Genomic DNA, 121,671 nt, shown 5'->3' with positions numbered 1-121,671 from the left:
GAGGGGCTGGGTCTCAAAACCAGGTCAGGGTCCCCCAACCTCAGACCCTGAGATCAGAAGAAATAGCTTGTCATGGTATTCTCACTGTCTATAGCTGCTCTTGTATTGTACCCTTGTATTGTAGCCCCAGTTTTGGATTAAAAGGACTACTAGTTGCTAGTTTTAGGGGACTAGGTTGAGGGAAAAAACAAAGTTATCTCAACTATTTTACTTTCCTCTTCCGTTTGGCTAACCAAAGTGAGGCCACCTCTTAAGAGTATGATGTCTAGGGCAAAAGCTTTCTCTTTCAGGTTTTAACCAAGCTCAGGCATTTTTCTGGGTCACTGATTTGTTATGAAACCCATGCTGAGAACCTGTTACTGACTGTCCCCCTGAAACGCACTGCAGTTTTGAATGCTGCTCTTTTTAAAAAATAAGTGGCTAAGAAAAAGAAAATCAAAAGCCAATGCGTGATAAATGAGAAAGATTTTTCAAACATTTCATCCTATCTGAAAGGTTCAGCTTTCTAAAAAGAATAGGTAAATAGAATCACTATAGGTGGATAGTACTCCATCACATTTACTTAACTTAAAATTAAAGAGAGAAGCAGGAGTGATGTGATGGGAGAACAGAAGAAAGGAAATTCCAAAAATATATAACTTCAAGTGCAAAGGGAGAGTTGATAGGTACAATGATTTTTAACATAATTTCAGATACTTCATAAGCCTACAAATTAACAATCACACAATCTAGGAAAAGAGCCAGTAATAAAAATCAATGGTCTCAAATGTCATATACAAATTCAGAAAGTACAAGGAAAAGTTATTTGATTTCAATAAGGGTCACTAAGGTTTGGTAAGATACAGCCTGCGACTGGAATGTGAAGCTGAAAGGGCATACCTTATTTGGAAGGAAAAATATACGTAAAAAGATGTTGGATAGAATAACATTATACATTTAAAAGATTTGCCCACATGAGGAAATCAAAGAACCAGAGAAGTAATCTGGGAGCATCTGAATGAGTGTCAATACTATTACATCAAATAATATCACTATCAAATAATATTATTATCAGATATCAAATATCAAATAATATTATCAGACTAGAGCCCTCCTGGACAGAAAGAGGAAATAGATGAGGAGTTGGGAAAACATCACAATCACAGAGACATGATATAGAAATGATATACGTAGGACTGGTGATTTTGTCATCATGACAGAATCCAATATCCAAATACCAATGTACAAATCACCTTTGTCTTAGTGGTTAAATTCGAGGGAGCTGCCAATGGCACATAATGGTTAAGTGATTTGCCCAAGATCACACATTTAATGTCACAGGTGGGATTTGGCTTTAGGTTTTCCTGACTTCATTCCCAGGACTCTATCCCCTATAACATACTGCAGTTGAGGCTGGGTAACAAGACTGTCATGAATCTTGTCAGGACGGCTGCATGATTTTCTCCACTGTTCAGTAGCACGTATAAGAACAAAGGCAGCAGATGATGAGAATGATCTAAGGCTGAAGCTCAGGCACAAGCAGCAGCAATACAATAAGAGAGCAAAGGACTCAAGGACAGTATAGAGTTGAACTGATTCACTAAGGGGTCAAGATAGAGAAAGGAGGAGATGGTGGCTTATGCAGGGGGGATGGCCTGGGAAAGAACTGAGGGATGGAGGGACTAGAAGAGCAGGGTGTGGTGATAGAAGGCAGAGGGAAAAGACGGAATGACTACACATTGTGATCAGATAAGGGAATTTCAGAATTGATGGCATGATCAAAGGTATGACCATCTTTGTTTGTGGCTAAGATGAGGTGGAGGGGTAAGTCTTGGGAAATGAGTAAGCTGATGAACTGGAGGGTAAGGGTGTTTGAGGGAGTATCAATGTGTATGTTGAAGACCTCTAGTATGAAGGCAGGAGTTGGAGAGGAGAGAAAGAGTGTGAACCAGGAACTGAATTCATTGAGAAAGGAAGGGGGAGTGTCCTGGATATCTCTAGTTGTGGATCACATAAACTTCAAAGAAGGAAAGGTTACCAAATGATAATGGTAGGGAAGGAAGCTGGAAGTAGCAATGGAAAGTAAAGAGTATTCCACTTTCCTCACCTCAACCAGTGACTGAAGGGAAAAGAGTGAAAATGCAGGTACCTGCTGGAAAAGGTTGGCCAGGGAGGCCAAGTCGTCAGGAGAGAGTCAGGTCTCAGTGAGAGCCACAAAATGGGAGGGAGTGAGAAAGGAAAAGACTGAAGATGAATGCTAATTTGTTGCCTATGGGGCAGGCATTCCAGAAGACACAGTGAAAAGGACTTTGGAGGGGGGAGGAGGATGGGGGGAATGGGAATGAGCTCAGAAGGGGAGAATTCGTGCGGAATGAGGTTTGAGTGATGACCTATGGAGTTTCAGAATCACAGAGATGGGGAGGGTACGACCGGGGGAGAAATTTGTTAATCACTAAGTGAAAATTTTATAGAGATTTTCAAAGCCAACTGTATTATGATCTCTGGGATAAGTCCTTACAGAGTCTTGGACAGTTCAGGCAAAGGAGTGAGAACTTGAAACAGAAAGAATAGTAATACTCTCCCCCAAAGCAAGAGACCAAGGTGGAGATTTGATGGAATGGCACCCTCTCCTTTCGTCTCAATGGCGGGAGACTGGTATGATGGAATTACATTTCTCTTCCCCACAGAGGCTGGAGGTCAGGCAAGAGATTCATGGGGTGTGATGGTAATATGCCCTCCTTTCCCACCTCCCACTCTTACCTGAGGATGGAAACCAAGAGACTCCTGGAGATCAGGCAGAAGATGCATAGGGCATGAGGGTGATGTACCTTCTTCTCTTACAGTGGCTGGAGGTCAGGCAGGTGATACACTGGGCACATTGGTAATGAGCCCTCCTCCCATTTCCATTGGAGGCTGGTAATCAAGCAGGAGATTCATGGAGATCTGTCTAAATACATCACAAATACATACATACACACACACATATATTCACACACACATACATACAAAAAGCAGAGGTAGTAACAAGGGGAACATCTTCCTGAATCTGATTCTCACCAGCAAAGAGGAACTGATTGTGGGGGTGGAAATGACAGGCACTTCAGGGAAAAGTGACTACTCCATTTTAGCATTTGCAATAAAGAAGAAGAAAGCCACCATAGTCTAATATGGATCCTAGACTTGGGGCTAAAGTACATTTCAAAGGGTTCAGAGAAGGGACAGATTCCCATGGCCTAAGAGGGAAATCAGCTGAGGAGAAATCAGTTGTCAAGAAAGAAATTCTTGGCACAAAGAGAAAAAATTTAAATCAGGAGAAAAACCATATTGTAGGGAGCTCGCTGATAAAATAGAGAATGTCTAAACGAGGACAATCAGGCCAGCAAAGGGCCTTGAGATCTTACCATATGAAGACTGATTAAAGAAAACAGAGCTGTTTCATATAGATAATTAGGGGGAATGTGGTAATTTTCCTTGAAAGTAAGAAGAGCCACTATGTAGGAAATGGATTAACTCCAAATGGCAAAACACAGAGCAGTGGGATGGGGAGAAGCCACAGAGAAAGAGACTTGATGAAAGTAAATGCTTCCTAACAAAATCAGCTATGCAAAAGAATGAGATACCTTGAGAAATATCAGAATCACAGATGTAGAAGGGCCTCACAGGTCATCTGGTTCAATCTCTTCATTTTGCAAAGAAACCGAGACCCAGAGAGGTGAGGTCACTTGCCCAATGTCACACAGCTAACGAGAAGAACTTGGGCTTAAATCCCAACTCTCTACATCTCCATATACGCCCTCTCTCTCTCTCTCTCTCTCTCTCTCTCTCTCTCTCTCTCACGTGGCACAACTTAAAAAGAATCCTCTCTCTGGATTTGACTAAATGGCCTGTAAGGTCCCTTCTTACTCCAATTTAGTGATTCTGTGAAAGGAAAATCACAACTGGGATCCTTTAAAAGAAGTGCAACTCAACAAGACCTAACATGAGATTTGGAATGCAAAGAACATCTTGTTTAGAGTTTTTATCTTGATTTCTGTTTAAAGCATGTTAATGTTCCTATAAGGTAGCTTTTATTTCATAAATTGTTACTCTAAACATCCTTCCTTTAATCAATTAACAAGCCATTTATTAAGATGGCTACTATGCACTATACATTATGTTAAGTATTGAGGATATGTAGCAAAAATGAAACAGTCCCCACTCTCATGTGTTTTACACTCTATTGGCATTAAAAAACAAAACAAAATTCACATACATATAATATTCTACACACACACACACACACATATATACACATACACACATATCTATAGACATATACGTACATACACACACACACCTACACATACATACACACAAAGCAACTGGGAGTGGCACTAACAGTTTAGGGTAGGGATAAAGAAAGGCTTCATGTAGGACAGGCATCAGTGAACTATGGCAAGCCAGATGTGGTCCTTGGGCCATAATCTGCCAACCCTTGACATAGATGGTATAGCACATAAGCTGAACCTTGACAGAACAGCAGAATTCTACAAGGCAGAGGGGAGAAGAAAGTGCATTCCAGGAAGAGGAAACAAAGATGGAATACCGTGTACAGGAATGTACAGTTTGACTAGAACACAGAGTGCATGTATAATGATCTTGGAATGGTTAGCTGGAGCCAAAGGATGAAGGTCTTTAAATGGCAGAGACATTTGCATTTTCTCCTGCAGGGAGCAGCAGGGAGCCACCACCAGAGGTCTCTGCGCACAAAACTACACGCTTGGATCTTGGCTTCAGAATATGGCTTTGACAGTTATGTGGAAGATGAACTAGAAAGAAGAGACTGGGGAGAGACCAATCAGGAGGTTATTTAAGTAGCCCAGGTGAGAGGTGAAGGGGACTTAAAATAGGGTGATGGGAATGAGAAGGGACTTGGAAACCAATTAAGATATGAATGCTGGAGAGTAAAGAATCAAGGATGATGCTGAGGTTGAAACCCTGAGTGAGAAGAAGGACGATGGTACCGTCAACAGAACAGAAAAATCAGGAAGAGGGTTGGGTTTGAAATGCCTACATGATATCCATTTAGATGTATCCAACAGACAGTTGGTGATGTGGGACTAGAACTCAGAAGAAAGTGTAGGGTTGGATAGAGAGACCTGAGAGTCCTCTACATAGAAATGATTACTGATGCCACAGAAGCTGATGAAATCACTGAGATGGTTCAGAAAAGGAGACCCAGACTTGAGGCTCCCCCACACGTAGAAGGGAGGAAACTGAGGAGTGGCCAGACAGGTACAAGGCCAACTAAGAGGGAGAGGTGACACAAGAACCCAGAGGAAGACAGAGTTGGAAGAGCATCACTGCTGTAGAGAGCTCAAGAATTACCAAGAATATCATATGATCATGTTAAAAGTTTTGTCCCTCAAATATTTTTAATTTAAAGCATGACAAGATGCAATAATTTTACCCTTACTTGAAATAAAAAGAGATATCCTTGGAGAAATACCATCAAACCACAAACAAAATATCACAATCTTTTCAAGAATCTTTATTCAATATTGTCTACATATAATACTACATAAGCTAATCAATGAATAGATCATCACACAATCATGGAAAAAGGACCTGCCATGTCAAATTGAGCTGATTGTCTAATCCATTTTTCTTACTTGTCTACTCATAATAAGCTCTGAGAAAGATCCGTCATTGCAGTTAAAATTTGAGATCATCACTTCCCAAAGACTTAAAGCAGTCATTCAGAAATTCATCAGTTATTTCTTCTAATTTGGCTGGCTTCCACTTAGGGTTCTGGTCTTTGTCAACCAAAACTGCCAAGAAAAAAGGAAGATATAAGTAAATCTTTACATATCCATGCCAGACTTTAATTACCAAAGATGCACAAACTACTCATCTTTTTACAGTACCTCTTTTCCTAAAAAGTATATATTGATTGTGTTCACTTATAATTCGTTTTCTAGGTTGAACTCTGAAATGCCTTGTCATTCTCAATTTCTGAGTGCCAGTGATAGATTGGAGCATGTTTTTAATCCTCTTTAGCCAAAGGTTTAAACCCATCTAAAGCCATAAGGAAATTGTGCACCTCCCAATAACTACTCGAGTCAATGGTACTGACATCAAAATTTAGCCTTCTTGAAGGGTAAAAAGGAACATATCAGAATTAATGAAGTCTTTGTTTTGGAGAATAGTTATTACACTTTAAATTAGTTCAATAAAGGCAAGAATCATTAGTTACAATTTATTTTGGAAACAATATAGAATGTTATCAGTGTCACTGAAGAGACAGAAGGAAACATAACCAGTTATGTTGAATATGACAAGTATTAATACACTTTATTATCTACTAAATACAGAGATTTATATGTGTTCTAAGCATCTCTGGTTATCTTCATACCACGTTGTCTACACTTTGGCCATTATACCCTTATTCTCCTAATCAGCACCTTAGCCTCATGTCCCTGAGATTCTGGCAGGGATCTTTCACCTTATCTCACCCAGAACCAGGTTTCCACATCACTTACTGGGCCACTTCGCATGATTTGCACTCTGCCCTTCCACTAACTTTCTAGCTCCCTTTATGTGTTGATTATAAGGTCCTTGAGGAAAGAGGCTGTCTTGCTTGTTTGTATCTGCAGCCCCAGCAATAGGACCCCCCGATAATGGGTTCACTTTGCTGAACTCTCTGAAATCTGCTATCCTAAAGTCTAGGGTGCTTGGTATTTCCCTCTTTAGATATCACAAGCTCTAACATACCATGATAACTTTTGTTTCCAAAGTTCTAGCTACTCCTACTTTACCAACAAGGTCCTCTCCTCATTCACCAGAATAAGGTCTAGGATGCACATCAGTTCCTCTAATTTAAAAGAAACCTGACTGTAAGGCAGGTCATCACTGCAGTATCTTAAGACATTCCAGAAAATCTAATATTTTTTGATGCCATCTATGCAATCAGCTATTCATCTCTATATCCTCCTTGGTCCTCCAAAGTTTTCAACTCCACCTGGAAGAAATGACAAAGGCACATGTGCCCCTCATTGGCTCCACTTCCTCCCCAGGATTTCATAGTCACCAGAGGCACTAAGTGACAAGAGTAGTTCTCTGTACCCTTTACCAACCACCACTCCCATCTTTCTCCCAAGGCCAGCAATAGCTTTCTTCACACGCCCTGGTACTTGCCAATCCTTCTTAATTCTATGCAGCAGTAGCTGCTCTCCCTTCCCAAGTCGGTCCAAATGCACCCGCTGTGTGAAGAGCCGCGTATTTGTCACACACTGTCAGTGGTATGCAGCTACTTTTCTTTCCTCTTTGCTGTCATGTTTTAATACTCACCAACCTCTTGCCCTCCATTTCAATTTTCCTGTACCCCTTGGAATTTTTTTCTTCTTGGCTTACTTCTTCTATCCTAAGAACTCACAGATTTATAGAATATTTTAGATGAAAGACCTTGCTCTGTCATGAGATAACTGTGCCCCTTGGCAAGTAATTTAATTTTTCTCAGTTTTCTCACCTATAAAATGAGGAGTTGGACTATATGTTCTCTAAGACCCTAATGTCTAGGAATCTAGGGGGGAACAATTTTAGAGCAAGAGACATTTGAGGGTGGACATAGCAGCTTTGGAGGCTGAAGGACAGCAACAGGGTACTGGGTACTTGGGGAGCAATCCTAAGAAGAGAATAGGTAGATAGAGAGAGAATGTATGTGTATTTGTTCATAAACACACACAGAAGCACCAGGAAACCAACCTTTTCACTGGTTGACCCTCATGCCTAGAATGCTCTTTCCCCTTCTCATCTCCACCTCCTTCCTGGCTTCCCTGATTTTCTTCAAGATTCAGCTCAAATTAACCTTCTGTAAGATGCCCTTCCTTTTCTGGTCATCCTCCTCTTCCTACCCTCCCACCCCCATCCCGTTGCTGGTTAATGCCTTTCCTCTGCAGTTACCTCCAATTTACCCTGCAAGTATTTTGTATGTACGTAGTTTGCTTGTTGTCTATCCCATGAGAAGATGAGCTCCCTGAGGACACAGGCTATGTGTTTTTGCCTTTCTTTGTATCACTAGCATTTAGGCAGTATCTCAATAAATGCTAACAGATTTACTTTGCAATTGTGCTTAAAGCATTAATGGCCACCTGACAATTTCTGCCACTGAGAATCATCTCACCTTTTATTTTAATGACTATTGAACCCAAAAGCCTCAGTTTGTTGGTGACCAGAGCTATTCTATACCATGTATAAAATGAGCAAAGAAAGTACTAGTTCTGAAATGCTAATAAAGGAAAATAATTAACTGTCTTAAAGTGAAAAAAAAATGAATTTATTGTGGGAGAAAAGAAGCTACTAGGTCAGAATTTGTTTACAGAGAATTGCTATGTAATTTTTTATGTATATGATGAAGTTTGTTATTTTTTTAAAAATAGCTAATTAATTGTGTTAGAATATGCAAGGGACTGATAAAAATCTGGCATCTGTGATAAATAATGAACTGACACAAATATATGACTAAGATCAATAGATTAAGTACTCAAAAGTTATCAGGAAAAGAAAAACTAAAACTATAAATAACCTTATGAAAAAATGTTCCAAATAATTAATAAGTGAAAATATAAATTAAAACGAGAGGTTTCACCTTGCATTCTTCCTAATTCCCAAGCTGAAGAGAACTCTATAAGAAATCACACAACTGTTCTGACTGGATACATTATACATTTATCTTAATTCAACTTCAACTGGCTGTCATTGCATCAAGGAAGATCTTTTATTCCTTATAAACTGATTCTCTATCTCACTCTCCCCACAGAAGCTATTTAAAACCTTTTTTTCCCCTCCCAAACAAACTCTATCCATCTTCTCTCACTTAAGGATTTTGACTCTGAGACAACTTAGGCTCCTTATCCCATTCTCTTCTTCTCAAAACCACTAGATCTCTTCCCCTACTCTCTACCTTTCCCCCAGTGTCTGGCAATGAGGTGGCCTTTTCTTCTTGCCAAGGCCAACTGCTCTTGCCATGACCCCATCTCCTCCTGTCTTCTTCTGTAGATTAGAACTTCAAACATCCCATCTCTCTCCAATCTTCAACCTCTCCCTATCTACTGGCTCTTTCCCTATTGCCTTCAACTGTGCCCAAGTCTTCCTTCATTTTTACAAAACCTTCACTTGACCCTTCCATTCCCTCAAGCTGTTATTTCTCTCCTTCCTTCTTCTGCTATACTAAAAAAAAAAAGCTTTTTTCACTCCCTGCCTCTACTTTCTTTCCTTTCACCCTCTTCTATATCCTCGGCAATGGGGGTTCCAACCTTACCATTCATCTTAAACAGCTCTCTCCAAAGTTACCAAGTGATATCACAATTACCCAATCTGATAGTCCTTTCTCAGTCCTCATCACTCTTGATTTATATGCTGTATCTGACACTTGCCCAAACTCTCCTCCTGGATATTCTCTCTTTTCTGTGTTTTCATGGCACTATACTCTTATTCTCTCCTCGTTTTCTTTCTACTCAACCACTCTCTTCACCTCCTTTCTTGGCTCATCATTGTTATCACACAACCCCCTAATTTGGGGTGTTCTCCAAGGCTCTTTCCTAGGCCCTCTTCTCTCTCTCTCTCTCTCTCTCTCTCTCTCTCTCTCTCTCTCTCTCTCTCACACACACACACACACACCTATCACCTCATCAGCTCCCATGGCTTTAATTAGCATCTTTATGTGGATGACTCATATCTATCTACACTCAGTCTCTCCTCTGAGCTTCAGTCCCACATCACTGGTTGCTTACTAGACATTTCAAATTAGATAGCCTGGAAATATCTCAAACTCAACATGTCCAAAACTGAACTCAGTCTCTTTCTCCCAAATCTTTTCCTTTTCCAAACTATCCTATATCTATCCAATTTACCACCATCCTTCCAGTCGCCCAGGTTCATAACCTTAGCAAATTCCCCATTCTCCCTCATCCCACATAGCCAATCAGTTGCTTTTTCTACCTTGACAACTTATATCATATCATCAGGACCTCTTCTCTCTACTCACACCACTACCACCTTCATTCAGGACCTTGCCACCTCTCATCAAGATTATCATAATACACTCCCAATTGATCTCCCTGCCTCAAGCCTCTCCTCTACTTCAGATCACCTCCCACACTGCTGCCAAAAAAAAAAAGTTTCTTTAAGTTCAGATCTGACTACTGATCTATCTCTGTACTATTTGACTTCACATCCACTACTCAATAAACTTCCTACTGTCTCTAGGATAAAATATAGGCTTTTTTGTTTAGCTTTTGAAACCCATTCACAGCCTGACCCCAACCTATCTTTCCAACACCACTGAACATGACATCCTTCTCTGTTTTTCACGCGTGAAGCTCTGTCTCCTATCTCCATGCCTTTGCACTGGCTAGCCCCTACATCCAGAATGCATTTGCTCCTGATTGCCACCTCACAGGATCCCTCTCTTCATTCATGGCCCAGTTTAAGAATCATCTTTTAAATGAAGTCTCTCCTGAGGCCTCTCCTCAAGAGCTAGCAAAAAAAAAAAAAATTGAGGCCATTCATCATGAGCTCTTTCTCCTCCCCTCTTCTCTATCTCCTATCTGTCACTTAGAGGCTTTCTGCAATCATCTCCTCCTTCACCTCTCTCTCACATGATGAGGTAGCCTCACTCCTTCCCAAGGTTTATCCTTCTACCAGCTCTAGTGATCCCATGCCATCCTATCCTCTCCAACAGATTGGCCCTTCTCTCTCTCTTACTTTCAATCTCTCCTTGTCAATAGCTCATTCCCTACTGCCTACAAGCATGCTCATGTTTCTCCTGAAAAAAAAAACTCATTTGATCCTTCCAATCCTCTAACTACAGCTTTATAACCCTTCTACCCTTTGTGGCTAAATTCCATGAAAAGGCCTGTCTGCAATAGGTGCCACCACTTTCTTTCCTCTTATTCTTTTCTTAACCCCTTACAATTTGGCTCTCTACTTTTATCATTCCACCACAACTGCTCTCTCCAAAGTTACCAGTGATCTTAGCTGCCAAACCCAATGGTCTTTTCTCAGACCTCCCTCTTCTTGATTCACCTGCAGCCTTTGACACTGTCGGTCACCCTTCCCTCCTTGATGCTCTCCTCTCTAGGTTTTCAGGACACCACTTTCTTTTGGTTCTCCTCCTCCTACCTCTCTGACCCATCCTTCTTCGTCTCTTTCATTGGATCCTTATCCAGATCCCACCCTCTAACTGCAGGGGTCCCTCGGGGTTTGGTCCTGGGTCCTCTTCTCCTTCTATGCTACTTTACTTGGTGATCTCATCAGCTTCCATGGATTTAATTACCACCTGTATGCTGACAATTCTCAAACCTACCTATTTTGTCCCAATCTCTCTGCTGACCTCCAGCTGCATCTCCAACTGACTTTCAAACATCTCAAACTTGATGTCCAATTGTTGCTGTTGTTAAGTCATTTCAGTCATGTCCAACTCTTCATGACCCCATTTGGGATTCTTGTGGAAAAGATACTGGAGTGTTTTGCCATTCCCTTCTGCAGCTCATTTTATAGATGAGAAAACTGAGGCAAACAAGGTGACATCAGACTTGCCTAGGGTCACACAGCTAGTAAGTGAGGCCAAATTTGAACTCGGGTCTTCTTGACTCCAGGCCTGGCACTCTATCCACTGCATCACCTACCTGCCTTGGATGTCCAATAGGCATCTTAAAACTCAATATGTCCAAAACAGAACTCATTATCTTTCCCTCGAAACCTTTTCCCCCTCCTACCTTCCCAACTTCTGTGGAGGGTAACAACATCTCTGCCTCTCAGGCTCACAACCTCAACTCCTCACTCTTACCCCCCCCCATATCCAATTTGTTGCCAAGAGCTGTCAGTTTCATTTTTGCAACATCTCTTGAATATGTCCCCTTCTCTCCTCTGATACTGCCATAACTATGGCGCTGGCCCTCATCACCTCACACCTGGACTACTGCAATAGCCTGCTGATGGCCCTGCCTCTCTCAAGTCTCTCCTCAATCTATTCTATCCATCTTCCATTCAGCCACCAAAGTGATTTTCCTAAAATGCACATTTGACCATGTCACCCTCTACTCAATAAACTCTTCCTGTCACCTACAAAATCGAATACAAGACGCTCTATTCATAACCTAGACCCCCCCCTTCCTTTCTTCTTACATGTTACTCCCTACCACATACACTGTGATCCAGTGACACTGGCCTCCTTGCTGTTCCTTGAACAAGACGAGACACTCCACCTCTCGGCTCCAGGCATTTTCTCCAGCTATCTCTCCTTCCTTGAATGCTCCTCTCTTCATCTCCACCTACTGGCTGCCATGGCTTCCTTTAAGTCCCAACTAAAATCCCATCTATTACAGGAAACCTTTCTCAACCTTTCTTAATCCTAGTGCCTTCCCTATGTTATTCCTATCCTGTATATAGCTTGTGTGTATTTATTTGTTTGGGATTGTCTTTTGCCTCCTTTTGTATTCCCAGTAGCTCAGTAAAATGCCTGGCACATAGTAGGCATTTAATAAATTTTCACTAATTGCTTAATTTATGTCCATCTTCCCCAACTGCCTTTAATTCAACTACTCTGTATTTTTTCTCTGTATTTATTCTGAATATACCAATCTACGTTTCTAGGATATAAGCTCAATAGTAGAGATTATTTCTTTCTTTCTTTTTATTTTTTTTTGTATTTTTATCTGTGCTGGTGGCAGTGGATAGAGCGACATGCCTAAAGTCAGGAAGACCTATCTTCCTGAGTTCAAATCCGGTCTCAGACACTTACTAGCTGTGTGATCTTGGGCAAGTCACTTAACCCCATTTGCCTCAATTCCTCATCTGTCAAATGAAGTGAAGAAGGAAATGGCAAACCACCTCAGTATCTTTACCAAGAAAAAAACCCAAACAGGGTCATGAAGAGTCAGACACGAGTGAAACAACTGAACAGCAACAAAAATATGCAGCTTCTGGCACAGAGCAGGCACTCCCCACAAACTCAGACCCAATGACACAGGTCTCCTTGCTATTCCTTGTAGGAGAGACTCCATCTCCAGCCTCCAGGCATTTTCACTGTCTGTCCCCGAGGCCTGGAATGCTATTCCTCTTTATCTCTTCCTACTGGCTTCCCTAGCTTCCTTCAAGTCCCAGCTAAAATCTTATCTTCTACAAGAAGCCTTTCCTCACTCCCCTTTAATACTAGCGCCTTTCCTCCGTTAATTTTCTCCAATTTATCCAGTATATATCTTGTCTACATGCAACTGTTTTCATGTTATCTCCCCCATTAGACTATGAATTCCTTTAGAGCAGGAATTGTTTTTTCGACTTTCTTTGAAACTCCAGCATTTAGCATAGTGTTTGATACATCACAGATGCTTAACAAATGCTTATTAACAAACTGGCTTGTTGACTGGTTGATTGATTGAAATAGAGAAATAATGGGGGGGGCATGGAAATATAGACACACTAATGTATTATTGGTAGAACTGTGAATTGGGCCAACCCTCCTGAAAAACAGTTTGGAATTATCTGATAAAAGTTATTAAACTGTTCATACCCAGCGACAGAGCAATCTCACTAATGAGAATCTATTCCAAGGAAGAAATGACAGAAAGGTAGAAGTGTATGTGCATTTGTATGGGTGTGTCTAAGTCTGTCACTCCACAATCCCCTAAATAGACATAGTACTTTCTATGACAGAATAAAATTGGAAACAAAGTTGGAGGAGGCCATCAAATGACAAATAGCTGAACAAATTGTATGCTATGAATGTAAGACAATAAAATATCACTGTACTCTAAGAAATGACAAATATGAGGAACTCAAAAAATGTGGCAAGATTTGTATAAACTAATGCAAAGTGAAGAAAGCAGAACCTGGAAAACAATATACACAACGACAACGATGTACACAGAAAGAGGAAAAACAAATTGGATGCTGGGTAATTTAGGGGCACAGCGAAGGGAGAGCTGGCCATGGAGTCAGGAAGACCTGAATTCAAATTTGGCCTCAGACATTTACTAGAGTGTGACCCTGGAAAGTCACTTAACTTCTGTCTGCCTCATGTTCCTCTATTGTCTGCTGGGGATAATAATAATAATACTTACCTCCCAGGGTTGCTGTGATATTATTTGTAAAGCACTTAGCACAATGTCTCACAAATAGTAGGCACTTAATAAGTGCCTGTTCCCTTCCCTTTCTTTCCCTCCCTAATTACAATAACCAAGTTTGGCCCCCAAAAGATGAGAAAATGTACCTCCCTCCATCCTCTGCAGAGCAGGTGTGGAACATAGCATAGGTCAGACACTTGATGGGTCATTTAATTCTGCTGAACTCCTTTTTTCCCCCTCTCCCTTCTACATTCTTTGTTACAAGAGAAGGCTATCTTGCGAACAGGGCAGAGGAGACATTTGGAAATGAAAGTGATATGAAGAAAGCAGAAACAGAAGAATAATGTACATGATGACAATGATGTAAATAAAAACAGCACGAAGAGGCCAGCAACCTCAGATTAAATGCAATGACCAACAGAGATTGCAGAAGACAGATAAAATATACCTCTTTCCTCTAAGTAATGGGGTGGGGAGAATTTACTATCAGAGTAGATTGTTGTTTATGCTGTCACAGTCACAATCTGTTTTGCTCAATCATTTTTTCTTTGTTACAAGGGAAGGTTCTATTACAGGGGAGGAACTTTTTTTTTTAATGGCTTACTGTGGATATGAATATGAATAGGAAACAATGAACTTCCCAAGTAATTAAGGCTTTTACAAGATTTTAAAAAAATAATACATAGCAAGAAATTTCCTGTGATGAAATATAACAAAAATGTTGATTTAAAAAAAAATTTAAAATATTTTACCTAAGCCCATTTTGAATTTGGAATGCAAAGGAATAGGCTCAAGTTTAAGTTGAGTGCTTGTTATCTTTAAAATAAACAAGGGCAATAATTGCCACATTGAAAAGAAAGAAGTTTACAGAATAAGGGCTTCTTTTAGATTAGCTCCTTGTTGGATGCTGAAAGCTGCTGTGCCTGTATCAGGCTATACTGAAACCTGAGCTTTCACCAGTTCATAAAAACATGAAGGGAGAGGAATGTTCAAATATAATACACTGAGCTTCCTACTCTGCACTTTCAGAAAAGCAACTGCCATCCTAAGAGTCATCAGGAAATCGTATACTGGCTGCCTTGTGCATGATCAAATGGGATGAATTCCTTCCCTAAAAAGTGGGCCCTGCAACTCATTCTCAATTCTCTCTCTGTCTCTACCATTTCTCCTATTTCACTGCCGTCATCTCTCAGCATAGCTACACACTATCCCCTCCAGGGATTATAGACTGAGGCAGCCCCTTTGTTATCTCTGAAAGGAGAAGTAGGAGGATCAGAGGCAGCTATGTGCCCAGCATTAATGCTGTGAGGAAATTTTAACAATACTGAAAGGCAAATGTCATAGTTCAGAACTGTTCCCCTAGGAGTGACATGCTGCAGTTGGACAGTTTGAGATTCTTCTTTATGATAAGAAAAACACATATAAGATGTGTATATGTATGTATATATACTACATACGTGTATGTATATATACATATGTGTGCACATGCACACACATATCCCTCTCCCCAAACGTAAGGAAGCCCACAAAGGCCGCTACCTCCTAGGGAATGAAAGGAAGGAAAGAAAGAAAGGAGGAATAAAGGTAAAACAGGACAATCCTGAAAATCTCCTTTTCTACTTCAACATTTCTTCCCCTGTAAGAGTGCTGGATAATCCCATTATTTTCCTAAGATTATTCTGAATTTCAAAATATTATAATAAAGTAACTAGTACAAATTTATTTTCATGTTTTCCAAAGTATAAAACCAAAAGGGCAGAATCCACCAGATTTTGGCTATCCCCTTTCTTTAGCTTAAATAGCTGCATCTCTATTCCCTGTGATTAATTCCCCACCTATTGACTTAGCTTTTGGACAGCATCCCATAAGATGCCTATCGGGTCATATTCCATTATGAAACATGTGCTAGCTCACCAGTTCTTCTGACATGACCTGCTTTTATTTTTTTCTGCAAACAGGGATAAGAGGGCTATTCTGGACAGCATTGCCAGAATAGTGCCTTTATTTTATAAAATTGTATTAATGAAGGAGCTTCTGTGGAATACAAATGGGTCAGAATGCTCCACATAGTACAACTGAGGTAGTAAATGGACTCTCATAATCATGACAAACTTCTATAAAAGAAGTAAAGGAGTAAACACAGCCATAACCAGCAATTTCAGCACTTGGGGCAACTGGCACCAAACTGATGGAGTAGAATGATAGGTGTCCTCAAACTGACTCGGTAACTCAGAAGGTGAAAACGATACAAGAAGTGACTGAGATGGAATAATTACTATAGTAACTTAGGGAGTAGAATCACAGAGCTATGAGACCTCAGAAAGTCTAATTTAGCTATAGGACATGGGGTCCTATGGTCTTTCTACTCCAACAAAGAGACAAATAGAGATTCAGTGAGGCCTCTTCCCTTGTGAGAGTGAAATAATGATAAGATGATTATACTCACTTGGGGGAAGTGCTGCTGCTCCGCTTCTGGAGGAAGCACAGGAGAGAGGAAAAAGAGGGAGGAGAAACCCTAGCAAAGCAACATGGTAGACTGGAGATTTATGGGACAGAAGAAGAAGAGAGAAGGTAAAAAGGCTCCAGTCTGCTGCCTTATGATACTAAAACTCACCAGGGCTCAGCCAGCATTGGAGTTTGAGGCCTCTACACATTCAAGTCTACTCTACTGAAGAAGAACATATGCTAAATTTCTGTACCCTCTAAATTTCCCACCCTGGAACAAAGCCCCAGTAGCCCAGGACTCGTTCTAGCTCTGCCTTAAAGGTCTCACTGTAATACCCAATCATAGCCTGGAGGCGTAGCCCTGGGTTTTCAAAGATTATGACCTGGAAGCATGAGTGCCATGGGTCGCACATACAAAAATGTGCTTGTCACCTGAGGCCTGTCCTAGCTCACTGAAGGCAATCTGCTTGTGGTCTCCATTTAGCAGAATTTTTGGCCATAACAATTTATGAGGGACACTTTACTAATACGTAGAGAAGCTGGGGTTGAGTCAAAAGAGACAATCCCCACACCAATAAAAAATCATGGCTCTTTCAAAGTATCAAAGTAGAGGAATAAAGAAAGATGGTTTTATTTGGTTTCAATATATGTTGTAGATGTTCAAGATAAGAAAAGCTATAAGACTACTTTTCTGTTTTAACCAATTTGCTATATGAGTAGATATATTTTCTCCCTTTTTCTTTTAAAAGAAATGAGCATTTTTCGCTTATGCTCTGAAGTGAATTATAAATGAAGCTAGACTTTTGAGAGGGGGAGGTTCACAAGGACAGCTGCTATAGTACATCTGTTCATCTAGCCTTACAATTTAACTTAGTGCCGTTGTCTTTCTGCTCTACACCAGAAATCTGAGAGAACTCTGAAGCAGCAGTGAATCACTGTTTACCATTTACATGCCAAAGCCTGGTGTTCTAGGAACTTAGATGCTTTAAATTCTTTTCAGGTCAACACAAATATTTCCAGGCCTGGACTGGAATCTAAGGAGTTATAAAGTTCTTGATTAATGAGTTTATTTATGAAATAATTGGAATTCGAAAACATATGTTATTACATATCCCTGTTTTCTAAAATGGTTATCATTTTCTAAAATATTGGCAAATGACATAATTTGTTAGGATAAAAAAAGGTGGCTGAGTTAGTACACAGAAAGGCACTATCAAAGCCATTTGTTTCATTTATTCAGGTTTAAAAGGTATCTAAAGTTTCTGTTGTATCTAAATTTCCTCTTTTCGATGGAAGCTAGAAATAAAAATAATATAGAGTACAGGTATTGCCCTGCACTTTAATAATGTATTTTAATATGCATTATTTAATATTTAATATGCAATAATGAATTTTAATAATCTAGGGAAGATTCAACATAATTTCAACGCCTATAAAGGTGGTCTCAAAATATACCCAATCTCACCACACAGACCCCACTCCCACTCCCATCTCTTTCCTTTTCTGGAAAGAATGAATAGCACTCTTCTCTTCCTTCCCTTCCTGCTTCTCCCTTCATCTGTTCATGTTCTAGCTCCTGCTTTCTTCCTCCTACTCATCCCTTCACTATTCCATGTTTTCTCTACTTCTAATCCTTTTCCTCTTTTCATTTCCATTTTGTCTTTTTTGCCCCCTCTGACTTTTAATACAATAATTTTCCCGTCTTTATGATTCTTTCCTCTTTTATTCACTCAGTTAATGTAAGCATTTATTAACCACCAATTACGTACCAGGCCCTAGAGATATAAAGACAAAAATAAAATACTCCTTTCTTCACGGTGCTTATCTTCTCTTAGGGGCAAATATGTACACAGAAAATCAAACAGAAAATATATAATGTAATTTCTAGTGGCGAGAGCAGTAGCAACTTGGGGGCATCAAGACATGTTTCCTACGGGAGATGGTACTTAAGCTGAGTTTTGAAGGAAGTAGAGGATTCTAAGAGGTAAAGGTGGGGAGGGAGTGCAATCAGCACATACAAACACATAAAGATGAGAACATAAGGTCATGTACGACAACAACAGGTAAGCCAGTTTGGCTGGAACACAGTGCATATGAAATAAGACTAAAACAGCAGGCCACAGTCAGACTGTGTGGGCTGTTAAAGGCCAAACAAAGTAGTCTGTATCTTATCCTAGAGCAGGATCCCTGGTGTCCTTGGAGACCCAAGAACTTGGATAAGCAAAAAAATTAAAAAATCACATTTTTACTTTCATTGTTGTTGTTCATCGTTCAGTCTTATCAGTCATGTCTGACTTTTCATGGCCCTACTTGGGGTTTTCTTGGCAAAGATACTAGAATGGTTTGTCATTTCCTTCTCCAGCTCATTTTATAGGTGAAGAACTAAGGCAAATAGAGTTCAGTGTCTTACCCAGGGTCCTATTGCTAATAAGTGTCTGAAGACAGAGTTGAACTCAGAACGATGAATCTTCCTGACTACAGGCCTAGCACTCTATCCACTGTGCCACTTAGCTGTCCATTGCTTTCATTATCTTCTAACTAAAATTTAGTTATTTCCTTCCATTTTGATTTTTCAAAAAAACATTACTCCGAGAAGGGGTCCATAAGCTTTGCCAGACTGCCAAAGTGGTCCATGACACTAAAAATGTTAAGAACCCCTGGACTAGAGGAAAGAAGGAACTGAAACTTACTGAGCAGGGGATTGATTGGCAAGTCAACTCTTCCCCACTTCCTAGGCCAGCATCCCTAATCTTTCTTTTGCAGTAAAATATTACTTTTTATTTCCCTAAACCCTTGAAATCACTAGGAAGAAGGAAGACAGTGCAGTCATGGATAGTAAAGGATAGGGTGGGAAGGAGACAATGGAGTAGGAGGGTTGTGCCTCAAAGCTTCAGGACTGAGTCATGTTAGTGACCTGTGGTGACATCCTCTATTGGAATGTCCATTAACAGTGATGAAGACATAAAAGGAGTGATCAGCAACTGGCTGACAGCTCTATTCTGGGACGGTATATAAAAGAAAAAATAAAGATTCCACCTTTAAGCCTGTGCCCACACACCTACATAATCACCTTCCACAGCATCTAGGATGGTGGACAGCAGTGAACTGTTTAAATCTAACGAGCTCATACTGCACCTAACAGAGAGCAGGGCACTAGGCCCTATGAGCAAGTTGAGCTTTCTTAACATCAAGCACAGTAGTTACAAGGTGAGCTATATTTTTCAAACACCATCAATATCGGAAGAAGAGTCCTCTCTTAAGCAATGTTATGGGTAGTACTGATGAAGTACTTTGCTAGCCTGAGAAAAGATAAACTTGTCACTGACAAACTATCGCATCTCTGACCAAAGCATGCGGTACCAGCCTAACCCTAATCTTAGTCATATATAGTCATCAAGCAAGAAAAATAATTGTTTCCTTACTTGCTCGAACACCTTCGTAAAAGTCAAAGCCTCTCTGAAAGTTAAAGAAACAGAGATGAACTTAGGTAATATCACGCACATTTTGAAACACACAAAATTTTCAAGACACAATTAATATAATTTTGTTTCTGATTAAATGAAAGACAATAGTACCCTCTTTACCCAGGAACTGAACTAAATTGTTGACAGAGAAGAAGAAAACAAATTGGTTACTTTTTATTGTCAATTAAACTCTTAATCCCCCAGGGGTTATTTTGTTTGTTTGTTTTGGGGGATGGGACAAGGTTGTACATTAAACAGTATATTTCTTTTTGATGATAATCACAAAAATGACTGATTCATTCCTCTTACAGCAAAATGGTCATTCAACAGGCACTATGCACAACACAGAAACAGAGAGATCCTGCTGGCGGGAGGCATATGACAACGAGATACTTAAATATGCAAATGTGGGCCTTCTTTTAAAAAAAATACACAGGCCAACAAAACATAGCATGTAGGATTATGCTGTCTGCTTTTAAAATATACTCAGAATAGTATTTGTAATAATAAAAACAATGCTGTTAATCCTTTGTTCCCAGATAACATAGATTTACTATTGCATAGACGTAACTGTTTGATATAAAATCATGAATGGTATCACTAAGAGCAGTTTCTCCCTGTAATCAAAACCAGTTACTCTTATGGGTGAGCACACAGTAGGTGTTTAATAAACGTCTACTGACTGTTGACCATGTTGTACTTTCAAATTCCCAGGCACTAAGAAATTCTTACCAAGCATGCTTGACTCAGCCTATATTCCATAATTAACACTTCTGGTAAGCTCTTTGAAGACCCCTCCATCATCTGTCTTAATGTGATCTTTAAGGAGGATGGAGACATTTTTTTAATTATCTGTTGAGACAAAGGGTTAAGTACATATTTATAGTGTCTTTACCACCTCTATTAAATCAACATAATCTTTATCTGCACATATCCTTTATTTGCAGCAAAATGGTTTCATGGATGGTGCTAGACGTGGAGTTACAAAGACCTGAGTTCGAATTCTATTTAAGATACTTTTTAGTTTCATGACCCTAGGTAAGTCATTTAATTGCTCTCTACCTCAGTTTCCTCATCTGTACAATGGAGATAATAATAGCAACTACCTCACACAGTTGTTTTGAGAATAAAATAACAAATGAAAAGTGTTTTACAAACCTTAAAGCGCTGTATAAGTGCTAGCTATATCTTCAAATATTCAACACAATAAAAATTACAGACATGATGACATAATTGTAATACTTCCATTTCCTTTCACGTTTGTAGGACAGGCTGTTGATGTGTGTGTAGCCATGTATGTAGCCATGACTAACTGTGTGGCCTCACAATCTCAGTTTTCTCATTTGGATAATGGAGATAATAACTGTTCCTACTTCACGTGGTCAAGTGAGGCTCAAGTGAGGTAATACATGTTTACAAAGAGTTTTGTAAACTTTAAAGTGCTACATAAGTGTCTGTTATTATTAGTATTGTTATTATAAAAAGACTAACTGGGAGTTCTAACAAACTTAATATATGTTAAGATTAACCTTTGATTTGCAGCTGATATATATACATACATATATACATATACATATATATGTGTATGTATGGGTATGTGCGTGTGTGTGTGTGTGTGTGTGTATATATATACACACACACACACACACACACATATATACACACACACATAATGTGAGAGAGAGAGAAACTCTGCATAGCCTGTTAATGAATGACTACCATAAAAACTTTTGGTGATGATTTTTAACTTCCCACTAAGTCCAGAAATAGAAAATTCTAATTAGAGATTGCAGGTCTAAGTTGCATTCTCAAGTTCAACTATATAAAGAATGACTGTATCCATAAAAAGACTAAATGGGTAGAAGACAATATGTTACATACAAGCTACAAGAGCTGAGGTCCCAGTTTTTTTTTTAACACAGTCTCGGTGACATTCACTGAACTTTTCTTGCATCCAACCATTATACAAAGTCCATTTGTGAAACTTTAGTTGCTGATCAAAATTACCATGCTGGTGGTAAATTCTCTTAGTGATCTTTTAATAATATAACATTTGTTCATCATATTAGAGTGATTTTCCCTCTGCTTGCTTGGGTTTTTTTGTCCTTTCTTTATCTATATGTTATTCTTACTGTAGAATTTTCTAATGTGATTTTCTCTATAGACAGAGAAGTGATGGACTCAGAGCACATACTGACATTTTTTTTTAGACGATGCTAAAGTGAGAATTTATTTTGCTTGATTACACATTTGTTACAAGGGTACTGTTTTCCTTTATTTTTCAATTTGGGAGGGGAGGGAGATTGGAGTGAAAAAAGTAGATTTTCACTATTTGAAGAAAATTTTACCAAAAAAAAATATGGTACTTGACTAATTAGCTTATGGCTCTTCAGTTATTTAACTTTTAAAAAAATTTTCTTTATATTTCAGGTCATTTTAATCTATCCATGAAGAAAGAGGCATAATTGAGGAGCTAAGTTCTTCCCTGGCCTCTCATTCCACCACCTTCCTGTAAGTCTTTACCAAAGACTTACAAATCTATTCTAATATCTTTACCAAAGCCTTTTATAGCAATGTTGTATCCTTGTGAGTCAGGGAAGTAAAGAGAGAACTATTCGACAGGCTGGAGGCTCATCATACCTGTTTTAGGGGAACCTACGAAAATTGTTAAAATTACTAAACTAGAACTGCTCAGGATTAGTACTTCATATCTGGTCAGTTCATGAAAACCTTCTGAAGACCATTAAATCTTCATTAAATTAACAAACTGATTTGCAAAAAAAAACAACCTAAAAATTAGTCATGACTTGAACTTTTCCCAATTTATAAATGCTTAATGAAGTAATAATGTGCCTATCTTCCTCCATGATGATGTTCTTCTTGTTTTCTTTTTGTTTAGAATATACCTCTGTATATGCATGCATACATACAGACAATTTAATTTTTGATGAATTCTGAAAGGTCCTGCAGGAAAAATTGTGAAGTTGGGATTCTAATTGTTACTACAAAGAACCACAGGTTTAAATTTAGTTCAGGTATCATAAGTCACTGTAACAGTCTGTCAGTTCACAAAGTTTTTTTCATCAGATTCAACAAACTATAATTAAGAAGTATGGTTTTGTATGAATTCAGGATAGTCACAAAGTATTAAATAAAAATAATCAGTCTTACACATTGCATACACATATACACATGTATATGAACAGCTATAATTACATAAAGATCTGCAACATAACTATATATGTATACACACATATAAACACATAATTCTGTAATACAAATGTTCAGACTGACAACTAGTGTAAGTAAAAGACTCACAGGGAAAAAACTAAAACCCATCTATTGAAAAATACTGCTTTATGGAAATATAAAATTTTGCTTTTACCCTTTCAGAGATTATACAAAAAGTCTATTTTTCTCACTAGATATAACAAAAATAGTCTTCATTTAAAAAATACTTTGCTTAAATACAAAGCCCTTTGCAGAATCCACCTAGGTCCTTATTGTAGGGTCCCCACCCCTATCAAGGCAGAAAATCGATCTCATAGGTCTAAGACTTGGTGAGAGTTGGTGGGATGGAATGCTTAACTAGAATAAGACTATGAAAAAGTATGCTTTATTCAAAAGGAAAAGAAAGGCTAAAGGTGGCTATAGTATGGTATTATATATTTTAAAAACCCAGATTCTTTGCAGAAGTAAGGAATATGGTCATGGAACATAAAGATGTCAGACTTTTTCAATATGTTGGTTAGTTTTGTTGAACTGGTTTTTTTTAAAGGAAAAGTAGATGATATAAAGACAAAAGATATCAATAATTTTTTTAAGAAAAAGAAGAAAGGTAGAGCCCCTTCAGGGAGAAGCATAGTAGAAACCATTTAAGTGAAGATAAATTGAGGGTGGAAAAAAACACTAAAATGGTGGGGGAATATATTATAGGGCAACTGGACAGGAGGAAATAGCTAAGAGATTTGGGAAATGGATCACCTGACACAGAGAGATGACATAATAAAATTGATATTGGAGTGATTTTGACCACACAGACATCTTGCTGGAGCTCCCTTTTCTGCCAAAAGCAGAATAAGCAGATTATCTTTGAATTGTACTGATCACAATTTATCTTTCAAAGAGGTAAATGAAGCAAAGAGGGCAAATGCTATTCTGGACATGAATCTTACCAACAAGAAGGAGCTGACTGCTGAAGCTGAAATGACAAAAACACTGGGGACAAGTGGCCACTCCATCTTAGAATTCATAACAGAGACAGAGGAGAGCAAAACATAATCTGACAATCTATATTTTGAGAGAACAGATTTTGAAGCTTCAGAGAAAGGAAAGGTAGGAGCCAAAGGGGGAAGTTAAATCATGAAGGATGGGAATCTATCAGGACTGAAATTCTCTTTAAAATAAATAAATAATTAACTTCTGACAAAATAAAAATGGTAAGATGTCTAAGAGGATCAAGGTGGATATAAAATGAACTCAGATTTTTAGAAGGCACATTTGGAAGATAGGAGCAATGACAGCTAACAGAAGAAGAACAGAGTAACAGTCTTGTCAGGAGCCCCAAAAAGCTAAGGTAGAACTGAGATTGTAGCAATAAATACTACGGACAACAGAAGTAATCTTTTAGCTATTTTGGAGGCAAGAGAAAACTCAACAAAAGAACAGGATCACTACATGGTATGGGTGGAACACTAATAATAGACAACAGAAAAAAGATAGGGCTACTCAATTATCACTTTGCCTCTACTTTCTCTCCCAAGGAAAATGAACTTTGGACTAAGATAGGACATAAAGAGTGAATAAGGAATTAAAATCTAAGACAAATAAGGCATTAATAAAGACCTCTTGCATAACTGAAATTATTTCACCTGGGGCAGGGCCAAAAGTGATACAGAGGATAGTTGGAGGGCACAATAGCAAAACGAAGAACTATGGCAGGAAGAGGACATAGTCCCATGAAAGGGAAGAGGCATTATAATGGCACAGAGGACTGCTCAACCAGATGTGCCTTGTTCTGGAAGAATAAGTACTTCGTCTCCCTCAGAGAGACCCACTTGCACCTTCTGAAGTGTTTTCTTTTCTATTCTTTTCTTTTTTTGGGAGGGGAGGAGGATTGGGGGAAGCAGATTAAATGTAAGGAGAATATCACAGTGATGGGACCATAAGGGAGAGGCCAAATAAGGGAATAGTCTCACACTGTGCAGTACAGGGAGAGTGATCTCTGGACTGCTACAGTGAGGATGCAAATGGTCCTGAGGAGTCAGCATACATACCCCATGGAAGTCAGCACTCTTGAGGCACATTCCCAGCAGGCCCTGGCTACAGCTCTGCACTTAGCTGCCTTCAATGAGTTTATATAAGTAAGCACAGATGAGCTACATCCTAAGATACTAAAAGAACAACTAAATGTGAATGGTGAAACACCTTTAGTGATCTCTAAAAGCCTGGAGAGAAGAGGAATTGTGTTGCAGTATTATAGAAAAGCAAATGGCTTCATTTTCCATACAGGGAAGAGGGGACTTGTAGACTACAGACCAATGAGTTTGACTTTTATTCCTGGAAAGATTCTGGATTGTGTTATTAAAGAGGTTGTTCATGGACATTAGGAAGGGAAATAATGATAACTAAGTGCCAGAATTAGTTCATCAAGAATGAGTCATGCCAAACTAACCTCATTTCCTTTTTATACAGAGCATCAAGATCAGAAGAATTCTATAGACATAGTAAACCTAGAATGCATCAAAGCATTTAACATTTTCTCTCCTGCTGTCATTGTGGACAAGATGGAGAATGTAGACTAGATGATAGTGTAAGTAGAAAGATTCATAACTGGTTGAATCTGAGAGCCAAAGAGTGGTGTAGAATGTAGGAAGGCCTAGCAACCTTCCTAGAGTACCCCAACAACCTGTCCTTGCCCCTGTGCTTTTTAACCCTTTTATTGATGACTTGGGTGAAGGCATAAATGGCATGCTCACCAAATTTGCTGATGACATAATGTTGGGAGCAATAGCTAATAATGGATCAGGATCCAAAAAAAGATATAAAATAGAGTAAAACAATTGCCCAAATCTATATAAGATGAAACCCAATAGGAACAAATGTAAAGTGGAGCTACGCTGGAGCTAGAAAAATAAATTTAACAAGTGCAAGATAGGAGAGGCCTGGCTAGACAACAGATTATACAAAAAACATCTAGGGGTGTTATTGCAGTCAACTCAAAATGAGACAGCAGTGTCAAAGAACCCCCCCAAAATGTTATCCTAAACTGCATGGAGAAACATAGTACTCAGTTCTAACAATCTGGCTATACTCTGTATTACTGGAAGTCACATTTTAGAAGGAAGGTAAGGAAATCAAAAGATAATTGTAATAACAGGCAAGTTTGGCCTTGGGTATAAAATGAAGCAGGGCAGAGACTAATAGCACTTTGTCAAAATAACTTGCTAGTCATAGCAAACACTCTTTTTCAACAATTTTGCGTTTCCAATAATACAAAAGGTGACTCTACACATGGACATCACCAGATGGTCAATAATGAAATCAGATTTATTATATGCTTTGCAGCCAAAGATGGAGAAGCTCTATACAGTCAGTTATGGCTCAGGTCAAGAGCTTCTTCTTGTTGCAAAATTCAGACTTACATCGAACAAAGTAGGGAAAGCCATCAGAACATATAGGTATGACCTAAATAACATCCTTTATGAATATAAAGTGATGAACAGATTTAAGATATTAGATCTGGTAGATAGAGTACCTGAAAAACTATAAGATTCGAAATATTGAGCAGGAAGCAGTAACAACAACAACAACAAAAATCCAAAGAAAAAGAGCAAGAAAGCAAAATGGCTGTCTGATAAAGCTTTCCAAATAGCTTAGGAAAGAAGGAAAGCAAAAGGGAAAGGAGAAAGGGAAAAATATACCCAAGTGAATGAAAAATTCTAGACAATAGGGAGGAGAGAAAAGAAAGTCTTCTTAAATGAGCAATGCAAGGAAATTGAAGAAAAAAATGGAATGGAAAAGATGAGATCTCTTCAAGAAAATTAGAGATATCAAGGGAACATTTCATGCAAAAATAGGCAGGATAAAAGACAAAAATGGTAGGGACTTAACAGAAATAGAAGAGATTAAGAAAAGATGGCAAGAATACAAAGAAGAACTATACAAGAAAGATTTTAGTATCACTGATAGCCATGATGGTGCGTTCACAATCTAGAGCCAGAACTCTTGGAGAATGGAATTAAGTGGGCCTTAGCAGTACTGCTAACAATAAGGCCAGAGGAAGTGACAGAATTCCAAATGAGCTATTTAAAATCCTAAAAGATGATGCTGTTAAAGTACTGCATTCAATATGCCAGCAAATTTGGAAAACTAGTGGCCACTAGATTAGAAAAGATCAGTTTATGTCCCAATCCTAAAAAAGGGTAATAGCAAAGAATGTTCAAACTACTGAACAACTGCACTTATTTCACACATGAGCAATATTATGCTTAAGATTCTGCAAGCCAGGCTTCAGCAATATGTGAACTGAGAATTACCAGAAGAACAGGTTGATTTTCAAAAAGGTGGAGGAACCCAGAGACCAAAAACAACTAGGCAACTGGTCCTCTTACTTCCTGGCAGAGAGAGAAGAAATGGAAGCAGTGTCAGGTTTTATATTCTTGGGCTCAAATATCACTGCAGATGGCAACTGCAGTCATGAAATTAAAAGACACTTGCTTCATTTGGAACTATGCCCAAGGAGCTGTAGAACTGTGCATGCCCTTTCATCCGGAAGTACCACTACTTCATAAAAAAGGGAAAAGGACCCATGTGTACAAGGGTATTTATGGCAGCTCTTTTTGTGGTGGCAGAGTTGGAAATTGAGGGGATGCCCATTGGCTGGGGAATGGCTGAACAAATTATGGTATATGGATGTAATGGAATATTGTTGTTCTATAAGAAATGATGAGCAGGCCGATTTCAGAGGGACCTGGAAACACTTACATGAGCTGATGCTGAGTGAGGTGAGCAAAGCTGGGAGAACATTGTACACAGTAATAGCAACATTGGGCAATGACTAACTTTGATAGACTTAGCTCTTCTCGGCAATGCGGTTATCTAAGAGACAGTTCCAATGGACTTACGATGGAAAATGCTATTTACATCCAGAGAAATAATTATGGAGTCTGAATGCAGATCAAAGCATACTGTTTTCTTCTTTTTTTTTTGTTTTTTCTTTCTTGTGGTTTTTCCCTTTTGCTCTGAATCTTCTTTCACAACATCATTAATGTGGAAATATGTTTATAATATGAGTGTATATGTGTCTTGAGGGGGGAGGGGAAGGAGGGAGAAAAAAATTTGGAACTCAAAATCTTATAAAAGTTAATACTGAAAGCTACTGGGGCAGCTAGGTGGCACAGTGGATAGAGCACTGGCCCTGAATTCAGGAGCACCTGAGTTCAAATTTGGCCTCAGACCAAAACACTTGACACTTACTAGCTGTGTGACCCTGGGCAAGTCACTTAACCCCAATTGCCTAAAAAAACAAAAAACAAAAAAAAAAACCACCTATCTTTACATATAACTGGAAAAAATAAAATACTATTAAGTGAGAAAAGTTTTTAAAAAATAAAAGAAAAAAACAACCTTTGCTTCTTGGAAGAAAAGCTATAGCAAATCTGGACAGCATACTAAAAAACAGAAACATCACTTTACTGACAAAGATCCATATAGTCAAAGGTATGGTTTTTCCAATAATAATGTATGGCTGTGAGAGTTGGACTATAATGAAAGCTGAACACCACAGAAGTGATGCTTTTGAATTGTGGTGCTGGAAAAGACTTTTGAGAATCCTTTGGACATCAAGGAGATTAAATCAGTCAATACTTAAAAGAAATTCATTCAGGCTACTCACTAGAAGGTCAAATACTAGAGTTGAAGCTTAATTGCTCTGGCCATATAATGAGAAGACATGACTCATTGGAAAAGAACCTGATACTGGGAAAGATTGAAGGCAAAGGGAGACGGGTAGGGCAGAGGATGAGATGGATAGATAGTGCCATGGAAACAATGAACACGAACTTGGACAAAATATGGAAGACAGTGGAAGACAGAAGGGCCTAGCATACTGTTGCCCATATGGTCATAAAAAATCAGACACACCTGAACAACAACAATCAATGAAATGATAGAACATCTCCAGGGGGGTGGCTAGTATGGTGAGGGGGCTCAAGATCATACCATAAAAGAATTGGCTGAGAGAGCTGGGAATGTTTAACCTGGAAAAGGGATGTAAACGCAGTCCCTGAATGTCTGAACTACCATATGGAAGAGGGATTAGACTTATTCTGATTAACCCAAAAGAATATAACCAGGAGAAATGGGTAGAAGTTGCAAAGTTGCAGATTTTAGTTCAAGACAAGAAAATTCTTAACAATTGAATCAATGCAGAAACAGAATTAAAATCCCCCTCAATAGAGATAGTCACATGGAAGCTGCATGACCAAAAGCTGGAAATACAAAGGAGATTTCTTTTTATGTATTTACATTCATTTATTCCACAAGGATTTATTGAGCACCTATGATGTGCCAAGCACTGTGCTAGGTATGAGGAATATAAAAACAAAAATAAAATGGTCTCTAACCTCAAGGAGTTCAGCTTCTATTCTATTTGATATATGAAATTCTTTGATTACTCGGGGACCTCTCCCCTGCCCCCCCCAAAAAAGAGAGAGACTTTTAAGATCAATTAAATCCCTAAATCTTAAACTGACAAGGAAAAGTATTATCATCACCTGGACTCTTGTATAATACCTGTTCAGAGATGTGGATTGATTGTCTTTTACTCAAGGAACTATTTTTTGTCTAAAGAGCTTTTTCTGTGCCTCTGTTTAGCATGCCTGAAGGAAGGAACTCTGACTCTAAAGGCTAGGATATAGCACAAGTCAGCAGGATTTACTACGAATTTATTTCACCTCTGCACTAGGCAGTTCCTACCATTATTTAAGATGAAAAATCTTATGCCTTTCTTGTATCAGGGGCTAGCTTTTACTCATTGTATTTTGAGAGCAGGCGAATAAAAGCCCATCAGGAATAGGTTCATAGATTCAGAGGTGGAAGGTGTTTTACAGCTCATCTAGTCCAGCTCCCTTATTTTACAAATAAAAAAACGAGGCCTAGAGAGGTTATGTGATTTGTTCAAGGACACATGGGTGGCAGAATTGGATATGAACTAAAATCATCTGATTCCAAATCCAACACTCTTTCCAACTGCACCATGCTGCTTCCCTGCTGTGAATGTCTGCTAGCTTTCTAAGGACTTTGTTTCTCTTAATGAAGGATACCAAAGCACTAAAAAGGCTGTCCAATTTTTTCTCCACACTTTAAGGTTAACCAGTTCTGCTTAATCAAATGTAGTGAGGTTTAAAGATTAGAGACAGATTACTTGGTTTCAAATCTCAGGCCTGCTATTTATTGCAGACCTGAGTGAACTTTGATAAGCTATTTAACTTCTCTAAACCTTAGTTTCTTCATCTGCAAAATGGGGATAACAACATCTATGCTATCTTTCTGAAGGGGTTATATTTTGAGGAAAACACTTTATAAAGCTTAAAGCCTGATTAAAAACATTATTATCTGTTCTATTTTTAAGTGATTTCATATGTTCTATCAGGCTTAATTGTTTTTAAATGAAATTGCTAGTTGTATTGCTTACATTTTCACTGTTTCTGGATAAGCAATAATTACATTATCTAGTACAGTACTCTGGAAAGAGAGGAGGCACTCAACAAATCTTAGTCTTACAGAATGACTAAGAGGCAGATTTAACTAAAAATAATCATCCTCATTTAGAGCAACAGTTTTAACTTGAGGCTTCCCTCTCAAAAACGTAGAAGCAACAATGAATTTTTTTGCATTTTCACAGGTGGTTTTTGTACCTGTATACAAAAATTCTGGGCAGCTAAAATATTGGTATATTTTATGGCTACAAAAATGAAAAAAATAAATTCAAATTCAAGTATTTTTATCTATAGTACAGGGAAGGATATTCCCACTCTCTTCTGCTGAAGTGCCAAAAATACTGTGACATTCCATCATACTTTGGGCAGGTTTGAGTAGGATAAGTACAATTATGTGGTCAATTACATAAAAGCGGTTTTTCTTTCACTTAAATAGGTTGTAAAGCCATCATTAATTGAGGATTATACTAAAAGGAAGGATCAGAGTGTACCTAAACATTAACACATGTACAAGTATTTGTCCAAGATAGCTAGGCTACAGATGGAATCTCTTGCTACTCAGATAAAATAATAAAATCAGTCACAGAAAAGTGAAGTACAAATTGAACCTACAAAGTAATTAGCCACAAAATAAATCAGTATCAACAATTTATCATGACAATTCAAAGTATGAGACTAAAATATACTTCAAAAATGAACGTGCTTGCTCTAGCACAAGCATATTTCAAGGTTATTATTCTTTACATTTAAGGTCATTATTCTTTACAAAAAGTTATTATTAAAAAAAGTTATTATATACAAAGTCCGTCACTGTCATTAAAAGCAAGTACTGTAATCATTTACCACATAACAAATTTTTTTTGCAAAAATATTGATGACAATTTCTATACTGAAATTTGCTTAAGTCTGGTCTGTTTTGCTTATTTTTACTGGTTAAACTTCACTATCAAACCTACCTTTATCCTTGGTTAAGGGGCTTCTATTAGTCTGTTCCATAGCAATAGACTCTACAGCTAAATGCTACAACTGCCACATGATGTGGGGGCAAAGAGTGCCCTAGGATTACAAATGATATTAAGAGTTATTTTCCCAGGCCGCTGAGGGGGTTTGAGGCTTATTCTGTAGCCCATTCCTATACCAAAAGAATTGCCTTTGTTTCCCTTATCCTGTGTTCCTTATCCTGTCATTTATCTTCCTCATCCTGTGTCACCACAATTTTTCCTTATCTTGACAACCATCTTCCTCACCTTGTTTGTTCTTATCCTGTCCCTAGTCTCCAACTGCCATATGAAACTTTAAAAATACATCATCTTCCTACAGGCTGTATAGCTTTCTGTCTACATAACCCTGGGTCTTTTCCTATATCGTCGCCCTTTGTTTAAGCTCCTTGCTAACCTCAGACCCGTTCACGAAATAAAGCTCCCAATGGCTACAGAGGTCTAAGTGAATTCTTTCACACCTGAACCAGCTCTCCCAACTCTAAGCCTCAACACACATATTAATCATTTTCTCCTTAATAATTCCTTTCCTCCTTAATAATTCCTTTCCTAGTTCATATCTGTCCCCACAAGATGGAAAATAGCAAAGGTGAGTCCTCCTCTTCTAGATCTCCTATCTACTTGAATTTGTCTTCATTATCCAGCAATAAAGTGAGGAATCTGGGTTCCCAAGAGTTTTGCAGAGGTGATGTCAGAGGCAGTCTCACTCAGGATCCACAAAGGAAAGTAAAATGATGATAACAGAGTACAGTTCAGAGGCTTTCAATGTCATAATTATACGTCTTACCACAATAATATTATATTGGTGATATGTGTACATTACCTTCAATTGCTCTAGTGCAAAAGGTGAACCATCTTCTTGTAAATTCTGAATAATTTGTTCCATAGTGCTTGCTGAAAAACATCTATAGAAAGAAAAATTTACTGTATCGCCAACTGGTGACCTATTTTCCACTTCTGAACTATCAGAGAATTTGAATTTGGAACTGGGGAATGCAGGATTTTTTCCCCCTCTCTACAGTATATAACAAGAAATAGACTAGATCCTCTGGGAAACTATTCACTAATGGGAAATTAAGCCTAAATATTCCTTTGCTTTATTATATTCTTTCATTTTATTTACTATGATTATTTCTGAGTTGTTTTGTTGTTGCTTGGGGGGAGGGGGTGCCTAGACTTCTGATTTCACTAATAAAGATGCTCTCCTCCTTCCAGGAAATTCCCTCTACCAAAGTAGATCAATAGCCTTAGAGGGATGCCTGGTGCACATTGAGATTAAATAACTTGCTCAGAATTATAAAGCCAGCCTGTGCCAGAGGCAGGGCATGAACCTCACTCAATCTTCCAAGTTCCAATGCCAGGTCTATATCCACTCTACCATGCTGTCTATCTCTTACCACATTGGTCAAAATTAATAGATGTCCCAGTACTCTCAGATGTAAAAATAAACACTTTTCAAAAGTCTCCAGATGCTTAACATACTCTACTACTATTTAGCTTTTTTCTCTGTCCTATTTGTTTTTTTTATGATTTAACTATATGAAATATTTTTACTTAGTACCTTGAACAAATGACTCTGAAGAATTTATTTGGGGCAGCTAGGTGGTGCAGTGTGTAGAGCTCTTGCCTTGGAGTCAGGAGGACCTGAGTTCAAATTTGACCTCAGACACTTGACACTAGCTGTGTGACCCTGGGCAAGTCATTTAACCCCAATTACCTCACCCAAAAGCAAAAAAAAAAATTTATTAGTTCACAGAGATTTTCCTTTTGGTCAGTCTGTCATTCTTTCTGCCCTGTCAAGGTACCTTGTCCTAAAATATGATGACTAGTATTCCTGCTTCTCTATCCCAATCACTCTTACAGCCTTGGAGAAACTGAATAACTACTTTCAAAGATGAATGAAAATAAAAGCAAAGTGTTATCTAAATTAGAATTATATGCATTATATAGTTACTATGCAGCTTTTAAACTTCCTATTATTGCACTGTTAGCAAATTCAAATTAAAATATTCTTTTCGTAGGAACAGATACACAGAAATTGCTGCTAAATAACTGTTAATACTGATAAAAGAGGAGAGTTTCAGAAAAACAATCTACACAGTAACAAATATATTGTAAAGATAATCGACTGTGAAAGACTTAGTACTCTGATCAAAACAATGATCTACTACAATTCCAAAAGACTTGTAAACGCCCTATCTATCTTTAGAAAGAGAACTAATGGACTCGGTATACATACTGAAGCATAATTTTTTTCTTCCTTTTACTTGCTTTTTTGGGGGTAGGGCAAGGGACAGAGCTAGCATAGAAATTTGTTTTGCATGATTTTATATATATATATATATATATATATTTGTAATAAGTCTTGTTTTTCTTGCCTTCTCAATGGGTAGGGGAAGAGGAATTTGGAACTGAAAAAAAATTAATAAAAAAACTTTATGCTCTAAACAAACAAATAAATGTTATAAATAGAGGCTACAAATAAATAAGACAATAGATAAATGACTACATGGAAAATAAAAGCACTGAAAATCTGAAAAAAAAATACCTGTTAATAACATCCATATGTTCCTCAAGTATGAAAGGTTTATCTTGATCGATTTTAGACTGCACAAAAAGAGATGACAAAAATTCTGTCTTGGTTAATTGAAGGAATTAAAATAATGTGGAAATTTTAAACTTGCTATGATAATGATAAGTTTAATAATAACTAATAGATTATAAATATTAATAGATAATAAAAGATCTATTAATAAACAATAATAAATTATCATATTTAGTCAAATTACATCTACAATGGCAGATAAATATACATAATTTACTACCATGTTCAAAATCCAGTTAGTATTATGAGGATAATTTATATAGCACTTTAAGGTTTACAAAGCTCTTTACATAGATCGTCTTAGTTCAGAGTATTAAATATGCTTTGTTACGGACTCAGAATTATTTTAGACATTTTCAGGCTTTTTGTCAGTATTCACAAAAGATTAACAAGTCCACTCATGTATCATGCTTGATGCTAATAGTTAAATCTAAAACTTTCTGGCTTATGTGAGAGAATGTAGATTCAGATAATCTCTAAGGAAAGCACTGGAATATTGTAATATACTTTATTATAAGATGGATATTCACTAGAGGCTAATACACACTGCTGGAGTAAAACCTCATATGGCTCTATCGTTTTTGTGGGGGGTTTTTTTGCTGTTTTGGTTTGTTTTGTTTTGGGGTTTTTTTGGACAATGTCATCCTGCTCACTAAAATGTAAACAAATAAGATTCAGTTTCTGGAGTGGAACCTCTAAAATGCCATGCTACACATTTCAACCCACAACATAGGTTTTACATGACAAACCATTCACTTGTAGAAGAGGGACTGAAGAAGCAAAGTTGCGGCAAACCTTGTTAGAATAATATGGACATTCTATAAGCTATCAAAGGTAGAAAGGCCCTTCAAGGACAACTAATCCTATCAACACCTAAGTATGAATTCTTTATGTAACATCAATAACAAGTGACAACCCAGCCTCCTTGTGAAGACTTCCATGATCTGAAACTCACTACTTCTAAAGGCAGTACATACACTTTTGGACAATACTTTTATTAAGCCCTTCTTTACACTGAACCCAAACTCAAATCTGCCTCCTGGCAGATTCCACCTATGGTTCTCAATTTTACCCTTGAGACCTAAGCAGAACAAGTTCAACCTTTCTTTCATATTATTCTGTTATGTTCCCGGGGCCTGTCAGTAGGCATCTCTTCTCTAAGAGGAAACTGGAAGTCAGATCTTAGACAATCTAGAACTCTGAGCCCTCAAGCAAAGACTCACAGCTGGCCTCCAGTGTGTTCTCTCTCTCCCTGCATCTCTCTCAGCTTAAAATTCATATATATATGAATGACTATTACATATATATGGTAATATCTTAGTAGAATTTCTTTAATTAAAATCTGAAGTTAAAACTATCAATTAGATTACCTTCATCTGGTAAGTGTCCAAGACTTCGGCCACATTTTCCTTTGAAGGAGATTTCAGGGCTAACAAATCTTTCTCCAGCATAGTCAACTAAAGAGTAAAATTAAAGAAAAATTGAAATCTCACAGAAAAGATGTAAAATTTAAAAACCACTTTTAAAGGAAAAAAAACCAAGGTAATCTGAGTTAGACATGATGCTACTTATTCTTACTGAATCAGTGATTTAATTATTCCTCCACATAGGAAGGCACATTCCCGTACAACAAATATTACTTGGGGGGACACCAGGAAAGTGAAAGAGGAACTGAGCAAGGAGAAATTACATCATCTACCTTTGTCTTTTCCCCCTAGTCTCCCAGCCAGTCTCATCTTATTAAGCCATTTCTTTTTACTCTTTCTCAAGATAAAGATAGCAGCAAGCAGCCTTTATAGCTATTGTTAAGAATTATATCTAGATTCCTAAGAAGCATTTTATAGAGGTCTTGTTTTAAGGAATAAAGAATGGTAAATAAGAAATTAGGATTAACTATCTCTGAAATGTTAACGTCATTTAAAAATCAAGAATAAAATGTAATTCGTGAAAAAATGTAGTAATTTACGTACATATTTATTGTATAAAGTGAGATATATTGTATATACTATATGTATATGCATATACATATGTATGTAGCAAATGTATATACCATGAACATTTTGAAAAATCATTTCAAATGGCTCTTTATAGTTTTATATTTGAAACAGGCTCTTTATAAAACCTTGGTTGACATTTGAAAATTCTTTTAATTGGCTATCAAAATTTGTAATAAAGTAAGAGGAAAGCTCAGGGCCTTTATAGAATATATCAAAATTACCCTTAACTTTTTCTTTTCCTAAATAGAACTTTTATAATATCAGCTGTAATAGTGTGACCTTGAATAAGTCACTTTACTACTTTGGGCCTCATTCTACTCAAGTATAGGACAGGACTGCCCTGATTGACCAATAAAATCCCTTCTACCCCAACATTCTATGATTCTATAGGTATGGCTTTCTAAATCTGACAGGCCAGACTCAGGAATCCTAAATAGGTTACTTTTCATAGTCAATGAGTATAACACAGCTGCCAATTGATTTAAACCAAACCAATCATCAGCTGTGAGGAAACAATTCAATTCCTATAATTATCTGAAAGAAATTTTCTTGAAAAGCAGTAACTGTAGATATCCTCAAACTACTCTATCCCAAACAAAATTGTCTCTAAAGGTCAGGCATTCTACAAGCCTCAATAAGTGGCCTTTAAATATATATTCAATTCAACAAACTTTTTTTTTTAAAATAAGAGAACAAAAATACTTCACTAGAGAAATCTAAACAGTTTTAAAATGAGATATGAATCCACTTAATACTCTAATTTAAAGGAACTTACCAATTACTAGGAGAGGAAAATTATCAATGCAATTACCAACAAAGGAAAAACCAGTGAAAATTCTTAAATTCTTGAAAAGCATTAAAAAACTACAGGTAAAAACTTGCAAAAACAAAACCTATTCCAAAGAGAAGTGTTAAGTAATAAAAATAGCTCTGAATGGTAAGTATCTTGTTTAAAAAGGCATAACCCAGGAGGACAAATGGTTTTTTGAAATTCCTGATCCAGTGGTGGAATTGTACAATGTATACATAATGGGTATTAGGGTAGCTGAGAGCTCAGTTAAAGGAAAAGCTCTTCATAGTTCTTTTGTTTTTTGGGGAAAAAAAAAGCAATTACCCTTCAACTTCCCTCATTCTTTCTTATCTTAAACATCTCAATCAAGCCACCAAGAAAATACAGCCAAAAATCTCAACCCAGAACAGCAAACAATTCAGAAACCTGAAAAGAAAAACATTTTCCTCTTTCCTTCTACTCTGACAACTTTCTCCCAATTTGCTACAGAAAGACTGGCTACCAGTTCTGTTTTACTTCTGAATTCTTTAAATTGAGAATGATATTTCTGGTCACATGTGCATCATCAGGTAATTAATTACGTTTAAACAATACTATTTGAAGGTCCTGTGTAGCCCATTATAATGGGACTTAACTTGTAACTGCACCTGTATGAAATGAGGAATCAATTTTATTTGTTTCAAGACCCTATAAAAGCTAACATTTGTATGCCTGTAGAAGGTATACAGAGAAAGTTCCATCAGTAATCTCGCAGTAGTGTCCTCTCCTGCTTAGCAACAAACACAGAATACTAGCAATGTGGGGAGAGTAGGGGGATGAATCACTGAAAGTCACTGGTTGTAATTAACTGTTCTGTAAGTACTATAACATCTGGCTCCAGCATCAAAAGCAGAAACTGTATTAGCTCTGTCAAGAGGACATGTGGATAAGTGACTGTCCTATCTTGCATATGTGAGGGTAGTGGTAGTTTAAATGGGAAACACATTGCTATCAAAAGCGATAATCTCAAGGGTCACAAGAAAATGTCTTCTGTCTGAGGAAAACAGCCCAGTTACTTAAAAAAAGCGAGAACATTATAGGTCAACCAGGCTTTAAGCAAAAGATATATTCCAGATAAATTATGCAGGAGTCAAATTTAAAAAAACAAACAACCAAATCAAACCTATTTCTTCCCCCCCAACTCCCATCCCCCACCACCACCACTAGCTGCACTCCTTGGACTGGAACCTGTCATGATCATGCCTCTAGAAAACCTGAGCATCAGGAAACTCATCACCCTGTGAAACTGCACCAGCTTTGGGTACTCACAACTGGTTAGAATCCTCAGTACCTCTGCCGCTTTGATTCCAGGGCTGAAGAGTGGCACAAAGCCTCCACTTAAATAGGGTGCCCAGGCCAGCCATCTCTTCATTTCCTACCAGTTGCATCCCTTGGACTAGAGTCTGCCATGAGTGCTGCCTGGGTACTTTTTCCTCCCTCCCTTTTGTTTTCCCCCACTGGATTTTAAGGTCCTTGAGGGCAAGGACTTAGCAGTGCCTGCACATAGTAGATGCTTAATAAATGTTTGTTTACCAACTGACTGGTTTTAAATCATTGTGGTAACTCACTTCTTAGAGAACCCTGTAGAATTTTTCCATAGAGCAAAATAATTTATGCTTTGCTTCATTTAGTTCCTATGACTGGAGTTTCACAAACTCGACTTTTTTAAGGTTAGCCACACCTCTTAATTTCAAGTTATCTCATAATGAACAAAGGAATTATACAAAATTCCTAACCTTGTCAGAGTCTACAAAGTGTGTAGCAATTCCTCCTTTTTGTACATCTATACCTTTCAATCTGAATCCTGTGAGTGCAAGGAGGTAACCAAGTTTTCCTGGAAGCCGTGGTAGAAAATAACCTCCACCCACATCAGGGAAAAATCCTGCAATTTAAGAAAATTTTTAAAAATCAAAAGTGGCAGGACTGGTTCAAATGAAACAGATTAGGGGCACTCATCCACGTGATTAAATATTATACTTTAATCAGTACAAGTCACAGTAGAGTTAAACTGGAAATTATTAAAATATCTGTATATGATAGCTATAGAATTAAATCCCATTAGATTGAACAAATGCAACATATGAAATTAAATTTAACTACCATGCATGAAAACATACATATACAGGATTTTTCATGAAATAAATAAGAAGGCACACAAATTCCAAATTCTAAATTTGTTGGCTGTGGTCTATTCCCAAACCATCTGACTGATAGTGTCACTCTCCTGCTCAAGACACTGGGGTGGCTCTCACATGCCTCTAGAATAAGAACTCCAACCCCTGTTTAGAATCTAAAAGCCCTTAATCTGGCTGCACCTAACCTTTCCCATCTAACCAAACTAGGCTACCTGCTATTCTGGGTACAGGACATTGAGTTTCTTACCTTTGTACCTTTGCCCAAGCTGTCCTCCACTAAGCACTCCTTTCTCAATTCTGCCTCTTAAAATCTCCCACTGAAATAACTTTCCATATACTTTGTATATATTGTATTTGTATATATTTTGCATTGACTTTCCACTGTTCATGTTGTTTACTCTCAATAGAATGTAAATTACTTGAGGGCAGGGACTCCCCCCTTTTGTATTTGTATCCCAGCACCTAGCATAATGCTTGGCAGCCAATAGGTGCCCATTGAATACATGTTCAATGAATGAATGAATATGAAAATTCAAAAATTAAGTTTGTACATCAACAGTGGATAGAATACCAGAAGTAAAGAACACCTGATTTCAAATCCAAGGCAAGTCATTTAACCTTCGACTCAGTAAAATAGCATCTACCCCCTGGAGATATTACAAGGATCAAATGAGATAATGTATGTAAAACTTTTTAAACCTTAAGAGTGTTATATAAATGTTTTAAAAATTCTGAAATTCCTCATTAATTTTTATATATTATTTACAGATTGGTGTTAAAATGGTTAAGTGTAGCCTTCTAATTTATATTTAACCAAGTATTTATACTTCACATTTTCCATAACTCAATTATAATCTAAAAAAAATCTCTTGGCCATTGCCCAGTAATAAATGAAGACAATCCACTTACAAATTATGATAGCGATCATTGTAAGCACTTGTTTTATGGTGTTTAGTTATATGCTGAATGAAATCAGGGCTCATTAGCTTTATAGAACCATCACCATATTCTCATTCAGGGTAGTCACAGTAAGCATCTGACTAACCCTGTCACTCTCCTGCTCAAGAAACTGCAGTGGCTCTCACGTGCCTCTAGAATAAGACCTCCAACTCCCGTTTAGAATTTAAAACCCTTAATCTGTAAGCACTCAAATGATTTGAGGCTACCTCTGAATGACAGTTTTAAGTGTACATAAATAAATACGAACTGACTTAAAAATCTCTGACTCTATCAGGTTGTTGGATATTGATTGCTCCGAACAGTAACAAAATCTGATATTTATATTGATTTTTTTAACAGCAAACTAAGGTAAAATAAGCTTTCTTATCTTACATCAAACAGTAGTTATTCACAAACGAAATTATTACATTGGTTAGATAGCAGAGATCAAATATGAGAATCTCAAAAGGTGAAAAGAGCTTGTGAAAATACCTTGTCCAAAATGAACGAGCATTATATGAACCAACAGCCATAAGTCTTCAGTAAACTTAGATAAATAATTCTTTTAACATCCATATCATACTTGAAGATATATCCAACTATAATAAGTCTAGGATATGTATGCAACATTTAAATAACCAGTTATTTAATTAGTTATTAATTAGTTCTTCCAGATAGCTACAATTGATTACATGTTCATAACAATGGCTCGCAGACATTGCAGAGCCCTAAAATAATACTGACTCAGATTAACATAGCTTTAATGTTTACAAGGTGATCTCCTCACAACACCACAAGGTAGGTAGCACAAGTGTTAGTATCCATTTTACAGATTTGGAAACTGAGGTTGCTATCAGATGCAACTGAAACCCAATTCTCCTAACTTCAAGTCTAGCACCATTTTTACTAACCTATACAGACTGGGGAGTAAATTTGATCTATACTAAAATCAAATTAACTTCATCATAATTTTATGCTAACTGTATTGTTTTCTAAATCTCTGAATAGTGACACTTGATGTCAGTTTATGTGGCAACTCTTTAGTACCCAGCACATTTGAACAACCAGAAGACCAAGTTCTTCAAATATCCTGTATAATTCAAGGACCACGCTCTTCATCTGCCTGTTCCTGAATTCTGTGCCAGACGATGAAAAGATGCTCTCCTTTTAATTCATAACAATGTTTACTACTAATAATCTTTTATCTTAGATCTTTAGCAGTATATTTGTACCTGAATGCCATTAAGATTTACTTTACTGTCTGCACAAATTATATATTGAACTAACAGAAAATCATTTAAATATTTTCAATTTGGTTTTATTTTCAACTCTTCTTTCATTTCTTCTCACATAAGATTCCTATCAATTAATTCAACAATGTTCATGTAATTTGAAACACATCAAGAGAAGACAATACCAGAAGTCAAAACTGAGAATAATTCCTACCTATTGCTGTTTCGGGCATAGCAAAAACCGTTTTCTCTGTAGCCACTCGGAAATGCCCATGAATTGAGATACCAACACCCTAAAAAAAAAAGAGCAAAATATTATTATGCTTTAAAATGAATTATATTTAAAACAAAAACAACTAAACACATGATTATATTAATAAGTTCAGAAAAATCTTTGAAAAATATAGTATTCACTTATGCTAAAATTATCATCACAGCTATTCTATTATGATAAAACCTCCCAAAACAAAAAGACTTTACAATCTAAAAATATTTATCTAAATGCCCAGGTTAGCATTACTTGGCAATGGAAAAACAGTGGGAACGTTTCCCATTAATACAGGATAGACAACAATGCCTTTGCTTTGCTATTTATAAAATAAAATATTATTTGACTTATTCCTAGAAATATTAGCTATAGTAATAGGCCAAGTTGAAAACAAATTAAAACATAAGCACTGGCAAAATGAAACAAAACCATAGCTATTTGCAGAGAAGAAAACCATCTTCTTTAGAAAGCCTTTATTTAAAAAAATAGGAATTAAATGGGAATAGAACTTCTAGCCCTCATCCTATATTATAAAGCAGTAACTATCAAAGCTATTTGGGACAAATTAAATAACATTAAAGTAGATATGTAGAACAAACTAGATAAATTATCAGAAATAAGTGAACTTAATAGCTCAGTAGTCAATGAAACCAAGAACAAAATATTTAGGAAAGGGCTCCCTGTTTGAGAACTGACAGAAATTACCAAAAAATAGGTTTAGACAAGCATCTTATATGATACATAACACTAAGTTTCAAATGTGCATTCACCATAAAAATACAAGTTTATAGAAGGAAATGGAAAAAAGTACTTATAACCATGGCTAGAAAGAGAATTCTTAATCCAATTAAGGATAGAGGAGTTCATAAAGATAAAACAAATAATTTTGATTACATGAATCTGAATAGCTTTTGCATGAACAAAACCAATGCAGCAAGTAAGGAGTGAGAGAGGAAAGATTCAGGATAAAGAGAAGTTTGTTGCTTATGGAATAGACATTCCAAGGGCATAGTGGAAGGGATGGGTAGCATTTGGTTTGGGGTAGGAGGGTTGGGAGGATGGAAATAAGCAACTGAGTAGTGGAGGATAGGGAATGGGGTTTGGATAACGACCTAACAGTATTTCAGAATCACTGGAATGCCCAGAGGATGTTCAATTCCTATATAACAACTATCCCATCAAGTCCATATCTGGCATGGCTACTGGATGAGTCCTCCTCTCATCAGTTCATGGGCTAGGTCTCAAAGATCTCTTCTGAAGGTCACTCAGCTTCTCTGGGCACTGATGCTGAACTGGCTGCAAAGTCAGGATGCTGGGGTACCAGGAAGTCTGGAAGCTTGTTCTCCTGACTGTTTGAAACTCAGAAGATTAGAGTCTACAAACCCTTTTCAAAAATGGAAAATCACAAAAGGCAAAGCACCAGGACCAAGGCCCATTTTCACAGAAGCACATATAGCCTCATTTTGGAGAAGTCCCAAGGTCTCTCCCATTATCACACTGTTTCTCATTAGATGCTCATCAGCAAAGGAATCAAATCAAGAATGTGCAGCCAAAGAAAATGAGGACCACTAATTCTTTTTTTAATGCCTCTGCAGCCAAATGAATAATAATGTTTTTAAATCCATAGTAACCAAACTAAGGAATATAGATAAAGAAATCCAAATATATATTATACTACATATGGTAAAATAGGTATAAAAATATCCTTTTAAAAGTTCACAGGCCCTAATAACCCCTGACTTAAGATATTTTCAATCAAGTATGCCAAGGAACAGACTGGCATATCATTCAATTAAGCAAGTATTTTTTTTTTTGGTGAGGCAATCGGGGTTAAGTCACTTGCCCAAGGTCACACAGCTAGTGTAAAGTCTGAGGCTGGATTTCAACTCAGGTCCTTTGACTCCAAGGCTGAAGCTCTATCCACTGCACCACCTAGCTGCCCCAAATCAAGCAAGTATTTATTAAGCACCTGCTACACGCCAGACACTACCTTAAGCATTTAGGGATATAAAAACAAAAGTGAAAAAGTCCTTGCTTCCAAAGAGCTTATATTCTCACAGAGAAGGCAACACAGACATACAGAGAAGTACATGGAGAATATGTATAAAATGAATGCGGGGCAGTTTGAGGAAGGAGGGCACTAGCAGCTATGGGGATCAGGAAAGGCTACATGTAGAAGATGAGCTGAGCTCTGAACGAAACTAAGAGGTAAAAGTGAGAGGGGAAAACATCCCAGACTCAGGGAAAGGCAGGGAAATGAGATAACAAGTGTTTTGTGGAAGGAACAGCAAGGATGGCAATATGGCTGGAATTTGGGTGCACAGAGGAGAGTAATGGGTAAGAAGACTGGAAAGCTAGGAAGGGGCAGGTTGGGAAGAGCTTTAAATGCCAAATGGAGAATAACTAATCATAATACATGAGTGATCTACCCAGCAGCTGGAGGGGAGGTGTCACAGGAATCAGGGCTGTAGCCTTAATCCAGCTAGGATGGAGACAGGACCCTTATTCTACAGAATGCTCTGTTCTACACTTTATCTGCTAAACGACGCCTAGGCCTATTCTCTTTGTAGCATGATTAGGGAAAGCAGCAATGGAAGAGAAGCTCTTAGAACAGGGTTTCTAGGCATATAATTACCAAACTATTAATTTTTATACCATTACTAAACCCAGAAACTTATACGTGACACCCACACACACACATCACACCATATTTGGGGCTACTTCATTCCTGACTTGGTCAAAGAACAAAAAGATGTTATTAATTGCTTTTTAAAAATAGTTAAAAAGACAACAGTCAATAAAATAGCCAGTGTGTAAACTGTACAAAATCAGTGTTCACTTCCCAAAAGGTCACGTGCCTAAATATAAATCACACATGTTCAATGAAAGCAAGATCACATGCAATAGCTGAGCTCCTACACAGCTCTATTAAGGTACCAGAAAGCATTCAATAGTAGTCACTCAGTGTCAATTAGGAGCACTGAGAGCACCTAGAAATTAAGCTTGGGTGTTCAGTCAAAAACATAAGCATTCATTATTCCATATAAATAAAAGCAACAATATTAATTCTTAGGTTTTGATGCTTAAGGTTGACTAAAAAAACAAGCCTAACTTTGGGATTGCTGTCAGTCCCAGATATCACACTGCCAGCCTTCATATGTGTTGGGGAACAAAGCATTTCTCCTTCAACACTGCCAGCACCCTGCTACTAGCCCTCATCACTTCATACCTGGACTACTGAAATAGCCTGCTGGTTGATCTCCCTGCCAGCTGGGTAATTCAGCAGATAAAACACCAGGCCTGGAGTCAGAAAGAATCGAGTTCAAATTCAGCTTCAGACATCTACTAGCAGTGTGATCTTGAACAAGTGACTTAACCTCTGCCTACCTCAATTTCTTCAGTTGTAAAATGGGGATAATAATAACACCTACTTCCCAAAATTGTTGTGAAAATCAAATGAGATATCTGTTAAGTGCTTAGTAAGTATGCCTTACATAGTAGGTGCATAATTAATGCTTATCTTCTTCCTGCATGCTTTTCTGCTTGAACTTCCACTTCAGTCTATTCTGTCCTCAGCTATCAAAATTATTTCCTTTAAAAATTTTTTTATTAATTAATTTATTTTTAGTTTTCAACAATTACTCCCATAAGCTTTTGAGTTTTAAAATTTCTCCTCTCCTCCCCAAGAAGGCATGCAATCTGATATAGGTTCTATATATACATTCCTATTAAACACATTTTCACATTAGTCATGTTGTAAAGAAGAGTTAAAACCAATAGGAGGAATCATAAGAAAGAAATTTTTAAAAAAACAAACAGAAAATAAAAGAGAGCAAATAGTATGCTTTGATCTGCATTCAAACTTCATAGTTCTTTCTCTGGATATGGATAGAATTTTCCATCATGAGACTTTTGGAGATGTCTTAGATCCTTGCATTGCTGAGAAGAGCTAAGTCTATCAAAGTTAGTCATCACACAATGTGGCTGTTAATGTGTACAATGTTCTCCTGGTTCTGCTCACTTCATTCGGCATCAGTCCATACAAGTCTTTCCAGGTTTTTCTGAAGTCAGCCTGCTCATCATTTCTTATAGCACATTCCATTACATTCATATACCACAACTTGTTCAGCCATTCCTCAATTGATTGGCATCTCTTAAATTTTCAATTCTTTGCCACCACAGAAAGAGCTGCTATAAATATTCTTGTACATGTGGGTGCTTTTCCCATTTTTATGATCTCTTTGGGATACAACCTTAGAAGTGGTATTGCTGTGTCAAAGGGTATGCACATTTTAAAGCCCATTGGGTATAGTTCCAAATTGCTTTCCAAAATGGCTGGATCAGTTCACAATTCCACCAGCAATGCATTAGTGTTCCAATTTTCCCACATCTTCTCCAACATTTATCACAAAATGATTTTTCATAAAGCACAGGTCTGACCATGTCACCCTCCCTACTCAATAAACCCCACTGGCTCCCTATCACCTCCAAGATGACATATCAAATCCTCTGCCCTCCCCCAACCTTTCTAGTCTTCTTCTACCTTCAAGTCCCAGCTAAAATCCCACATTCTAGAGTTCCCCTTTAATTCTTCCCTAATTATCAATTTCTATTAATTCTAGTGTCTTCTCTCTTTTGATTTTTCCAATTCATCTTTCATATAGCCTGACTGTACATGGTGGTTTGCATGTTGTCTTCCTCATTTGACTGTGAGCTCCTTGAGGGCAGAGATTGTCTTTTATCATTCTTTGTATCCCCAGTGTTTAGCACAGTGCCTGGCACATAATAGGCATTTAATAAATGTTTATTGATGGACTGATATACATACTACCAAATAAACTTTATAGGTTGTTCATCCAATAGTATGTCATAATCTTGGCAATAGTCTTTATCCACTTGGTTTTTCCTCTGTGGATGGTCCAGCCAAACTCTTCTGAATGATTATACCTCTGTTCCAGGAAAAGAGTTTCCATGGTCCAGTACTTGATACAATCAGCACAATGTCATCCAAAATCAGCAAATATCTGGAAGATTTCACTATCTACAGGGATTTGCTCTTCCACTTAAACTTTGTACCAGATCTTCCCCATCACAATGGTGATGTTAGTTGTACAAACTCCGTCATATGACTCACCTGATATTTGTGTTTAGAGGGTCAATGAACAAGTTTCTTTGTGTTGTTTTATCTTCCAAGGAATCTTGAGTGATTTTTATGTATGGACGGGAGATATCTTTATTGGAACAAAGTCTTCAAAGGCAGAGTTTTACTCTACTGAATGTTTGTTTTGTTTTTTAAATAATAAGCAAGATGTTTGTTCTAATCTGGCTGTTATTCCCATCTTTGCTCCCTTTATTGTCACTGTTGCCTCCTCTATAACACAATTCTCGCATTATATAGTCTTAAGTGTGGCAGCTCTACCAACCTTGATGGTGAAAACAACTTATTTTTTAAAACAAAACAGAACTTTGTGGTTCTTTTCCATTCTTCTTCTGTTCGCTGTCCCATTTCTATCTTTAAATGATCTCAGGATGACTTTGCTTTATTTTGTCTCTTGCCACGCTTTCTTTAAATTGGTTTTAACCTCCACTATTTCTGTCTTAAGAGGCAATACTGCTTATAACCCACAATGATAAAATTAAAGATCTTTTGAATACTGAAGTCTTTCAATCATCTCCCTTGCTGCCCACACCAAAGACCATGCCCTGGAAGAACTTTAGCCCTAGGGTCCTCTGCTTCTGGCTTGTGACTGCCTCTCTTGGAACCCTACCTTCAGGGAAGCCCCCAGCCATACATCACTTCCCTATCCCCCATCAGGCCCATCCTCCACAACCTCCACAATCTCCACAACAACCATCTCCCTAACTATAATCTCCCTTCCCTGGCCCCCACTCTCCACTTCTTAGAACCACGAACTATGATTAAATCAACTATGCATAGGGCCTATCAATCTACTCCCTTATGACACCACTCACCATCCCCTGTGATTTTTCAGGTCAAACTGCTCCTCCCTTGCCACCAGTCCTCTGTGTGCTGTTTCCCACATTAGGTTGTAAACTCCTTAAGAGCAGGAACTGTCTTTTGCCTCTTTTACTATGCTCAACACTTACCATATTGCCTGACACATAGTAGGCACTTTAATAAATGTTTATTGAATGACTGATTTGATCTTTCCTTCCTTTCCATTTTTGATCTAAAAAATGATCAAGGAAGAGAACATGGAAGCATTGGGTCCTGGTCTAGTATAATCTATTATCATTTAATCTTTGAGATCCTCTTGTTCATTAATTAAAGAACAGGAAATTATTGTGTTAACCAGAAATCTGTGACAAAGTTAATTGAAACGGAACTCTAAAATTGCTCAATTTCTTCTAAAATTCCCTACGTTTCACCCCCAATGGCATGAACTAATAGATCTTTTAATAAAGATAAAACCATGTGATGGCACTACTTGTGATATCAAAGCAGAAAAAAATGGAAAGGGGGAGGGACACTGAGGTGAAAAAATGCTTTCCCCAATTTTTGTCACGTGTCTATGTTAAATACTCTAGTGATAATGGTGAATGCAAATATCAGAAGTTAACTTATTTGGATTTAAGAAATGTAAAATTATCTGCCTCAAGATAGATATCGAAGAAAAGTAAATATTTTCTATTATAGACTTCAAATATGTGAATGATTACCTACTTCAAGGAAATTTCATTGATCTTTGAAAAAAGTGGATGAGATATTAAACAATTTGGTCTTTGTTTTCCCTTCTACTGATGTTCTCTTACATTGGTAGAAAGTCAAGGGGAAAAAACTGGTCATAGATTACATGGGACTATGCCTTCCCAGATATATGCTGGGTGCTACAACAAATCTGTGACCCTTGCAATATGGCCCACATTTTCCTCATCCCAAAATCACAGCACAGGAGAAGCAGGGGAGAGTCTCTAAGGCCCCACACCCCTGGCGGTAGAGACCAGAGCTTTTTTCATCTATCATCCATTACTCTTTATATTACAATGGTAGGTGAAAAGAAGCAAATCTAGCTGGTATTCACAGGAGTTATTTTGATACCAAAGCTGTTCTTCAGAGGCATGATGCCTTTGAGAAATCCAAATAACTGTTTACAGTAACATGCTTGAAATAAAACATAGCAAAGGTACAACATATTTTCATCATTTACGAGATTTATTTGTCATTTGATTTACAGGGTCATGAGTCAAATGCACAATAATGTTCTTACATAGTTATGGATACAAAAAGACACTCACATGTTGTAGGTTTGTACTTATTCTAAGAACATGAGTTTTGTTCTGTTGTAATTATGGGACTCAAGACATCCTCTGCAGCTAGAGGTTAATCACACTGGCTGAAAAATGTTAAGTGATATGGCTTTCCTTTTAAAAAAAAAAAGCTCAGAAAATCAAATAAGAAGTTGGAAAGGACCTCCAAGATTACCTAATTCTATTTGCTCCCTTCACAGAGAAAAATAATGAAAAGCATCAGCATTTATGTAACATTTCAAGATTTGCAAAGCATTTTTTAAAGAGAGAAGAAAATTGAGGCCTAATGGGAGTGACTTATCTGAGTTCACACATCTACTTAATGGTAGACTAGAACTTTGGTCTATACCAGTTCTCTCAAATTCTTATAAAATCATAATTCATTTTTCTGGATTTGCTAATAAGGTCATATTTTTCTACACTGTGCTAGAATGAGCTACTCAGATGACTAAATAAAATAATTTAGGTTTCCCAGGCTATTAAAGCAAGAGTGGGAAACTTCTCACCCACAAACCAGATCTAGTATTTAGCTTAATTTCATATGATTTCTGCCAAGTTTTATAAAACGAGGTATCTGTTTGGACATCCTTGCCTCCTGTCATTAAGAGCAACAGTTATACAAATATTTTAAAGATCCTATTTGAACAATTTATTCTCAGATGGCAATCTGAGAGAGAGAAGACAACAGGCAGTAAGCGCCAAATTGGCTGAGGCTTCTAGGAGCTGATACAGACGATCAGCTGAAGGCTTTGGAAGTGTGGCTCCCGAACCAGGGTTTTAATTCAATAAAGAGGGAGGCTTTAACCAGTGAAGAAGGTTATAGAGGAGATGAATCTCTGCCAAGACTAGATACCAGAAAACTGGTTAGCAGTTAGAGACAGAAGCTCTTACATCAGCCTAAAAGTCATCAGATAATGCACTTCTACGTTATAAGGTTTGGAGGAAAAAACTCTATAAATTCGAAATCACTATATAAATGTGTTATCGTTACTATTACACTACCCACAGCTATATGTAGAGTACATCAATGTACCTCGGCTTACACCTCAAAGCCCAAGAAAACCTGCAAATTTTCAGTGGAAAGTATGAGTATAATGGAAGATAAGAAAGGCAGAATGGCATAGTTGAAGACCTGCCTTGGAATTGAAGCACTTCAGTTTAAATCCTGCCTCTGATTCATATTAGCTCTATGACAAGTCACTTAACACCTCCAGTGGGCATCAGGCAATTATCCAGATAGATAAGCACTCATTAAGCACTTACTAGAGCTAGGCACTGTGTTAAGCAATGGGAATACAGTAAGGTATATGGAAAAAAGATAGTCCCTATCCTCAGGGAGCTTATAGTTTAATGGAGAAAAAAAATACATGGGAGGGGAGAGGGGAGCAGTAATAATGAGAAACCTGCTGACATTAAAGTGGAAATGCCCAGAGAGTCAAGAGTGGAGCTGGGACAGACTATAAGTTATGAAGGAGTTATAAGTTAGAAGCCTTTAAGTTATGAAGCCGTTGTCAGTTTGCATGACTGGAGGGACAGGCTACATCAACAGTTTCTTACACCAATGAAATTAAAGCAGAGAGAGGCAGAAATTAAGAAAGACAGACACAGAGCAACACACACAGAGGGAGGAAAACAAACTTCTGCAGTTGTCCCCAGAGACAATCATTTATTTGATTGAAAATTAAAGGAAAATATCAAGAGGTGAACTGAACTGGCAGCTAGGTGGTGCAGTGGACAGAACCTAGACTCAAAAGACTTGATCCAAAATTCGACCCTGGCCAAGTCACTTAACCTCTAATTGCCTCTGCTTCCTCAACCATAAAATTATAAAAACAGAAATAGTCACAGCATGCCCCATCTCTCGTAGCCCTGAGAGGCAACCTTAAAATGCATCCTACACCTGATAAAGACTGTTCAAGATAACAATGTAATGATTGAGCTCCTAAATTGCATTAAAGGAGTAGGTAAAATAGCAAGCTGACACAATTATATTTCCACAAGATAATTATTAACTTTAAGTTGCGCATCCATTATGTGCAATTATTTGGCCTTTATTTTTTTTGGAGAAACATTCTTTTTTTTACAACATGGTTTTCTAAAGCATCCTTTTAATGCTTTTAGTGTTAAATGAATAGATGGCATATTAAGAATTCTTTTTCTTCTACAATAAAGTACTGATTTGTTCTTTAATTGCCTTAGGTGATAATAAAACTTCACAGCTTATGAAAAAGAAAGAAGCAATACTATAAACTAAATCAGAACTAAGTCTTAGAGGACCTTTTAAATTCAGCCAAGATACTGCCATGTACATTGACATTATTTTAATAATTTACGTAGGTGGTAATGCAAGCAGCCAGGTGGTACAGTGCATAGGGTATTAGAATCAGGAAGATCTAAGTTCAAATTCTGCCTCAGACACTTGCCATCTGTGTGATCCTGGGCAAATCACGTAATCCCTCTCTACTTCAGTTTCCTCATCCATAAATGGGAATAGTAAGAGCAGGTACCTCACAGAACTGCTACGAGAGTGAAAATAGATATATAGTACTTTATATGTAAAGCACTATATAAATGCTAGCCATTATTATATTTATATTAGACTTTAAATCACTGAAGTTATGCACCCCTAGGAGACGGTCCATCCCATTTTTCAGAAAAGATAAACAAGAAAATTGCATATGGTTACATAAAGATAACAATAAGAAATCATAATAATCATCATATCTAGATATTATATTGATTCATAAAACCTGAAGAATATTTTTACTTTTTAATTTTTTGTATTAGTACAATATTTTTATTAATTTATTTTGATTTATCAATAATCACTTCCATATGCTTTTGAGCTTAAAATTTTTCTCCCCCTTCCTCCCCACCACCCTCCTCAAGACGGTGCACAATCTGATATAGGCTATACATTTACATTCCTATTAAACATATTTTCACATTAGTGAAGTTGTAAGTAAAAATTAAAACCAATAGGACGAACCATCAGAAAGAGGAAACAAAACTCAACAGAAGAGAAAAAAAATAGCAATTCAACTTTCATAGTTCTTTCTTTGGATGTGGATAGCATTTTCCATCACAAGGCCCTTGGAGATGTCTTAGATCCTTGTATTACTGGGAAGGGTTAAGTTTATCAATATTAGTCATCGCACAACATGGCTGTTACTGTGTACAATGTTCTCCTGGTTCTGCTCATTTCACTCAGCATCAGACCATACAAGTCCTTCCAAGTTTTTCAGAAGTCAGCCTGTTCATCACTTCTTATAGCACAATAGTATTCTATTACATTCATATACCACAACTTGCTCAGCCATTCTCTAATTGATGGGCATCCTCTCCATTTACAATTCTTTGCCACCACAAAAAGAGCTGCTATGAATATTTTTGTACATGTAGGTCCTTTTTCCAATTATATGATCTCTTTGGGATATAGCCCTAGAAGTGCTATCAAAGGGTATGCACATTTTTATAGCCCTTTGGGCACAGAAGAACAACATTTTTAATCAGTCACCATACAAATAAATATTCATGTAATTTACAAGCTACACAGAATGCTATACATTCAAAACACAGAGAGCTTATAGAAGAGATCAAAACCACGTAAAAACAAGATGAGGTACATATCATCCCCGATGTCTTGTTACTTGAATTGTATTAAGGATGCTTTTAGTGAGCCTATTTTTATTCAACTACAAAAGGCAATTATTTTAAACACCTGAACAACAGCCAGCAGAACATTAAATATAAAACAACAGGGATTGTTCCAAGACCATTTCTATCTAAACACCATTGAAAGAGATTAGAAACTTACCAATACACTAAAAATGCCAGTTCTGTCACAACTAATTTATACTTTCAATGTTATATGTCAAGCAAATTATCAAAGGGATACTTTGTAGAACTTGATAAAATAGTAACAAAATTCATTTGGAAAAAGAAAAAAATTAAGAATATCAAGGGAAATGATGAAAAGAGGTAGGGGATAAAAGAGAAATAGCATCACCAGACTTCAAATTATATTTAAAGCATCAGTCATCAAAACCATCTAATATTGGTTAAAAGAGAGGCAAAACAATGGAACAGACTGGACAAAGGAGAATCAGAAACAATGAAATTCAATAACCCAGTGTCTGAAAAACTAGAAAACATAAATTACTTAGGAAAGAACTCTCTAATGGATTAAAAAAACTACTAGGAAAACTAGAAAACAATGTGGCAGAAATTAGGTTTAGACCAGTATCTTCTACCATATTTCACAATACTCTAAATGAATACATGACCTTAATATTAAAGATCACACTATTAAAAATACTATAAAAATCAGAAGAAAAGCAGATTGCAAACCTCTTATAGAAAGAACAGAGGCAATTACAAGATAAAATAGATAACTATGATTATATGAAACTGAAAAGTATCTGCAGAAAAAATTAATGCATTTGGAAAGGAAACAGTGAATAGGAAAAAAAATCTGTTTCAAATTCCTCTGATAAGGATTTGACATCCAAGATATATAAACAATTAAGAGAGAGAAAGAGATACACACATATATATGGGTATATATACACACAGGTATATGTATATTTGTATAATATAAACACTAATATATACACACATCACCACATACACACACAACCAATAACCATTCCCCAAAAGATAAGCGGGTCAAAGGATATGAACAAACAGTTCTTTAAAGAACAACTGCAAACCATTAACAACCACATGAAAGAATGCTCCAAATCACTAATAAGAGAAATGCAAATGAAAACAAGCCTGAGGCTTCACCTCACCCCCTGCAAATTGGCAAAAATGACTAAAGGTAGCAATAGTCAGTGCAAGATGGGTCCTGGGAAGACAAGCACTGGGGCTTATTAATTCAGAGGCAGCTAGGTGGCACACTGGATAGAGCACTGGGCCTGAAATCAGGAACACTGGAGTTCAACGCCAAGCTCAAACTAGGTGTGTGACCTTAGACAAATCACTTAACCATTCTGCCCCCACTTTTCTCATCTGTGATAATAGTGATAATTAATAGCACCTACCCCCTTAGGAGTGTTGTGAGGATCGAATGAGTAAACACTTATAAAGCATTTAGCACAGTACCTGGCACATAGTAGGCATTCTATAAATGATTCTATTGTTGTTATTCTTGTTGTTATTCTTCTTCTTATTATTATTAGTAGTAGTAGTAGTACTTTGTTGATGGAGCTATGAATTGGTACAACCGTTTTGGAAAACAATCTGGAATTATGCAAATAAAAGGACTAAAAGGGGAAAAGAAGAAACAGTTCGAGATGGTGGAGAGGGAAAGGAGACTGGAGAGAAGGAGAACAAAGGACAAGGGAAGGAGTGTCAGGGTGCCATTGGGAACAAGGAGGAGCCAGGAAGGAAGGGCAGCAGCTACAGCATCTCACTGGTCTTATTCCCCAAGATTTCTTTACTGCACTTTTAATCCAAGAAGGCCATTGATAAGAAGAAAGTCTCCCCAAAAATATATATTTAAATTACATGTAAAAAAAAGTTTATTCCCAATTTTTAATGAGGTTGCCCATCCTTAGATACATTATAAGCAGCAAGGCAACCTAAAGAAGAGTCAGGAGGGGGCAAGTATTGGGCAAGTCAAACCACCACTTTTACCTCAACTACTACCTCCCCTCAGACCTCAGTGGAGACAGCCCAGGAATAACAATACCTCCTTGATCACTCACCCAGCTTCCAGCCTGGGCCTCACAGCCATCACTGAAGAGTGCAATGACTTTGGAGAAGGAGCCCAACAATTTCTTCACCACCATCATCACCACCAGCTGGCCAACTGCCTCCAACAGGCAGGTAAGGCCCATGAGCCCTGGGACTGGTAGCAGTTCCTCAGACAATCAGTTCTGCTTCCAATTCAGCCCCCATAGCCATCATCCCAGGAAGCAACTTTCATGCAGATGCAGCCTGATAACTAAAGTTCTTACCACCTAAGTATTTAGCACTGTCAAATGTCTATCAGAAACTGCATTATCATCTGCTTTGCTACTGTACCCTAAGGACCATGGGATCCTCCCATCTAACTTACAGCTAAAACCTCCTAGTCTTGACTATCTTAGATTTTTATCTGTATCATTAGTGTTTAGCATGGTACTTTGAATACAGTAAATACCTAATAAATGCTTTTCCTTTTTAATTCATTCAAACTATTTACTATTATTGTCATTATTATTAACATAATGAGATGGTCTCAAAGACAGACTGCTAAGCTATAGAGAGGCTGCAATTTGCATCAGTGAAGGGAATGTAGGTACATTGACTAAATCACAGATCCTTGAAGAATTAAAGCATTACTACCTCATTCTCACAAGAATTAAAACTACAAGCGACAGAAAGGACAAAATGTGTGACAGATATAGGTAGGAAGTCGATATTACAAATAATGTTCTGCTTTCAAGAAATGGCATAAAAGACATCAAGGATAATGAAGTAACAACAGTCCTTCAAGAACACACTGTCACATACTAAATATTAAAAGACCTAAAAGAGGTTTCCAGTTCATTTGGTTTATCTTCTATGGAAGACTTAGAAATAGAGGACAAGAACTGCCCAGAACAAAAAGTCATGGAGGAATTATGATCTATTCAAAAGGAGGAAATACCCACATCAATCAACTGATTAATCATCATCAACATGGATTCTCTGAATCCAGTGTTATTATAAATATCTTTTTAAAAGAAATCCAAGATACAATGGGAATGTCTACTATGTGCAAGTCACTGTATTCAATACTACTAGACACTGAAAGATACATAAGGCAGCGTCTTTCTATCAATTACCTTAATTCACTTGCAATTCACAATGTGAATAAAAAGTTGTGGAATTAAGTAAGACAGACACATGTGGAAAAAAACATATCTATGTATAAATAATATAATATTAAGTGTTAAATACAGACATTAAGAATTATAGGAACATGGTTAACAAGCAAGATGACAAATTAGTCACTTTCTCTTAACTACTTCAACTGTCCAGAAAAAAGGGAATTAAACACTAGATATAGAGTACTTATAGTCAGATCCACAAAAAAAGTCAGAACTTTCATGAGGTAAAATCTTTAATACAATTAATATCAGAGAATGCTTATCCTTAAAGTGCTCACTCAGCACCACCCACAGGAGCAAAGACATATTGCAGGTTCCTGCAAGGGTCCCTCAGGGGATACCGTATTTCTGCAGAGACTGCTGGAACACTCTTCCTCCCCCACACCCCTTCCCACCCCTCAAGGAGTGACAGACATTAATTATGCACAATCAGGAGTGGCTGAAATGGAAAGGGGCAGGGTTTGGGGACTTAAAACATGATGCTTTTTGACTGGGGCCCAGCCCTAGGTCATTGAATATCAAAGCTGCAGAGATGCTATTGAGAACTCTCTCTTCATCCTCCCCTCAAAAAAACAGCAGACTCCAATTCAGCCCAGACCTGAAAATAAAGGGAGACCCAAAGGATGAATCAGCACAGAGCACCAGTGTATCTAGCTGTGCGGGGGGCAGTCCCATCCTCCCCCCCCTTCCCAGGGATGTAAGAAGGTTAAGGTAGATGGGTTGTCTAGCCTCAGGAGTTGTTCTGAGTCAGGAAAGATTCAGGCGAGTTCAGAGGCTAAGGTACAGGATCAGAATGAAATGAGTTATTCACAGACCATATAACATTTAACAAAAGGAGTTTACTTAACAATAGTAAGGAAAGGATATTCAGCAAAGAGTATGAAACAGCCTCAATTTTATCAATAAACAGGAAAGTTCCTCAGCTAAGAGCATGAGGGAAAAAGATGTAGGGAGTTTGGGAAAAGAGGAGAAGGTTTAGATAACCATTGTGGAGAAGAAGAGCTAATGAGGGAAGATTAAAAGGATTAAAAGCCTGGTTGAGATTAGAAAACATAATTTAGTAGTGGATTTCATAAAAACAGCTGTGGCTTCCTCCATCATCCTGGGAATAGGAGTACATGGTGAGGATAACTCAGGTTTGGAGTTTGGTGAGACATGAATAGGAATAATACAAATAGGAATGAACTAAGAAAGCAAGAGAATTAAGAGGGGAAAACAACATATACATAAAGTGATCAACCACAGGGCCAACAACATGAAGGCAAAAAATTAAAGAAAAACAGCAATCATAGACTGGGAATAGAGGGATAAAGTCATGGTGAGCAAATAAAACCAGTGTTCTACACAGTGTTCTACACATAAATACTCAGTGATTACCTCTGAATAACAAGACAATGGCAAGGTTCAGAGTGTAGAAGGCATATGAAACTAGGAGCCTACATTTGGTATACAAAGCAATCTGCTAAGGTATGTATGTCTGTGATCCATTTACTGTATCTAAATTCTATAAAAGCCCAAAAGCCACCTTTTATTTTTTTTTGGGGGGGGCTGGGCCTCATGTAGTACAACTATCTGATTCTCTACCATATTTGAATTATTATAACATTTCCTTTTGAAAGAACTTTTAGGGAAGTAGAGCCAACATGATGCAGAAAAGGTAGAGACTCACATGAAGCTTCCCCCAAATATCTTTAAATAATGCCTCAAAACAAATTCTAGAGTGGCAGAATTCACAAAAGGATGGAGTGAAACAATTTTCCAGACCAACAACTCAGAAAATCAGTAGGAGCTGGATGAGAGTGAAGTGCAGTCCAGCACAGGGCTATGCCAGCACAAACCAGGTCCTTTGTAAACCAAGAGCAGGCCCTTAAGGGTGACTGAATCAGTGGCAGCAACGATTTCCAGACTTCTCAACCCACAGACAGTAAAGGGGTCAGACAGCTGGTCAGAAGGAGATTACGGAGTCCCTTTGCTGGCACTGGGGGGGCAGTACTCTGTTACACTGCCCATACTTGGATCTGGGTTGCAGTACTGGGTCTCAATTTCAAGACAAAGAAGAGCACAAGCACACCACAGCTTGTGGCTGCAGGGAGGCGAGGACCCTGCTCACAGCTCCAGAGTGGAAAAGAGTGCTTGTGGTCACTTGCAGACCAGAGCACAGGCCATAAGAATAGTAAACACACCTCTCCCTAGATCATATCACCTTGGAAGAACCAAAAACTTACAGGTCTCCAGAATTATCTCCAAAAATAGCTGCACAAAAAAACCCTGAAGCTTGGGAGGATGCCCCTTCCACTCTGGAAGCAGAACTCCACTTTAGTATAGAGTTAAAAGTCAAGAAATAAGCTTGAAAATAAGCAAACAGCAGAAAAAGATTCTGACAACAAGAAGTTACTTTGGTGACAGGGAAGATCAAAACACAAACTTAGAAGAGGATAACAAAGTCAAAACTCCTATATCCAAAGCCTCAAAGCAAAATATGAACTGTCCTCACACCATGGAAGAGCTCAAAATGGATTTTAAAAACCAAGTAAGAGAAGCAAGAAGAATTAGGGAGAGAAATGAGAATGCTACCAGAAAATCATGAAAAAAGAATCAGCAGCTTGGTAAAGGTGGCACAAAAAATACTGAATAAAAGAACACCTTAAAAAACAGAATAGGTCAAATGTTAAAAGAGGTACAAGAATTCGATGAGGAGAAGAATGCCTTGAAAAGCAGAATTGGACAAATGGAAAAAGATATACAAAAATTCACTGAAGAGAAGAACTCCTTAAAAAGCAGACATGACCAAATGGAAAAAGAGGTACAAAAATCCACTGAAGAAAAGAACTCATTAAAAAGTAGAATTGCCCAAATGAAAAAGCAGGTACAAAAGCTCACTGAAAAAATAATTCCTTAAAAATTAGAACTGGGGAAAATTTTAGAAAAATTAGAATTGGGCAAGTGGAAGCTAATGACTTTATGAGATCAAGAAACAATAAAACAAAATCAAAAGAAAGAAAAAAACAGAAGAAAATGTAAAATATCTCAGGAAAAACAACTGATCTACAAAATAGACCCAGGAGAGATAATTTAAGAATTACTGGACTACCTGAAAGCCATGCTAAAAAAAAAAAAGAGCCTCGACATAACTTTCAAGAAATTATCAAGGAAAATTGCCCTGATATTCTAGAACCACAGGGTGAAATAGAAATTGGAAGAATCTACTAATCACCTGCTGTAAGAGATCCCAAAATGAAAAGTCTCAGGAATATTACAGCCAAATTCCAGAGCTCTCAGGTCAAGGAAAAATATTGCAAGTGGCCAAAAAGAAACGATTCAAGTATTGGGGAGTCACAGTCAGGATAGCACAAGATTTAGCAGTTTCTACATTAAGGGATCATAGGGTTTGGAATGTGATGTTCTGGAGGACAAAGAGCTAGGACTACAACCAAGAATCACCTACCCAGCAAAACTCAGTATAATCCTACAGGAAGAAAAATGGACGTTCAATGAAACGGAGCACTTTTAAGCAAGAGTTGAATAAAAAATTTGACTTTCAAGACTCAAAAGAATCACAAAAAGGTAAATAGGAAAGAGAAATAATAAAGGATTCAATAAGGTTAAACTGTTCACATTCCTACATGGGAAAATGATTCTTATAACTCCTAAAAACTTTCTCATTACCAGGGCAGTTAGAAGGAGTATATGTAGACTAAAAACACAGATGTGAGTTGAATATCATGGGATGATTACCTAAAAAATAAAGTTAAGGGGTGAGAAAGAAGAATGCACTGAGATAAGTGGAAAGGGAGATGTAAAATGGGGTAAATTATCTGACATAAAAGGCATGAAAGAGATTTTACATAGAGGGGAGGATGAGGGAAGTGGTGGCGGAGGGCAGAGAACTGAAGGGGGGAGGAGCATATTAACCTCACTCTCAACAGAATTGGCTCAAAGAGAAAATAACATACACACTCAGTTGGGTATAGAAATCTACCTTACCATACAGAAAAGTGGAAGGAGAAGGAGATAAGAGAAAGGGAGGCCTGACAGAAGGGAGCGAAGATTGGGGGAGGTAAAAATCAGAAGCAAAACACTTTTGAGAATGGACAGGGTGAAGGAAAGAGCAGGATAAACAGGGGGGAAATAGGATGGAGGGAAATACATAGTTGGTAATCATTACTGTGAAAAAAAATTTTACAGCAAGTTTCTCCAATAAAGACCTCATTTCTCAAACATATAAAGAAGTGAGTCAAATTTATAGAAATTTATAGCCACTCCTCAACTGATAAATGATCAAAGGATATGAACAGGTAGTTTTCAAACAAAGTAATCAAAGCTATCTATAGGCATATGAAAAAATGCTCTAAATCACTATTGATTAGGGAAATGCAAATTAAAACAACTCTCGAGCTACCACCACACACCTCTCAGATTGGCTAATATGACATAAAAGGAAAATGACAAATGCTGGAGGAGATGTGGGAAAATCAAAGCACTGTTGGTGAAGTTGTATACCAACTCAACCATTCTGGAGAGCAATTTGGAACTATGCCCAAAGGGCTATAAAACCATGTATACCCTTTGACCAAGCCCTATCAGGTCTGTATCCCAAAGAGATAAAAACAAAAAAGAAAAGGACCTATGTGTACAAAAATATTTATAGCAGCTCTTTTCTGGTGGCAAAGAATTAGAAACCGACGGGATGCCCATCAATTGGGGAATGGCTAAACAAATTGCTGAATATGATTGTAATTAAATACTATTACACTATAAGAAATGATGAGCAGGATGCCCTCAGAAAAGCCTGAAAAGACTTACATGAACTGATGCAAAGTGAAAAGAGTAGAACCAGGAGAACATTATACACAGTAACAGCAATACTGTATGATGATCTATTGTGAATAACTTAGCTATTCTCAGCAATACAATGACACAAGACAATTCTGAAGAACTTATGATGAAAGGTACTATCCATCTCCAGGGAAATTACTGGTGGCGGCTGAATACAGATCAAAGATACTTTTTGTTTACTTCATTTTTCTTGGAGTTTTTATCTGTGTTTTCTTCCACAGCATGACTTACATGGAAATATGTTTTGCACAACTACACATGTATAACCTATGTCAAATTACTTGCCTTCTCAAAAAGGAGAAGAGTGGAGGGAGAGAGAGAATTTGAAACTCAGAATTTGAAAAAAAGAATGTTAAAATTGTTTTTACATGTAATTGGGAAAAAATAAAATATTAAAAAAAACTTTTGTATTAGCTTTGGTATACAATAAAAATTCACATCTCAATAACTGCAATAAAACATTTTACTTACTCCACCCATTGTAATTCCATGAATAAGTGCAACATAAGGCTTCTGATAAGTACCTACAAGAAATATAGCTATAATTAATTTCGATATTTGAAAGCTTCAGTTTTTTTTGGCAAAAACACATAGAATATATTTAAAGAACAAATATTTGCAATATAAATGCAGAAAATTAGAGGAACAGTCAACAAGAGTGGTATGAAAAATATGGATGTTATCAATCAATCCATATTATTTCATAAAAAAAATAATTAGTAGTATACTTCTTACTATTCTTTTTGTTACCATCTACTAATCACTGTGAGGTCAACATACAATGGAAACTCTTTACAATGATGGATTAGAGAACCATGACTACCATTTACTATCTCTATAGGTTAACAATGTTCTTTCCATCTACACTTATTGAACTGACTTCTATAAGGCATTTTACCTGCATATGTATGTTTCAGCAGAACGAGATGTATACCTGTATGCACCTTCCTCATTATGTCAAAATGGGAATAATGATGCTTATACTTAATAAAGCTAAAGGCACTACAGAAATGTGTGTTATTCCTATGTCCCATGGAAAGAGACCTTAGTTTTTACCTGCCTGTTTGTACTGTCCAACTAAATACACAGTTATTAATAATTCTCAATTCAGTATATTAAGCCAGATACTTCCAAGTGAACAAGTTAGTCTTTTAATAAAATACTAGCCAATGCACAATAATAATTTATTAAATACTATTATCATAATTTAATTTTTAAGTTAGATATGCACTTCATTTTTCAATTCTGCTTTATGACAATGCATAACACACATACCAATGGCATAGTTCAAAATATACTCTTCTCTGAAGAGGTCCTGTGCCAATTTCTGTTTTGCCTTCCCTGCCTCCGATATGACTGGAAAAGAAAAAAGAGTAAAATTTCAAATAGAATAAGGTGAAAGTTTTTGATGCCAAATATTCAAAAGTTACATGATTTTGTCATAATCACTAGTGAAAAAACCTCTAAAAGGGCTATCCACATACTCTTAAAAACCAGAAGACAGTGAGATGTCTTCTACTTGAACCTCATCATTTTATAAAGAAAATGTGAAGGATCATAGGATTTGGAAGTGGAATGATCCTTAATCATCTTTCATTTCACAGATGAGGAAACTGAGGATCCAAGAGACAGTGAATCCTCCAAGGTCACACAGATAGTAAGTTACAAAAGGCCTGATTTAAACCCAGGTGTTCCGAATTCAAATTCACTACCATTGACCACCACACTATATCCTCTCCAGACAGATACGGCTAGTTAGAGTAAGTCATATAGCTAATCAGTGGCAGAACCAGGACTAGAACCCAGATCTCAGAGCTTCCAGTCCAGTGGTCTTTCCCCTACATCATGCGGTCCTCATCCCTCAATCTATTGCCTTACTTAGGCTCTGTTCATTTTTCTTTTAAACTCTGTAATTTCTCTGTATTTCCTACATGGTCTTATCTCCATGCATCCTTTAATAATGAGATCAAAAACACCCATGCTTTTGACCATGTCACCCCTCTCTTTGAATCCTTTTAGCAACTATTACACTCAGATATGGTATCTGAAATTAAACATATTTAAAAATTCTGAGTATGAGGAAAAAATTATCTACTGAATTTTTGGTATTATGTTTATAACCTAAGAAGGCTCACCTAGGATCATCACCCATTCAAGAGCTGAACCTCAATCCTCCTGATTTTTATCATACTACAATGCTTTCCCAAGACACTTTATAAAACTATGGAAAAAAGAATCATGTTTTAATAAAAGTTTTAAGGAAAATTAAATAGAAGTATGATGAAAAATGAGTTTAGATCCATTCCTCTAGCCACATACTATTTTTTAAAAATCTAACTGATCAATGATCCAATAATTTTTGAACATTCAGAATCTGAGATGACTCTATTATTCCTTTTTTCTACCAAATGAAGAAAATGACAATTTTTATCAAGCAAATAAGACATCACTAGAAACAAAATGGATTCTTCTATTTAAAAAAAGATAGTACAAGAAAACAACAATGTACCCAGAACAAAAATAAGATACAAAACAAAACAGACAGAACTAAGACAACTATTTATATGATGAGCACAATAATGTCAAAGAAAAGAATACTGAAAAATATCAGCCTGATCAGTACAGTGACCAGTTGTGACTTCAAAGAGCTATTGAAGCATGTCTTACAGGTCTCAATAGAGCAGTGTCTTCTAACACTGCTACCACCATGGCACAGGCCCTCACACCTCACACCTACACTACCATAACAGTTGCTGGTTGGTTCCTCTGCCACAAGTCTCTCCCCACTCCAGTCCATCCTCCACTCAGCTATCAAATTAACCTTCCTAAAGCACAGATCTGACCATGTAACTCCCCTATACAATAAACTCCAAGGGCTCCTTATCACTTCCAAATATAAAATCCTTTTTAGTGTTTTAAGTCCTTCACAACCTGTCCCTTTCCTACCTCCCAATATTCTTATTCCTTATTCCCATCCACATATTATGGGATCTATTAATACTGCCCTCCTTGCTGTTCTTCCTATAAGATGCTCCACTTCTCAACTCTGCATTTTCACCTGTTGTCCCCCATGCCTAGAATTCTCTCCCTCTTCATCTTCACCTCGTTGTTTCTTTGGCTTCCCTCAAGTCCTAACTAAAATTCCACCTTCTATAGGAAGCCTTTCCTGAACCCCTAAATGTTATTGCCTTCCCTCTGTTGATTCTTTCCAATTTACCATTTATATTACACACATACACACACCTACATATAATAGATTTATATATGTATGTTTGTGTGTATGTGTGTGTGTGTTTAATGTATACAAACCTGTTTTCATGTTGTCTACATTTGACTATGAGCTCCTTGAGATCAGGGACTGTCTTTTGTCACTCTTTGTATCCCTAAGGGGTATCCCTAAGGGTTTAGCACAGTACCTGGAATGTAACAGGTGCCCAATACATGCTTACTGACTTATCTGCATATGATAACAAAAAGTTCTGCAAGGATCCCTGTTCTGAAATTTTATGTGTTATCCCATTTGAACTAGATATTGTATTTGAAGGATCCGAGAAAAGAGGTCAACATATGCTGTCTGAGCCTGCAGTCTAACTGGCAATCGAATCAAGAAGGGACATAGCAGACACAGCCTGTGACCACACTGATACATCACTACAGGTCAGGGACAGCTGGCATTAAAAAATTACAGCTCTGGGGAGAAGGTGTTAGTTTAAAAAAAAAAGTCACCTCCCTGACAGACCAATCCCTTGCCTGATAATATAATTGACTTCCCACTGAATACTGCCACCAACAAACAGGTACAGGAGCCTGCCACCACAATCAGTTCTGCTTCAAGCCCAATCCTCACAGCCCTCATCTGGGAAAGTAACTCCTATGGAAAAGTGGCCAGCAATGCCCACCAAGTGCCAATCAAATCCCACACATAGGGCAGAGAAACTAGCCTAGAAAAAATAGCAAGGTACTCTAAGAGAGAAACAAGGGACAGCAAGTGCCAAACAAGTCAAAGCACCATCACCACCTTGACCAATATCATCTCCCTTCAGTCCCATACCTACTTCCAGCCCAACCCTCATAGCCATCCATTTGGGAAACCAACTTCTGTGGAAAAGGGGCCAGCCAACTGTTAACCAACTACCACACACAGAGCAAGGCACCCTAACAGAGCCAAGAGACAGCATGTGTCAAAAGTAAGTCGAACCACCTCCACCATTTTCTTTCAGATTCTAACGGGAAAAGCCCACTATCCTGAATCTAAGAACCTTAGGAAGAGCAATGCTTCCAGCTCAGTGTGCTAAGCCATCATCCTGGGAAGCAACTCCAGGGAAGATGTAGCCCGGCAACTGCTTCTGCAGGGGCTGCAGCCACAGCTACTGAAAAGTTAAAAAAACAAAGTCCTAGACACCAATCTCCTTACCACTATCAATCGGCTCAACATAAAAAACTGATATGATTTTATCAGAAGTGACATCAAATAAACTAAATACTATCTACTTTGCCAACATACCCTGAGGACCTCAGGACGTTTCCATCTGACTTGCAACTGAAACATACATATGTGTTTTCTCCCCCATTAGAATGTGAACTCTTTGAGAGAAGGGACTGCCTTAATTTTCTACTTGTATCCCCAGTGGTTTGCACCTAGTAAGCTCTTTAATAAATGCTTTATTCAGTTATTCATTCATTCATTCATCTTGAAATTCTGCTACCACAACTAGTTTCTTGCCTCCATCTCAATTTCCTGGATTTTTTAACTCCCAAAGAAACTTAGTACTTACTGATTGCCTCGTCTCCTGATTTAGGAGTACTTGAATCCTGATTCAGATCCTACCCCTCTTTCCGAGGAATAATTTGCCCCTTCACAAGCCTGGTGTTTGCCCTAATCATTAGCATGTACCAGCTTTCTCCCAGTAGGAAATAATATCATGAACATTAAAAGGAAAAACAAAATCCAGTTTAGTAAATATAGATTTCATATGGTAATATATAGAGAATAGTTCAACATATAAATTATCAGCTATTCTTTTCTACTGGAGGGCCCTGCAAAGTCAAAATCAGAAAGCTTACAAGCAATATCTAAGAGTTCTCTATCACCACTACAATGTTACACTACTCCAACTTCTCTAAACTCAGATGAAAACTTACAGTTAACAAACTAGGAAAGTTTGTTAAGATAGTTCTTTCTGGCTAAACTGTTTACAACCATACCTGGGAAGATAATACTTGTAATTCTTAAGAACTGTATCACTTTTAGTGAAGTCAGAATGTGTATACATAGACAGAGAGTGTGGGTATATATTGAGGGGATGATATAAAAAAAAAACAGGGGGGAGAAAAGAGTATTACACTGGGAGAAGAAGGCAGGAAAAGACAGAATGCCGTAAATTATCTCACCTGAAGAGGCTCCACTATTACAGTGGTAGAAAAAATGGGAGGGTGGACAGGGCATTATTTGAACCTTTCTCTTGTTGGAACGGGCTCAGAGAGGGAATATCATACACAATCAGTTGGGCATAGAAATCTATCTTACTGTACAGGAAAGTAGGACAGGAGAGGGTTAGGGAAAAAAAGGAGGGGACTGACAGAAAGGAGGGCAGATTGAGGGAGGCAGTGGTCAGAAGCAAAACAGTGGTGAGGAAGGAAAGAATGAAAGGAGAGGGAGAAGGATAAACAGAAGGAAAGATAGGATGGAGGGAAATACATAGTTAGTAATTCTAACTGTGAATGTGAATGGGATGAACTGTCCCATAAAACAGAAGTAAATAGCAACTTGGATTAAAAACCAGAATCCTTCAATATGTTGTTTAAAAGAAACAGACTTGAAGAAGAAAGACACACACAAAGTAAAGGTAAGGGGCTGGAGCAGAATCTATTATACTTCAGGTGAAGTTAAAAAAAAAAGCAGGGGTAGTAATCAAGATCTCAGACAAAGCAAAGGCAAAAAAAATGGATCTAATTAAAAGAGATAAGGAAGAAAATTGTATCTTGCTAAAAGGTACCACAGACAATGAAGTAATATCAATACTAAACATATATGTACTAAGATTCTATAAGGAGAAGTTAAGTGAGTTATAGAAGGAAATACAGAACAAAACTATACTAGTGGAGGACCTCAACTTTCCCCTCTCAGAACTAGAAAAATCCAATCACAAAATTAAAAAGAAAGAAGTTAAGAAGGTGATTAGAATTTTAGAGAAGTTGGATATGACAGATCTGCCTCTAGAGAAAATTGATTGGGGATAGAAAAGAACACACCTTTTTCTCAGTGGTACATGGTACCTACACAAAATTTGATCATGTATTTGGTCATAAAACCCTCAAAATCCAATACAGAAAGGCAAAATATTAAATGCATCTTTTTCAGATCATGATGCAATATAAATTATGTGTAATAAAGGACAATGGAAAGATAAACTAAAAATTAATTGGAAACTAAATAATCTAATCCTAAAGAACGAGTGAAGGATCACAGAAATAATCAATAACTTCATCAAAGAGAATGACAATGATGAGACAATACACCAAAACTTATGTGATGCAGCCAAAGCAGTTCTTAGGAGAAATTTTATATCTCTAAATGCTTACATGAATGAAATAGAGAAAAAGGAGATCAATGAACAGGGAATGCAACTCAAAAAGCTAGGGAAAAAAACAAATTAAAAATCCACAACTGAGTACCAAATTGGAAATCTTGAAAATCAAAGGAGAGACTAATAAAACTGAAATTAAGAAAACCATAGAACTAATAAATGAAACTAAGAGTTGGTTTTATGAAAAAAGCAATAAAATAAATAAACCTTTGGTTAATTTGATTCAAAAAAAAAGAAAACCAAATCACTAGTATCAAAAATGAAAAGGGTGAATTCACTACCAATGAAGAGAAAATTAAAACAATAATTAGATTTTGGCCAATTGTATGACAATAAATCTAACAAGCTAAGTGAAGTGGATGAATATTCACTAAAATATAAATTGCTCAGATTAATTAACGAGGAAATAAAATACTTGACCCCATTTCAGAAAAAGAAGTTGAATAAGCCATCAATGAACTCCCTAAGAAAAAAACTGCCAAGGCCAGACGATTTACAACTGAATTCTACCAAACATTTAAAGAGCAAATAATTCCAATAATATGTAAACTATTTGGAAGACCTCAAAATCAAATACAAAAAGGCAGATATATTAAATGCATCCTTTTCAGGTCATAATGAAATAAAAATAACATTCAATCAAGGGCAGTGAAAAGATAGAAAAAATTAATTGGAAACTAAATAATCTAGTCCTAAAGAATAAGTGGGTCAAAGAACAAATCACAGTAACAATAATTTCATTAAAGAGAATGACAGTGGAGAAACAACATACCAAAATTAATGGGATGTAGCCAAAGCAGTATTTAGGGGAAAATTTATTTCTCCAAATTCTTACATCAATAAAGTGGAGAAAGAGCAGATCAATGAACTGGGCAAGCAAATTGAAAAAAAAAACAACAGAAAAACAAATTAAAAAATCACAACTGCGCACCAAATTGAAAATCTTGAAAATCAAAGGAGAGACTAATAAAACTGAAATTAAGAAAACCATAGAACTAATAAATAAAACTAAAAGTTGGTTTTATGAAAAAAGCAATAAAATAGATAGACCTTTGGTTAATTTGATTCAAAAAAAAGAAAACCAAATCACTAGTATCAAAAATAAAAAGGGTGAATTCACCACCAATGTAGAGAAAATTAAAACAATAATTAGATTTTGGCCAATTGTATGACAATAAATCTAACAAGCTAAGTGAAGTGGATGAATATTCACTAAAATATAAATTGCTCAGATTAATCAACGAGGAAATAAAATACTTGACCCCATTTCAGAAAAAGAAGTTGAATAAGCCATCAATGAACTCCCTAAGAAAAAAACTGCCAAGGCCAGACGATTTACAACTGAATTCTACCAAACATTTAAAGAGCAAATAATTCCAATAATGTGTAAACTATTTGGAAGACCTCAAAATCAAATACAAAAAGGCAGATATATTAAATGCATCCTTTTCAGGTCATAATGAAATAAAAATAACATTCAATCAAGGGCAGCGAAAAGACAGAAATTGGAAACTAAATAATCTAGTTCTAAAGAATAAGTGGGAAAAAGAACAAATCACAGAAACAATAATTTCATTAAAGAGAATGACAATGGAGAGACAACATACCAAAATTAATGCGATGCAGCCAAAGCAGTATTTAGGGGAAATTTTATTTCTACAAATTCTTACATCAATAAAGTGGAGAAAGAGCAGATCAATGAATTGGGCATGCAAATTGAAAAAAAAAACAGAAAAAGAATTAAAAATCCATAATTGAGCACCAATTTGAAAACCAAAGGTGACAGCAATAAAACTGGAAGTAAGAAAACTACTGCACTAATAAATAAAACCAGGAGCTGGTTTTACGGGAAAAAAATAAGATAGATAAACATTGTTTAATTTGATTTGGAAAAAAAAGAAAAAGAAAACCAAATTTCCAGTATCAAAAATGAAAAGGGTGAATTCACCACCAATCATTAGGAAATATTTTGCCAAGTATATTATTGCAAATAAATCTGACAATCTAAGCAAAACCAATGAATATTATGAAAATATAATTCGCCCCCATTAATAGAAGAGTAAATAGAATATTTAAATAACCCTATCTTAGAAAAAGAAATTTAACAAGCCATCAGTGAACTCCCTAAGAAAAAATCCCCAGGGCCAGAATTATTTACAAGTGAATCCTAGTAAACATTTAAAGAACAATTAATTCCAATGCTGTATAAATTATTTGGAAAAACAAGCGGAGTGGAGTCTACCAAATTATCTTAAAACACAAACATGGTGCTGATACCTAAACCAGGAAGAGCCAAAACAGAGAAAGAAAATTATAGACCAATTTCCCTAATGAATATTGATACATAAAATTTTAAACAAAATATTAACAAGGAGATTACAGCAATATACCACAAGGATCATACACTATGACCAGGTGGGATTTATACCAGGAATGCAGGCCTGGTTCAATATCAAGAAAACTATCAGCATAATGTTGACCATATCAATAACAAAACCAATAGAAATCATATGATTATCTCAATAGATGCAGAAAGAGCTTTTGACAAAATACACCACCCATTCCTATTAAAAACACTAGAGAACATAGAAATATACGAAGCTCTCCTTAAAATGGTAAGTAGTATTTATCTAAAACTATCAGTAAGCATTATCTGTAATGGAGACAAGCCAGAAGCCTTTCCAATAAGACCAGTGTGAAGTAAGGATGCCCATTATCACCACTATTATTCAATATTGTACTAGGAATGTTAGCTATAGCAATAAGAGAAGAAAAAGAAATTGACTAGGCAATGAAGAAACAAAATTATCACTCTTTGAATATATATGATGGTATACTCAGAGAATCCTAGAGAATCAATTAAAAAACTACTTGAAATAATTAACTTCAGCAAAGTTTTAAGAAACTCCATTTAAAATAACTGTAGACAATATAAAATACTTGGAAGTCTACCTGCCAAGACAAACCCAGGAACTACATGAACACAATTATAAACATAATTATAAAACACTGCAAACAAACAAGATCAGATCTAAAAAAATGGAAGAATAGCAATTATTCATAGGCAGGCCAAGCCAATAAGATAAAAATGACAATTCTGCCTAAATTAATTTACTTATTCAGTGCCATACCAAACTACCAAAAAGTTATTTTATAGGCCTGAAAAAATAATAACAAAATTCATTTGGAAGAACAAAAGGTCCAGAATATCAAGAAAATTAATGAAAAAAAATGCAAAGGAAGGTGGCCTAACCATATCACTTCTCAAACTATATTATAAAGTGGTAACCATCAAAACTATCTAGTACTGGCTAAGAAATAGTGGTGGATCAGTGGAATAGATTAGGTATACAAGACACAGTTGTAAATGACCACAGTAACCTAATATTTGATAAACCCCAAGACCTCAGCTTCTGTGATAAAAACTCACTATTTGACAAAAACTGCTCAGAAAACTAGAAATAACATGACCGAAACTTAGTATAAACCAACATCTCACCCCATATACCAAGATAAGGTCAAAACGGGTACATGATTTAGACATAAAGAGTGACACTATAATCAAATCAGGACAGCAAAGAATAGTTTTCCTGTCAGATCTATGGAGAATGACCAAAGAAGAGATAAAGAGCATTACAAAGTATAAAATGAATTATTTTGATTATATTAAATTAAAAAGGTTTTGCACAAACCAAACCAATGCAACCAAGATTAGAAAGAAAGCAGAAAGGTGGGAAACAATTTTTAAATCAAGTGTTTCTGACAAAGGACTCATTTCTCAAACATATAGAGAACTGAGTCAAATTTACAAGAACAGAAATCATTCCCCAATTGATAAATGGTCAAAGAATATGAATAGGCAGTTTTCAGATAAAGAAATTAAAGCTTCATATAGTCATATGAAGAAATGCTCTAAATCACTATTGATTAGAGAAATGAAGATTAAAAACAACTCTGAGGCACCACCTCACACCTATCAGACTGGCTAATATGACAGGAAAGGAAAATGATGAATAGTGGAGAGGATGTGGGAAAATTGGGATACCAATGCTTTGTTGATGAGTTGTGAACTGATGCAACCATTCTGGAGAGCAATTTGGAACTATGGCCAAAGGGCTATAAAACTGTGCATACCCTTTGATCCAACAATAGCATTACTAAGTTTATATCCTAGGGAGAGACAGAAGGAGGGAGGGGGAGAGGGGGAGAGGGAGAGAAAGAGAGAGAGAGAGAGAGAGAGAGAGAGAGAGAGAGAGAGAGAGAGGATCTATTTTACAAAAATATTTGTGGCAGTTCTTTTGGTGGTGGCAAAGAATTGGAAATTGAGGGGATGATCATCAATTAGGGAATGGCTGAACAAGTTGTAGTATATGATTATAATGGAATACTATTGTGGTATAAGAAATTCAGAAACACCTGGAAAGACTTACATGAACTGACGCCAAGTGAAGTAAGCAGAACCAGGGTAACACTGTATGTACACGGTAACAGCAATATTCTATAATGATCAACTGTGAATGACTTAGCTCTTCTGAGCAATACAATAATCTGAGATAATTCCAAAGGACTCATGATGGAAAATGCTATCAATATCCAGAGAAAAAACTAATGGAGTCTGAATGCAGATCAAAGCATACTATTTTCACTTTTTTTTGGTGGTCCTTTTCTTTTGGCCCATTTCTTCTTTCACAACACAATTAATATGGAAATATGTTTTACATGCTTGCACATACACAACCTATATCAAATTGCTTACTATCTTAGGAAGCAATAGTAAGGGTGGGAAGGAGATAAATTGGAACTCAAAATTTTTTTAATGAACATTAAAAATTGTCTTTACATGTAATTGGAAAAATAAAATACGATAAATAAATAAATAGATGAATAAATAAATAAATTAAAAGGCTTTTCTGAAGACCATAAAAGTAAAGGGACAATTATTCTTTCCATATTTCTGTAATGTCCTTAAAAGTTATCAATTCTGAAATTTCTCTTAACAACAGGAATTAATGAAAGTGGAAGGGCATAAAGAAATTACCTATATATGTAGAATCACCTTAGTAATTTCAAAATAACTTATGGCATTATATAAGTATTCTGTTGAACCAAAAAGGTATGGCTGGTCTTAAATACCTCATTTTTCAATATAAGTGCTGTGATTTCAGATGTGATTCTATTTTCTGTGATTAATTTTATGTTCAATTAGCCCTGCCCATACCAAATATCTTATTTAACAAAAAAAGAAACAACATGATTAAATGTCAACTAGCAAATATTAAATCCTTACCCCCATGGTTCCCAAACTATGTGCACAGGGGTGGCACAAGGTGTTTTAAATTTTCAAGGCAAACAGTGATACTCAACATCTGTCAGACACCTTGAGAATTACTACCATGAGGTAGTTCACAGATCCAACATTAGATCAAGCTACACTGCTATTGATGACATTCTCAAATATTTTATATACACTGTTGTTTACTGGCACTTTCAGCTATGCCAGCAACTTTTCAAGCTCTGCAAAGCTGAGTTTGCATCTGTTGCTATTAAGAAAAAAAAAGTACCTTGTGGAAATCACCATAGAAAAGGAAATGAGGAAGGGAATGTCACATTTGATTCTAAGATTTGAGAACTTGTGCAATGCCCAGTAGGTGTATATGTCCGTCATAAGTAATTGTGGTTATTTAAGAATGAAACAGGGGCAGCTGGGTGGCACAGTAGATAGAGCACCAGCCCTGAAGTCAGGACAACCTGAGTTCAAATGCAGCCTCAGACACATGACACTCACTAGCTGTTGACACTGGGCAAGTTACTTAACTCTGACTGCCTTGTTAAAAAAAAAAATGAAACAAAAATATAATTTTTTCTTTCAATTTATGTGTATTATTTTTTCAAATGGCTACTAAGTTGTTAGGATATATTAAGTCTTTAGGACCTAACTAGTTAGTAAACTGAACTATTAGGTATTTATTTTAGCCTAGGGTCACTATGAAGAAATTCCTGAGATGACAAGGGCACCATGAAAAATTTAAGAATCTCTGACTGACTCTACTATAAATTTATCAAACTCTAAAATCGTATTTATAATTAAAGAATACCATATCTCAAATACTTTTAAATGGCCAACAACTTTCATTTTAATAAAATTTTAGTGAGTTATGAACCCAATTTTGCAGACTTTAACTGGAGGAATTTATATATACTCAATAAACAGAAGTATACAAACGCATGTTAATTTCACAGTTATAACCAATATAACTCTGAATTGGCTTCCAAATCATTTTATACCTAATTTACTGAGAAAAAGTAACACATTCACAATAGCAGTTCTTTCCCATCATCTGAAATAATGACAAAACAACATATTAACAGCACTACCTGAATGCCATGTCTACAAAGTCAAGGATTATAGCTAAAATATCTTCTCCGATGGCTCTCTCTTCTACAATCCTCTTCTCCATCTCTACTTAGCACTAAGTGCACACACTGAACTGGACAATTGAGATTTTAAATCAAAAAGGCACATTTTTAAAAGTGTTCAGCTTAAATATTAGACATATGATTAAAACTCATTATAGCTCAAACTATAGCACAATTATATCCATTACTATTTAAAAATCAGATACATTGAAAAATGTTTTGAAGTAAAGAACAAATTTTTTACCTTTGATATCACCTCCAGCACTGAAAGCCTTTCCTCCAGCTCCCTTTATAATTATTAAAGAAGTTTCTGGCTCTTGTTCCCATTTCTATTCAAATACAAAAGAAGAAGCTAAGAATAGCAACTGACATTCATCTAATACTTTAAAGTTTCTTTTTTCTGTGTAAAAGTATAATTTTCCCGGTATAGCATAAAGTCTTTGAAGACAAAGTCTATTTGATTTTCTTTGGCACAAAGAAAGGTATCATGGGAGAAGAGGTATATTATATTTTGAAAAATCAAAACAATTTTTTAAAAAATAAAAGAGCTACAAACCTTTAACTGTGAATAAATCTGTCGAAACATGGAGAGAGTCAATGAGTTCAGACTCTTTGGTCTGTTTAATGTCACCACTCCTGCACAGCCTTTTCTTTCTAATAATACTTCTGGTTCTGAGTCTGTGTGCTTAGACATTCCCTTTACGAACAAAAGACAAAAATTTTATGATGGTGTTAGGGGTTTTTTTTAGTTTTGGTATGTATTACAATATAATTATTTTCTTTCCTACAATTTTGCTGGTTGTTATAAATAAATAGAATCAGGTATACTAAATTTCACAAACTTTTCCTGAAATCTTCTGAATACTTACATTCTACAAATAAATTATTTTTCTAAAGCAAGCTATATATGGTGTAATATCTTTCATATTTCTATTTATTGATTTATAGTATTGTATGCAATTAGGATAGTATTTGCTCCCTGGATCAGATAAACACTGAAGTATTTATGCAATTGTCTACTGCCTTAAACCCTTATAATTTGATTGTCATTTTTCATTGCTCACTAAGAGTATGACACTGGATACACTAGCACCTGTTAGGATCACAATGTGTGAACTGTAAGTCCAGAACTTTGCTGTGCTCAACTGTAGGATTTGTGGCACATTTTAACACACTCAAAACATTCCTTCTTCTAACCGCAAGGGTTACCAATATTACATGGAAAGGAATTATAGCACACGATTAAAATAAGCTTTTAAAATTCAATACTGGAATGCTAAGGAAAACTATAGGGAGAACAGCAAAGCCACACACCAAGAAACCTAAACAAAAGGTCAAAATTACATAAAACTAAGAAATGAACCATTAATTTCTTTAAAATGTGGTTGTATACTTTAAATATTGAGGATTTTTAAAATCCCTTTTAAATTTTAATTTTTTTTAATTGCAGAGAAAATTATAAGGGGGAATGGAAAGTAGTATTAGTGATTGCCCCCCAAAAGAAAAGAATAACAATGCAACATTTAAAAATGCACAAAAGAGTGCAACAGCATATTCAAAAAAGGATACAGATAAGCAGAACAGGCATAGTATTACCATATTATATTTATTGTATACTTTTAAAAGAATATTTCATACAAGATATAGATTCATAATTTCATATATTAAGAAATCCAAAATCAGTCCCTAACAAATGAAAATTGTTATTATACATTCAAAAAGGCATTGAGTAATAGACTGTGCTTAATAGTACAGTATTAATATGCATGTCTAGAAAAAACTATGTTTATAGTTTCCACCACACATCTTAAAAGAATTTTCTTTGTCGCCACCTCCTCAGGAAAAAAAAAAACACATTACAAACAAAAATGTTTAAAACAGTGAGAAAGTCACAAACATTTAGATATCTCAAAGTAAGGTTTTATAGTGTATGACATGGACACAATCAAAAGGCACATTTGCCAACTGAAAAAGAAAGCCAATCTAAATAGACATGATTCAGACTACTATACAAATGCAATAGTATTTGCAATATAATTGTAAAAGAATAATCTTTGGAATTAGGTGTATTCTAATTTAATTAATTAGGTTTACAAGATCAAGATAAGTACCAGATACCACCCATTCTTTCCTCACACAAAACACCATTAAGTACAGCCAAGTATAACTAGAAAGGGTGTGTATGTGTGTGTGTGTGTGCACCACACTCTTTTCCAACAAGCCCTAACACCACCACCTCGCCATCCTACAGTAAGTAACCAGTCTCTTCCACTGTAAACCCTGCTTTTAGCCTCAGGAAAAGCAACACCAGCAACACCTCCTTTTCTACTAGGAGCCCTACTTGTCACCTACCTCTGAGAAGCTCTCCCTAAGGCTAAACACCTACCAGTTAAACAGGGCTCCCCCATACCAATCAGGCCACTAGGAGTTCCAATTCTCACTTCTGCACAAAACCAAAGTATCCCACTCTAATTTGAAACAGTAGCTCAAACTTACACTTCAGCCACAACTGCCAGAACCTCCCTGCGTACAAGTCCCTTCTCTGAAAAGAAAAATCAGTAATAAAGTTGTTGTTGTTGAACGTAATCCCAAGAATTTCTGTAGCATGAAGAGCTATGGGATGAAATCCTTCTTAAGTCCAAGTAGAAGCATCAAAAGACAAGATAGAAGCACTAAAGGAAAAACTAAGTTGAATAATGTATTAAAAGAATATATTAAGAAGGACAGTATTCTCACAGTGAAGACAGAGCCAACCTCAGTTTCAGAAAAAGCAGAGTTCAAGTCCCACCTATAACACATACTAAGCACACTGCTTCACTTTGTACCTCCCCTGGCTACTCAACTTTCTAACGTTCTTCTTACCTTTGAGATTTAAACTTAGAAGCTCTGAGTTAGAGGGTATGGACATTTTAATCACTTTATTTGCATGATTCTAAACTGCTTTCCAAAATGACTGTACTGATTCACAGCTCTGCCAACACTATATTACTGTTCTCATCTTTCCACAACCACTCCAATATTGACTACTCTAATATTTTGTCATCTTTCTTAATTTGCAAGGTGTGAGGTGGATGCTAAGGGGATGGTTGGGTATTTTTTCCTAAAGTAGACAAGATTTGTGAGTACACAAGAAAAGACCCTAACTATGAATGACAAAAACATATATTTATTAAGCTACAGAATTATAAAGACAAAAAATTCTCAAACTGTAAAATAATTATATTTATTTAAAAAGCAATTAAAATAACAGTGAACTTTTCAAAAAAGGAGGAAACATTAAAATGGGATTAAAAATAAGGATGTGGGGCAGAGCTAAGATGGCAGAATAAAAGCAGTGACTTTTTGAGCTCTCCCCCAAACCCCTTCAAATACCTGTTAAAAAATGGCTCCAAACAAATTCTAGAGCAGCAGAACCCACAAAAAGACAGAATGAAACAAACTTCCAGCCCAAGATAACTTGGATGGTTGATTGGAAAGGTCTATTGCACCAGGCTAGGAGAGGAGTACAGTTCAGCATGGGCGTGAAGGCAAAAACCAAGACTCAGTGAATCTGAAGCAGGCCTCAGGGGACTGAATCAAGGGGAGCTGTGGTGGTTTCCAGACTTCTCAACCCACAAATGCCAAAGACAACTTAGAAGGTCAGTAGGAAAGGTTTGTTGGACCACAGTGAGAGGAAAGCTTGGTTCGGCCCCAATCCCAGCACAACCCTTGGGCAGTGGATGTTTCCAGAGCCCTTAGCCTACAGGAGAGGGAATTGATAAGAGGAGGATTGCAGGGATCTCTCTGCTCGTGCTGAGGCAGGAATCTCTTGCTTTGCCCTTGCCTGGATCTGGGTCACAGCTCTGGGTGGTGGTTTTGGGGCAAGAAGGAGCACTGGCTTGGTACAGCTTGTGGTGGCAGGAGAGAGGGAATCCTCCTCACAGTTCCAGTGCAGAACTCATAGACCAGAGCACAGGCCAGGAAAGGAGTAAACACCTCACCCTTGATCATAACACCTTGGAAGAACTGAAAATTTACAGGTCCCTAGTAGTATCTCTGAAAACAGCTGCACAAAACCCCTGAAGCTTGGGACAGTACATTCTCCACACTGGAAGCAGACCCCTACCTTAACAAAGAGTTTAAAACTCAAATAATTGGCTGAGAACATGAGCAAACTGCACAAAAAAAGTCAGACCACAGAATCTTTCTTTGGTGACAAAGAAGATCAAAACATACAACCAGAAGAAGACAACAAAGTCAAAGCTCCTACATCCAAAGCCTCCAAAAAAAATACGAATTGTTCCCAGGCCATGGAAGAGCTCAAAAGGATTTTGAGAAGCAAGTAAGAAAAGTAGAGGAAAAAGTGAGAAGAGAAATGAGAGTGATGCAAGAAATTATGAAAAACAAGTCAACAGCTTGCTAAAGGAGACTCCAAAAAAAACCTGAAGAAAATACCTTAAAAAAATAGCAAAATGGCAAAAGAGGTCCAAAAAGACAATGAGGAGAAGAACGCCTTAAAAAGCAGAATTGGCCAAATGGAAAAGGAAGTCCAAAAGCTCACTGAAGAAAATACTTCCTTAAAAATTAGAAGGGAGCAAATGGAAGCTAATGACTTTATGAGAAATCAAGACATTGTGAAACAAAACCAAAAGAATGAAAAAAATAGAAGTCAACGTGAAATACCTCACTGGAAAAACAACTGACCTGGAAAATAGATCCAGGAGAGATAATTTAAAAATCACTGGACTATCTGAAAGCCATGATCAAAAAAAGAGCCTAGACATCATCTTTCAAGAAATTATCGGCTTAGATTCTTAAAATCTAGCCACTGCTCAGATTTTTACAATCTAGCCAATAGCTCATAGATGCTCAGATTCCTTAAGAGTCTGGCTAATATAGCGAATCTTTAATAAACCTTGTCTTTGGCTGAAAGAAGGCTTGGGTCAAATTCTTTCAGGCAGAACCCACGTGTCGTGATTTTGGGGCCTCTGTACCCCTAAGCGTCAACATTTTGGTGGCCTGTATGGGGAAACTACCTAACCTCAAGCTCTTCTGCAGCCAAGAAGATATATAAGCCTACCCCCTTCTTTCTTGCTCGGCAGTTGGGGTCACTCTCCAAGCACCAAGGCTTAGAGGTACTTTTCACACAGACAGTTATGAGGTTGTCTCACACTCGGCCTGACACTCCCAGGCTCTTGGTCCACTGGTTCAGTTCAAGGCCGTGGACCTGGGTACACCTTCTGCAGCATAGAGGACAAGGACAGACTCCCTATCTGGAAGCATATGCTCAATTCTGTCATTTCTCTAGGCGCTAGGGAATTGGAAAAACTACAGTTGCTTTTTGGTTCCCTGAGGCTTACTTACTCCCTTCCCTCTACACCCCTGAATCCTCCTTCATGGAGGTTATGGGGAAAAGTTAGAACAGCTAACTTAGCAGATGCTGGAAGTTTTATGATCGATCGTTAAGGAATGTTTCAAAACTCTGTACAACCTGGTCACTCCCTTCCCTTGAGTCAAGAGGGTATCTGTTAACCCCTCTCATAGGAGAAGAGAGTTTCACCCTCACCTTTGATTTCATCCTCCCCCATCCGGGAAAGGAAGGAGGGGGGAGGGGCAGCAGCTACAGCGTGGGCCCCCCTGGCAATGGCCTTGGGCCCTGGGGCAACCTTTGCCTGGAAGCATCACTCAGGTTCAGCACATCCTGCTCAAGGTAAAGAAGCTGGCCTCTGAACTTGGGTAAGCATATTCTTTTAAAGTCATGGTTTTAACTGTTAATGATGAGATGTTGATTCTCTGTGTAAAGTAATTTGGAAATGAATTTAATAAAACTGAAGTCACCTGATTGGTAATGTGTTTGTTTCAAGTTTCAAATTGGTGAACTTCTGTCAGTTATGTCAAGCAACTTTTTTATAATTTGGTCACCGCTGAAATAACTTGGCTATTGTTGGTTATTGTTTTAATGTGTAAACTCACCAAAAAGCTTGTTTGGATTATGTATGGCTTGCTGAGAATTTCCAAGTGTATAGAAATCTCTAATGATTGGCTTTTTACACCATGACAAATTTAAGTTTGAGATGTAAATCCAGGAAAAGTTTTTCCTAAGCTGTGATTAATGAAACTTGCTGTTTGAGGTAAAAGCTCCTAGGATTTTATTTTGAGTCTGATGGATCATAAACCATCAATAATCAATAATCTACCATCTGAGAGAAATGCCACAAGCTACTCAGAGAATATGATACTGGTGGGAAGTCAGCATTGGGAAAAGCTGAGAAGACAATTTTAGCCTCAGTCTAAGATGGGATCCTCTTGGCTCAGTTTCCCCATTAGGTTCCTTTGAAAGGGCATGTTACCCACCTGGCTATTCCTGAGTCTGGCTATGAGGTGGATTTGATACTGCATGGTTGGAAAACTGAATTATCTGAATCCAAACAGAGCTAAGGATGTTTTATCCCCTCATATCTGAGCCCTAAATCTAGTCCCTGCTTTGTATCTGGGCCCTGCAGTCTTTTCTGTCAGAATTGTGTCTTCCAGACTACAGACCATTCACCTACAGTTGGTAGCAAAAAGCAGGTACCAGCTAATGTCCCCTTCATCATTTCCTGGATGCAGCTTGTTCTCAGTTCCAGTCAACTTCCTCTTTGGGACCCCTTCGAGGCAGGGACAGCTCTATGTCCCTTGCCAGCAGGAAGCAGTTTCAGAAGCCAAGACCTTTGCCCCTTACCCCAAAAGAATTTGGGTCCCATTTGTGTGAGGGGGGAATGATGAGGATGGGATCTAGACTCCAGAAAGGAAAAACTCTGGACTTTCCCACAAGGCCAAATCTCTGGCTTTTGCCTCAGGCTATAATACCATCAACTGGCCTTTCATTGTGGCTACCTCCCTATGGCCCCAGGCCACTTTCCACCCTTAATCCTATCTAGGCTCCATTCTCCCCTTGCCCAAGTGGACCAGGTCCCTGGAATTCTATTACCTCATAGACTACTTGGCCACTCCGAGATCCCTCCCATAGTCTTTCTGTATATAAGGTCCATGTTGTCTTCATTAAGGTGCTTAGATTCTTAAAATCTAGCCACTGTTCAGAGTTTTACAATCTAACCAATAGCTTACAGATTCCTTAAGAGTCTGGCTAATATGACAGATCTTTAATAAACCTTGTCTTTGGCTGAAAAAAAAAAGGAAATTATCAAGTAAAACTGCCCTGATATTCTAAAACCAGAGGATAAAATAGAAATGGAAAGAACCTACTAATCACCTCCTGAAAGAGATCCCCAAAGGAAAACTCCTACGAATATTGTAGCCAAATTCCAGAGTTCCCAGGTCAAGGAGAAAATATTGCAAGCAGCCAGAAAGAAACAATTCAAGCACTGTGGAAACACAATCAGGATAACACAAGATTTAGTGGCTTCCATATTAAGAGACCTTGGAATATGATATTCTGGAGGTCAAAGGAGATAGGATTACAGCCAAGAATCACCTACCCAACAAAACTGAGTATAATCTTGCAGGGGGGAAAATGGTAATTTGGTGAAATAGAGAACTGTCAAGCATTCTTGATGAAAAGACCAGAGCTGAATAGAAAACTGAACTTTCAAATACAAGACTCAAAAGAAGCATGAAGAGGTAAAAAGGAAAGAGAAATCATAAGGGACTTATTAAGGTTGAACTGTTTACATTCCTACATGGAAAGATATTTGTGACTCATGAGATCTTTGTCAGTATTAAGGTAGTTGGAGGAAAAAAAATATGGATAGATACATAGACAGATAGATAGATAGATAGATAGATAGATAGATAGATAGATAGATAGATAGATAGATAGATAGATAGATAGATGGCACAGGGTGAGTTGAAGATGAAGGAGTGATATCTACAGAATAAAATTAAGGGGTGAGAGAGGATTATACTGGCAGAAGGAGAAAGGGAGAGGTAGAATGGGGGAAATTATCTCACATAAAACAGACAAGAAAAGGCTTTTACAGTGGAGGAGAAATGGGGGAAGGTGAGAGGGAATGCATGAATCTTATTCTCATTGGATTTGGCTTAAGGAAAAAAATAACATACACACTCAATTGGGTATGGAAATCTATCTTACCTTACAAGAAAATAGGGGGGAAGGGGATAAGAGAGTAGGAGGATGACAGAGAGGAGGACAGATTGGGAGAGGGGTAAACAGAAGCAAAAGAGAAAACAGAATAAATGGGGGGCGGGATAGGATGAAGGGAAATATAGTTAGTTTTCTACAACATGACTACTATGGAAGTATTTTGCATGACTACACATGTATAACCTGTATCAAGTTTCTTGCCCTCTCAATGAGGGTAGGTGGGGAAGGAGGAAGGGAGAAAATTTGGAACACAAAGTTTTTTTTGTTTTTTGTTTTTGTTTTTTTAGGCACTTGGGGTTAAGTGACTTGCCCAGGGTCACACAGCTAGTAAATGTCAAGTGTTTGGACTGAGGCTGGATTTGAACTCAGGTCCTCCTGACTTCAGGGCCAGTGCTCTATCCATTGTGCCACCTAGCTGCCCCTTGGAACACAAAGTTTTAAAAACAAATGTTAAAAATTGTTTTCACATGCAACTGGAAAATAAGATATACAGGCAATGGGGTATAGAAATCTCTCCTGCTCTACAGGAAAATAGAAGGAGAAGGAGTTAAGAGAAGGTGGGAAAGATAGAATGGAGGGCAGATTAGGGGAAGCAGTATTCAGAATGCACCCCATCTTAGGGTGGTGAGAGGGACGAGATGGGGAGAAAATTTGGAACTCAAAATCTTGTGGAAGTGAATGTTGAAGACTAAAAACAAGTAAATTAATATTTTTTAAAAATATAGATGTAAAAAATAGATGTATTAAAAAAAGACTAGGCCTTAAAATTATAAACTCTATGAATATGAATTCAAATCACATTTCCTGGAAACATTAACATGTACTTCAAGACCAAGAAGTTATCAAAAAAAAATTTAAAAGCCACCATTACTAAAAAGATTCCTATAAGCAGAAAACAAAGAAAGCCCAAGTAACCAAACATAAGCGAATGACAAAAATAATAATATGTTTTAAGCTGGTTATAATTTACAGTTAAGTAATACATATGGTTATAAAAATATGAGACAAAATCTTTTCTAACTTTAAAGACCTCAAGTCTGGGATAAAAATGTATATCATAATAAACATAAAAGGGTTAAAATAAACAAACCCTAAAATACATATATTTTTCTTAATAAAAAAGAATTTAACACAGATAAGAAACAACAAATTAAAAAGAAAGCTGAGAAATCCAACAGAAAAAATCTGCTTTCTACAATTTAAAAGTGTGTTAAACCTCAGAAGAAAGTTAACATGGCATAGCAGATAAAAGGTCAGCCTTAGAAAGAAGATCTAGCATCAGGTCCTACCTATAATAAATACTAGCTGTTTGACCATAGGTAAATCTCAGTGCCATAGGCCAGAGGTTTCAGGCAAATGGCTGGTCTGCATTCGGCCAACACTCTCAAGTGTGGCCTGAACCAAATAAAATATAACTGGGAAATATTTAACAAAACAAATAAAAATATATTACAACAAAGATTATGTTAATGTGGTTTTCTAGGTCAATATGTGGCTTGCAGGGAAACTTATATTCAGTTCAGTGATCCTGTTTCTAATTTAGTTTGACACTACCATCCCAAGCAATTACAGAGGAGCTGCCCATCTTCATGAGTAGAGGGAGTTTTCACACTGGTGGTTCCCTACAATGATTAAATCACAAGTCCAGAAACCCCTTACTTCAACCCACCTCTTCCCTAAAAAACAAACTGAGGGAAATATAACTAGTTACACCTAAAAAGGATCAATGTTTGTTTTATTTATTTAATAGTTGAATTAGCTATAGAAAATTAGGACACATTTTTGGTCCCTGTCACCATAACTTTTTTATGATGGGAATTTTTTTTTTCTCATTCTTCCAATCTCACTTTCTGATTTTTGGACTTTGTGTTAGGGCCAGATGATTCATACTTCTGAAAAGAATGGCTGGGCCACATTTGGTCCTATTTTATGGCCTCTCGTACACTGCTACTGTTTTCTTAGGGTACTGAGCAATGTTATCCCAGGATCCCAGAGACAATTCAGGCAAGGGACCTGAAAGCTTCCAGTGTGGTGCACAATGTGGTCTGATACATGGTGAAATCTGAGCACTGCTCTCTTAGTCTGAATTATACAAGTTCCTGAAGTGGGTTTGGTTGGATCTGAGCAACACAACTGTGGGCTTGCCCCTGATTAGAACTCCAGTAGACAGCTGCTAGACTCAGCCACCACCAGCTAGAGAAATAATTCTGCAGGTTCACAATGAAGTGAGAGAACCGTGAATTCTCCTCTAGTCTGCACTTCCTGCTCTGGCTATTCTGCTGCAGACTTCAGACTGAACTGGACCTAAGACCCAGCTCCACTCCCAGACTTGTTCTATACTTGCTCCTCACTGAGTACAGAGCCTAGGGCCTGACCACTCCCTACCCTGGACCACCATTCCTAAGCACAAATCCTTTCCTCAGTGCACACTGGATCTGTGACCCAGCACTGAGCAGTGAGCCACAGAGCTGGAGATAGACACCCATTCCTTCTTCCTGCTGTGGTAAGCCCCTCTGTGCAGGATCTTTCCCTGCTCAGGTGCATAGCCTCAGGCAGGTCCTCATTCAGATTCTGAGCTGGAATGTTCCATGTGATGATTCCTGGCTAAAGCCCATCCCCAGTGTCTGCAAATATCTCTCTCTCCTGAAGCCAATCTAGGCTGGAAAAAAATGACTCCGTGTGATTTTTTTTCTTGAATTTTCCAATCAAGATATACTCTAATGATTTTCTAGATCTTTGTGGAGAACAATTTGGATCTATGCCCAAAGGGCTATAAACCACAAATACCTTTTGACCCAGCAATACCACTACTAACTAGGCCTGTATCCCAAAGAGATCCCCCAAAAAGGAAAAGGACATATGTATCACAAAAATATTTATAGCAGCTCTTTCTGTGGTGGCAAAGAATTGGAAATTGAGGGGATGCCCATCAATTGGGGAATGGCTAAACAGGTTGTGGTATACAAATTGTGATGGAAAACTATTGTGCTATATAAGAAATTATGAGGGGCATGGTTTCAGGAAAACCTGCATGAACTGAAGCAAAGTGGAGTGAGAAGGAACCAGGAAAACACTGCACACCATAACAGCAATACTATACAATGATCAACTGTGAAAGACTTGGCTACTCTGATCTTTACATTCATCTAAGACAATTCCAAAGGCCTCATAATGAAAAATACTATCCACCTCCACAGAGAGAACCAATGAACTGAAGTATAGTTTTTTCACTTTCCTTATTTTTCTTGCTTTTGGGGGGAACATAACTAATATTGAAATAAGTTCTGCATGATTTCACACATATAATTGATATCACATTGCTTGCCTTTTCAGTGGGTGGGGGAGGGGCTAGAGAGAGAATTTAGAATTTAAAAAATTTTTTAATTAATTTTTAAAAAATAAATAATAGATTGACCAAGACATCTGGTTTCGTAACGGCTTTGATTCCTGACTTATCCATTTATTTGTCCAATTTAATTTTGTCTCCTTTTTATATCTACTCTTTCTTTCTCCCTTGAATTTGTTATTTCTAGTTACCTCCCCAGCTCCCTCTTACTCCAGTTGATCTCTTATGGATGATACTGCACACACTAGTTTCCATACCAATTATCATCCAGCCTAGCCTCAAACTAGCCATTTATCTCTTATCTTCTGTGTGTTATCAAGTCTGAAAGGGGTTTTTGGAACTGTGGCAGACACTTTACCACCTCACACTATGGTCTAGGCATTTTCCTGGTGTTGAATCATTAATAAGGAGGGGGTAGAGCAACATGTGCAGCATTTCTATGTCACCTGTCATTGGGTAGCTAAGCTGTCAATCAATACCTATCCAGATAGCAACAGAATAACAATTAAAACCATAACTAGCTGACCCAAAGCCAAGAGTGACAGAGAGAGAAAAAGAGAGAAAGAAGAGAGAGAGAGAGAGAGAGAGAGAGAGAGAGAGAGAGAGAGAGAGAGAGAGAGAGAATTGTCTCATATCTATTTTGGGGTACTAAGTAGAAAACATCTGCATGGAACCCTGAACTCTAATACGAAAGGAAAAAATAACAATTGGCATTTATTTTTTTAAACGTCACAAAGCACCTTACACATAATATAACATCTGATTAAACAACCTGAGTTAACTACTCTAAGTATTATTCCCCTTTTTCCAGATAATAATACTGAGGCTCTGAGAGATTAAGTGACTTTCCAATGGTCACAAAGGGTAGTAAATGTCAAGGATGGAATCTGACATGAGGTCTTTCTGACTCTATGTTCAGGATGCTATTCCCAAAAGAAAGAGAAAAGAAAAAAGAGAGAGGAAGGAGAACAGAGGAGCAAAGAGAAAGGCAAACTAAAAATAGTTAAGATATTGTGATAGGCCAGAGTAACTCACTTCTTCCCCCAAGCCCCCATCTCCAACCACCATACACATTAGGCTAGTTCTTTTCCTAACATCCAAGGGAGCTGACCTCACACTTGATTGGCCCAAGATGCTTAGTCAAGTCATCAAACAATTGCTGAGTGGCTACTATGTGCCAGGCACCATGATAAGCTCTGGAGATACAAAGAAAGTCAAAATCAGATCCTGCTTTCAAGGAGCTCACATTCTGATGGGGGAGACAACAAACAAACAGCTACATACAAACAAGATATATGCAGGATATATTATTGCACATAATCTCAGAGGGAAGGCATTAGCATTAAGGGGTACTAAAGAAGACTTTTCGCAGAAGATGGAATTTTAGTTAATACCTGAAGGAAGCCAGGAGGCAGAGATGAGTAAAAAGAAAGTTCCAGGCATGGGAGACAACCAGAGTAAATGCACAATCAGGACATGAACTATCTTGTGTGAGGAAGAAGCAGTGTTACTGGATCAAAGAGTATGTGGCACGGAGTAAAGGAGTAAGAAGACTGGAAAAGTGGAAAGGGTTAGGTTATAAATGGCTCTGAATGTCAGAAAGAATAGTTTGTATTTCATCTATGAGACATTAGGGAGTCACTGGAATTTATTGAGTAGATCTGAGATGATCAGATCTGCACTTTAAAAGAAAAATCACCTTGGTGACTGAATGAATTAGAATAGGGAAAGACTTGAGGCAGGAACTGCAATAGGTGATGAGAGCTTGCACTAGAATAATGGCAGTGTCACATGAGAGAAGAGGGTCTATTTTGAGAGATGTTGCAAAGGTGAAATCAGTAGCCTTGGCAACCACTTGGATATTGGGAAAGGGGTGGGGGGTGAGAGATGGTGAGGAATCTGGGATGACTTCTACATTATGAGCCTTAGGGACTAGGAGGATGGTGTTGCCGTCTACTAAAACAGGGAAGATAGGAAGGGGGAAGGATTTAGGGGAAAAGGTAATGAGTTTTGCTTTGGACATATTGAGTTTGAGGTGTCTATTGAACATCCAGTCTCAGATGCTGAAAGGCAACTGCAGATAGAAGACTGGAGGTCAGCTGAGAGCTTGGGGCACAATAGGTAGATCTGAGAATCATTAGCATAGAGATGGTAATTAAATCCATGGGAGCTGATGAGATCACCAAGTGAAGTAGCATAGAGGGAGAAGATGATCCAGGACCAAATCCTGAGGGATACCTACAGTTAGAGGGTGTGATCCGGCCCTCTTAAATCCAGCCCAGTTAGAGGAAGATCCAGCAAAGGAGATTAAGGAGAGATCAGATTGACAGGAGGAAAACCAGGAGAGAGTGATGTCCCAAAAACTTAGAAAGAAGAAAGTATCAAGGAGAGAGTGAGCAACAGTGTCAAAGGCTGCAGAGAGGTCAAGGAGAATAAGGACTGAAAAAAGGCCACTGGATTTGGCAACTAAAAGATCATAAGTCACTTTGGAGAGAACAGTTTTGGTGGAAAAGTGTTCTGTTTTCCACAAGTGAACCTCATAAGTAGCAAAATTTGGTGGAATTTGACTCATGACTGGAATATGGTAACAGAAAGATATATATTTACTCACATGGAATATATTATACAAAAAAATAGTAGTGGAAGTAAAATTGTATAAAAGAAATACTCTTTTTAGGAAATGGACTAACTAGATAGAGCACCTGAGTAAGAGACCACCAGGGGGAAAAAAAATGATACTATGGTGGGAGAATATTAAAGAAAGGGAACAAGAAGAATGATGATTTCTTTTTAATTTTTAAAAATTTTTATTCAGTATTTTATTTTTACCCAGTTACATGTAAAAACAGTTTTAACATTAATTTTTAAAACTTTAGGTTCCAAATTCTTTCCTTCCTCTCTCCTCATCCTCCTCACTGAGAAGGCAAGCAATTCGATATAGGTTATACATGTGTAGTCATACAAAACACTTCCATAATAGTCATGTTGTGAAAGACTAACTATGTTTCCCTCCACCTTATGTCTCCTCCCTCCGTTTATTCTATTTTCTCTCTCCTTTCACCTTGTCTCTCTTCAAAAGTGTTTTGCTTCTGACTATCCCCTCCCTCAATCTACCCTCCTTTCTATCACCCCTCCCCCATTCCATTATCCCCTTACCCCCTACTCTCCTTCAGGGTAAGATAGATTTCTACACCCAAATGAGTGGTATTATTCCCTCTTTGAGTCAATTCTGATGAGAATAAGGTTCAGTCACTCCTCCTCACCTCCTCCTTCTTCCCCTCCACTGTAAAAGCTTCTTTCTTGCATCTTTTCTGTGAATAATTTACCTCATTCCACTTCTCCCTTTCTCTTTCTCCCAGTATATTCCTCTCACCCCTTAATTTTATTTTTTAGATATCATTCCTTCATATTCAACTCACACCTGTGCCTTCTGTCTATACATATTCCTTCTAAATACCCTAATAATGAGAAACGTCTTATGAGTTACAAATATATATCATCTTTCCACATAGGAATGTAAATGGTTTAACTTTAATAAGTCCCTTATGATTTCTCTTTCTGCTTACCTTTTCATTCTTCTCTTGAGTCCTGTAATTGAAAGTCAAATATTCTATTTAGCTCTGGTCTTTTCTCCAGAATGCACGAAATTCCTCTATCTCATTGAATATTTATTTTTTCCCCTCATGGATTATACTAAGTTTTGCTGGGTAGGTGACTCTTGGTTGAAATCCTAGCTCCTTTGACCTATGGAATATCATATTCCAAGCTTTCCAATTCCGTAATGTAGAAGCTGCTAAATTTTGTGTTATCCTGATTGCATCTCCTCGATACTTGAATTGTTTCTTCCTGACTGCTTGCAATATTTTCTCCTTGACCCAGGAACCCTGGAATTTGATATAATATTCCTGGGAGTTTTCATTTTGGGATCTCTTTCAGGAGGTGATTGGTGGACCCTTTCAATTTCTATTTCACAAGAATGATGATTTCAAGAAACAACATCATAAACCTTATATAGAAGAATGATATAGCAGTGATCGGGAATTTCAACTATCTGAATATCTGTTGGAACTCTCCTGTTTAAAACTGCTTAGCTAATAAATTCCTCACTTGCCTCAATAATAATTTCATTCTTCAAAATATAGAATAATGCTGGTAATTGCTTCTCTGGATCAATTCTGATGAGGAGAAATGGTCACTAAAGTAGACAGGCAGAAGACTGTCAGGAGGAAGTAGCCATGCTATCACATAATACAATAGGGAGAAGACCAGATTTCAAAGAGTTCAGAGAAAAAGATAGGTAGGATGGTTTCTAGAATATGCTTCCAAGAACAGCATGTTGGATGACATGAACAAACAATAATTCTGATGAGAAAGAAGTGAGGAATTATCTGAAGAGACCGTGATAAAAGCAGCTACATTAACCAACTTCATATTTTAAAGAAATATATGATATAGTATATAGTTATATGTAATAACAATCACAACAGTTGATCTTTAAAGTAATCAAGTATGTTTTAAGGTGCTTTACATATCTTATTTTTTTACTATAGCTATTCTTTACCATGTTGCTAAAGGTACTGAGATTGAACTCTACATCAAATTTTTTAAAAATGTATAAAGTATAAATGGCACCAAGGAGAACACTTCATCAGAAATTCTGACAGCATGACTACAGCATTCAGCAACCAAAAGATATTCAATAAATGTTACTGATGTACTTCTTCAGGAGGTCCTTGAAAACTCTAGACTTTGTCAGCTAACTACAGGCCAGCAAAAAACACCAATCACAATACCTGTTACTGTATCAAGCTGCCTACAAATTCTTCAGTTTTGCTTCTAGGGTACTTCACCAGATATACTTTCATGTAAGATACACTTTATCATACAAGTCCCACTGGTATCCTCTTCTTTAAAAAAAAAAAAGGTTAGTTGGGCTTCAAAATTTTCTCCATGACATGAAAAAATTACCTTTTGCACCTTAAACATTTAAATACTCCACTTAGCTAAAACAAAACAAAAATCACACGACAGAAAATAAAGGAAAAATTGAGATCATATGCTTTACCAGATATGAAGAGTGACTGGATCTACCCAGCACATACATATTATAATAAATGGGGTTTTAAAAGTCAGTACTTACTAAATGCTGCAGTATAATCTGAGTCCTCTTGAAAGAACTGAACCTGAAACACAAAATAACATTAATAATAAACACTGTCAGAGCAGCTAGGTGGCACAATGGATAGAGCACTGGCCCTGGAGTCAGTAGGACCTGAATTCAAATCTGGCCTCAGACACATAACTCACCAGCTGTGTGACCCGGGGCAAGTCACTTAACCCCAACTGCCTTGCCAAAAAAAAAAAGATAATAATAAACACCGTTCATTAGTTTCGTCTAGTTGGTGGTTACTTTAGCCTATAAATCGCTTTTTCTTGTCTCCAACACAGAGTAAAATTCTGTGTTCTAAAACTACATCCAGCTCTTGAACAAAACCTTATAATAAAAATTCTTCTTAAAGAAATATGTTGAAAAATTACTTATGTTAATGAACCAGTCCTGGACCTGAGGACTGTATGGGAAAATGATTAACAGCTTTACTATTTGTATAATGCAGAACAGTGGAAAAAATACTGCCTCTACACTCAGAAGACTTGGGTTCAGGGGTGGAGCCAAGATGATGGACTGAAAGCAGTGACTTGCTTGAGCTCTCCCTCAAATCCCTCCAAATACTCACAAAAAATAGCTCTGAACAAATTCTAAAGCAGCAGAACCCACAAAAAGACAGAGTGAAGCAAATTTCCAGCCCAAGATAACCTGGATGATTGTTCAGAAAGGTATATTTCGCCAGGCAGGTAGAAGAGCGCAGTTCGGCGTGGGTACACAGGCCGCAGTGAACCTGGAGCAGGCCTCAGAGGACTGAATCACAGGCAGCTGTAGCGGTTTCCAGACTTCTCAACCCACAAACGCCAAAGACAACTTAGAAGGTCAGTGGAAAAGTCTGTTTCTGCGGTGAGAGAGGAGCTCGGTCTCAGCCTCAATTCCCAAGACAGCATGGCCCCTGAGGCGGTGGCTGCCTTCTGAGCTTCTGGCCCACAGACTGAGGGGGATTGCAGGGATCTCTTTCCCAGTACTGAGGCAAGAATCTCTTGCTTTGCCCTTGCTTGGATCTGGGTCACAGTTCTGGGCGGCAGTCCTGGGGCAAGGAGGAGCACTGGCGTGGTAGAACTTGTAGTGGCTATGGAGAGAAAACCCTCCTCACAGTTCCAGGACAGAAAGAAGAGCTTGTGGTCACTAACAGACCAGAGCACAGGCCAGGAAAGGAGTAAACACCTCACCCCTTATCATACCACCTTGCAGGAACTGAAAATTTACAGGTCCCTACAAGTATCTCTGAAAACAGCTGTACAAACCCCCAAAGCTTGGGACAGTACATTCTCCACATTGGAAGCAGACTCTTACCTTAACAAAGAATTTAAAACTCAAGTAACTGTCCAGGATCATGAGCAAGCAGCGCAAAAAGAGTCAGACTATATTATCTTACTTTGGTGACAATGAAGATCAAAATGTACAACCAGAAGGAAGACAACAAAGCCAAAGCTCCTACATCCAAAGCCTCCAAGAAAAATATGAATGATTCCCAGTCCTTGGAAGAGCTCAAAAGGGATTTTGAGAAGCAAGTAAGAGAAGTAGAGGAAAAACTGGGAAGAGAAATGAGAGTGATGCAAGAAAATCATGAAAAACAAGTCAACAGCTTGCTAAAGGAGACCCAAAAAAATACTGAAGAAAATAACACCTTAAAAAATAGCCTAACCAAATGGCAAAAGAGGTCCAAAAGTCCAATGGGGAGAAGACTGCCCTAAAAAGCAAAATTGGCCAAATGGAAAAGGAAGTCCAAAAGTTTACTGAAGAAAATGCTTCCTTAAAAATTAGAATAGAGCAATTGGAAGCTAGTGACTTTATGAGAAATCAAGATACTGTAAAACAAATCCAAAAGAATGAAAAAATAGAAGACAAGTGAAATATCTCAATGGAAAAACAACTGACCTTGAAAATAGATCCAGGAGAGAGAATGTAAAAATTATTGGACTATCTGAAAGCCATGATCAAAAAAAGAGCCTAGACATCATCTTTCAAGAAATTATCAAGGAAAACTGCCCTGATATTTTAGAACCAGAGGGCAAAAAAGAAATTGAAAGAATCCACCGATCTCCTCCTGAAAGAGATCCCCAAAGGAAAACTCCTTGGAATATTATAGCCAAGTTCCAGAGTTCCCAGGTCAAGGACAAACTATTACAAGCTGCCAGAAAGAAACAATTCAAGTATTGTGGAAACACAATCAGGATATAACACAAGATTTAGCAGCTTCTACATTAAAGGACCGCAGGGCATGGAATATAATATTCCGGGGGGCAAAGGAGATAGGATTACAACCAATAATCACCTACCCAGAAAAACTGAGTATAATCTTTCAGGGAAAAAATGGTCATTCAGTGAAATAGAGGACTTTCAAGCATTCTTGATGAAAAGACCAGAGCTGAATAGAAAATTTGACTTTCAAATACAAGACTCAAGTGGAACATGAAGAGGTAAACAGGAAAGAGAAATCATAAGAGACTTATTAAGGTTGAACTGTTTACATTCCTGCATGGAAAGATGATATTTATAACTCATGAGACCTTTGTCAGTATTAGGGTAGTTGGAGGAAAAAATTATATGTATGATAGATAGATAGATAGATAGATAGATAGATAGATAGATAGATAGATAGATAGATAGATAGATAGATAGATAGATAGATAGATAGATAGATACAGGACACAGGGTAAGTTGAACATTAAGGGGCCATATCTGGAGAATAAAATTAAGGTATAAGACAGGATTATACTAGGAGAAGAAAGAAAGGAGAGGTAGAATGGGGTAAATTATCTCACAAAAACAGAAAAAAAGGTCTTTACAGTGGAGGGGAAATGGGGGAAGGTAAGAGGGAATGAGTGAATCTTATTCTCATAGGATTTGGCTTAAGGAGGGAATAACATACACATTCAATTGGGTATGTAAATCTGTCTTACCCTACAGAAAAATAGGGGGAAGGGGACAAGAGAGCAGGGGGATGATGGAGAGGAGGGCAGATTGGGAAAGGGGGTAATCAGAAGCAAACACTTCTGAGGAGGGACAGGGTCAAAAGAAAGAACAGAATAAATTAGGGGGCAGGATAGGATTAAGGGAAATAGAATCAGTTTTTCACAATATGTCTACTATGGAAATGTTTTGCATAACTGCACATGTATAACCTATACTGAGTTGCTTACCTTTTCAATGAGGGTGGGTGGGGAGGGAGGAAGGGAGAAAATTTGGTTTTTTTGTTTTTTTTAATTTTATTAATTTATTTTGATTCATCAACAATCACTTCCATATGCTTTTGAGTTGAATTTTTCTCCCCCTTCCTCCCCAAGACGGCACACAATCTGATATAGGCTTTGTATTTACATTCCTATTAAACATATTTTCAAATTAGTGAAGTTGTAAGTAAAAATTAAAACCAATAGGAGGAACCATCAGAAAGATGAAACAAAACTCAACAGAAGGTAAAAATAAGTGATAGCGATTTGACTTCCATACTTCTTTCTTTGGATGTGGACAGCATTTTCCATCCTGAGGCCTCTGGACATGTCTTAGATCCTTGTAATGCTGAGAAGGGTTCAGTTTAACAATATGAGTCATTGCATCATGTGCCTGTTATTGTATACAAAGTCCTCTTGGTTCTGCTCACTTCACTCAGCATCAAACCATATAAGCCTTTTCACGTTTTTCTGAAATCAGCCTGTTCATCATTTCTTATAGCACAATAGTATTCCATTACATTCATATACCACAACTTGCTCAGCCATTCCCCAACTGATGGGTATCCTCTCCATTTCCAATTCTTTGCCACCACAAAAAGAGCTGCTATGAATACTTTTGTACATGTGGGTCCTTTTCCCATTTGTTTGATCTCTTTGGGATATAGCCCTAGAAGTGCTACTGCTGGATCAAAGGGTATGCACATTTTTGTAGCCCTTTGGGCATAGTTCCAAATTGTTCTCCAAAATGGTTGGATCATTTCACAACTCCACCAACAATGTATTAGCGTTCCAATCTTCCCACATCTTCTCCAACATTTATCATTTTCCTGTTTTATCATGTTGGCCAATCTGATAGGTGTGATGTGGTACCTCAGGGTTGTTTTGATTTGCATTTCTCTAATCAATAATGATTTACAGCATTTTTTCATATGACTATAGATGGCTTTAATTTCTTCATCTGAGAACTGTCTGTTCATATCCTTTGACCATTTATCAATTGGGAATGGCTTGTGTTCTTATAAATTTGTCTTAATTCTCTATATATTTTAGAAATGAGGCCTTTATCAGAGAGACTGGTTGTAAAAATTCTTTCCCAATTTTCTACCTTCCTTCTAATCTTAGTTGCATTGGCTTTGTTTGTGCAAAAACTTTTCAATTTAATGTAATCAAAATTATCCATTTTGCTTTTCATAATGTTCTCTATCTCCTGTTTGGTCATGAATTCTTCTGTTCTCCATAGATCTGATAGGTTAACTATTTCCTTTTCTCCCAGTTTACTTATGGTATCAGCCTTTATATCTAATTCAGGTCTATGCCTAGTTTCTGCCATACTCTTTTCCAGTTTTCCCAGCAGTTTTTTTTTCAAAGAGTGGGTTTTTATCCCAGAAGCTGGGGTCTTTGGGTTTATCAAATAATAGATTACTATAGTCATTGACTACTGTGTCTTGCATATTTAACCTATTCCACTGATCCACCTCCCTATTTCTTAGCCAGTACCAAGCAGTTTTGATGATTGCTGCTTTATAATACAATTTAAGATCTGGAATTGCTAGGCCACCTTCCCCTGCATTTCTTTTCATTAGTTCCTTTGATATTCTGGACCTTTTGTTTTTCCAGATCAGTCTTGTTATTATTTTTTCTAACTCTATAAAATAATTTTTGGTAGTTTGATTGGTATGGCACTGAATAAGTAAATTAGGTTAGGTAGAATTGTCATTTTTATTATATTGGCTCGGCCTACCCATGAGCAACTGATGTTTTTCCAATTATTTAGATCTGATTTTATTTGTGTGAAAAGTGTTTTGTAATTGTGTTCATAGAGTTCCTGGGTTTGTTTGGAGGTAGACTCCTAAATATTTTATAATGTCTACAGTAAGTTTAAATGGGATTTCTCTTTCTATCTCTTGCTGTTGGGCTTTGTTGGTAATATATAGAAATGCTGATGATTTATGTGGGTTTATTTTATAGCCTGCAACTTTGCTAAAGTTGTTTATTATTTCAAGTAGTTTTTTACTTGATTCTCTAGGATTCTCTAAGTATATCATCATGTCATCTGCAAAGAGTGATAGCTTTGTTTCTTCTTTGCCTATTCTAATGCCTTCAATTTCTTTTTCTTCTCTTATTGCTAAAGCTAAGGTTTCCAGTACAATATTGAATAACAGTGGTGATAATGGACATCCTTGTTTCACCCCCGATCTTATTGGAAATGCTTCTAGCCTGTCCCCATTACATATAATGCTTGCTGAAGGTTTTAGATATATGCTATTTATTATTTTAAGGAAGACTCCATTTATACCTATGCTTTCTAGTGTTTTTAATAGGAATGGGTGTTGTATTTTATCAAAAGCTTTTTCTGCATCTATTGAGATGATCATGTAGTTTCTGTTGGTTTTGTGTTGATATGCTCAATGATGCTGATAGTTTTCCTAATATTGAACCAACCCTGCATTCCTGGTATAAATCCTACCTGGTCATAGTGTATTATTCTTGTGATAAGTTGCTGCAATCTATTTGCTAGTATTTTGTTTAAAATTTTTGCATCTATATTCATTAGAGAAATTGGTCTATAATTTTCTTTCTCTATTTTGACTCTTCCTGGTTTAGGTATCAACACCATATTTGTATCATAAAAAGAATTTGGTAAGACTCCTTCTTCACCTATTTTCCCAAATAGTCTATATAGTATTGGAATTAATTGTTCTTTAAATGTTTGATAGAATTCGCATGTAAATCCATCTGGCCCTGGAGATTTTTTCCTAGGGAGTTCATCAATGGCTTGTTCAATTTCTTTTTCTGAGATGGGGTTATTTAAGTATTTTACTTCCTCTTCTGTTAATCTGGGCAATTTATATTTTTGTAAATATGTATCCATTTCACTAAGATTGTCAAATTTGTTGGCATATAGTTGGGCAAAATAATTCCTAATTATTGTTTTAATTTCCTCTTCCTTGGTGGTAGCTTTGCCTTTTTCATTCTTGATACTAGTAATTTGGTTTTTTTTTAATTAAATTAACCAAAGGTTTATCTATTTTATTGGTTTTTTCATAAAACCAGCTCTTAGTTTTATTTATTAGTTCAATAGTTTTCTTAATTTCAATTTTATTAATTTTTCCTTTGGTTTTCAATATTTCTAATTTGGTGTTTAGTTGAGGATTTTTAATTTGTTCTTTTTCTAGTTTTTTTAGTTGTATGCCCAATTCATTAATCTCCTCTTTTTCTATTTTATTTATGTAAGCATTTAGAGATATAAAACTTCCCCTAAGAACTGCTTTCGCTGCATCCCATAAGTTTTGGTATGTTGTCTCATTATTGTCATTCTCTTGAATGAAATTATTGATTGTTTCTATGATTTGTTGTTTGACCCAATCATTTTTTAGGATTAGATTATTTAGTTTCCAATTATTTTTTAGTCTATCTTTCCATGGCCCTTTATTACATATAATTTTTATTGCATCATGATCTGAAAAGGATGCATTTAATATTTCTGCCTTTCTGCATTGGATTGTGAGGTTTTTATGCCCTAGTACATGGTCAATTTTTGTGTATGTGCCATGTACTGCCGAGAAAAAAGTATATTCCTTTCTATCCCCATTCAGTTTTCTCCAGAGGTCTATCATACCTAACTTTTCTAATGTTCTATTCACCTCCTTAACTTCTTTCTTGTTTATTTTGTGGTTAGATTTATCTAGTGCAGAGAGGGGAGGTTCAGGTCCCCACTAGTATAGTTTTGCTGTCTATTTCTTCCTGTAACTCCCTGAACTTCTCCTGTAAGAATTTGGATGCTATACCATTTGGTGCATATATGTTTAGTAATGATATTACTTCATTGTCTATGGTGCCTTTTAGCAGGATGTAGTTTCCTTCCTTATCTCTTTTGATTAGATCTTTTTTGCTTTTGCTTTGTCTGAGATCAGGATTGCTACCCCTGCTTTTTTTACTTCAGCTGAAGCATAATATATTCTGCTCCAGCCTTTTACCTTTACCCTGTATGTGTCACTCTTTTTCAAATGTGTTTCCTGTAAACAACATATTGTAGGATTATGGTTTTTAATCCATTCTGCAATCCATTTCCGTTTTATGGGAGAGTTCATCCCATTCACATTCACAGTTATGATTACTATCTGTGTCTTTTTCTCCATCCTTTTCCCCCATTTATGCTTTTCTTTCTCCTTTTTCCTTTCCCCTTCACTAGTGTTTTGCTTTTGACCACCCCTCCTTCAGTCCCTCCCCTTTTATTATCCTTTCCCTTTTCTTCCCCTTTACTCTTACTGCTTCTTTCTTTTTCTTTCTTTTTCTCCTTTTTCTTTCCCCTTTTCCCTCCTACTGCCTATAGGGCAAGTTAGATTTCTATACCTAACTGATTATATTATGCCCTTCTTGAGCCAAATCTGATGAGAGTAAGGTTCAAACAATGCTCCCCCTCCCTTCTTTCCCTCTGCTGTAATAGGATTTTGTGTCTTTTCCTGTAATGTAATTTACCCTTGTCTGCCTCCTCCTTTCTCAGTATATTTTCTAAGATCAGATTGATCCACTTATTTGGATCCATTTAACCCACTTGATTAGATTTTTTTTTATCATTACATCAAAGTCAACTAATATCCACCCTCTTTATGTATACTCCTTTAACAGGTGTAATAACAATACAGTTCTCAAGGGTTGCAAGTGTCATATTCCCTTGTAGGGGTTTAAACAGCCCCCCTTATTAACAACATATTGTATCTTCTGTCCCATTTACCTTTTTAAGTCCTTCTTGAGTCCTGTACTTGAAGATCAAATTTTTTGTTGAGCTCTGGTCTTTTTATCAGGAAAGTTTGGAAGTCTCCTATTTGTTGAATATCCACCTCCTCCCTTGAAAAATGATGCTCATTTTTGCTGGGTAATTGATCCTTGGCTGCATTCCAAGCTCCTTTGCCTTAGAATATCATGTTCCACCCTGGTCTTTTAATGTAGAAGCTGCAAGGTCCTGTGTAATCCTGACTGTGGTTCCATGATATTTAAATTGTTTCTTTCTGGCTGCTTGCAGCACCTTCTCTTTCATCTGGTAATTTTGGAATTTTGCTATTATATTCCTTGGCATTGTCAATTTGGGATCTCTTTCAGGTGATATGGATTCTTTCTATGGTTATTTTCCCTTCTGGTTCTAGGACTTCTGGGCAGTTTTCCTTTATGATTTCCTGAAAGATACTGTCCAGGCTTTTTTTTCATCATGATTTTCAGGTAGTCCAATAATTTTTAAATTGTCTCTCCTGATCGATTTTCCAGGTCGTTGTTTTACTGATGAGGTATTTTACATTTTCATCTATTTTTTCATTTTTTTGTTTCTGTTTGACTGATTCTTGCTCTCTCATAGAGACATTAGTTTCCATTTGTCCAATTCTAGTTTTTAACAGATTGTTTTCTTCTGTTAGTTTTTGTACTTCCTTCTTCAACTGGCCAATTGTGTTTTTTAGGGACTTGTTTTCTTCAGTGTACTCTTCTGTTAGTTTTTGTCCTTCCTTCTTCAATTGGCCAATTGTGTTTTTTAGGGATTTGTTTTCTTCAGTGTATTTTTTTTCCAATTGGCCAATTGTATTTTTGAAGGACTCTTCTACCTCTCTCATTTGACTATTAAAATCCTTCTTGAGCTCTTCTAAGAAGGCTTTTTGGGCTTCAGACCAGTTCATATTCCCTTTTGTTGTTGCAGATGTGGGTTTGTTGACAATGTTGTCCTCTTCAGAATTTCTGTCTTGATCTTCGCTCTTCTCATAATATGAATCTATGGTACGTTTCTTTTTACTCATGGTGTTTCTTTATTCCCTGGCCTTTAAAGAGATTGAGCTCTCCTGCTGGGGAACAGAGGGTACTGACCCAAGCTTCTTGTGTTGGGAGCCTAGGTCTTGGTCACTGGCTTTGTGTGCTGGGGCCTCTTATGCTGGGAATTGGAGGCTGTAGGTTTCTGGCAGCTTACCTCATGTTGGGCTGGAATCAGCAAGGTTGGAATTTCAGGCAATTCTAGGTTGCCTGCTTTTCCTTTCCTTTAGCTTTCTTCTTTTAGGTGGGTGCTGCCGGGTGTTTATCTGCCTGGGGCCCCTGCAGTGTTGTCTCCCTCATTTCTGCTAATGCACTGGGAGATTCCTTTGTGGCAGAGTGCTGAGGCACCTGGTGGTTTTCTGAGCTGGTTTCCACTGGTTCCCCCCACCCTCACTGAGGCACTCGAGGTCCAGGTGTTGGTGTTTGCCTGCTCTACCACCTGGGCTTCAGGATTTCTTCACAATTGGAGGCTGCAGGGCTCTACAGCTCACCTGGTGTTGGGTTGGAATCAGCAAGGCCGGGCTTTAGGAAGCCTTTAGGTTGTTTTCTTCACCTCCTTTCAGATGAATGCCAGGGTACTTATCCCTGGGGCCCCTTGTAGTTCTGCCTCCCTTATTTTTGCTGAGGCACTGGGAGACCCATTTGCTGGGCTGCTGCACTGCTGCTCCCCATCTTTCTTCTAGTTCAGCTGTTCAGGGTTTTTTTCTGGGGTGATATTTTCTGGGTTTTCAGAGGTTGATAGGGAAGAGTGAGAGTGACTACCTTTTTCGGAAAGGAGAAAATCTGGAACCCAAAGTTTTAAAAATGCACGTTTAAAAAAATGTTTTTACATGCAACTGGGAAATAAGACATACAGGAAACAGGGTACAGAAGTCTATCCCGCCTACAGGAAAATAGAAGGGGAAGGGAATAAGAGGAGTGGGGGAGAGATAGAAGAGAGGGCAGATTAAGGGAAGGGGTATTCAGAATACATGCCATGTTGGGGTGGGGGGAGGAGTGAGATGGGGTGAAAATTTGGAACTCAAAATCTTGTGGAAGTAAATGTTGAAAACTAAAAATAAATAAAATTTTTTTAAATATAAAAAAAAGAAGACAACCTGGGTTCAAAATCACTTCTGATATTTACTACCATAGTGACCTTGAGAAAGTCAAAACTTCCTAGAGTTTCAGGTTCCTCATATGTAAAATGAGGGTACTGGACTAGATGGCCTTGAAGGTCACTTCAGCCCTAGATCTTTAATGCTAAGACAAGTAAACCATATACCTAAAATACAACTGTATGAAGAATGTTACTGCAATGCTAGCCATACTGAGCTGTGCTGTAACTCATTGCAAGAGCTATTGATTTCTATGCTTCTTTTTGGCTAAAAGTGTATTTGTTGTTGTTTGTCCTTCATTTCTGAAGAGGACCAATGACATCACAGGGTAACATCTTGACTCATACATGAATTGGACTTAAGTGAGGTGGGGCTGCACAAAGTCATCAGCCTCACTCTCTTCCAGAGTCACTGAAGTCCAGTGGCAAGACAAAAGTCGGGACTGTGATACAGTGGACGACCTTGATATCTTTGATGTCTGACCAAGCTCCAAGCACTCCCCAGTGCTTGCTTCAGCTATCATCATGGCTGTTGGAACAAAATGTTCTAATCTGATGATTCCTCTAGAGGAAGTCTTCACATGCTTAGGGTAGGTGTGCGACTCATTGGTTATCCTCAAACTAGTTTAGTCTAGCCTGATAATGACAACTAAGACAGTTTACTATAGAGTGTGGCCGCTGTGCATGCTACAGCTTCTTGGAGCCACAGATGAGAGTTGAGTGAAGGTGAACACCAAAGATGGATGAGCAGCCCTGAAAAGAGCTTGGCAAGCCCTCACACCAAAGGTACTAGTCCTCCTTGAACACCATATACCCCCAGAAGTGTATTTATAGGCTATAAAAATATTTTTTAAAGTTATCATAATTATTTATGATGTTTTCCTTCTAACTTTAACTTAGCATATAATTTCCAGACTCGCGAGAAGAGGAAAAAAACTCCCCCTCTAGGCACTCTGATGCCTTTTGCAATCCACTGCAGCTCTCAGAGGCAGCACACTGTATATGGTACAAAAGGTAGAAACAGCACTGGGTTTGGGGTTGTTAAAAACCCAAGTCTGAATCCTGCTTCTTACAATTTCTAGCACAGAGACCAGAAGCATGTTCCTTAACCTTGCTGAGCTTCAATTTCTGCAATAGTAACATGGGGATAGTAATAGCTATGATACCTCAGTTATAATCTGAGTTGCTGTGAAAAATATAACACATACATAAAAGCTTCATTAACATATACATAAATGTCCTACATAATGCCTATATAATAAATGCCTTATATAAATGTCAACTATAAAAATAATATCTATCAGCTTGAAATTTATACCTATTCAATTCTTCGTATAGATAATATGGCATTTCCAATACATCCTTTTAAAAAAAAAAGGCTGAAATCAAATTGGGGAAAATTTGAAGATTAAAAAAAAGCCTACTCTCAGCATCTCAAGGGGATTCAGTTCACAATATATAAGAACCTACCATGTGAATTTTTTAAAAAATACAACTATTTCTCTCAGAATTACATAATTTATTTCTATGAAACTGTACCACTAATCAGGCTTAGTGCTTGAACTTTGTGGACTATAATTGCAAAATTTCAGCATTTCTTGTTTGCCAAAACTGTACAAGGCAAAAAAGTAACACAGTAATACTGTTCTTTAAAGAAAAAAACACAATTTGGTTAAAATTAGTTCCTAGAGCACAGCAACTGTGTTTTACTTTTATCTCTGTATTCCCATCATCTAGCACTATGTTTTTCAATGCATTGTATGATGTTTATTGAATCAAACAGAACTTTGCCAGAATACAGTTGTTAAAAAGTTACAGAAAGATTTTTTGTTTTTGTTTGGTTTTCTGCATAATTTTGCAAAAGGAAAAAACCCTTTCTGTTTTGGAAAAAGCAGAGATAAAATTTTGCCTTAGAAGGCTTTTACATGTAGAAATTCATATACTTTGTAATATTAGTATATTGTCACTAAATACTTCTAGAACTTGTTAGACTAGTGTTGGTTTCATAAATTATGACAATAACTTAAAAGTTACAAAATTATATATATATATATGCTAATAGTAAATGAAATCAGTAGAGGGCAGTATATTACTAACCAATATCGATATGTGTCTATATTCCTAACCAGTACCAATATGTGTCCATACATGTACAATCAGTCTCCAACATATAAATAGGTTGTGTTCATGTATCAGACTGCTTACCACCTCTAGGAAATGGGAAGGCTGGGGCGGGGGGGAGGGGAAGTTAGGAAGGGAGGAAATAGAATTTGGAACTCAAAACTTTTTTTAAAAATGTTAAAAATTGTTTTTACATGAATTTGAAAGGGAAAATAAAATATTTTAAAAAAGCAGGCTGTGTTCAAAAAGTTACATTTCTTATGTTTAATAAGAATGTACACATATATATAGCCTATATCAGATTGTGCGCCGTCTTGGGGAGGGTGGTGGGGAGGAAGGGGGAGAAAAATTTTAAACTCAAAAGGATATGGAAGTGATTGTTGATAAATCAAAATAAATTAATAAAAAAGTTACATTTCTAAATCAAATGTTTGGAACTTATTTCCCCAATGAAACAATGTTATTTATAGTAATTCTTTGAATGTTTCATAGCACCAAGAAAAGAGCTTTGCACATTAACTATCTGTTAAATTAACAAATGAATGAGGTTACCAAACCAGCTCACAAGAGATTATTTAATCTATAATATACCTGAAGGATGGCTCTATATAAACTAGCCGCCCTGCTCTTTGTATCTAGACTCCCTGTCTTTCACCACCTTTCCCCAATGCCTGGCATACTCTGCCTCTCACCTATACCAGCTGGCTTCCTTCAAGACTCAGTTCAAATCCCACTTTATACGAGCAGTCTTTTCCAGTCTGCCCATCCCCTATCCACTAGTGACTTCCCTCTGACATTATCTCCCATTTATACTGTATATAACTTCAATGTTCATAGTCGTTTGTAGGTTGTCATCCCTTCCCACCAGAATGTCAGCTTCTTGACTTAGTCCTTGAGAAGTACTGTTTTTATCTTTCTGGTATCCCCAATACTAAACACAACGACTAGATACAGGGGTGGAGAACCTAAGACCTCAAGACCACATGTGGCCTTCTAGATTCTTGGGTGCGGCCTTTTGACTAAGTCCAAGTTTTATAGAACAAATCCTTTTGTTAAGGGGATTTGCTGTGTGAAGTTTGGACTTGGTCAAAGGGTCAAACTTGTTCTAGTCACTAGAATATAATAAGCATTTAATATATACTTATTCACTGACAAACCATTTAACCTCTCTGGAGCTCAGCTTCCTTATGTAAAAATTAGAATACTGCATTAGATGACCTTGTAGGCTCCCTTCCAGCTCTAAACAGATCCTACGAAATTTTAGAAAGTGCCTTTGTCACAGCAATCAGGTATTAGAATAGCAAGCAGCCAATACAATCAAATTCAATTGAAATTCAAACAAACTTTTATTAAGAGTATACTATGTACAATGCATTGTTTTAGGTGGGCACTAAGGACAGAAAAACAGCATATTACCTTCTACTAAAATGGATACATCCTACATACAGATAAACACAAAGTAATTTCAGGAGGAGAAAAGCACTTACAAATGGGGAAACCTTGAGGGGAGATGTATCTTGAGCTGAGCCTTAAAGGAAGCTAGGAATTCAAAGACTACCAAGAGACTCAGAAGGATGAGAACTGGAAAAAAGACTACTGAATCTGGTTGTTAGGTCACTGAAAACAGAATAGTTTCAGTGGGGTTTGGGGCAGGAGGAATTGATTAGGGGGAATAGGAAGGGTGGAGACCAAATTGCATTTGGTTGAGGAGTGAGCAGAGGAATTGTTTTTCCAAGTTCAGGAGGGACAAGGAAGAGAGATGAGCCAGTAACTAGAGAAAAAAGAGCATGGGACCATAGATCTAGAGCTGGATTTTACATATGAGGAAAGGGAGGACCAAGGAGGTCAAGGGAGGCAAAGGAAAGTTTATTCAGGATTGAAAAGTCCTAAAAATGTCTAGAGGAAAGCCAGGGGGAAGGAAGAAGTGCAGCAAAGTTGTGGAGGAGAGAGGAGAAAGGTGAGGAAAGTGGACACCTCCCCCCCAGGCTATTTAACCTAAAATATACCTGAAAGATGACCACATTCCTGTGACCAGTATGAAGGCAGGTGACAATGCTTACAAGTTTTGAAGAATGCATAGGGTTGAGTGATTTTATGTAGGACAGTATTCTTCTTCTCAGTGAAATATGATGTTAGGTCATTTGCTATGTATGAGGGTACAGGAGTGTACTGAAGGGGAGAAAAGAAAGATCTGGAGCCATCCCTGCAGGAAATGAGGATTTATCATGTTTGATCTGGAGTTATCAACATGAATTCTAAAGTCCTAAGAATAATAGTAGGGGATAGAGAGAGGAGGGAGCCAGACCGTAAGTCCAGGTACCAGAATCATTAAGAAAGTTGCAAGAGTGGTCAGGAGAGAACAATAACAAGAATGAGATTACAAGTCCTGATTACCTGAGAACCCTCTCTCCTTATCCTTTCTTGATAAGAAAGGTTATAGTGGACATTTTACCAGAAGGGGCGGTAAAGAGAAGGCTCTAAAATGAGAGGATGGACTGAATGAAGTTGCAAAAGTGTTTATTTTTTACTAATGATTTCAAAATTTAAATTTGCTAATTGAAGCAAAAGCACTGGATATTCCAAAAGTTGTATATTTCTTTTGTTGCTGCCACTTCAAATTACTTTAAGTGACTAAATTTATATGAACTTTCATAATCTGATTTTATATCATCTACAATTTATTTTGTTCAAGGGAAGAACAAAAATCTAAGTTCAATTTCTTCTGGTTGTGTAACTTTGAGTTCATTTAACTTGTAACCCTCAGTTTCTTTATCTGTAAAATAAGGATAATACCTGCCTTTTATCACAGGATGCAAAAATTAACCTAACACGCATGTTAAAGTGCTTTGGAAAATGTTAAGTGCTAGGATCTGAAAGTTCAAGAACTAAATTTCAGAATTTCTCCACATCCAGAACGATTACAGTATTGTGGATAGGAAGTCATCCTAGCTCCCAGGAGAACCAGGGTTTTGCATAAGTGCCCATGTATAACCTATGTTGAATTGCTTGCCTTCTCAATGAGGATAAGTGGGGAGGGAGGAAGGGAGAGAATTTGGAACTCAAAGTTTTAGAAAAGAATGTTTCTGCATGCAACTGGGAAATAAGACATACAATGGGGTACAGAACTCTATCTTACCCTAGAGGAAACATCGAGAAGAGAAATGAGAGTGATGCAAGAAAATCATAAAAAATGAGTCAACAGTTTGCTAAAGGAGACCCAAAAAATGCTGAAGAAAATAACACCTTAAAAAATAGACTAGACCAAACAGCAAAAGAGGTCCAAAAAGTCAATGAGGAGAAGAATGCCTTAAAAAGCAGAATCACCTAATGGAAAGAAAATCCAAAAGCTCACTAAGGAAAATAATTCCTTAAAAATTAAAAATGGAGCAAACAGAAACTAATAACTCTATGAGAAATCAAGAAATTGTAAACCAAAACCAAAAGAATGAAAAAATAGAAGACAATGTGAAATCTCATTGGAAAAACTGACCTGGAAAATAGATCCAGGAGAAATAATTTCAAAAATTACTGAACTACCTGAAAGTCATAATCAACAAATGAGCCTAGACATCATCTTCCAAGAAATTATCATGGAAAACTGCCCCGATATTCTCAAACCAGAAGGTAAAACAGAAATTGAAAGAATCCTCTGATCACCTCCTGAAACAGATTCCAAAAGGAAAACTCCCAGGAATTATAGTTACAGCCAAATTCCAGAGTTCCCAGGTCAAGAAGAAAATATTGCAAGCAGCCAGAAAGAAACAATTCATTAAGTATTGTGGAAACACAATCAGGATAACACAAGATTCAGGAGCTTCTACATTAAGGAGAGCTTGGAATATTATATTCCAGAGATCAAAGGAGCTAGGATTAAAACTAAGAATCACCTACCCAGCAAAACTGAGTATAATAAACAAGGGGAAGAAATTGACATTCAATGACATAGAGGAATTTAATGCATTCTTGAGAAGCCAGAGCTAAACCGAAAAAATGACTTTCAAACACAAGAATCAAGCATGAAAGAGAAATCATAAGGGACTTATTAAAGTTGAACTGTTTACATTCCTACATGGAAAGATGATATTTGTAACTCATGAAACCTTCCTCATTATTAGGGTAGTTGGAGGGAACATATACAAACAGAGGGCACAGGGTGAGTTGAATATAAAGGGATGATACGTAAAAAAGAAAATTAAGGGGTGAGAGAGGAATGCACTGGGAGAAGGACAAAGGGAGAGGTAGAATGAGGTAAATTATCTCACATAAAAGAGGCAAGAAAAGCTTTTATAGTGGGGGGGGTTGAAGTAATGAATTAACTTTACTCTCATCCGATTTGGCTTAAGGAAGGAATATCATACACATCCAATTGGGTATAGAAATCCATCTTACCCTACAATAAAGCAGGGGGTAAGGGAATAATAGAACAGAGAGCAGATTGGGGGACAGGGTGATCAGAAGCAAACATTTTTGAGGAGGGAGAGTGACAAAGGAGAGAATAGAATAAATGGGGGGCAGGATAAGATGGAGGGAAATATAGTTAGTCTTTCACAATATGACTATTATGGAAATGTTTTGCATGACTACACATGTATAACCTACGTTGAATTGCTTGCTTTTTCAATGAGGGTGAGTGGGGAGGGAGGAAGGGAGAGAATTTGCAACTCAAAGTTTTAGAAGAGAATGTTAGAAATTGTTTCTGCACGCAACTGGGAAATAAGGCATACAATAGGGTATAGAAATCTATCCTACCCTACAAGAAAATAGAAGGGGAAGGGAATAAGAGAAAGGAGGGGCCGGTAATAGAAGAAAGGACAGATTGAGTGTAGGGGGAATAAGAATGCAGGCCATCATGGGGTGGAGGGAGGGGAAGGATGGGGAGAAAATTTGTAACTCAAAATCTTGTGGAAGTGAATGTTGAAAACTAAAAATAAACAAATCTGAAAAAAATATATAGCAAGTAGCTGAGCCTTTCCTCTTTTTTCCCTCCCCTACCTTCAAACCCCAAAGGGGCAGAGAAAGGAGGAAGGAGAACAAATGCTCTTTCAGTTGATTCTGTGGATTCAGGTGGTATAAAAAAGCAACGAGCAAGGACTGCTGAAAGAACCACAAGGAAGAAAGAAGCTGATTGTGGAATATGGCAGTCATAAGCAAAGGCACAGGCCAGTCTCAAAGACATAGCTAAAAACCGGCATTGAGAAGTACCGGAGGCAGCGACAGTAGCAAAGGTTGAATCAAGACTGAAGGTACTAGGACACCCCCTATTAGTGTTCTGAGACTTTTTCAAGGACTTAACTGAGATGCAAGGAAGGAACCTGTAAGTTCAGCATGAGAAGAATGCTGCCTATAACCATTCTCTATACGCCTCATAAAAAAAACTGCTTGAAGTCCAAATGCCTCAATAAACTTGCAGAAGAATGAGTGTCTTACAGAAAAGTGAACACCCCATACCCCAGAAGCAGAGTTAAAACAAGCTAAATTTAGAGGTTCTTAGGGAAAACCCTGCAGGTATCAAAGACTACGATATTGAAAAGCCCCCATGATATGAACTGAGGCAGCTAGGTGACAGCAGTGGATAGAGCTGAACTTGGAGTTAGGAAGATCTAAGTTCAAATGTGTCCTCAGGTACTTACCAGCTCTGTAACCCTGAGCAAGTCACTTATCCTTTGTCTGTAAGATGGAGACAATTATAGCACCAGTTTCACAAGGTTTTGGTGAGGTTATAAAATGAGATATTTGTAAAGTACTTAGCACAGTGCTTGGCACATAGCAGGTACTAACTCAATGTTTGCTCCCTCCCTCCCTGTGAGTCCAAAGCATTTTGGGCCGCAGGTATAACTCACATTGGTACATCCCTTTAAGGCCTGCAAAGTGTTTTGCTCACAACACTGTGAGGTAGGAAGCATAAATATTATTAACCCTATTTTACATTACAAATAAAGAAATTGAGGCTCTGAGAGGTTAAGTGATTTGCCCAACTACTAACTCTCTTTTGCTAATCAGATTCATTCTCATGACTTATTAACTAAGCAGATGACTCCCAAATCTTCTGGCAGTTCTAGCAACTAAATCCCCCTGAATAAGGGTCAAGCAAGACTCTAGTACTACTGAATTCTCAGCTACAGCATATGCTACATGACATACCGTATCACACTGAGGTGCCAGTATGTCTGACTGTCCATGACCCCATTTGGGGGGTTTCTTGGCAAAAATACTGAAGTAGTTTGCCATGTCCTGCTCCAGCTCATTTTACAGATGAGGAAACTGAGGCAAACATGTTTAAGTGACTTGCCCAGGGTCACACACCTAGTAAGTGTCTGAGGCCAGATTTGAACTCAGGAAGATGAGTCTTTCTGACTCCAGGACCAGCACTCTATCTACTAGCTACCTCACCTGTATATTAAGTATACACAATTTAATACTTTTTTGAAGAAACTTGTTTAACTATGTAAACCCATGTTTTGTTTCAAACTGTATGGAAATAAAAGTCTGCAAAAATTGAACTGTATCATGATCCGGGAGGAAAATTGACCTAAGTGAGGTAAGTAGGAATACTAGAGTAGACAGTGCTATAGAAAATGGTGACATATTTTCCAAACCAAAAAACAAGACACAATGGCTTGACAAAGAATGTTATTATTTGAGCCCACGGCCACAATTGTTCAGTCTTTTACAACAGAATATACAGCAGGGTTTGTAGGCATATACTGCTAAAGACACATAATCCAAACATACCTCCAAGAATTTTTTGTGAGTAATTTTCAAGTTTCTTCAACCACTTCTCCATTCAATGTTCTCTAAACGTTTTATCATGTATATATTTACTGACTTGACTTATTCCATTATTATTTGCTAAAAGACTAAATTTACTGGGCATTTTGATGACTTACAGGGCTAATAGCCCAGAATATTACAGTGAAATTCTACAGTTAACAGAAAGTATGTAACTCCTATTTTAAAAGCAGTTCAGGAACATTAGATCCCTGCAGAACATACTAAGGCTGGTCAAGCTTAGAGCCTAAAAGCAGCAGTGTATATAGGGTAAAAATGTTTGGAAAAAAATAAACCTGGGAAGAGTTTATGCCAATAAAACTTAGAGGTTTTGGAGTCATTTGAGGATAGAATAAATAACCGTCTTGAAGCAACAGAAAGCTGCCAAAACCCTTCCCTGAATCTCTCCAGAGATGGAATAAATCCCTCCTTCCTCCACTTCTCATGTTAACTGGTTCAAAGTAACATTTGAACCTAGAAGCTTGTTCGTTATGTTTATATTTCTTGGTAAATAGAAAATGAACTGAATTGCTCTAAATTTTATTGCTCAACAATTATATTTTGATTTTAGTAAAAAAGACAAATAAGTGAGATATAGGTAGTTTCCTCCCTTCATCATGCATTAAGTCTACTGAAGTAGTAGCACTAATTAAGTCAAGTTATTAAGCACCTACTCTGTGCCAGACACTATGCTAAATCCAGAGGATATAAAGAAAGGCAAAAGACAGTCCCTGATCTAAAGGAGCTCACAATCCAATGAATGAAAGAACACTCAAACAACTATTTACAAACAAGAGATATATAAGACAAATTAGATAGAATCAATAGAGGGAAGGTACTAGAATTAAGGGGAATCAGGAAAGGTTTCTTTTAAAAGATAAGATTTTAGGGGCAGCTAGGTGGTGCAGTGGATAGAGCATTGGCCTTGGATTCAGGAGGACCTGAGCTCAAATCTGACCTCAGACACATAACACTTACTAGCTGTGTGACCCTGGGTAAGTCACTTAACCCCACTGCCTAGCCAAAAAAAAAATAAATAAAAGATAAGATTTTAGCTAAGGAAGGAAGCCAGGAGGCAAAGATGAGTAAGGAGAGAATTCCAGGCACTGAAAGCCACCAAGAAAAATTTAAAGAGTAAGGAGATGGAGTGTCTTACATGAGAAACAGCAAGAAGCCAGTATCATTGGATCACAGAATATATGGCTAATGTTTAAGAAGACTGGAAGATAGGAGAGGTCCAGGATACGAAGGCTCTGGACACCAAACAGAGCATTTCATATTTGATCCTAGATGTGATACAGAGACATTAGAATTTATTAAACAGGAGGGTGACAAGGTCAAACCTGCATTTTAAGGAGATCAATTCAGCTATTAAGTAGAGGATGAAATGGAGTAGGTAGAGACTTGAGGAAGGGAGACCAAACAAAAGGCTACTGCAATAGTCTAAGTATGAGGTGATGAGCACCTGTAACAGGATGCCAAAAGAGAGAAGGAGGTTACAAAGAGATGTTACAAAGGCAGAAACAGGACCTAATAACTGATTGGACATGAGAAGAGAGAAAGAATGAGGAGTCACATTTGACACCTGGGTCTTGAGCCTAGAGGGTGGTGCTCCTTCATAGTAACAGGATATTCAGGAAAAGGGAACAGTCTGGAGGAAATCATAATGAGTTCATTTCTAGACATGTTGAGTTTAAGATGTCTATGGACATCCAGTTCAACACATCCAATAAATAGCCGGAGATGTGGGTCTGGAAGTCAGGGAAAAGGTTAGAGTTAGATAAGTAGATCTGAGAATCTTCAGCCTAGAGATCATAATTGAATCCATGGGAGATGATGTAATCAACAAACAAAATGGTATAGTGGGAGAAGAGGGCCCATAACTGAGTCTTGAGAGTCATCCACCATGACCAGATGTGAACAGGATGATCTAGCAAAGGAGACTGAGAAGGAGTCAGCCAGGTAGGAGGACAAGGATAAAGTAATGTCACAGAGACCTAGAGAGAAGAGAGTATTGAGAAGACAATGATTAACAGTATCAAAGAGAACACAGAGGTCAAGAAGGTTGAGGACTGGGAAAAGGCCATTAGATATGGCACTTAAGAGATCACTGGTAACTTTAGAGAGAAGTTTCAGTTGAATGATAAAGTCAGAAGCCAAACTGTAGAGAGAGAAGGGGGGGGAAGGGAAGGAAGAGTAGGAAGTAGTTTAGAGGGCCTTCTGAAGGTCTTCAGTAACAGAAGGGAAAAGAGATACGGGACGTCCAGCTGGCTGAGCTCACTTGGCAACAACCATTAGAGGTAATGGCAAACTCCTTGGACAGTGTTTAAAGGTCATTCTAGGACTTGTCCTGAAACCATAACCCCTTTTAAACAAATGTCACTGCATTATTTTTTCTGTCAAAAAAACCACACAGCTACTACGTGTTCAACACTATGCAGATGATGAAATATAAGACATAGCTCCTGCCCTCAAGGTTGCATTCCAGTTGGGGAAAGAAACCTGTCCTGTCCTGAGGGAAGGGAGGGAACAAACCTTTATCTTATGACCTGATTTAGTTCATCCCCTTAAATTAAAAAAAAAAACTACTAGCAATGTTTTCAAAAAGCTCTGCATGTGTACTAACATGCATGACAAATATATTTGTGCATACTTTTTTTGCAAAACCCACCTAACCCAGTTTCTAAGGATTAGCCTATGTCTGAATAGGTAACCTCGACCTAATCTTTGCTACCCCAAGTTACTGCTCAGGATTAAATATAAAGCATCCCTTCAAAGCCCAACCAAAGGGAAGATATTTGTGGCTTCAGACCCATCCCAGTCAGATGTCTTAGGGATAGGGACTAGGCTTGTGATTTCATTGCCATAATATAATTTCATTGCTTCTTAGATAAGGAAACTCTCTATACCAATGCAGATGAATGAGTACCTTCTCCGCAACTTAGAATCTTAAGAGTTTCCTAGTATACTGAGAGGTTAAGTGATTTGCCTAGGGTCCCACAGTCAGTATGAGTCAGAAGGTTTTCCTGAACCTGATGCCAAGTCTACCATTCTGCCTCTCAGATTCCACCTTATCAGGGAATTTCCCTCTAGAGACCTGGATTGACATCAAAGGATCTGAAGCTATACAGCAATTAATCACTTCTCCAAGTCACTAACTACCTCTATTGACTCATAATCAGTCTTTATATTTTGTTGCTTGTGTAGTTAGGTTATTTTCTTGCAACTTAAAAAACATTTGAGGCAACAGATCATTAGAACAAGTATTTCACTTTCATGATTCACTAAATCTGTGTTACTTCAGATGAAGGGATAACTCAACCAACTTGGAATGACAAAAAAAAAATACTATGGTAACCCTCCAAATTGGCCTTCTAACAAAAGAATGCCACCTCTCCACGTATCAAGAAAGGAAATCTCACCTATGACCCAATTAGTCTCTCAAAGTCTTGCTGACTAATGCTTCTCATTTCAAATGTGCATGCACAGCTGCAATTTATAAATTTTCCAAAAAAGACTGAAGATTAATACAATCTAGATATTCAGCTCAGCCTACTAGAGGTGGAAGACATAAAAACATCTTCCTCTGAGGAACTCAAAACTTTTTCATTTTAAAAAAATGAGTGTCAGGCACTTTTATTTTTAAATACAATAGTATTAAGATTCTTCCCATTTCAAAACTGTTTTGCTATTTATAAATCCCCATCAAATTTCACACCATTCACCTGAAACTAACAGTCTGCAGTAACTGCAGTTCACTGTGACACTGAAGAAAAAGATGGATTTCAAGTCTGATTACCTTGGTTCAGGTCCCAGCTCTGCCACTTACCTGTATGACCTTGGGCAAGTCAAGTGGACTTTCTAGGCCTCAAGCTCCTTATAAACAAAATGAGGGAGTTAGTCTAAGATCTCTTACATCTTTATGTCTCTTGGAGGTCTATATCCAAGATCTATGATCTTGCTAGAACAGGCAACAAATGAACTTATTTTAATGGCAGATGCAATCATCTTGTCAAACTACAGTCTAAAGGGTTTGGAAATGATCTCTAGATGTCCTTCTCATCCACCCTGATAGTTATTTCTAATAACTCCCAAATCTTTATCTCTAGCCCTCACCTACCTGCTGAGTTCCAATCCTCCATTTTGAACTCCCTGGTGACAATCCCCACCTGGATGTTAACAACAACCCCGCAAACTCAAGTCCCAAACTGATCATTTCCCCTGCCAACTGCCCATCCTCCTACCTTTCCTATTTCTACTAAAGGTAATGCCATTTCTCAATCACCAGGACACAAAAATCTAATTTTCCCAACTCCTTAATCCAGTCCTGAAAACAACTTCATGTTTGCTCTTTCCTCTATATTCTAACTGCCACCATTCTAGTTCAAAACCTCATTAATCTGGAATACTATAACAGTCTCTTAATTGGTCTCTCTACTTCTAATCTCTTCTCCTTCCAATTCATCCTTCACACAGCTTCCATTTTTTCCCTAACACAAAAGTATAACAATATCATTCCCCAATTCAAAGACCTTAATTGGCTTCCCCACTGTATATAGGATAAACCATAAATTCCTTATTGTGGCATTCTACTTCGTCTAGCTTCCACAACCTGATCTCCTTTATCACACTCTACCAAAAAACATATTTATCTGTGTAAACATCTCATCTCCCCCCATTACAGTCTAAACCTCTAAAGAACTGCAGCTATTTTTCATCTTTACAACATCACAGGTAGCTGATGTTCGGTGAATAGCTGTAAATATCTGAATAGGTCTCCAGTAACAAATTAAGTACACATAACCGGAACCAGGTACCAAAGTTCCTTATGAAAGGCAGGGAATTTAAGAACTGCAGGGTCAATGTCTTATATAAACTTTGTATTCCACTTCCACCAGGCAGGGTGTTCCATAAACAATAGATATTTAACGTTTGTTGAATTCAGTAATTTACGTAAGTGTTCATTTTGGGTTTTCCTTGACTTGCCCTGTATTTTGTCTTCACTTGGCTCTGAAATTATGCCTAACTTTCTGGTAGGAAGGGGGTTGAGAGAAGGTTTGGGTACCAAGGCAGAACAGTTATTCAAAGGGCTAGGGATGGAGAGACTGAAGGAGGAGAAGAGAGGGGACGGGAGGGGAGTAAGAGAAGAAACCAGGAGGGACAGGAAGGGGGACGAAAGAGGAGAGAAGGGAGGGGAGGAAGGAGATGCAGAGGAGGGAGAGGAAGGGGGAGGAGGGGAAACGGAGGAGGGGAGGAGAAGAAACAGGGGGGAGGGAAAAGGGGAAAGTGGTGACGAAGAGAAGCAGCCTGGGCGCCAAGGAGGTCAGAGGTCTGGGGAATAAGGTGGTGCTGGTCCCTCAGACCAGGCCGAAAGCAGCAAAGTGACCAGCCGGGCAGTGACGCCCGCCCTTCCTCAGGCACCTTCCAGATGCTGGGGCAAGTGGCTCCGCCACTCACCTGGACACCGGCCCGAGCACCTCCGCAAGCCCCATGCTGAGGACGGACACCAACGACACTCAGAGACCCGAACGCGTTAAATGATCACGTCACCCCGGGACGCCGGAGAAGCGTAAGGCTGCCGCTGGGCCAATAGAGAAGACCGGTCCTCCAGGAGGCCTAGAGCGGTCCCCCAGCGAGCCCCTCTGCCTCTTCACCTAGAGGTGAAGTGGGAAGAGGAAATGCGTACGAGAGGGGGAGGGGCAAGTGTAGTGCAAGGGTGGGCAGGGGAATGGAGGGGCGTGGCCGTGATGTCAAAGTAGAGAGAGGAGGGGAGGGGAGGGGTTTGGCTTGCTTGGGTGGAGCCTTGCTCAGTTTTGGGGGAGTTAGATCTCCTGTAACCTGAAAGCGCTTTGAAAACCTTGTGTGATTTGCTGCAGGACATAAATATCAGAGGCGGACCCCTTTCTCCCCCAGTGCATATAGACACTGCCTCCATATTCAATTTTCTTGCAAGGGTCCCACATCCCCAAATATTTATCTTCGTCTTTCAAATTTTCAAAGTAGTATTATTGCTGTTGCTTTTTAATAACACTTGGCTTAGAATATTAATAAAAAAATTAAAATGATATTCATTAAACAAACATTAAGTGCCTACTTTGTACCAAACGGTATATTAATCTGGGGGAATACAAAAACAAAAATTAAACAGTTTCTGCCTTCAAAGAGCTTGCATTCTGTTTAGAGGGAAAACAATATGTATTAGGAAAATGAAATACAAAATGCATATAAAGTAATCTTTTGAGAAAAGGTAGTAGCAAGTAGGGGCTCAGGATAGGATTGCTTTAGAAAGGTGGTACTTGAGCTCAGCTGTCTTATTTGACATGAAAATAGTAAGTCAATTTATGTGAGACTATGTGTGGGGGTGAGTAATAATAGTAATGATGAGGATGAGGATGATAATGATAAGACAAGACAGCTTTACCAAAATATGCTGTTTTGGTTGAGTGTGCTTCTAGTCACTCATATTTGCAATCCTGGATTCACATTCAACTCTTCACTCTCCTGTGTTAGGAAGATGCAAAGTCATATGGATTGTTTTCTCCACAACACCCTACATCCACCCTCTTCTCAGGAATTATAGTCTATCACCATTATTCAGGTACTCATCCAGTCTGTCCGAGACTATAGCAACAGCTTCCTAACTGGTTTCTCCATTTCCATTCTCTCCTCTAATAAATTCATCCTCCACACAACTGCCAAATTAATTGTCCTAAAATAAAGATCTGATCATATCTTCCCTAAAATGAAGGGGTTAGATTAGATGACCAATAAGGTCTTTTCTTGTTGTAAATCTACAATCCTATTCAAAATCTCCATTGGTTCCCTAGTCCCTCAAGGAAAAAATAAAAATACCTAACATTGGCTTTAAAAATAGATGTTTTTTGTTATTATTTCTTGTAGCACTTAAAAACTCTGAGAGTCCTTATCCCAATTCCCACTTGGACTGATGAGTCAAGTGGGTTCTCCAGAGCAAAGCTACATCTACTCTTCAGGATTCTAGAGGCACCTTTGCACTAGAAGACCTGAGTTCAAATCTAGCCTCAGACCTTTACTAGTCCTATCACCCTGAACAAGTGACTTAACTTCTGTTTGCTTCAGTTTCCTCATTTGTGAATTGGAGGTAATAACATCCACCTCCTAACGTTATTGTCAGGATCAAATAAGACAACAATTGTAAAGTGCTTAGCCCAGTGCCTGGCATGTAGAAAGCTTTATGTAAATGTTAACTATTATATTCTAGAGGTATCCATGATAGGTTATGGTTCTCCAAATGAATCAGCTTGAGGCCCCATTTCAGTGTGTTCATTCCAGTATCAATCACCAGTTATGATTAGTGCCTCCCTTACATCATTGACACAAAGATTAGTGTCACAGTATCATTTAACCAATTAACATCAATTACTTTTTACAAAGGAATATTTACCGAGAAGATATAGCAAGAAGTATAAGCATCTTGCCCTAACATCAAGGAGCCCACTTTCCCCTATACTACCTCAGTTCTTGGGGAGAACAGAATCAAACTTAAAATAGTTGCAACAAAGCATTCACCCCAACCAGGTTCTTTTCTGAATGTAGCTTGAGTAGTGGAAGAGTCTATTTCATGCTTATGAGACCTGGCATCTTAGCTTAGGGGATCAATCCACTCCTAGGCTGGATTGCTGCTCACTGGAGCTGTAGTGGACTGGGCTTAGGCTGAAGAGTCTGGCATGGATTTGAGTTCCTGGATGTCTGTTGGCTCAAAGCTTTCAAAGCTCACAAGGTCACAGTCTAGTCCATTCCATCTCCAATACTCCTTCACCTAGGGCAGGAAAGAATAACCACAACACAAAACAGAGGTAATAGCAGGGACATGTATTGTGACTCGAAAAAGACTTGGAATAGGCCAATGGTGCTACCTCTCTCATCAATGGCAGATATGCCTTCAGACTCCAAGCTACAGATGAGAGAGAGCCTACAGTCTCCTCTTTGCATAGGAACCCATAGCAGCTTGTTGTCCACCCCACCACCACCATGCACACACTCTAAAGGAAAAAAGGGCTAAGTTGCCACCTTGAGAGTCTCCCACCTCACCCCACCCCCCTGCTGCACTGTCAGTACCAGCTCAACAGCCAATCAGAAATCCATTTCTTTACCACATGGTTAACAGGCCAGAAACAATCCCATCTGAGCTTGCTCTGAGGGGGAGAGCAAAGATCTCCACTACATATTGTTATGCACTTTCAGAAGCAAGCTCATCCAGCCTCCCCAAGTGGTTTGGCTTCAGGGAGAGCATGCTCTGAGGACAGGGCTTCCGTTGTCCAGTCTTCCATCATGGATCCCAGTCATTTTTAAACATAATCCCCATCACCCGTCTCCCTGTTCCTCCTTCAGCTAGCATTCAAAGCCTTTCACAATCTGATTCCATCTTTCCAGATGTATTTCACCTTGCTCCCTTTCACATACAAGCTACAAAACAGAGAGGCAGTAATGGAGGCAGAAAGACCTGATTTCAAATCTCGCCTCTGACACTAGCTATGTGACCTTGGTTATCACTTAATCTCTCTAAGCCTCAGTGTTCTCATCTGTAAAATGAGGAGTTAGACTCAATGACCTCTGGGATCCTTTTCAGCTCTAAATAGACGATCCTGTAATCTGTATAGCAGTCAAAATGTCCTATTTTGTTCCCAGAATTTGTAAATCTTTCTGCCTATGTACTTTTGTGTAGGATGTCCCCCATCATTGGCCTATGGTTTTCTCTCATTTCCACCTCTTAGAATCCTTAGCTTCCTTCAATGCTTGGCTAAGTTTCCACTCATGGAAAACTTTTTCAGATTTGCCTAGTTAATACTTTCTCCCTCCCTCCTCACACTGTCATTGTAAAGAAGCAAAGGAGGCAGTGGGAACTCCTTCATGTAGCATGATCATGTGTAATAAATAACAAGATGCCTCACCTAGAAGAGGTATAATGGATAGCCCCAGTTCTGTGGAGTACCCTGCAGGCAACTGGTATTGCCAGGCTCAGCTCAGGTTTCTTTGAGGACTTATTTTAGTAGGTGTAGAGGTATGTATATGCAATTAGAACTCTTACCTTATAATTTCTGTTTATGGAAACTTGTACTCACTTACAGGTGTGATATTAGTATTCCTCCCATGCTTATGGGACTTCCATGCAGGAGCAGCCTCTCCTCTTTCTTCCTCTCAGTCTGTGACGAAGCAGAAATGTGTCTCCTATCAGTCGGTCTGGAGACTTTAAGAAAAGCAAAAACAGTTCTTCCTCTCAAGGAACTGAGATCTAAAGGAAATGGTATGCAAACAATCATGTATAAACAAGATATATACAGGATAAATTGAAGATAAAACAATAGAGGAAAGGCTGTAGCATTAAGGGGGTTTGGCAAAGGCTTCTTGTAGAAGACAGGATTTTAGTTGGGACTTGAAGGAAGTCAGGGAATCCTGGAGGAAGAGTATTGCAGGCATGGGGAACAGCCAGTGAAAATGCCCAGAGTCTAGAGATGACAAGTCTTGTTTGAAAAATAGCAAGAAGGAAGTTCTCCTGTGTTCCCTAGAGATCAGAACCTCTTCCTGAGTCTATACCAGCTGCCATCATTAATCACACCAAAAAAGGATTTGGTGGCTGCTTGATTTTCTTTTCTTTTCTTTTTTTATAATATAGCACCCATTCTAATGCTCTAACTCTTCTTCTGCTTCTTGCAGAAGCCTCTTAAGCCAAGTTCAAAAAGAAGTTGCCAAACTAGTCAGTTCTGCCGTAGGGTCTGCTTGAGGCTCCCAACTCCATCTGGTCTAGAGAGACTGTGAACTAAGAATTATACAATGCATAGGCTTGACTGTTTACAAGTTGGATGCCCAGTAAAATGTAGGTTCCTTGAGGGCAAGGATTATTTTTTGTTTTAGTCTTTATATCCCCCAATGCCTCTCTATATTTGGCTCTTTAATGAACATTTTATTAAATTAGTTCTAAATCCATTTATTGTTATGTTTGTAACTTAATTATCCCCAGAACAGTACTTGACCGTTTCGCTCTGGACCACTCCTTACCAGAGGAATATTCTATCTACATCCAAAATCCACCCACCAGCAACAAACTTTCCATCTCTTACAATGCAAAGGTCACTATGTTACCAGGAAGAAGTTGTTCAATAAACAGTTTCAATGGCATGAAAGGCAATTAAGTTTAAGTGGATTCTTTTCTCCCTGGCTAATACTTTAAAGATTTTTTTTTCCAGATTTTTACATTAGTCATATAAATCAAAGCTTATTTTTCTGGCTAGTGAATTATACAGTAGCTAACTAAATACCCAATGAATTAAAGAAGAAAAAAAAAAGACAGCGTTAGATCAAAACCACACATTTCAATTGTTCTCTAATCATTTCACAAATCTTTGTTATCTTCCCCTTTCCCCCAAATAAATTATAAACTCTTTGGGGATAAGAACCATATCTAATAATGTGTTTCCTAGTGTATTGCTCATTGTGACTATTCAATAAGTATTTTTTTTATTAATTGGATACTATTCAATAAATGTTTTTATTGATTAGCTAACTGGTTAGAGTATGGGTCTAGAAAGCAGTGATTCACTCTACCCACCCACTCTATCCCTTGGGTGGAAGTTTGTCATTTGTACAGAATTATGTGATCATAAGATTAACTTACATAGGACCAGTGTGGAGTAGTAAAAAGAGTGCTAGATTGAAAGTCAGAAGAATGTGTTCAAATCTTAGCTCTGACAATTGCTAGCTGAGCTCTCCTCACAAAGTAAATGTTTAAAACAAAGAAAGCTAAATATATTTTCAAGATCTACTTTCCCTTGCCTGGAGGAAAAGCTAAAGCCTGAGCTGTGTCCAAGAAGAAAAAGGAAACAGAGAATTGTACCTGGGGCTGGAGCTTGTCTATCAACAAAACATCCATCTACATATATACCTAGTGTCATTGGCCCACATAACCTTCCTCTCAAGTGTCTGCATCTGATGCTCCTGGTAGCTGCCTCCAAAAGGACTCCCATTCTTCCAGATCCATGACTTCTCACACTCTCTCTTCCTCCAGTTCCATATCTTTTATGGTATCTCATTGGGAGCTGGGTGCCTCCTCAAGACCCCAGGAGATTAGTAAGTTGGGGTCATCTGGGGACCACCAAGGGCATGGCAGACAGTCAATGGCCAGTTCCCCTTATTAGTCATAGAACTTTTTCAGGTTTGATAAAGGGATGACAAGGTATAGGTAAGTCTTTGTACTTTATTATCATATTAATATCTCTATTATTTGTCTCTTACTTCCCATTAGGTAAATATTAGGGGTAGGAATCAAATCTCCCCCAAGTCATTGGAGAACTTTGTAGAATTGAAAATATGGATTCTGCAAAAAAGCCTCTCTTTTGTACCACCCTTCCCCCAGTTAAATATTTGCTGTTCCTAACAAAGGAGAGGCTTTTTGGCAAAATCCACACTCTCAGTTCTGGAAAGTTCTCCAAAGACATCCTTATAGGTGCCTTCCTCAGTACCTTATACAGAAAAGTCTCAGCAAACGCCATGTGGAAATCTTTTTTTTTTCTTTTAAACAATCCAGAAATTTACATTCGTCCATGAGGGTCCAGGCCTACAACAGCCGATAGGGCTGAAGATTACACCTACCCCCAAATTCAATTTAACAAGCATACTTTTATAACTTTCTCATAGGTTGCTACAACTTGTCCAAATACTTCCAAAGGCCTATGTCAGCATTTCTTAAATTGTGTGTTGGGACCCCATGGGGTCGCCTAACTAAATGTGGGGGTTGTGAAAAATTTGGCAACAGTAAAAGGTTTCTGAACACGCAATGACCAAAAATTAATTCAAAATCAAACATAATGAATCCAAGATGTTTCTGGCTGCACTTGCCCACGTTGCATCTCACAACTTCACTTGGTGCTGAACACATAACATGTACACTTTGCACTGCCCATGCTGTCACACCACATAACACCAATGAACTCTGCCAGAAACACCTTGGCTCAGATTTGAGACTACTATATGTTATGAATTGCAGTGGTTTTTTACTGTATATACAAAATCATTAAATTAACTTTGTCTTGAGACTAGGACACAATTTCTAACAGTTTCTGAAATGGCCCTAAACATACTTCTGCAATTTTGTAGAAGTGGCAGTCTCAGCATTGACAATTATAAAATGAAAATATCGATCAACTCTGAAAAATGTTGAATATGCTCTACATCCTGTAATATCAAATATTCCACCAAGATTTAATTCTTTATGTAGAACTAAACAAGCACATCTATCTCATAAGTATGAAAATTTGCTTTCATCTTTAATAAATAGTAAAATTATATGTATATAAAAGAATTATTTTAAAATAAATTTCTTTATGATTTATTATCAGTAAATGTTTGATTTGTATACCTATTCTATGTACCTATATACCTGGGGTTGCATAAAAATTTCTCAGGCAA

The 121,671-nt window shown here is 37.5% G+C and overlaps 1 protein-coding gene across 5 annotated transcripts; it reads right to left on the bottom strand.

Moving 5' to 3' along the window:
• Window positions 1-5,488: 5,488 nt before the first annotated feature.
• On the bottom strand, window positions 5,489-114,914 carry HIBCH (3-hydroxyisobutyryl-CoA hydrolase). Of its 5 annotated transcripts, XM_078146926.1 has the most exons (15): window positions 114,688-114,775; window positions 113,060-113,106; window positions 90,253-90,295; window positions 74,240-74,380; window positions 73,928-74,012; window positions 61,955-62,035; window positions 61,151-61,203; window positions 41,661-41,739; window positions 38,877-39,022; window positions 35,685-35,771; window positions 34,258-34,316; window positions 32,533-32,614; window positions 20,723-20,842; window positions 19,949-19,982; window positions 5,489-5,789 (listed from the first exon to the last, which is right to left on the bottom strand). In XM_078146926.1, the coding sequence occupies exons 4-15, from the start codon at window positions 74,375-74,377 to the stop codon at window positions 5,674-5,676; spliced, it is 1,080 nt and encodes a 359-aa protein (XP_078003052.1). In that variant the 5' UTR covers window positions 74,378-74,380; window positions 90,253-90,295; window positions 113,060-113,106; window positions 114,688-114,775; the 3' UTR covers window positions 5,489-5,673. The 5 variants fall into 5 exon arrangements, with proteins under 5 accessions (XP_078003052.1, XP_020849294.1, XP_020849295.1 ...); XM_020993635.2 differs by lacking the exon at window positions 113,060-113,106 and having other exon boundaries at window positions 114,688-114,913; XM_020993636.2 differs by lacking the exons at window positions 19,949-19,982; window positions 113,060-113,106 and having other exon boundaries at window positions 114,688-114,914.
• Between the last annotated feature and the right edge of the window lie 6,757 nt (window positions 114,915-121,671).

Source organism: Phascolarctos cinereus, unplaced genomic scaffold (assembly GCF_003287225.1).
Source record: "Phascolarctos cinereus isolate Bilbo 61053 unplaced genomic scaffold, phaCin_HiC Scaffold_726;HRSCAF=1367, whole genome shotgun sequence".
NCBI lineage: Eukaryota > Metazoa > Chordata > Mammalia > Diprotodontia > Phascolarctidae > Phascolarctos > Phascolarctos cinereus.
The sequence above is the reverse complement of the archived record's forward strand: the minus strand, read 5'-3'. Positions and strand labels throughout refer to the sequence as shown.

Coding starts and splice junctions, on each gene's coding strand:
- HIBCH (XM_020993635.2), bottom strand. CDS start 114,722: ATGGGGCTTGCGGAGGTGCTCGGGCCGGTGTCCAG. Junction 90,296..114,687: donor GTGCTCGGGCCGGTGTCCAG/GTGAGTGGCGGA, acceptor TTTGTGTTTCAG/GTTCAGTTCTTTCAAGAGGA. Junction 19,983..20,722: donor GGCTGAGTCAAGCATGCTTG/GTAAGAATTTCT, acceptor TTTAACTTTCAG/AGAGGCTTTGACTTTTACGA.